Genomic DNA, 144,179 nt, shown 5'->3' with positions numbered 1-144,179 from the left:
AAAGTGCATGTGTACTGTTCTCGAAAAAAAGGGACATTGCCCCTGCACCAGAAAAACTTAAATGGACAACTGCTTCCTGTTAAAACTGAACATAAGTTTCTCGGATTGAACTTTGACTCGAGACTCTCATTCACCCCCCCCCCCCTGAAGCATCTGAAACTGAAGTGTTTGAAGGCAATGAATGTGCTTAAAGGAGCCATGAAGAGAAAATACAACTTTGTTTGATTTGAAAAAACTAGGATTCAGTATCTTACTCAGCTCCATTAGAGCCACAAAAGACGTTTTTTTAACGAAAAAAAAAGCAAGAAGTATTTAAAAACTTTCAAATTTTGCGCCACAGTGACGTGTATGAGCAAGAATACGTCTTACGGGCCAGCAATAAAGCATAATTTTCAGTGCGTTAACTGCACGTTAGCTTTCAAGTGATGCGGTCAAATGGAACTAGAGGCCCCATTACAGACGTCCAGTCATGTGTCGTCGCGACAGGTCAGTTAGGCGGCCGTCAATCGCACAAACAAGGTTCCGTGACGTCATAGAAAAGTTGCGGGAAATTGGCTAGGGTGTCGCGACTGCTTCACACGTTTTCCTTAATATCTCCGTTATTTGTTCGAAGATTGCGATGATATTCGTATCATTGTTATTGGGACTAAGCAGTCTTTCTAATAAACCCAACTTGTATTTTGTCTTCATGGCTTTTTTAAGATACTAGCACACATGAAATGGGGCACTGACAAGAAGTGTTTACTACACCTGTACAAAAGTCTTGTTTTGTCCCGCCTAGATTATGGATGTGTAGTTTACGGGTCAGCCTCTAACACTGCTCTGAAAATGCTTGATCCTATCCGCAATCTGGGCATCAGGTTGGCCACAGGGGCCTCCGCACTAGTCCAGTACTGAGCCTCTATGCTGAATCAGACTGTTGGTCTTTGGAGTACCAGCGAACTTTTATTGGTATTACCTATGCCCTGAAGGTTACATCACAGCCTGAGTACCCATGTGACTCCCTGATAAGACATAACTCAAGAATGCTGCTCTTTTCAAATCAACCTTCCTTAGCTCAACCGGTTCCACTGGTGATCAACTCCATCTCCACAAAACTATCCATCTCGTTTGATGACACCCTCAAAATGACCCCAAATGAACGAACGCGTGGCACCCTGGGATACGAGCATCATATCATGCGACACCTCATTTAGACAAGTAGACAGGAAAGGCTCACTATTGGAAGTCAAACAGCACTTCGCATACCTCCAAGACAAGTACAAGGCAGCTCAGTTATTCACTGATGCATCGAAAACCAAATCGGCTGTGGCCTGCGCAGCTGTTGGACAGCATCTCTCAGTAGCAAAAACAATGCATAAAAACACAACCATATTTACAGCAGAAGCACATGGAGTATATCTGGCTGTGGACCACATTATCACAAGCAAAGCACACAAGTCTGTTATCTTCACAGACTCGCTCAGTGTTGTCACGGCCCTGCCCACAGGAAAGGGCACCAAGAATCCCAGATTTACTGCCCTTCTTAAAGCTCTGTACAAAGCACACCAGCTAAATTTAGAAATTATAGTGTGCTGGGTTCCTGGCCACTGTGGCATAGCTGGCAACGAGGAAGCCGATCAGGCTGCCGCCAGAACAGCTGAAAGAACCAGTATTGAGAGAGAGAGAGAAGAAACTTTATTTAAGAGTCGTTCGTTGCGAACTCCACACTGGACGGAGGTGGTTCCCTGTTCACGGGAATCCATATGCTGCTCTCGCCGCCTGGCCCCTGGTGACCAGTAGTAGCTGATCCTCCAGGGCGGGGCTGGTCAGCAAGATCCTCCATCTCTCGTTAAAGGGTAGAGTGGGGTTGGTGGGGCGAGACTCGGGTAAGGGGGGCGGGTGCTCCGGGCTAAACTTACACTCTCCTATCATGTGCTGGAGAGTGCCTAGTTTTTTACAGATTGGGCAAGCTTCTTCGAATTGGTTTGGGAACATGCGGTTGAGTAGACGGGGGTGCGGGAAGGACTCTGTCTGGATTTGCCGGTATATAGTTTGCTGCTCCTTGGTGAGTGCTGCGTGGGGTGCTGGTAGCGTCCTCCTGTCGTGCCTGTAATAAGTGGTTATTTCCCTGTAGGTAACCAATGGTTGGTTGTTTGCCTCTGCTGTGGACGTGGCCCGGTAAGTCAGTGCTCGGGCCTGCTGGTGGGCAAACTCGTTACCCTCCACCGCAGAATGGGCCGGTACCCACACTAGTTCTACGCTTTCCTTCGGAGGTTTTTTCTCCTTGAGCACTCGGAGGGCCAACCGGGACACCCAGCCGCACTGGAAGCTTCTGTAGGCTTGCTGGGAATCCGTGACCACCTTGGTCTTGTCCGGTAGAGTAAGGGCCAGAGCAATCGCCAGCTCCTCTGCCTCTTCAGTGCTCTGAACTACAGCGGATGCACACGTCAGCAGCTCTTTCGTGGTTGTCACCGTTGCTGTTGACCGGTTCGTACCGTCATTCATGGAGGCGTCCGTGAAGATAGCCCCTTCTTCTTTTGCCAGAAGCCTGTTGAGAGCACGAGCTCTTGCCTCCCGCCTGCCGCCATGGTACGCTGGGTTCATGTTCTTGGGGATGGGCTTGGATTTGATGGCTTCCAGCCATTCATCTGGCAGCTGGTCTCTGTCCTCAGATAGCGTCGCCTTCCAGCCGATTTTCTGTAAGATGCGTCTGCCCGCTTTTGTTTGGCTCAGCCTTTGTTTCTGATTGGCGAGATGGGCCTCAATGAGCTCGTCGACCGAGTTATGCAAGCCCATTTCCAAGAGTCTGCATGTAGACGCGCTCATAGGAACTCCAATAGCTTGCTTGACGGCTTTGCGGATGATGACGTCCAGCACCTGTGTGTTCGCTTTGTTCAGGAGGAGGTAAGGTGCTACATATGTTATTCTGGTTACCACAAAGGCTTGGACGAGCCTAAGTGTGTCCCTCTCCTTGAGACCTCGGTTTCTTGACGCCACCCGTCGGAGCATATGAAGGATTTGTTCTGACGTGCGCTTTAGTTTCGCAACGGGTATAGATGCCCTGTTGTCGGCCTGGATGACTAATCCGATAATTTTTGTGCTGGGGCGTGGGAGGATGTCTTCGCCCTCTAGGCTGACTTTTATGTCCTCTTTTTGTTTCTTAGGCGCCCTTGGCCGGATGATCACCAGTGCTGATTTAGATGGGGAGCATCTAAGGCCACACCCTTTGGCGAATTTGTCCACAACATTTGCGGCTGCCTGCAGCGTGTCTTGGATCCATCCTAAAGAGCCTGCTTTCGTCGTCCAGAGCGAGATATCGTCGGCATATAGCGCATGCCCCATTCCTTCGATCACTCCGAGCTCCTTTGGCAGGCCCAGGAGCGCCATGTTGAACAAAAGGGGTGACAAGACGGATCCCTGGGGGGTCCCCTGGCTACCCAGTTTCACAGGAGGGGATACCTCTTCCCCCACTTTGATTCTCGCCTGGCGGTCAGTCAAGAAGTCCCGTACATAATTGTAAACCCGTTCTCCGCATCCGGTGCCCTCAAGTACCTTACCTGGATATGAAACCAGCAGTAAAACACATACTCCTGCAGCTCTGGCAGAAAGAATGGGACGGAGAAGTGAACAACAAGCTTCACTTGGTACAACCTATAATTGGCCGATCAGCTGCCAGGAAAAAAAGCAGGGCCTTTGAGGTCTGGCGATGCAGACTACGAATAGGACACACATATTGCACGCATTCCTACCTCCTGACTGGTGACCAGCCACGGAACTGCGCCAGATGTGGCGAGAGTCTTTCAGTCCTCCATGTTTTGGTAGAATGCTCGGCCATGAAACCGGAAAGGAAACGCTATTTTCCGGAAATGTACCGTAAGAATATGCCACGGCACATTGCAATGTTTTTATCAGATTGTCCTGTGTTCGATTTCAGCAGAGTTTTAGAGTACCATAATGATATCGGTTTTTTAAAACAGGTTTGTTTTAGAAAGTAGCATTCTCGTCCACCTCATTACCTTGTTCATCCGTAGTGTACTGTTTACCATGGCCCTATACACCTTGAGCTCATTCCATGCCTCATCATGCTCCTCACTCATCTTTGGGTCCGGCCCTTTACACTGAAGTAATTTTATGCACTATTTGCACCCATCTCATCAACACATTTTTACCTGATCATAGCAATGGCGCTGTTGGCCTTAGATGCCCTTGCGCCAAAAAACCCCACCAAAGAAGAAGTTCTTTAGTCAACTTTATATCTTTCAAAATTTTCTGCCTAATCCCGAGCCTAAACGCAGTGCGCACACTCTAAAAAAGTCCGCGAACCTGCTTCCCCGCATTGCGCAAGGAAAGCCAACCCGGCGAACGATGGCGACACCCACCAGAACAGTTTACTCGAATATTGGGGTCAGCGCTGTGATACCACGCATTACAAGCATGATGATTAGTGTTGCAAGATATCGCAGCGCAGATCATATTTTTGAGTCAAATTGTAAGTCAGGCCTCCATATTTGTTACCGCAGACGCAACAATTGGGCAATCGGGTGGATTGGGGCAAAGCAGACCACCTGGCGTTTTTTTAACGTGCATGCCGTAAATTAATCCTTTTCTACCAGTCACTTTTCTATTACTCATCGTGTTTTTACTCACTACTAGTTTTACTTTAGGCAGCCTTATTTTAGCCTTTATGTTCACGTGGCTTCCAAAGAACTCTTTTTGTAGATTACTGTGTTTTAGATGCGACTGCATCTCATTCACTCGCCTTATCCCTCCATACGGCGTTGTGGTTGTCCGTTCACACCCCTCCCCGTTTTCCTCGCCGCGCGAGCTGCGCTCTCCGCCGCTCACCCCCTCTCCTCTCCGATAGCGAACACTCTCTCGCGAGGGGCATTGGATTGGATTCGATTGGGTTGGCTTGGCTTGGATTGGATTGGATTGGATTAAAGTGGATTGTGTTGGATTGTGTTGCGTCATAGCCGCGCCACGTTGCGTTATAGCCGCGGTCGTTCCAGCACCGGCGTTCCGATTTCCATCGATGCGTTGAATGGAGCCTAACAATTCTGCTATCGCCCGCGCAACCGTAACAAGCACCGATCACTGTGATAATAGGAATGCTAGCACCACTGAAGACAAGGCTGCGAAGCGGCGTGAACGTGATGATGAACGCAAACGATTGAAGCGAGCAGCCGATTCCGAACTTCGTAAACGGGATACCGAAGGCAAACGGTTGAAGCGAGCAGCCGATGCTGAACTGCGTCGCATCTCCACAGGGTTCCCCTCGCGGGAAGGTGGGGTAATTTTTATTTCCCAAACCTACCCTTCCTGTTCACCACAGTGTTGGATATTTGTCTTCTTTTCACTTGTTTATGGAGAGTGTGCGTCATTGCTAAATTGTTAAACCTTGTATTGCTGGGGCTTGTATCATCTGTGTACCAATTAAAAAGGCAGAATGGTGGTTGGTACGTGTGCGGAGATGCTAAAAAAGTAGCAAGAGGCCCCTATATTCATGTCAAAATTTCAATTGTTTTGGAAGAATCAGAACTTGTTCAGGAGTATCTACTACACAAATGCAGGTGGATAAGTTTAGGAACACAGTTTAAGGGCATCAGAGCGAAAGAAAGTCATGTACTCTCTTCTTGAAGATGTGAAGACATGAATGGCTTCGTTAACAATTACCCGGAAATACCTCAGCGCATTTCGTTCGCTATTCCGTGGCTTCAAAAAAAAAGTCGATGAAGGCTTCACTCGGCCTCTTAACGAAAGGCGGGTACACCGGGTACACTTTATCCCTGTTTTCAGACACCATCCCATATCACTAAAGCCGTGAAAACAAGGTTTGGACTTTTCCTATTCCTATTTCCTATTTTTCCTATTATTTTCAAACCCGAACACTTACCGCAGAGTAAGGAAAAACCGGTACGATTGAAAATGTATTTACCGCTCTTCAGCGTCTGGAGCACCGTGATTTTTGTTGAAGGGGTTGTAGTGGCCGCCAGCCGAAGTGCAGCCTGCATGATCATGACATCACGAAAGAAAATGATGCAACTCACCATGAGGCCTTACGAAAAGTAAGCTTCTTGCCCCTGCTAGGCTTACGGTTATAAATGTGTAAATTTATTGTCTCCTGCGAAGACTGACCTTCTGACTGCTGATCGAGTGACGCCCTAATGCCAGAGTCCTAATACCACATAAAAACACGCTCCTCCACAATCCGCTCCTGACGTCAGTGAGGAACGTGACACGGCACCGTTGAAGAACGGAATCACCATTCGGCTCTGCAATGCGCTGGATAACGGGCGTCACCTTCAGGACAGGCATCCCGATACCACCGCTCCAGCGAGACGATGGCGTGTTCTTCCTCTTTATCACTGTGCACGCGTGCTTCACTAATTCCCAAAGGGAGCGAGATCGCACTTCTGTAATTCATCCTTTCCTCGTGTTAGTGAGCTGCGTGGTCGCACTTCTGCTTTTCGTTTCCTTCCCACGTCAGGGAGGCGCAGGAGGACGGCAACGGGGGGATCTTGGTCCTGCCCACCCCTGCGTACCTCAAAATTAGTGTGAAGTAAGCAAACTCCTGATTATCGAGGACGAATTAAGGATGACGGTGATGACTGCGCCTGGTAAGTCAGCATATAAATCGTATTCAAAGATAGCAGCTGCCTCCTCAAGAACGTACTACTGGTGGCGCATGAGAGATACATCGGAAACTTGTGCAGCAGCGCAACACCCTCAACAGACTTCAGTGCTTTGTCGCACACCGCAAGCCTTTCCCGGAGTATACAACAAGCGGGATAGAATTCATACAAGGAACTGCATGCGCAACAAAAAAACAGGGAGTAGACAGGAAAACACAAAACGCAATTTAACTACTAAATTTTCCTAACAGAAGAAAACACACTTATAGGTTTTGTCGCATGAACCCCGGTTGGCACCTGCGCTGGGGGAAATTTCTATCACTAACGGCTACCCTGTGCCCCGAGCATGGTAGACTCTCTTGAGTGAAACTAACGAAGGGTGGCTGGCACAGTCATCTTTGTATGACGAAACGTGGAAGGTTTCAACCGAACTCTCTTGGCCCCTGGTCTTTGCGCAGTTGGCGGTTTCGCAAATAAAGCCTGCCCCCCCCCCGTCTCCCTCCCTCCCTCCCTCCCTCCCTCCCTCCCTCCCTCCCTCACCCTCTCTCCCTCTCTCTCTATCTCTATCTCTCTCTCTCTCTCCCTCCCTCATTCTTCTTCATCTTCTTCTGGCAAAATAAAATGTGTGGGATTGCAACCTGGTAGCGTATTTCCAAGCGCTTCGCTGCACAGATGCACAGAGCCCCACGTCTGCGCCTCGAGCCTAAAACGACCTAAAATAGACCAAATCACTATTATTAACAAAAGCAGCACGTAGAATTGAGGAGAAATAGACGTTTATTTAAACATTTGCAATAAAAAAAATCCCGGGCCATCTCCACTAACTTGAAACCTAGGGAGGGGCGAAGCATACAGTGTATAAGCGTATTCTTGAAGCCTTGGCGTCTTTGCCCAAGGAATTAAAACCATTGTGGGGGGGTAAAGGTATACAGCTTTGCTTGAAAGGTATCGTGTCTTTGAAGCACGAATCATTCTAGCACGAGGAGTTGGAAAACGAGTGCCGCGGTGTTTTCTTTTAGTACGCGTTTGCGACCTCGAAGATGAAACGTTCTAGCGCGAGGCGTTGGAAAACGAGTGGCCCGGTGTTTTAGTACCGTGACTATGATACGAGATACGACGACGCCGACAGGAGACGCCGACAGACCGAGCCCCTAAAAATTGAAGAGTACAGCGTCCGGGGCTCGAACCCAAGCCGTCAGCGCCACTACCCAGAATTTTACCGCGAGGTCACAAAGCCAGGCCTGGGAGCTTTTATTAGCAGGATCTCAATAGAAAAGCGCGCGCTGTGACATTCACATGTCACCTGGGGGCGCTGTGCGGCGAAGCGTTTGGAAACACGCAACTCCGGTACGCATCCACGTTCCGCAGATTGAATGGCGAAGTGAAAGACAGTCATTCCTTGCGAGCTGTAGAAATTCCACAGACTAAGAGAACATGGACACAAAATATTGACACATCGTCCTGTTGCCAAATATTCACGTGTCTAAGCAAATCATCGGTATACGGTAGAGCATGACCTAATTTCAACTAACCCGGCTTTCTGTGGACGGAGTTTTCGCGGAGAGACTAGGGCGTACGTACAAGCGCATGTAAATACGTGCAAATGTTTTACTGCTTTGCGGCCTCCGCCTCATTGGCTGATAAAAAAAGTCGCCGATGATTGACTGATCGCTGCATTTATAGAAATAAAACAACCAATCTGTTAATTCGTTCTAGTTAAGTATTATTAATAAAAAATAGATGATTGATTGATTGATTGATTGATTGATTGATTGATTGATTGATTGATTGATTGATTGATTGATTGATTGATTGATTCTGGCATCCCCTTCGTATGGGCGTGATGGTATCTACCATGTGGACATAGGCTTCGGACAGCGAAGTTTGCCGGGTGACCGCAGCGCCAGCCGCGGCAAACCCGCGCAACTCTGGGTCGGTCCCTCCGCGCAGACTGCCTTCAGCGCCCGTGAACGAAACTTTGCAAAAAACGTGTGTGGTAACGTTATTTGCCTGTATATCTACTACATACTGCAACAAAATCGCTCAGAAATGTATTATAGTAGGCGGAAGCCTCCAAAAAAACGGGACGCCGATAGCGTGCTGTCGCATTGCTGTAGGTTAAAGGGACACTGAAGTGAATTTGTCAAGCTCCCGTTTTTGCTTGCACTGCGCATACTGGCTCAAATTAGCACACTTTTCATCGTTTATCCGGTTGACAAATCGGTAAATATTTTACAAAGCGCGAAAGAAGAAAAACTACCATGCGCGGTTTGCGGCGGCCGCACCAACTAAAGCTGTGACGTTGGGAGGAGCGGGCACCGTGATTGGACGATGCCCAAGGTGAGCAACCAAACAAGTTTCGGTTTCGGTTTCGGTTCTGTGAAACACAACTGGCGGCGTTGTTGGATGGGCATTCTCAATAACTCAGTAATCATCGTACCGCGCTTCTGCCATGTTGTTAGCTGTAAAAATGCATAAAGATAAGCCTCCCAGGACGGCTTGGAATCGTAGCAGTCACTAGCCGAGGCCTACGCAGTGCATGGACGCCCTCCGCGTACCCGCAGACGCCCAAATGTCATGCGCTTTCCCCCCCATATTTGGAGCTTGCCTCACTCATGCCTGTACCGTAAAAAGCGTGTTCGCACCAGGCCAAGGGTCTGTTCATTCTGGCATGTGCCCACTGCCCGCAAGCAGTCGGTGCTTATGGCAACAACACGCCAACGAGAACTCGCTAGCGCGCCAGTGCCAGCCTGCGCGCGTTCTGTGAACTAGTGGCAACAGCACGCCAACGAGAACTCGCTAGCGCGCCAGTGCCAGCCTGCGCCCGTTCTGTGAACTAGTTCGTGGAGCCATGAACGTTGCGGCCCAAAAAAAAGGTGACTCAATGTAGCAAACATCGGCAGAAAACGAAAAAGTTAACTTACAAAAAAAAAAGCACTTACCCGCGGGGACTCGAACTCGTGACTCGCAAAACACTTGCGGTAACATACCTAGCGCCCCAGACCACTCGGCCACGGGATCTGCCGACCTCGGTAATATAAGGTATATATTGTACAACAAGTTTACATTTTTATTTAGTTTTGGCATTTCAAGCAGCTTAGGTGACTATTTGTTGTATTGCGCTTGTGCAGTAAGCGTACCCCGAGTTTCCACAATAGCTCACGTCAAGCAATTCCATTTCGTAGACGGAAAAGCGTTCGCAGATGCGTAGTCGTGCTGCTGACCGCTGTGCTTGTTCGCCCAGCGCCAAAAAGTACTTCCCGCAGCCTATTTTTACGCTGTACGGTAAAAATATCAGTTGATTTTATTTCCTTAGTACGTATATTGACTTCGCTGACTCTTCTCCCGCCTTCAAGATGCCTTATATTTTCCTACTGGCGTACCAGTCAGCGAAGCGTCGCATGTGCGCTTGTGCAGCGCTTGTGTGAAGCGACCTTGACTTGGAGCTAGATACAGTGTACAAACTAACCAAGTAAAGAAAGGCCCATTCTTCCATTCACAAACGTGTCCTGGCTTCGTTTCAACTGAGCAAACGAATTTCGTCGGCGGCCGGCAGACGAAACGCTGGGCCGACTGACTGTCTGAAGGCCGGGGAGCCGTGCAGCTAGCGCAGCTAATTGCGATCTCGGCTCCTCGCGACGTCACACGAAAACGCCGCAAAAAATGGGCGAGCGTAAAGAGAGGAGGACAACATTTTCGAATTAATTTTTCTACTAAATTAAATCGCGTAAAAGCGCCCAGAGTGGTCGTAACATGACCTGGGGACTCCGGACTACAATTTGCGCGAGTAATCCCGCAATGTTTACATATCACTTCAGTGTCCCTGTTAACCCGACTACCCAGCCGTAGGTTAACCTAACTGGGGAGCGTGTTTGAAAGCTTTGCATTCTCCCACAGATTCTCGTTCTCTCTTATTTTTTTTTCGTCGATACCAAGCGTGTTACTGAATCTTGAAAACCACACACTAAGCGAAGGTATTACATGCTGGTGTGGTGTACGAGCAGCTTGTTAGTAGGGTGACTAGCAGGCGGTAAATGCACATAAGTGCGCATTAAATTTCGTAACAAAGAGGGCCCCAAACACAGATATAGCAGCGTAGTTTATCACCCCGAGGTTCTACTCTGCTTCATCTAATATTTCACGTGCTTATATCGCCGTATTAGGTACATATAAACACACATCGGGCGAACGTTCACTTAATTATAGGCGTTAACGTTCCCAAATGTTTGGCGAGCGATTGGGTATCATAACATCACCGCCTTTCCTTGCAAAAGAAAAAGTGAAATTGTTGTCTAAGCCACTGAAAAGAAAACAAAAATAGAGATAAGACTTGCCGCAATCCAAGTTCGAAATATATAAAAGCAGGAAGAAATGTTTGCGCTCGGGGAGGAGAACCAGGAGGAGGACAAACTTCATTTATCCCATTCGTTGTGATTCCGGTCACTCCAAACCAGTGAGGGGTCTTCAGGGAACTAAATTTTTCTCCTGTGACTTTCGGTGCAAAGGTGTTGACGGTAATAAAAGCGCTACTATATTTTTCTAAGAAAGGTCTCACGCCGGACCCGTTGCCTGGAGAGAAAAAAATACCCTAATATGAATATTCCGTAATTTATTCCGATACGCCTATTAGATCTTCTGCCTACCCCCTCCCCGCCCAAAGCAATTTCTTGTGATAACCTTAATTCTCCGGAAGAGTTTCTTTTTGGGGCGTGTTTTAAGTGCGAATGCACTTTATAAGCGACCCCAAACAATCCACCGCCGGCGTCGGCGTCCGCAGTGCTCCTCTATATTTAATAAAGAAACAGCATCCGGTGCCAGGTTTCGATCCAAAGACTTTCGGGCCGCAGCCCGACGCTCTACCGAATAAGCCACGGACGCGACGCTGATATCGGTGTCAGAACGCGCCTTATATCTTTAACGCATTCAAACTACGTCGTCAGCGGCGTGCGTTGGCGACTCAGCGGCGTTATAGCGGCTTGATAACTGCGTGGTGTACACGTGATACTACAAACCCGATGGAAGAGATGGAAGAGAAGGCGGCGAGGAGGTGGGCTGCGGGGGCCGAGCGCAAGCGCCGCAAGCGGGCCGACAACCGTGCATTCGCACTTTCACATTCTCCCCCTTGGGGAAATGCGGGGGAATTTTTTTTATACAGCTGGCGTTCTGGGCTACACCTGGAAGCCCAAAAGTTTCTTGGCGGAGGGGGCACTTATTAGCGGCAGCCCTATCGCTGTACACAAATAAATGTGAATTTCATACTGTTACGTGTATGGAGCACCACTTTCGGATCAAATACCCATATGTAACACCCATGTACGTGGTCCAGTTAGTAGTTCTGCAGTCGCAAGTGCACTCACATGGACCTCGCGCGGAAACATGGCACAACGTATGATATATTTGCAGAGAAAGCCTCCGCTTTTGTGGATTGAACAATATAAATTACGTTTTCTTTTGAAGCAAAACATGCTGATCTTGAGAAAGTTTTGCCCGCAGGTATAGGCTGTGCAAGCGTTTCTCTTCTGGGAATCACGTCTATGCGGCCTCTATACGCCTCAAGCTTCGTGATCGCTGCGCCGTTTGCCGCCGCTTCTCCGCGGCGCTTACGGGATGTCCACTGAGCAGCTGATAGCGGCTCATGCAATGTTTTGTTTCTCTTTCACTTCTTTTTGCCTTTCCGCGCGCTGAACATCTTGTTATGGTGATGTCTGTAAGCAAATAGTACGTTTAGGGCACTTCAAAAAACAGCTGCGTCCTGATTATAGTGCTCGAACGCCAACAAGAGCTAACCGGGGACGCGGTACTGCGCACTTCTTCGCCGCCCTTACGACCGTCGGCCACGGCAACGGCATATCACCACTGTCACCTCCAAATATCTCAGGCGGAAGTGAATTCTATTGATGCCTCGTTTAGTCCCAATATTGGCACAGTGAGAGGTTGGTATTGTTTTGCAGCGAGGACAATGAATTCGGCCTTGTTTTGAATGTATACGTCGTAGAAAAATATCATTCGGGGAGGTGATTACCTAATACCTGACAATAGCTTGTGCCCTTACAGAAATACAAGCCACGCGATAGTGTTAAGTATATTCCCAGTCTGTGGGTCGTTAAATATGGGCCCACTCCCGCCTGATAGCATGGACCAAGGAGAGTTAATTGAACCACGGAAAAGTAAATGGTCTGCCAAGTCCGGAAGCAATGTAATACCTCGTGCGGGAATGAAAAAACCCAGTACAGCTTCGGAAATCCTAGAGACGTCCGTCTTATCCTAAGCAAGGTTTAACTCACTGGACCAAATAGATGCGAAATGCACTGATATTTTCCAAGACAGGGAGAAAGAGGAGGGGGCGCTTAACTGTCGTTGAATACAAATGCAGAGCGAAATCAAAGAATGACCGTTTTAGTAATCACACACAAGCTGAGCGTTGACCTTAATTTTGTTTTTCGACTTTACGAACAGCTGGTCACTCGGCGGACACATTTTTCGAAGTATACAGTACGGAAGTTTACAAACGATAAAGGTGTCGTTAGAAGAGTGTGGTATCTGATGATGATGATGATGATGATGATGATGATGGTTTGATTTTATTGGCGCAAGGCCGACATGGGCAAAGAGCGCCAAAAGAAAGTTATTTGATGAGGAGACAACACGAAATAAAATCAGTTAAAAACTATGAGTACGGCTGGTGTAAAGGGCCAGGGTGAAGAACAAGAGTGGTTAAAAAATAAATAAGGTGGCTGGTGTATAGGACCAGGGGTAAAGCTATGGGTGGTATGAGATGAGTTGTAAAAAGTGAACTTCTGATAGGAACTTAAAGGTGCGCTGAGCAGAAAACATGGCATCATCTCCTAAGAAGTATGATGGGTGTAGTGGAATATGTCGTGTGTGTAGTTGAGGGAAGTGTTTGCGTCGTGTAGTGTCGAGTGCCTTACATTCTATGAGGATGTGGATCACGGATAGGGCCTCTCCGCACCTGGTGCACAGAGGTCTTGGAGATCCAGTGAGCAGGTGCGAGTGCGTTGCGTGAGTGTGCCCTATCCGTAATCTAGCCAAGGCGACTTCAGTGTATCTATTGCGTGTGTCGGTGGTGTATGGTCCCAAGTGTGGTTTTATTACGTGTAACTTGTTGTCGGTTTGTTCGCTCCAGTGTGTTTGCCATGTTTTGCGAAGTTGTTGTCTGATGTGTGGTTTCACGTCGGTGTAGGGTAATGTGGTTATGTCTACTGTATTCGAGAGTGTAGCAGCAGCGGCCATTCGATCCGCTGCTTCGTTCCCGGCTATACCACAGTGGCCAGGGACCCAGCAAAGGACTAGTTCAAATTTGTGGACATACACAGACATAATACCCTTGACTATTAGATTTACAATGTGATTTTTTGAAGACTTTGTTGACGACAACGCCCGCACGACACTGAGGGAGTCTGTATATATAATGGATTGTGGGATGTGACTTTGAAGGATATGATTAACAACAAGAAGTACACCATAAGCCTCTGCCGTAAAGATACTCGTATTACTGTTAAGAGTTTTAGTGACATTAAGGCCGGGCCCATGCGCCGCGCAGGACACAGAGGTGGCAGTTTTAGAGGCGTCCGTATAAAATTCGGAAAATTGATACTTCTGCTGCAAATAGAAGAAGTGCTGCAGAATTGCACATGTGGGAGCTCGGTTTTTATCTACATGTGTGAAGGATGTGTCGCATGATACAGGGCGGAGATGCCATGGTGCTATAAAATCTGTTTGAGAACTTTGTATGGTGTCTAAAAAGGAGACAGAAAGCTCTGACGCTTCCTCTCTAACTCTGTAAGAGAAGGGCGCAGAGAACGATGGTAGGTTTAGGAGTAGTGCAGTCATAGACGTATCATAAAAAACTTATGTAAAAGGATGGTTAGGCATTGATGAGATTTTAAAAGCATAAAGCAGGTCTGTGTAGGCTCGCTGACGTTCTAGGCTCCATTTGTTGCACTCTACATACAGACTTTCGACTGGACTAGTCCGAAAGGCACCACACGACAAGCGCAACCCTAGATGAAGCACAGGGTCCAGCATTCTGAGGGATGTTTTAGTGGCTGACCCATAGACAACGCTACCATAGTCCAGTCGTGAACCTATCAAGCTGGTAAAAACACGTAAAAGAAGTTGTTTGTCAGCACCAAAAGAGATGTGCGACAGAACCTTCAGGATAGTCAGTGTTTTTAAGCATTTATGTTTTAGTTGTTTTATGTGTGGGATAAATGTGAGCTTTTCGTCAAAGATTATACCTAAAAACTTGTGTTCTTTCTTTACAGGAATCGAGACACCATTGAGATGAATGTCTGGATCCGGCCGGATGCCACGCCTCTTGGAAAACAAGACACAAGTGCACTTCCCTGGATTAAATTTAAAACCGTTGCTGTCTGCCCAACTAGCTAGCTTGTTAACACCAAGCTGGACTTGGCGCTCGCAGACAGACAGGTTACAAGACTTAAAGGATTATTGAACGTCGTCTACGTAAATGGAGCAGGAAATCGATGGTGGTAGCGCCTTCCGAAGAGAATTCATTTTTACAATAAACAAAGTGCAACTCAAAACTCCACCTTGCGGCACGCCGTTTTCCTGCACATGAACCCTAGAAAGTGCAGTTCCAACTCGCACGCGAAACGTTCTTTCAGACAGGTAACTGGCAAGCGTGTTCATCATGTTACCCGACATGCCAAAGGACTTGAGGTCGCTTAGGATGCCATACCGCCACGCGGTATCGTACGCTTTTTCCAGATCAAAGAATACTGTCATACAGTACTGCTTATGGAGAAAAGCATCTTTTATATACGCCTCTAATGCAACGAGTTGATCGTTGGTAGATCGCCCCGCCCTGAAGCCCGCCTGGCAGCTCTCGAGAAGACCATTGTACTCTAAGAAGTACACAAGTCTCCTGTTTATCATCTTCTCGAAGAGCTTACACAGGCAGCTTGTCAGGGCAATGGGGCGGTAACTGGCAGGAGAGGAAGGGTCCTTTCCTTCCTTTAGGACAGCCACTACTATGGCCTCCCTCCAAGAGCGTGGAATGTGCCCCGAAAGCCATATTTTATTGTATAGGTGTAAGAGTGTTTCAAGAGTGTCTGGCTGTAGGTGCTGTATCATGGTGTATGTAATCTTATCTGCGCCTGGAGCTGAAGGTTTGCACGTGCTCAGGGCAGCCCTCAACTCATAGAGAGTGAATTCAGAGTTGTAAGAAGTTTTTGATTTGTCTTTGTCGTGTAAGGGCTTTTTTTCTGCAGATGTTTTGTGTTTCATGAAAGTGTTTGTGTAGTGTGCTGAACTAGACACGTGTTCGAAGTGTTGTGCAAGAGTGTTAGCCTGGTCTTCCAGTGTGTCCCCTTTTGTGCTAACCAGGGGCAGGCTGTGTGTCTGTTGTCCTTTGAGCTTGCGTATACGTGTCCAGACTTTGTGTGTGTCTGTGTATGAATTAATGGATGTCAAGAAGGTGTGCCAACTCTCTCGTTTTGCCTCACGGCGCACACGTTTTCCAAACGCCTTGGCCCGTTTGAACAAAATAAGGTTACCCGGCGTGGGGTACCGACGAAGGATACCCCACGCCTTGTGCTGGGCCTCTCGCGCCCGCCTACAGTCCTCATTCCACCACGGCCTCCTCTGGTTGCACGGGGCACCAGAGGCGTGGGGAATGGACTTTCGGCGGCGTCGAGGATGTGTGCCGTGAGGAGTTGGGTAGCTTCTTCAACGTGTAGGTGTCCTATGGATGTGTGGTGTAGTTTCGATGTCTCTGTAAATGTGTTCCAGTTAGCTCGTGCTTCACTGAACCTATTATGGGAAGATGAACTGCTTGGGCCTTTACCTATATATGTTAGTGATGTGGGGAAGTGGTCACTGCCATATGGGTCCGTGCCCACACCCCACTCAAGACATGGAAAGAGAATTGCCGAACCAATAGCCAAGTCAAGATTTGAGTATGTATTGTGTCCTATGTTATGATATGTAGGCTGTTTATTATTGAAAAGGCATGCTCCAGAGGATGTAAGAAACCTCTCTATCAGGCGACCCCGGGCATCCGTACGAGAAGAGCCCCAAAGAGAATTGTGAGCATTAAGGTCGCCTGTTAGAATGTACGGCTCCGGCAGCTGGTCGACCAGCGCCTCAAAGTCAGAGCTCGAAAGTGCAAGATCAGGAGGGATGTAAATGGAGCATACCGTTATCAACCTATTAAATATTATTGTGCGGGTGGCTACAGCCTCAAGGATAGTGTTCAACGCGACAGGGTGGCATGCTAAGGATTTGCGGGCGATTATGGCCACACCGCCAGAAGAGTGGGTGCAGCCATCCCTGTCTTTCCTGTATACCAGGTAACTATTCAAGACATTTGTGTTTTTGGAATTCAGATGTGTTTCCTGGACACACATTAAACTTGGCTGGTTGGCATGCAGAATCTCATGCACGTCGTCAAGATTATTCAGAAGGCCTCTGCAGTTCCATTGAACTATGTTTTCTCTTCCCAATATTATGTGTTCAGAGCTACTGGAGTGTGATTATTTGTGTAGGGTCTTTCGGGGCTTGGACTCTTGGGAGGGGCTTTCTGGCCTTCTCTACTGACCTGGACGTCGCAGCCCGTTCCTTCCACTGCGATGAAAGCCGGAAGGGCTCGACGTCCATGTCGTCATCTGAAGGCAAGGGGGTCCTCAGCGGACTAGGCCCCCTTGACATGGTACCCTTTCGGGCATTCTTTGCCTGCGCTGCCAGTGCCGAAGGCGTGGGAAGCACGACAGGTGGCACAGGCAGTGAGGCAGAGGAGGGGGTCGCTGCGACTGCCTCCGTCTCCATCTCCGTGCCCTTGCATGTGCTTTGGGCCGGTGGGGAGGATGCAGTGGATGCAGCGGCATCCCCAACATACGTTGCAACCACAGCCGCTGCTGGGTGAGCGAGCGGTGCAGAGGCTGGTTGGGCTGCCTGGGGCAACCCTGGGGGGGGGGGCGGGGGCGGGACCAAGTCCGACTCGCGGTACTGGGTCCCCGCCGAAACCAGACGCCGCTCCGCCCCCCGGCTAGCTGCGTCGGCGTACCTGCCCAGAGGGAAGGAGGCGAACCTCTTTCGCGCCTCGGGGAAGGTGATGTTCTCGTTTACTTTCAAGGCAATAATCTGTTTCTCTTGTTTGAACTTCTCAAAACTTCTGGAATAGGCAGCATGCGGTCCCTGGCAGTTCGGACAGGTGAAGTGCTCAGATTCACAGTTATCGGTTGGATGATCTTGTGCTGCACATTTGGCGCACGTCAGTTTCCCACGACAAGAGTTTGTGCCGTGGCCAAACCGCTGACACTTATAGCAGCGGCGTGGATTCGGCACGTAGGGTCGGACCGGACATCTAACGAAGCCTGCGTTGACCGACTCAGGAAGCGTTGAGCGGTCAAACGTCAAGATGATGTGTTTGGTAGGAATGATTTGATCGTTTCGGCGTATGGTTATTCGCCTCACTGCCGTCACGCCCTGATCATGGAGGCCCTCGAGCAGATTGGCTTCAGTTTCACTTATAAGATCTGGATCAGAGATCACGCCTTGGCAGCTATTAAGGCTGCGATGAGGTGTGATCTTGATGTCAACATTGACCATGCGCGTTTGTGAAAGGAGGTTTCCGGACTGCTGTTTGTTGTCTACCTCAATCAAAAGTTCTCCCGTTTTCAGTTTCTTAGCCTTGTACGACTTTCCAACAAGGCTTTCAAGATACTTGGAGATTAGAAAGACGGACTGGGAAGTGATTGGTTTTGTTTTGTCAACAGATTCCATGATCAGAAAGCGCGAGAAATTATCGGGCTTTGGGAGCGAGATTGATTGCAACGCAGGAAAAGGTACTTCGGTGCGGCCCCTTTTCGGGGGCCGATCACGTCTGGGGGGGGGTTTGGAGAATGCCATATGATACATTGGAAAGCAGGAAGACGGGGGTACTTTCTTCTTTGACCTTACCCTGGTAGTCAAAGAGGTCCCGGAGCTCCCTGCCTGGTGAACAGACAGGGAGCCCATCCGCCGGAGCTTGACCTGGGCTCCGACGGCCACCGTTCGTGGTTTCTAACCCTCCACCTATAAACACATCGCCACGGTTGGATCCAGCTTAAGTTTGGGGGCTCGGGGTCCGCGGTATCGCCAGTACCGTCACCAGGATTGCTCAAGGTGCCCCGTGCGGGGGTGTGGTATCTGATAAGGCCCTCTAATTTCACTTTTGTGCTAAATTCTACAGGCTCCCCGTGTCATTTGATGATGTTTCGAAGAAGCGTTTAGTCACGGCCTTGGACATAAGCGGGAGATATATGTAACCGATGACTGCTTGGGAAAGCTCACCACGGGACAAGATGACCCAGTCGTAAATTATTTGTGCTGACTCCCGGTTGTAATTTTGCATTATCCATCGTACTTATTGTGTAGAATGCCTGTGAAATTTACGTCACATTGGCTTGTTCAGGGTAGTGATCAATATCCGTGATATGATGCATAACTGGCGAGTGCTGGCGTAACTATGAGTGCTCCGCTAGATTATGAAAGCGCACGAAACCGATTTACATCGTAGTGTATAGCCGTAGCATGAGCATCTGAACAAACGCTGCTTACGGTGGTACTGTTAGTAAATTTCAGGGCAGTGGAATTACAATCAGCTCCATGCATAGGCAGGTTTCGCGACGCCGGGCTGTGACACACACCTGGCGCTTATGCGGACAAAATGTACCACAGTAAGATCGCGTCAGAAGCATTTACACTCTCGTAAATACACCACATTTGCGAACAGAGTGATTGCTCCACCTAAATATGTATTTCCAACGCATACAAACGGAAAATATCGGTCGCGAACGTGCCTCAAAAGCAACAGCGACAGTGGTGAGCGGGCCGGTGACTCCCGCGTATGCTTTCGAAACGGGCCGCTAGGGGGATTTCAGTGGCGCCCCTACAGGCAGTACTCGAGGCGTATATGCCTTTATTCCCATTCGCGAATTCAACTGAATAAATTCTTCTTCAATCATCTGCACTACATGTGATTACTGTACAATCTCTTAGTTCGTTTTAAACCCAAAAGGGGCGATTAATACGCTTCGTCCGTGCTGCAAAAAGAGGAGCGCCCCCCAGCCAGGAACGTAACGGCTTGCGGGGACCGACCTAGTGTTGCACATAGCTGCCAAAGGGGGCGCTGGGTGTCGCTGGCTCAGTGTCGCCCAGTCCGGCGCCTATAGGCTATAATGCGTCTGCACTTAGTTCTAACCCTACAATTCTAGCGCTGCTGTTACAGGCAGGCTAAATTAAAAATTTTCTAATCGACCAGGTTTAGGGGAAAACCCTAAGGTGGAGTATGTTTCTGCGAAAGAAAAGTTGACATCCACCTCTATAACTAATTTAACATCCATCAGGCAAAAAACGCGTGTTAAGGACATATTAGTAGAAATTAAGAAGAAATTGACGTGGGCAGGGCATGTTATGCGAAGGCAAGATAACCGTTGGTCATTCAGGGTAATAGAAGGGATCACTGGAGAAGACAAGCGGGGCAGAGGGAGGCAGAAAGTTAGATGGGCAGATGAGATCAAGTAGTTTGCGGGGATAAATTGGTTGCAGTTAGCACAGGACCGGGGTAATTGGAGATTAATGGAAGAGGCGTTTACACTGCAGTGGGCCTAGATAGGCTGGTAGTGATGATGATTATGGTGATGTTTATTACTAATACGGCTGCAACCGCTGCAACATACGGCTGCATCCCAGACAAAGTCTGCGCTTTCGTCCGATACTTCCTTCAACACCGTTCTTTTTCCATCCGCATCAACGGAGCAAGTTTCGGTCCCTTTACACCAGTCCGAGGCGTACCACAAGGGTCTGTTTTGTCTCCGCTTCTTTTCAACATCGTCATGTTGCCGCTAGCTTGGCACCTTGCTTCAATCCGAGATCTAGATTTCCTCATGTACGCGGATGACATTACGGTGTGGTCAGTGCATCCAGACCTGTCACGACAAGCTGAGTGTCTCCAGCAAGCACTAACAGACTGCCAGAGATGGTGCGAGTATGCGGGCCTCTCTCTCTCGCAAGAGAAAACTGCTTTACTTCCCGTGGCCAACGCTTGGGGCCGCCGCCTCCTTGCAGTGTCTCCCGTTTCACTGCAACTGAATGGGAACGACATACCCGTGGTTTACCGTCTTCGGGTCCTAGGACTAGAAATATCGGCATCAGGGTCAGCGGCTCAGTGGCTCCGATCTGCTCGGCAGAAAGCCGGACAGATGCTCCACCTCGTTCGCCGCATCGCTCAGAAGTCTGGCGGGGCCTGCTGGACTGTTGCCCGTCTCCTAGTGCGCGCCGTACTACAGCCACGGCTTGTGTATCAGGCCCAGTTCCAGCACATGACGCAAGCGGACTGGGCTCGGCTTGAGGCCATCAACAGGGCCGCCATGCGCACCATTACTGGCCTCCCTCGCATAACACCAATCCCGCCGCTACAAGCCGAAGCCCAGCTAAACACCCTAGATGAGATCATCCATCAGCGTCGTTCCGCTCGCCTGCTAAAGCGTGGATATGTACCGGAGGCAGCGGCTCTCGCTGCGTATATGGGCCACGTTCCTGATACGATGCCAGCCTTTTCTGCGGCTAGACCGCCCTGGCTCTACCATCAGGTGACGGACAACAAGCCTCTGGCAAGGCTACATGTCCGAACCTCTGGCGTTCATCAACCTCCGGATGCAGCCCTCCTTCATGTCCGTCACTGGGCGCCTGCGACGCGGACACGAGTCATACAGGCTTTCGTGGACGCCGGGGCACATGACTGCCTCGTAACCACAGCCTTGGCTTGTCCCTCTCACCCAACTTTAAACCAGTGCTGCGCCTACGAGACCCTCCGACCTCTCCCAAGCCTGTTGGCAGAACTTACTGCAATTCGGGATGGTCTCCAAGCGCTCTCATCGACTGTAACTACCGGTGTGAAACTGGAAATTTACACGGACTCAACGACGGCGATACGTGATCTACGTCGCGTTGCGCGTAGCACCAGCATGTCGGAACGTATTCACGCGATCCTGGACACATACCCATGCCCTGTGCGTGTATTGTGGGTTCGCCGGGACATGCTTCCTGCCCACATAGCGGCGGATCGCGCCTGTCGCCGTATAGACCTACAAAGGCCGCTGCCACTTCTTCCGGTGTCCACCCGAGAAGAACTGCTGGTGGAAAAGGAGAACCTCCGCCGCGCCACGCGTGCTTTACTTCCACCGCGTGGAACTGACCTCCCCAGTGGGCTCGCTCGCTGGGAGGAGGTCCTGCTGCGGAGGCTTCGAGTTGGGGTGGCATTATTCCCAGCAGTGACCCACGCTTGGCCTGCCCGCTATCACGCACCGTTTGCGGACACCTGTCCCTTTTGTACGGTCCCTGCGTCTGAAGCCGACACGAGCCACCTTCTATGGACCTGCCCTGCCCTTCAAACCTCTCGCCTGCAACACCTCCGGAGCACAGGGCTCCATCCTGGGAGACCCCCTGATCTACAGCGGTGGATATGGGGGCCTCAGTACCGGTCTCTGTTGACGTTTCTGCGTGAAACCAATGTAATGTTGTATATATGACTGTTATGCCGTAAGGCAAACTCTCGCAAAAAAAAAAAACTGGGTGGATGTCAAATTTTCCTTCGCATTAAACATTTTCTTAACATGTGATAATTGTTCTACGTTATAACATTCTCTTTGCTCTTCCTTGACTACTATTTCAATCTAAGTAGGTCTAGTCACATCCACAGCTTGATTACTTTCTGTGTATCACGTTTAAACTCAACGCACTGACGGCACAGATTTCTCTCCCATAAAATTCTATGGATAATATGATATTCTAAACAAATGTGCCGAATCGTTTCTTTTCCCTTCTGCAGGGCACACTCTCCCTCGTAAAGTTCTTAGCTGTTAGACAGCCTGATGTAGCTTGAAAAAGGAAGGCGCTACCCTAAAGCTATCGTTTGCCTTTTCTTTTTTTTTCTTACAGCACTTCTCAACTCAATGCGCCTCCTCTATTTGATCCCAACGTTTTTTATTAGAATTTTTTTCCCTCGCTTATTCGTTTTTGTACTGTTGACTTCATTTCTTGAACAACTCCATTGCCACTGCTTCATCACGGTTCACTTCTTTCATAGTCAGTAACCTTGCCCTTTTTTCACCACTGCGTGTCCAGACTTTTCGTGCAGAGGTAGTTAAAACGTTAGGTGGACACTTGCGCGATAATCTATAGTTGACTTTTTCCCATACATATGAAATTTTGTGCTTTTGTGTCCTTAAAAAACATCCAGCCCCCCTTTTTTTTGCTGCCCTCGCTTTTACCATGAGTGCTTTGCGACAAGCGACCCACACTTGTTTGGTTTTCTTTTAAATCTCATGGGGTGTCCGAACTTAAACAGCCGATGGCGTTCCCAGATGTGATGCTCTGCAAGGCAGACAAGCTTAACTAGAAGCATGGGATACGTGAATTTGTACTGCAAGTGCACGGAGTTATTTCACTTCATTTACTTGCCCCAGATAATACAGTTGTTGTTGATCAACTAATTACACGAGTTCCTTGTCGTGGTACTGCACAACTGTTAATGCAGCAATGCTCAGTTAATGTGCTGGCAGCGCTGTAAGCGGGCAACATTCGACAGGAATGTTAGCTGCGAGCATCGGACAGCCGGCATCAGAGTGTCTTGCATGGTATACAGCCCTGAGTGGAGCGGGCAAGACAATCGAGCTGGAATTGCAGCAAGTTGCACCTATGATAGTTTAAGTGAGTGAGTGAGTGAGTCAGTGAGTGAAAATCCTTTTATTGGGCTGGTTAAGTGGGAGTGGTTCCCTATTCCGGGAAGCCATGTTATGAGCGCGTCGCCTTTGCCCTGGAAGCCAAAAGTGTGTGGAATCCAGATCGCTGCTGGTCACCACGTTCTCCCACAGCTAAGAAGTGTGAAGGGGGGATGGAAAAGGGGGAGGTTGCGGTTGTACTTGCATTTCTAATATGATATAAGGAAGAGTACCGGGTTGTAAGCATAACTTGCATTCGGTAGGATATTGCGTTGGGAACATGCCATGGAGGCGGACTGGGTGAGGGAAGGTATTGCACTGCAGTTGGCGAAGTAGTGATTCTTCTTCTTTTGAGAGTGTATGATGTGGAGGAGGGAAGAAGGCCATTGGGACCGTTAATATTGTGACGGTGCAATCCCTGTTCGAGACAAACATGCGGTGGGCGCTGCGCCGCTGATGGAAGGCGACGATAATGACGACGTTTGGACCCGGACTCACGTTGCTGCTTAATCTAGCTCTTGCCAGCTTATTCTCACTTATAAGTAGCTGCAAATATACGTGTCTTTTGACTGACCATATTGAGTGACATCTTGAAAAGTAACTAGAGGGACGGACAGTGCGGTATCCTCAGTAGCCTGAAGGGACAGGGCGCAGACTTGCTGGTGAGCAAAGTTAGTGTCCGTCAGTGAGGAATGGCCAGGAATCCAGATGACGGTGACTTTCCGGCAGGGTTGATGCAGAGACAGTAGTTTCAAAGTTGAACGGGCCACCCTCCCGGCTAGGAAGCTGCTGCTGCATGCTGCTTGCGAGTCTGAGATTGTGGCGGGGTTATTCGTATGAATGATGGCTAATGCGATGGTGAACTCTTCGGCAGTCCATGTTGACGACGTCTCGATTGTTGCCGAAGTTACGAGGGTGGTCTTGGGGGCGACTACTTCTACTTGATGCTGTCCGTTGGGGTAGGTGCTAGCGTCCGTATAATAGACGTCTGCACGCTTTCCATAGATGGTCTCGTTCGCTTGGCTTCGCGCTTTTCGGCAGCCCGGATGTTGGTCAGGGTGCATATTTTTTTGGCAAGGGGCGAACCCAGATAACACTTCTCCAGTGATCATGGAGGTTCTGCGAGGCAGTGGACTGACATGGGAGGTTAAACCTTTTTAGGAGGGCTAGGCCCGCAGGTGTTTGGGTGAGACGGAGACGTTCACTAGATAAATGGCCTTCAATAGGTTCTGACACCGTGTTGCGGAGGCCCAGTTGTAAAAGACGGGTCGTGGAGGTGTTCATATGAATATTCAGTTTGATAGCTTTGCGTACAAACCGGTGAATGGTGTTCGTGTCACTTTTTGCGAGGACAAGGTTTTATTGCAGCCTGGGAGCGAGCTTGTTTTCAATTTGAACACTGTGCCTTCCCGCGTATTTTCGCCCGAAAGAGTTTATTTTAAATTGTGTATATTAATTCAGTCTGTCATATTCACCACTTAAATAGTTGCAGAACTACACGCGGCACGTACTGTTGCCCAGGGTGTCGAACCGGAACTGAACTGGTATTTTTGCCGGAACTGAACCCGAATTCGAACCGTTATTTTTTGAGTACGCTGAACCCGAACCGGAACTGAACCGAAAAAAATAAATAGCGGTTACCGGTTCGTGCCGCAATGGTTCGACCATCCGTTGTTGATATTGCACAGTCAATGCAATTCAGGCTTTTTTTTTTTCTTTCACGTACCATCAACTTCGCACCCACTCACGCACTTTTCCCTCCAGAAAATTGAGCACTATCACGCTCTATGTAACAACAGGGAAATGAATGAGCACCAATGTAGCAATGGTCTGTTGCTGCTGGAAGCGCGAGCGCAGTGCAAGCTGACCAAACGAAATGTCATTCTCGGCAGCTTGCAAGAGATATACAGCGACTTTGCCCTTCCCTAGCTGCGACTTTATTGGAGAAATCAGGCTGCATGAGTGCTCCACTGCGCAAACGCGAAAGCCCACACCCGATGTGTGCAAACTTTTTGCATTTCATAATTTGTTTAAAAAGTCCGACACCTGCAAATTGTTAATACTTGATAAGTGTGACCACAGGCGCTGCTCAGTGGCTGAGCCGTTTGCTGCTGACCACAAGTGGCCTCGATCTCCCTTCCCCACGACCATTTTTCTGAAATACATGGAAATCGAGAACGTCCGTGGATCAAGGTTTTGATCCACGTTTATTGATTGATTGTAGGGTTTAACGCGCCAACGCAACGCAGGCGATGAGGCGCGCCGTAGTGGAGGGCTCCGGATTAATTTTGACCACCTGGGGATCCTTAAAGGAGCCATGAACAGAAAACACAAGTTTGGTTCGTTCGAAAGATTACCTCGTTAGAACCATACTGACACCACTGTTAACACAAACTTCGCTCAAATAAGCTACATAATTAGGAAAAAAGGGAATGACCATGCGACCCACCAGCTCATTTCCCACAACAGAACCAATGATGTCACACTAGAACGCTCTGCGATTGGCGGAGGCCGGCAAAAGCAAACGCAAGTTAGGCAGGGCTTACCAGTTTTCATAGTTAGCTATATGCCCGTTAAACATACTGCACATTCCTTTTATGACACTAAGAACGGTGGAGTAAACGGTTGAAGTTCCGAACAAACACGCAAACGTGTACGCCAATGCATACGAAACTACCGCCGGCCGAGCTCGACATCTCGCCGTCGCACAGACGAATTTTCGGGTTTTAGGCTCTTCGGGGCCTACGAACCGTTTCAGCATGTACAGCCGCGACGTTACTTGGTATATCAATCCCTTGATAGGAAGTTGGCCGTGATATCGCCAACCAGCAAAAGTAAAAATAGAAACGAGGGGAGTAAGGAACAGCAAGCAGCGACGAGATATTGCCAGTCGTCGCAGAAGTTTCGGAATGGTGTGGGCTTGCTGCTGTCTTTACGAGCTCGTTTCCAGTTTACAATCACTAAAAAGTCAGTTTGTTCCAGTTCTTTACAATGAAATTTCGTTGCTGCGTTTTGAAATGCCCATGTAGTAGTACGGGCAAATCGTCCAGGGAGTGCGACATCCCCGCCGGTGAAGAGATCTCCTTTCATGTGCTGCCCAACGACGAACTTCGGCGAAGCAAGTGGCTACGCTACGTTTTATGAACTTTGCAAACAGAGGAGAAAGTCAGCTAAAGGAAGTACGAGTGTGCTCGCTTCATTTCCGACGAAGTGAATACGGCAGGGACCCTTACGTTAGCTCACTCCTGGGACATGCCGTCGCTCGTCGCCGACTTCGTCAAATCGCCGTCAAAGCGCTATGAGCTTGGAAAAAAAATACCGTACACACCGTGCATTGACGCTCGTATCTTTATGGTCGGAGCAGAGAGCTCGCGCGAACGGATTTCCATACACGACACCGGCCAACTGGTATAAGCGATACTGCTACTGGATTTGAAATATTATTAACCGTAATAAAAATACGGCACATACGTACCAGTCCGTATTCGCCCGTCGCGACGGGGCTGACGAGGCAGCGGTGCCGACGGCTAGGCGTTCGTCTGTTGGGGCTATCGCGGAATGGTCGCTTTCCGGTCCATCCGCGCATCCCACAACTCCTGCCGCTCGTGCACTTAGAAGCATTGAGTGTTCAAGTGGTGTGGGGTTGTTAAATGCAAGCCCGAGCTCCTCGGCGAGAGTTTTGTTCTCCGGATCAGGCGATTCCATGACTAGCGCTGCGGGTGCACTAGGTTTTGCTAGTATTTTTAAAATTGCCGCCGTCTCGGTTTCGGCACGAGTTCCGGTTCCTGTCTGACTCCCGCGTGCGGGTGCTACATGGAGTCGACATACTATGTATCTGTTTCGTGGACCGGCTCGTATGACGCCATTGTTCACGTCATGAAATGTGGAATTTTTCGGGAGATTTTAAAATTTTGGCTAAAATTGCCTTATTTCTCAGTGAATAAAGCATCATTTGCTTCCGGGAAAGTGCTTCGGGTACTATGAAACACCTAATCTTTTGAATAAAGCAAACGTTTGTTTTCTCTTCATGCCTCCTTTAACGTGCGTCGAAATCTCGTACACACGGGCGTTTTTGCTTTTCGGCTCCATCAGAAAAGCGGCCGCCGCGGCCGGGAATCGAAACCGCGACCTCGTGCTCAGCATGATCCACGTTTAATATCACCAGCTGGTTAAAATAAGTCTGCCGGCCTGCAACATAAGCTGCGCCTCGGAGCAGAGATATAGCACGGGGCATCAAATGCGGCAGTTTTTTTAATGTGTTTAAGGGAAAACAACAAAAAAGGAAAAGGCGAATCACGTTGTTTTAAAATATTGCACAAAAAGTGAGTAAACCCGAATAAGTAAAAAAAAGCTCCAAAATGGGGATATTTCTCTATACTTTTCTTTGCCTTGCCTTTCACAACCAAACGTGTCATCAATGCGAAGGAAGTGAGTTCCGTGGTCAGTTTCTGAGGACAGTACAGTGGACAAGTTCCATTTTTTACCGATACAAATAACAACAGATATGTCAGGGAAAACTGTTACGATGCGCACTTAATCCCTTGGCAAGAAACTGCAGCCCTCGACCTCATCTTGGAAGTAGAAACAGTAATAAAGCAGATGACACGTGCAGAAAGGCAGGCCGGTACTTCACACTGTCCCATTCGCCCAGCGATCATCTTTTCTGCCTGTTCTGCAGTTTTGTCTCTTTCAGATCTGCTTTTTTTCGAACGTGCACTTGTACTGACTGCCCAACTCTCCACATTACTTCTACTGCTACTCGTTCGTACTGCTGTGGGCAAATTAATGAGCGTCTACCCAAAAAAGTCCCATCTCATGCTCCGCGCGTCAAATTTCCCTTTCATTTTGTAACAGCATAATCTGCGATAAGATTCCGCAATGTAGCACACGGAACGATGGCCGGGGGTAAGGCGGCACGATAGCATACTGACTGTAATGCACACGTCCGGTATAGCTATCGCAAAAGTAATTGCAGTGGTCAGAGCAATAATGCAGTGACTGAGCGTTAACTAAAGATTACTTTTAACAAAAGTGTGGCTAACACATTCGATAAGGTAACAGCTAACAAATTATTCAAGGCGACCAAATAATCTAATTCATTGGTAGTATTTATGTGCCTGTTGCAGGATTTTTCTGCAAAGTGCAGTATTGGGCGAGTTGGTTATCCATCATTACTAAACAGCGCAACAAAAACACGGACTATAGCTGAGGTACACAGGACGAGGCCTCGTCCTGTGTACCTCAGGACGAGGTACACAGGACAGCGCTCGTCCTGTGTACCTCAGCTATAGTCCGTGTTTTTGTTGCGCTGTTTAGTAATGAAGGATTTTTCTGTTTTGTTACAAATATAAAAAAATGTGCGCCATTGGTATTGAGCGCTGGTATTTGAACGCGCCAGTACGCAGGCCTACATTTAGGGCTTCAAGATTAGCGTGATGGGCGATTCCATAGCGACGATTGCGATTTCAACAAAAAAGGAAAGGGCAGAAAATATATACCACCGTCATGTCTCTTGGCGGTGGCTTTATGAATAGTCGCTAGGACAACATAACGTCTGGGCGAGAACGTAGGTGGTAAATCGTCGCAACTTCATCTGTTTTTCTAATATCTCGTAATTGTTTAAAGTTTGTTTTGCAATTGCGCTACTGCCCTTGGGGAACAGCTGCATTTTGAATTTTTGTTTGTGTTTTGGTTTGACTGTCGTTTTAAACTACTAAATGTTTTTTTTTCTTATTTCAGTGATAATTCAACTCATCGAACCGGTTCGCGAACGGGTTCGGTACGTGATTTTGTCGAACCGGAACTGAACCGGAACCAAATGATTTCGCCTGAACCAGAATCGTAACCGAACCGGTATTTTTTTCGGTTCGACACACTGCTGTTGCCATTACTATTGGTCTTAGCAAAGGAGCGCAAGTTTTTTTTTCCTCATATGAACTGCATGTTTACACAAATAACGTTCATAACTGAATGATTTTCTGTTTCCTTGCCTCCTTTCCGTCCATGTTTCGCGAATGCGCCTGGTGGCATAGCGCTTTGTGACAGAGAGAGATCCACAAACCGTCGGTCAAATCGCCGTTCTGGTGCACATGGAAACCGTGCTTCCCTTGGGATAGGCCGGTTATGTTCCCTTCTACCGCCACGTCAGCCCCGAGTTCCTGCAAAAACAATACGCACTGCGGCTTTGTTTCTACTCAAGCTTCTTCACTTTGCAGGCAAACATCGAAATGTAAGCGCGGCCAGGGCTGGGGTGCTATTGACGCAGCGCGGAAATTTTTCAAAGAATCAGCCGAAGTGTTCAAATGAAGCGATTTGTGAGCGCCGTCCAGACGGTTTTCTGCCGTTATGCGACCGTTACGATAATGTTCCTGCATATAGTGAATCTACAGAACGAGAAAGTGCGTCTCTAGTTACGTTCTGTGCCTTTTAAAAGTTGAACAGTGGCCTACAGGCTGAGCTTTTAGTGCGCAAACACTTTGGCAGCCGCTTCTGTGGTTTCGCGGCAGCGATGGTGATGGCGCCGGCGTTGTAACCGAACGAGCGAAGACAGAAAAAAAAACGGTGGAGGAAAGTGTGGCAAAAGGATGAAGGGGGAGGACAGTAAGCTGAGCCCGCACGAGACGAGCGGCTGGCGAAGGTGTGAGGGGGAGGGTGGCACACGCTGCTATGGCACATGGTTAGAGAGAGAGAGAGAGAGAGAGAGAGAGAGAAAACTTTATTTGTAATCTTTGCTGAGCGTAACCACCCGAGAGGGAGGTTCCGGGTGGGCGCTTCGTCAGACGGCGGCCAGGAGCCCATGGACCCTGGCGGCGTCTTCCGCCAGCTGGATGACCGCAGCTTGTACTTCGGGAATGCAGCTGAGCAGCGCGGCCTCCCACTGCTCGGAATTACTGATGAGGAATCCGGGGTTGGCGGACTGGGGTTTGAGATGGCAGGCCCAAACCATGTGGGTCAGTGAAGCAGCTGGCAGTCCACACCATTTGCATGTGCCCTGGTACCTTTCTGGGTACTGTCGATGGCATAGGGCGGGGTGGGGGAAAGTGAATGTCTGCAGCCTACGCCACGCTACTGATTGTCCTCTTGTGAGGGATCTGTGAGCTGCCGGAAGTTTCAGGCGACTCAGCCTATAGTGCTGGGTAATTTCCTGATATGTCCAGAGCCGATCCCTCCCCCACGTGTCAGACGGCACCTCTTCGGACTCGGAGTCAGCCTGGTTGCAGAATCCTCGGGCTGCCTCGTGTGCCATCTCGTTCCCCGGGAGGGACGAGTGCGCTGGTGTCCAAACCAGACGGGCTTGTCTTGATGTGTTCTCAGAGCGGGTCCGTAGTATATGCGCCGCTTCCGTAGAAACTCTCCCTCTTGCGTAATTGCGCAGGGCGGTTTTGGAATCAGATATGATTACGCTGGCCCGTGTACCCGTGATGGCGAGGGCGATGGCCACTTCTTCTCCCGTATCTGTGCGGGACGTGTTGACTGAGTACGAGGATACCGCATTACCTTGGTGGTCAACCACCACTGCCGCTACCGCGCTTCGGCCAGGGTAGCTTGCCGTGTCGACGTAGCAGACCTCTGGGTTAGAGTGGTACTGCTTGTGCAGTGTCATGGCCCTTGCTTGTCGGCGCTCCTGGTGGTGTGATGGATGCATGTTGCGGGGGATCGGTGCCACACTGATGTGCTCCCGGATTTCCCGATGTAAGGTGGTCTTGTGTCCGTGTTGATGGGCGTAAGGAATGCGCAAGGATTCTAGGATGGTTCTCCCGGTGATGGTAGCTGCTAAACGATTGTATTGGGCCGTACGTTGGGCTTCAATGAGCTCGTCCAAGGTGTTATGAATGCCCATCTCTAGCAGCCGGTCTGTGGCGGCGCTGATAGGGATGCCGACTGCTGCCTTGGTGGCTTTTCGAATAATTCGATTAATTTTTTCTATTTCTGCTTTCCTGAGCTTGAGATATGGGGCGACGTACGTAATTCTACTGATTATAACGGTCTGTACAAGGCGGAGGAGGTTGGGCTCCTTGAGGCCATGCTGTTTGTTTGCGATCCTTGTTATTAATCTGCTAATCTGGGCAGCTGCATTGTGCAATGCTTGAATGGTTGCTGTGTTGGTGCCTTTCTCGTGGATCCGCAGGCCCAGAATGCGAATGCAGTCAGTTTTGGGGATGGCGTTCCCTTGGAGGAATACTTGAATGTCTGGAGCAGATGATGGTCGCCTGCCTGGCCTTGTGGGGTTGTACAGAAGGATCTCTGATTTCTGCGGGGAACAGGCCAAACCTCTATCGTGTACGTATGTATGTACAACATCAGCGGCTGCTTGCAGGCGTTCCTTTATCTCCGCATCACTACCACCTACTGTCCAAACCGTAATGTCATCGGCGTACAAGCTATGGCGAATGTTGGGGATCTGGTCGAGCAAAGGAGGCAGCCCAAGCATGGCCACATTGAAAAGCAAGGGGGAAAGCATGGAGCCTTGGGGTGTCCCCCTGCTGCCCAGGCTTATGGATTCCGATTTGAGACCGTGGATGTTGAGTTGAGTGGTTCGTTGCGAAAGGAAGTCCGCAATGTAGGTATGTCTTAACACCAACGTTGAGGTCGTTGAGATTATTAAGTATGGCCGCATGGCTCACGCAATCAAAAGCCTTCGTAAGATCCAACCCCATGATTACCCGCGCGTCGAGGGGGGATGCTTCAGGGTTGTCAATTATCTCATGTTGCAGCTGCAGCATCACATCCTGAGTAGATAAGCCGGGCCTAAATCCTACCATGGTGTGAGGAAATAACTGTCGTTCTTCCATGTGCTGGTGCAGTCGACTGAGAACTACATGCTCCAGTAGCTTACCAAGGCATGATGTTAGTGAGATGGGCCTGAGATTTTCCAATTTCAGCTCATTGGCCGTCTTCGGGATGAGGGTGACCAAGGCATGTTTCCATACACAAGGGAGCTTACCTCTATCCCACACCCTATTCATGTAGTCGGTGAGCGCGGCTATGGATGAGTCATCGAGGTTTGCGATGACCTTATTAGTGATGCCATCGGGCCCGGGCGCGGATTGTGTGTTTAGTTTGGTGATGGCCGCATACACCTCAGCTCTACTTATGGGACTGTCCAGCGCTGTGTTTGGTTCTCCCGTGTAGGGTCGTGGCGGTTCTTCTGAACTTTGGGGTATGTACAGGTGCTGTAGTTTTTCCAGCAGTGTTTGCGAATCAGATTTTTCGGAATGCAGCAAGGTTAGCATATCGTTGCGTTGAACGATGCGCTTTCCTTCGGGATTTAGAAGTCTTCGGATCGTGTGCCACGTGCGTGGTGTGCTTATTTGTCTCTCCATGAGATCACACACGGCATTCCAGTGCTGATTGCTTAAATAGGCGGCATGCTTTTCTATATCCTTGTTTAGACGAGCCAACCTTCGCCGCAGGGGGCGGTTGTGTCTGTTTCTGTGAAGGCGGTTCTGTATGCTTTCCTTCGCCTCCCACATATGAACCAGTCGCGAGTCTACTTGCTCGAGATTTGCTTCTTCAGGAACGATTTTAGAGGCCAAGTCGATGTGCTCATGTACGATTTTCACCCACTCCTCGACATCTTCGATATTAGGGCAGTCTTGCGTTTGTCGGATTTTCCGGAAGAGGTCCCAGTCAATTACTGTGTGCTTGCGCCCCACTGATTTCGTCGGCCCGGCTACGAGGAGTGTTTCCACGATATAATGATCGCTGCCTAGGTCGATAAGCGTGTTTCTCCATTGTGCGCTGTTCACGTTCTTTACAATACTCAGATCCGGCGTGGTATTGCGCTGGACGCTGTTGCCCTGTCTGGTTGGGTGCGCCGGATCCGTTAAGACGCTGAGATTAAGCTGTTTCAGGGTATCAAATACCTGCTGACCCTTTTTTGTGGGTCGGGGGTATCCCCAAGCTGGGTGGGGCGCATTAAAATCCCCAACGATAACCAAAGAATGACCATGGGACACCTGGTGAGCCATCTGGAGTAAGTACCCGACATTACGGTTTAGTCTTGGGGCGCTGTATACATTGAGGACGTACAACTTTTGCTTCTTCTTGGCGGTAGCGGGCAGGATTTCAAGAAAAACATATTCCGGCCCCTGACATTCAAGCTATATTTGCTTTGCTGGAATATTTCGATGCACGAGGGTAGTGACCCCTCTTGGCGAGGGTGCACCGGCATCTGTAGGAACGTAGTGGTAACCCGTGTATCCCGAGAGTTTAGCTGGGACCTCCTGTAACGCTATGATATCTGGTGCACTCTGGTGGTTTTGCCGTATGTGGTTGATATGCTGTTGATATGCTGGTTGATATGTGGTTGATATGGTTGATATGGTTGGAAAAGCGCTTATTTTGTAACACAACGGACAAACGTAGAGCGAAGAAAACCAGACAGAACGAATGAGGCGCTACTAACAACTGAAGTTTATTCAACAAAGAAGACGGAAATACATAGATGATCCACCACTTATGCCAACACTGTGCGCATGCGTCAAATTTCTTTGTTTATTTATACCAGAGATACTCCTTTTCTTTCTCTAGCAAGGTAATGGAAAGGGAGCTCACGCACTCTCCTTCTATTCCCGATGTCATGCAAAATGCCTCCCACATTTCTCTGGTTATTTTATCATTTGATTTGAACAATACCTCGGTATCATTGAATGCCGGAGCGCATTTGACTGTCGAAACGCTTTTACAGTCGAAGCAGTGCAACGCGAGATTACCCGAAATGGTCTTCTGCTCACATAGCGCGCGGTGCTCTTTGAGCCGCTCATTAAGGCAACGCCGTGTTTGCCCTATATATGCCCTCGTTCACGAAAGCGGGATTTTGTAGACAACACCCATGCAACAGTCAACAAACTTGCGCATGTGCGCTACACCACAGCTGCGCTCACCATTAATTCCTCTGCTCTGGGTACCTATCTTTTTATCGACCACATTGCACAACTTCGAAAGTTTCTGCGGAGCGGAAAAAACCACCGGAACCTCGTGTCTCGCGGCAACTTTTTTTAACCGATGAGACAATCCATGAATGTACTGGATCACCACAGGACGTTTGTCCTGTTTTTTCCGCTCTACGTTTGTCCGTTGTGTTACAAAATAAGCGCTTTTCCAACCATGTACCGATACCAACTAGCCCAACAACAAGCCTTGCTGCTATTGCGCCATCTCTCTCCCTGCCTCCCCCGCCAGACGCTACTCCTCCGTGCGTGACTCATTCGAACCACGTGACATTTGCGCGGGAGGTTGAAATACGAATTGCAACAACACTCTCGCCGTCGGCGGCGACGCGCTGCGAGATAACAGCACAGTAGCGCACGCCGCCGTGCGTTCGCTGATCACGCGGTGACTTCCTGAGACTTAGCAGATATGCGCGGTGGCCCAGAAGACTGCAGTCCGCGCTGCGCACAAATTTCGCATTAGGGAATACATTAATAGTCAGTGCACTTTTTATCAATGCCTCATAGCCTAAGCATAGGTTATTTTCCTAAGTGTGTTCAAACCAAGGAGGTTGGTTCAAACCGACAGCTCTGAAGCGTGACGCAACAAACCGTGAACATCACCCAGTGAATATTGAGGCGCTACCCGGGATAACGTGCTGTTATCAACGCTGTAAATATCTCTGTTCGGCCTGCTTTTTGTGATCATATAAAGCACAGCGCAACACGCACATTTATACTAATTTTCATTCTTAGTACGATGACTACTTGTTCTATAAACATTCTCGTTCAATAATATTTGTGGAATTGTCCATTTATTGCGCTTCAAGGGTGAAAGGTGGCACAACCCCACCCCTTCCCCCACCCCCCATTTGTCTATCCTGTACGGCAAAGAGCTCGTACTCAGACGGCAGAACACCTTTACGGATGTCATTACATATTATTCACGAGTGAGCCTCTCGCCTAAAAAGGTTTGAAACAAGCAAAAAACAACATAATCAAATGTATAAACTTTCACACTACCGAAATCCCGCGTCTGGCGAGGAATGGCAGCGACAACTTCACTAAAATTCGCCTCCGTCCCGTCCCAGTTACAGACCTGACTCATTGCGGTTCATTACCACTAATGTTATTACGTGGCTGCCCTTCAGTGCGTACAGACCTGGTGAAATCTGACATAGCCGCTCACGCTGCCGGCTTGGAACACGCAGACTGCATCGTTGATGTTTTGCTGCGCGGTGACGGCACACAGTACGGCAGCTGTCATGGGAAGCAGCATAAATTTTCTTATCATGGTACCTGGAAGATAGAGGTTTCATGGTAAATCGTTGACGTCAGTATGGTCTAAATAATCAAAAAGCACGCGATGTTTATGTCTAACGGTTGTAACATTCGATGAGAACATTCTAGCATGATATTAAGCGCCGTCACGAAATAGAACTCCCGCTATTTACAAATTCATAGCGCCGGCTTCTCGCCGAACGGGGCACCTAAGGATTCCGCCTTAAAAGAAGGGGTGTACAACCAAAGTCCACTTCTAATGATGACGCATTCTGCAGGAACTTGTGGTTTTCCTTAGCACCTTGAGATAAAACTTAAGCCGATCGGCCCAACAAAGCTATGGGAAGAAGAATTGTAAGGGTAACCCTTTAGGATAAGGATATAGTGCCCTAATCATGGTGTATTGATTGATTGATTGTAGGGTTTAACGCGCCGACGCAACGCAGGCGATGAGGCGCGCCGTAGTGGAGGGCTCCGGATTAATTTTGACCACCTGGGGATCTTTAACGTGCGCCGAAATCTCGTACACACGGGCGTTTTTGCTTTTCGCCTCCATCAGAAAATCGACCGCCGCGGCCGGGAATCGAACCCACGACCTCGTGCTCAGCAGCGCAACGCCTTAGCGACTGAGCCACCGCGGCGGGTTAATCATGGTGTAATACATCCTAGCTCAATGTTGGGTTCGGGCAGGCCATGTCATGTTCATGTCCTACAGCAAGTATATGGCGTTCCCCCTATCTTTCATTTAACCCTGTGATCAGAGACCCCTTCCCCGGATTTCCGCTGGCCGATCTAAAAAATGGTCCTGCACCTCGATAATTTAGTAACACAGCTGCTTTTTAACATCACTGAATAAAACGAAACGATTCATGAAGTGTTCTTTCTTTTCTCATACAGACGAAATAAGTCACATTTTGGAAGCAAGGCAATGTTCGTTGTCCCGTAGATTTTCTTTATGTTTCTGGTGAGATACGTCCGACTCTTTTCCGAAGAAAATGACAACGGAAATGACAACCCAACGAGTTCATCGTCGCTGTGAAAATCGCTGAGGATAGCGTACACATAGTCCTAGCCAAACGCTGCACCCGGCGGCAAAATAAGCTGTGGCACGGGAGCGCGTGGCAAAATGCATCGCCGCGCCATCTGACGTTACACTTCAGGCGTGTAGATATCCATGCGCGTGCGCGTCCAACCACGCTCGTTATCCTGTCTTTTCCTTCACCTCAGGCGGCAAAGCTGGTCACATTCAGCGTTTGGCGATAGGGTTCACTTTCTTTTAAGTGCGAATGCACTTTATAAGCGACCCCAAACCATCCACCGCCGGCGGCGGCGGCGGCGGCGGTGGACCAAGTGCTATTGCAAACCGCTACCCATGGTCACACACAAAAAAAGAAACTTGGGAAGATTTTAACCCGCGACTACAATGACCGCGAGTGGAGGCTTAACTTCTACACGAAATCCCACTAGAGCAATCGGCGTCTGATCAGCTGGTTTTCAGTCCGTCTGGACGGGACTGTACACATTTCACGTCGATCGTGGCCGGAAATTTTGCCATGCTTATCGTTCGATCTTGAGCATTCCTTGTCGTTCGAGCTTATCCACGCGCCTTAAAGCGTCTGAATGAGCTCGCTAAAGTGGCTTGCGCCTAGTCAGGGATTGAAAATCGAAGAGGTCCGATTGCGACCGATTACGCCGACGTACCTTTAAAAATCTTGCATCCCTCCGTCTAACGAGGACGACGGTTGCACGCGAGGCTTTTAAGTGCGAATGCACTTTATAAGCGACCCCAAACCATCCACCGCCGTCGGCGGCGGCGTCCGCAGTGCTCCTCTATATTTGAAAAAGAAACAGTATCCGGCGCCAGGTTTCGATCCGAGGACTTTGCGGCCGCAGCGCGACGCTCTACCGACCAAGCCACGGACGCGACGGTGATATTAGTGTTAGTGACGCGCCTTATATCTTTAACGCATTCAAACTACGTCGTCAGCGGCGTGCGTTGGCGACTCAGCGGCGTTATAGCGGCTTGATAACTGCGTGGTGTACACTTGATACTACAAACCCGATGGAAGAGATGGAAGAGAAGGCGGCGAGGCGGTGGGCTGCGGGGGCCGAGCGCAAGCGCCGCAAGCGGGCCGACAACCGTGCATTCGCACTTTCACATTCTCCCCCTCGGGGAAATGCGGGGGAATTTTTTTCTAACATGACTCGATAGCACACACTTCGGCGACAAACGGTGAGGGCTTGGTCGCTCTGCCCTGATCCAACAGATAACATATCTTGTCGTCTCGGTAACAAACTTGTCCCTCATAGATACAGTCGCGTAGTTCTATTTTATGCCTAAAACATGCACTTGGTTTGTAACTAAAAAATTAGCACACAAAAACGGGAAAGAATTGAGGCGAGGAATAGTTTATTCGAATAAAGTGGGATGGTAGGTCACCTTGCACACGTACGAAAACAGGTTGTGGTAACTCGGCAATAGTGGCGGGGGACAATCCCACGAGATGGACATGTGCCAGGTGAGGATGAAGATGTGGCGCGATATGAGCGAGGCTAGAACATGGCGGACTGGGCTAGACTAGGTGTGCGCAGCCGGATCGGCTGAGGAGCGGACTTTGGCAGAACAGGACTCCCAGTAAAGGTGTGGTTTCAGGGGGCGCAGTGCCTTCCTGGGGAACCGCGGCCGGGTGCAAGAGCCCCCGGTACCACAAGGTATAGACGGGGTAAACCGCAAGCAGAGGTCGTCCAAGTTGTGGGTTTGACAAAAATGAACAAAAATAACGAATAGTATGCAATGCACGTTGAATTGATTGGCACAGACACAGACCGAAATTTTCGCTTTCAGACAGTCAAACAAATGCTATCGCAATTAAAATTAGTATATTAAAATTTCTTTACAATGCGTCCTTTGTCAGAGGCAGGCAGATAGAGAAAAGCACGGTTCACACTCGCCGCCCGCCGCCGAATCGTGTGCCAGCGAGATGGGTTAAGCATAAAAATGAAGACCGGGGGATTGTAGTCGGGCCTCTAGTCCCCTTTGATCGTATCACACGAATGCTAACGTGTTGTTATAACACTCTGATAACTACGTTGATAACTACAATACTGACGTACACGCTGATAACTAAGCTGATAACTAAGTTCCAGTGGTTTGAGGGTAAGGGGAAGCGCAACAAACTGGACTAAGCGGATACGAGACAAACACAAGCGCTTGTGTTTGTCTCGTCTCCGCTTCGTTCCGTTTTCTGCGTTGCCCCTTACCTTCACAGTTAAGTACCAACCGGCTCAAGCCTCAACTCTTCTGAGTTTCAGTTGTGCCCCATGTTACATCACTCCTGCACATAACACGTCACTGCAGCGCGGAATTTCAGTTTTTCAATATTTCTTGATTTTCTCAGTTGCAAAAAACGTATTTCGCGGCTGGGATATGGAGCTGAGTAAGTCACCATGAACTAGTTCCTTAATAGCGGGCGCCCCAACGCTGCCCCCAAGAGGCGCTGGCGTTCTTTGCGTTGCTCTCGCAAGCAGCGCGACTGCCCGTCAGCAGCGGCTCGTTTCCCGATCCACCCGATCAATTACGACAAAAGCAGTGCGAAATTTGTGAATTCCGTGTGTCTTCCGCCAAATAAATGGATAAACCAGGCAATCATGAAGCGTTTTCAGCGCTCGGAAACGATCGGCGCACACGTCGGCCGTGCCTGCGAACACGCCGGTGCGCCTGCCCGTACGGAACTGCAAGTGGCTCGAACCGGCCCAGACCATCGCTGCTCTTCGAAATCAATCTGATCGCGGAAAACAACTTCCTCATGCGAGAAAGTTGATGTTAGTGCGGTGAAAAAAAGTTTCCCATCCAGTCGTCGCCAGTCGTATGCAAACATCCCCCTCGCGAGGGGCACGATCAAATGCAGAGCATTTCCGCGGGGTGCGCGCCTGCAAGTCGTATGGATTACGTATTGGTTGTTGTTGTTGTTGTAATTGTTGTCTTCCAGCGTAGACATTGTCGATGAAGTCGATGGTGAAACGTGAAACGTGCCGTGAACCCCCTGCCGCGGCTATGACGCAACGTGGAGCGGCTATGACGCAACACAATCCAACACAATCCACTTTAATCCAATCCAAATCCAAACCAATTCAAGCCAAGCCAATCCAAGCCAATCCAATCGAATCCAATCCAATGCCCCTCGCGAGAGAGTGTTATAGCGCCGAAATCGCGCCACCACACGAACGCGTGATGTTGACGTCACGATCACGCCACAGATGTTAGCGACCGGAGAGCGCACGAACGACATATGTGGTTTAAGCGCGAACCGACCGCGGCGAGAGAGCGCGATACGAGCGCCCCCACCTGTTCTTGCGCGCGAACCGAACACGGCGAGAGAGGGTGTTGCGAGCGCAGAGAAGGCGAGGAGGACGCAGGGGAGAGGGCGCACCTGCGGCCGACGGTTGAATGAGTCAAGGATATAAGGCGCGTTCGTAACCTTCTACTCTGTGTCGGCTTTGTGGCGCAGTGGTTAGCGACGTGCACCTTGCGTTCCGCCCGCAGAGTCGTGGGATCGAAACCTGGCGCCGGTAAGTATTATTTCTTTATATAGTGTAGGGGGAGCGATGCGGACTACGAGCGATGCGGACTACGGACGCTAACGCGGGTGACATCGTGAGTTACTGAAATGTTCTGCATTTAAAAGTGACCACTAGCGCCAAGCGCTCACTGCTATCAGCTAAGCCGCTTGAAGCAAAAGAAAAGGCAGGATAGCATACAGGGGTTGGACGCGCACGCGCACATCGGTGTCTCGACACCAGAAGTGCAACGTCAGATGGCGCGGCGATGCATTTCGCCACTCGCTCACGTGCCCCGGCTTATTTTGCCGCAGGGTGTAAATAGGTTGTTTACATGGTCAGGTCCAGCTTTCCGGCTCATGGCGCGTAGGGCGTGGTGTGACTGCCACGTGCCGCATGAAAATTAGCCTTTAAAACTCTAACCCTTAAAATTGTGATGACCCAAGGGGGCCGGCGAACTGACTGTGTCGGAGGGTCGGCGAGCCGCGCAGTAGCGCAGTCAAGCCAGGCCTGACTCGAGTAAGCGTCATACGAAACGTCATAGGAAATCGGCTAGAAGGACGCAGAGAGGACGCAGCCTTTTCGAATTGATTTTTCTGGTGAATGGAGTAGCGTAAACGCGCTAAGAGTGGTCAAAACATGGCCTAGGGACTCCAGACCACAATTTGCGCAAGTAATCCCACAATGTTTACAAATCCCTTCAGTGTCCCTTTAGATATAGAGAAATATATATACAAGAACTAGTTTCTAATCATGGCGCTTAATGTACAAGGCGATACGGGTTCTCAAAATTCGGCGAACAAAATATTGAGAACGATTCCGGCTAGTAAGATGGCAATGATACACGCCGCTGTAAAACATAAGGGTACCAATGAGGTCTAAAATAATTTTGGTCATAGTAGCCCTTGGATGTCTGGAAAGGAAATATGAAGTATGTATGGTAAGGCTGTTCATTGTTTTAGTTTCAGTATTCCCAGCAGCTTAGACGAGTATCTCTTGAATAACGCTTGCGCAGTAAACGTCACCAAAACCTCCATGAATATCTTATGACTAGCCATCGCGTCCCTTAGGCAGGAAAACTGATCGCGAATGTGTGGGCGTGCTATTGACTGCTGTGCCAGTTCTGCCTGCGCAAAATGTGTTTCCCGTTACTTGGTTTTACGATTTAAAATAAAAGACTCAGTTTATTTTAATTCCTTATACCTCATATTAACTCTGCTGATTCTTCCCCCGCCCTAGATTTCCTACTAGCGTACCAGATGCCAAGGCATAAGAGCTTACAGCTCCAGGGAAGCGAAGCCAGCGACGCGTCGCGTGTGCGCTTCGGTGGAGCTACTTTGACTTCATAGACTTTACTAAGCTTGATACGGTCTACAAACTAACAAACTAAAGCAACATCCTTCCGGGCACAAACCTTGCCATGGCTTAGCTATAACTTTGCGAACGAATTGCGACGACCCGCCGGCGGCCGGGCGACTGTGGCCGACTCACTCTGTCGGAGAGTAGGCGAGCCACGCAATCAAGCCAAGCCTGCTAGAGTAAATAGTAAATCGGCAAGTAGGATTCAGAGGGGAGGACAGCATTCTCTAATTGATTGTTTCTACTATATAAAGCCGCGCGAACGCACCAAAAGTGGTGGAAACATGGCCTACGGACTTCAGACTTCAATTTGCGCTAGTAATCCCACAATGTTTGCAAATCATTTCAGTGCCCATTTACTCTGCGCATCTAACAGCGATCCATAGTTTCTGCCTCGAAAATAGTTTCCGCGATCTTATTCACGCTGTAGTTCTGACTCCACGCGTCATTTCCTTTCACTGGTCCAAATTTCGGCCGTGTCCATCTGCAGTTTCGTTGCCTATAGCAACGGTTGGGAGTTGCTTTGTCGTCACCGCGTTCACCCGACCATATCCTCCTGTACAGGAGGCTATGACCCGAAGAATCTTTCTGTTAGCATAATTTGCGCCCATGAACGGGTGCCTCGCTTTTATCACGTGTACGTATACATTCGCCGAGGGAAACACAAGTTTTACGCCTTTTATAACAAATTTTTCCCAAAAAACGGTTAAAGCCTAATAAAGCTATTCCGAGTTTGTCTGTGTGTGGCTGGCTGGCTGCATTCAAAACGTTCTAGCTGCACCAACTTCACCTTCGGAAAGTAGCAACGTTATCGACAGAAAAAAGATCTGGCGATAGATGTACTAGCTTCTGCTTGGAGATTTAAATGTTCCGAATTTCGCGCGACGCGCCCAGAGCGTTTGTAACCACAGCAGGTGTAAGGTCCACTTATGAGATTAGCGGCCAGGCGCCCGGGCTGCGCGTGAGAACCCGCTACTCTGTTTGGTGGCCGAGCACTGTAGACTCTACGCTGCAGCCGTCTCCAATTCGCCACGGCGCGCACGGGAGACGGATTGTCTGGCCCACCGCATACCACAGGGATAATCCCCCATTGAGAAAGCAGATGGCGCCGCCGGATTCCGGAAACCGTCCGCGTGACGCGCGGAGGTGGCGGGATCACAGGCGTCGAAGCGCGCGCCGCGCAAGACACCATTGTTAACGCCGCCCCGGCCGGCACAGTGCACTGTCGCCGCCTCTCGCTCTCACCCCGCGGGGTCGCACGCACCTGCTCGTCTGCGAGCGTGCCGTTGACCCGAAGATGGCGGCGCCTCATTGAATATTCCGTGGGGTGCTGATTGACAGCTGTCTACGTGAATTTGGGCACTCCCTTACGCGTGTACGAACGCTACAGGGACGTTTCCGAGAGAGGGTGACCTCGAGGTTTTATAAGGCCGAACTTGGCCGTTGTAAATCGTTCTTGTCTGAGCGCCGAGCTGGGCAGTTCCCGGCGGGACAAGGAGTCTCGACCGTTGAAGCTAGGTTGGGATTTGTGAGCCCCCTAGGATAAACGTTAGGATCGCGTCGGAAGTTTAGGGTGCAGCGCCGTACCGGGCAACTAGACGGATGTTGCGGCGAGACAGGGTCTCGGCCGTCGTTTCTCGAGCGGTTTGTGTACGCTCCGAGAATAGAAGAGACGAAGTTGAGGAGCTCGAGTGATTTGTGCGCACTCGGAGCTAGCGTCTAGCTGAAGTTTGAACTTTTTCTTTTTACTACTCATGTACCCAGTTATCCTACTGTAAATAGCTGTATATAAACTTTCGTTTCACTTAATCAACCTCAACGCCTCGAGTTCGTCAATTCGACCGCCGTCTCCAATAACTACAACACCATCGCCCTGCCACCCTCCTGCCAAATCAACCGGAGCCCGGGCGATTGGGTTCCTGATCGACACCGGGCTTCGGGGAAACGAACCACAACCATCTTTACTGCAGGCTTTAGGATTTCTTTTTAAAAAGAAAAATTTACTTCAGATGCATTAATACCTGTGCACAAAGAGTTATGTATAAATCTTTCGTAAAAATTAAAAATACCGTATTTTCGCGCGTATAACCCACCACCGGATATAATCCGCATCCCCACTTTCAGCCCGCCGGAAAAGAAAATCTTCGCGTATTGTCCGCATATTTGGCCCTAACGCGCTTCCTCCTCTTTCGCTCCTCCAATGGTTAATGCAATTGGTATTGTCTCGATTAATTTTTCCCGAGCTCTCACGAGAGCGCGCAACTTGCCTTCATTGGCAAGGGCGCTTTGGGGTGATGGCGTAAATTGCGGGAACGGCTGAGACCCGTTTGTACCATGCTTGCTACAACCGACGGGCCTTACAACAAGCTTTACTGCACAGGCGCGGCGCCTGCTGAAATCACGAGCCTTTCTGCTGCAGATAACAATACAGAAGAAGCACTCGGATATATCTGTAGCCAGCAGAATGTGCTTTCTGCAGCAATATTCGGCAGGCAGAAGCAGATGGGAAGTATTCATTTGTTTATAAACACTGAGCTTTCGATCTAATAAAACGTCCACTTGTGTTCTTTGTGGCTAATTGGAAGTTCATTCAATTCGAAGTTTTCTGCCTTCCCCGTGCACTTCGTATTAACGAGAGTCTACTATATATATAGTAGTTCTTGTGGAAGAGCTGCTGGGACCTCTTGGCCAGCAAGTCTATTCGAGTTATAGACAGACAGACAAGCATACAGACCAAAATTTTCGCGGTTAGATATCCCAAGAAAGACCATCATCAAACTGTGCATTTTGGTGCCACTGACAGAGTGAAATGTGCATCTTGTGAATAGGACCTTACAACTAGAAGTGTGTACACTGTGTGAATTGTGATGAATTGTGACCTCTCCCTTTCTGCTCCCCCTCCGCCATCCTCACTTCCCCACAGGGCCTCATGGCCTCTCGTCCTTAATAAAGTATTTCACTCACTCTTTATAAGCAGGTGGTAAAACGCTGGCAAAGAGCATAACCGAACGCTCTTACAGTCCATGGTCCTCTGCAGCCATGATAGTGCAGAAAAAAGATAGCGCGTGCCAGTTTCGTGTCGACTATCAATACCAAAGTACAGCCACAAAGGACGCGCATCTCCTTCTTATCGGTATACACGACAGCCTTGCCAGCCGCTACGAGTTCGAAATGATGCCCTGGGACCATTGTAGCACCCCAGCTTCATTCGAGCGCATGATGCCCTCACGGCCTCGCGGTCGCCATGCGATAGTCACACGCAAAAGCGTTATAGGGGCTACACGTGTAAGGAACGTACTGTGATAATACATTTCAATTGCCACCTGCTACTGACCCCTCACGGATTACTTAATATTTTAAAGGGAATATGCAACACTTCGGATATAGCGCTTTCATTCTTTCTTTCGCGTCTGGAAGCACTGCGAAAGCTATAGTTACCGCCAGCACGGAGCGGCACTGCGTCATTTGCTCGTCCGAACAGATATGCCTTCCGTTTCTCCTTTGCTTTTGTGGATTTATTTTTAAAGTGGCTATCGAATGCGTTCATTGCTGCAACTGAAGCAAAGCCGGCAAATAGCACCTGCGCCGCTGCAATGACGTAATTCCAGCGGTCGAAGAATTCCAAGACGAGGAAAGAGAGAAAAATACCTTGCGCAAGTTTATAAGTTATCTGATGGGCATAGAGCAGTAATTTTTGGCTGAGGTACTTTAAGGCCCCCTAATCTAAGTACTGATGTGTTGGCAGGCTACGTTCTGCACTCGTCGAAAATGACAAGAAAAATTCCTGTAGTTTGTCGTATTTTTGTCGTCTTGTGGTATTCTCGAGTCGGGATTCTCGCAGCTGGCTGTCACAGCAGCATGATGGCTGTCGTAGCGACAGGCAGATCTGTTTTGACAAAAGGAATGTTTGTCGTTGAGAAAACTGACTTTGTCGTTACGACATAAATGTGTGTCGTAACCACAGATGACTTCGTCGTAACAACAGTGCTTCCGTTGCCACAACAAAGTTTTTTTGTTGTACGACAGGAATTCTTGTTACGCTGCTGCGGTATTCCTGTTTTAATTTTAGACTTGTTTAAGATTGCTAAAAAAAGTTGAAGTGTTGCAGGGTCCCCATAAAACAACCTCCTGCGCTGTGACAAATGTGCGCGAGTTCCGAATACAATGCCTGAAATGGAAATTTTTGAAGTTTTACGCGCCGAATCTCCCCCTCGGCTATCAGGCGCAACGTAGTGGAGGGCCACGGATTAATTTCGACCACCTGGGGAACTTTAACCTGCGCCGAAATCTCGGCACACGCGCGTTATCGTTTTTCGCCTCCATCGGACCCGAGTGCGATACAGATTACACGAAGGGAAATAAATGGTTTCGCATGCAATGAAAAGATGTAAAGTCGACATATATGTGCATTTCTTTGGAATTAACAACAAGCAGGAAGCGGATGACATTTGGATTGCGGTGCTTGATTTTCGGCGCGTGCAAAGAGCCAATTATACCATAGCTCACCGTGGGAGAAAGCCCTCCAGCCGTGAAATGAGGCCTGTCGATAAAACCAGCCTTGTACCAGGGAGCAAAGAAGAAAAATTGGCCTCCGGCCCTGGAGTGTAAGCTGCGCCCTGCGCTCTTCGCGTGTGCAGCCCAGCTGGCCCGTTCAAAATCGTTTCAAAAGAATGCGCACAACACGTTGCCGGTTGCTCGTTTCTCCAGCAGCTGTTGTGACCGCGCACTCAGTTTCACGATGCCGGCGACAAGCTGCTTTTTCGGTCCCGCTCTTCACAGTGTTTCTGCGTGTGACGCAGTCTGGTCTATAGCCAGCAGAAGCCACATGTCGAGTTATTTCTACGTCTGCCTTAACGAGAAAGGACTGCTGTTATCTGTGTACGAACGGGGACGAACATATGGATTGCAAGCCGTTTGAATTTTTATCCGAGGTTGTAACTCGGGAAAACATTTTTGCTTGGTAGTGGTGGTGCGTGTAAATGACTACCAACAGAATTTTCTGTTCTGTATACAGACCAACGCGCATTGAAATGGCCCACTGAGCAGGCACACTACCGTAGGGCCGAAGTGCGTGAAGCGCGGTTGAATTTTCTTTGTGTCAATGAAATAACACAAGCAACGCTAAGACACCTGCCGGCGTGTAGGTTTAAATCACTTCTCAGAAAGCGCCTAGCGTCAGTTCTCTACAGCATTCACCCTATTCACTGTGTTCCTTCGTAAGTCCTTCTTGCGGGCGATATCCAGCGGCGCGGGTATGCAAACTATAATCATCATCATCGTCGGCATCGTATTGGTATTGTACAACAAATCGATTGCGAACGAATCGAGTAAAAGAGAAAACAAACGAGCAAACAAAACACCGTGTGCAAAAAAAGACAGAACACCACAAAGACAACTTCGGTAAAAAAATCACTTAAAATACATTTTAAGAAGGAACACAAAGACGGCGTTGCAAACCCCGCCACTCAACCAGAGAAAAGTTTAATGGACGAGGAGAGAGGGAGAGAATGGCTTTATTGTCTAAGGAGGCATGAATGCTCTCAAGAGGCACGTGGTGGGAGGGAATAATGGAGGAGACCTTATGGTTCAAGGTTATGCGTTCCCAGAAAGGCTTGTGAGGTCAGAAATTACCTGAACAAGTAGTGATCATTTTGTAGTTTATAGGTTCTGTGAGTTCATTTAATAGTTCGCGGGTTCTGTGAAGAAACAGGTGCACAAGATTGGTTGTGATAGAAGTCGGTCCAGGTCATCAGCCCAGTTGCATAGACCACTGGTTAGTGTCTGGGTCGGATTATCGGTGATGAAAGCCCTGTTAAAAAAAAACAAGGGGATTCCTCCCCTCCTCCCCACCTACTTACCCTCTGGTCATTCTTGATACTTGACACCTTTTAGAATTGGCTACAAAGAACACATGCCGTATTTATTCGAAGCATCTCCGGAGTATATGAACATCGCTACGCATCTACTTTCTCGCAGTGCACGTGGAGAGATTGTCATCGGAATTGAACTATACCAGGAGACGGAGAGATGCAGACAGCATTAAGGTTTATAGGGCTAGTTTGTTCGTATATAAACTGCGCGAGAAAGGAAGAATTATATGAGACCATTAATAGTGCCATCTAAGTGTCGTGTGTGTTTCTTCCATTCATCTTAACGTTTAGCGCAGTTTACCCTTCCTTAAATAGACATCTTCCCTCTAAAATCAGGGAACGCATCCGTGAGGAATGGCTTCCTCTATCTCCTTCACTAATTCTGCCGCGCACGCTGTGGTTGCCTGCGTGTGAGCACTGCCGAAGTAGACACGCAGGATTTTTTCAGAAACTGTTCGCACTCCCTAGAGTAAAGGAGTTACCAATCGTCTAGCAATTTTGTGATTTCATCAAGCAACCGAAATTTGAGCTCCCCTAAGCAGCGTTTCCATACAAACAGTGGTACTATATATATATTTAGTATAATGTATGTGCCGACCAAGCACAAAAAATAGTTTAAATGTTTCCATCATGCGGGGAGCCAAATCCTTTAGAAAAGGTGGCACCTACAGGAAAAGAGATCGATACCGAACTTCCACAAAAACGTTTTTAAATAACACTCGAATGAACAATCAGATATTTTCATTTATCCACAGATCGTTCACTTTTAAACAACTGTGAACACGTTTACATTTCTGCAGGCAATAGCTACTTTTATGAGAGCAGGACCCGCATTTCACACGCCTTTTCTGTTATTAAATTGCGGAATAAATTTACCTTTTCACAAAATGTTTCTACTTCCTGACCGTTGAGCGATGATGAGCGTTTCGCAGAAATTTAACCTTGAAATGTGGTTTGTATACGTATTACCATGCTTTCTGTTTTTATTGATCTTTTAACAAAATATAGAAAGGTATTTAAGGTTCGTATAAGCATTTTCCTGCCTTTTGCCTGGACAGTTTGTTGATGAGAGCGGGCCTAGTACGGCCACTGGGGGTGACATGTTGCAGCCTCTTGCGATTGTCTGCCTTGAATTTCCTCAGGTAAAGTTGCACTTCTGGTCGTGGTGGGTTGTTGCAATGGGTCACTGGAAACCACTGGCGGTGTCAAGCCTCACCCGGGTGGCCATTTGGTGTGAGCCATGTGGTTGCCATGCGCCCCAGTCGTGTGTCCCGTTGCCCAGAAGATGCGAATGCTCTATGTCACCCGAGACCGTCGGTACAAACAAAAGAGAAAACGAACACGCATACGAAAACGTCATGTGCACGTACAATCGAGAGAAAATGAAATGATGCAGATAAACTTACACTGATGACATGAAGAAGGTCAGGATTCAACAGTTTTCAAATAATTAAAGAACCAAAAGGGGGGCTTGGATAATATCTAGGCTGTCGGAGTAGGCATTGCATGAATATTGTACCCTGTTTGATTTGATTTGATTTTTATTCTTGCGCGAAAAAACAACAAACAAATAACTTTCGCGCAAAGGGAGCCGGGAAAAAAGCCGTAATAACAGCTTGACGAGCCCCAGCCACCCGGTGCAGACAGGCGGTAAACGGCATTGGCTAATATTAACAAAAAATCACACAAACAAAAAACGCAACGTATATACAATTTATGCAGTGACTATTTACAGCACTCAAACTACATACTGAGCAAGGTTTCGAGAAGTAGTAAGCTTGCGAAATACAATAGCAAGAAAGAGAAAGATATTTATGCTAATAACAACATCATGAGTTGAGTGTAAAGATGCTGCGTAGATGGTTAAAAGGAATGGTAGAAATGTCTGGATAATTATTAAGCAAAGACGGCAATCTGTGTCGCAACATTTGTTCCCCGTAATTTGTTCGGCATTTTTTTACTTTCCAGGTTTCAGGATTGCGAGTAGAATATATCGGAGAGAGCTTTTCTAGACTGGCTAGATTAATTAGTGAACCGTTATTTATTACAGCTTGTTTGTAACAACGGCAAAGTTTATAGCCGTAAATAGAATCCATGCAAATAACATTGTACTTTTTAAATAGTTCTCGTGTAGGAGAAAGATACGGAACCTTGCTGACTAGGCGAATAGCTCGTTTTTGTAAGACTGTTATTTTACCTATATTTTCCCGACTTGTGGTAGACCAAATGAGTACGCCGTAGTTAAGCATAGGGCTGAAAATAGAGTTGTAAAGTAGAAAGTTAACTGAGACTGGAAAAGAGCAACAATAACGGCGCATAAGACCAGTGGCCTGGGATAATTTCTTGACTTAATAGTCAGTGTGTTTATTCCATGACATAGTTTCTTCAAAATATACACCCAATGTTTTGAAACATTGAACGAATTCAACTAGAGTATAATTGATTACAATAGGATCAACTGTGCTTATTTTACGACGTGGATGAAAAAGTACTGCTTTTGTTTTGCTAGCATTCAGTTTTAAATTATTGTTTGATGCCCAGCTGCTAATACTTGCAAGAGTCTTATTGGCGTGATTTGCGAAATCAATACCTGAGCAACCGGAAAAAAATAAACTTGTATCATCGGCATATATTATGTATTTAACTGTTTCAACGATGTTAACAATCTCATTAATGTACAGAATGAAAAGAAACGGACCTAAAATGCTACCCTGTGGCACGCCACACTTAACTGGTTTAGTTGTTGAAATGTATTCTCCAATTTCAACGAGCTGCGATCGATGGCATAAATAAGATGATATTAGAGAATGAGCTTTCCCGCGAAATCCATATCGATGTAGCTTATGAAGAAGAATATGATTTACGTAATCGAATGCTTTTGTGAAGTCAAGGAAAATACCTAGAAAATACCTAGAACGACATTGTTGTTTTCAAAATTGTCCAGGATAAACTCTTTTTGATCAAGCAATGCCAACTCAGTTGATTTGTTCTTTCTGAAACCGTATTGAGCGGGGGAAATGATATAGCGATCAGAAAATGATAAGCGCTTCAGAAAATTTTTTTCTATACCCTTGGAAAAAACAGGCAAAATGGATATAGGCCGGTAGTTTGAGAAATTATTGCGATCGCCCTTTTTAAATTCCGACGGCGGGTTTCGACGAGCGGCGTGCGGCACCACCGCTCACCACCCGTTTCAATTTGGCGCCGCGGCGTCCTGGAAGCAGACGACGCGCCTCTGTTGCTATAGCGACGGGGCGCATGCGCAGAGAGCAGTGGAAGTGCGATCAAGTGCGAGACATCCCCCTCGCGAGGGGCACGATCAAATGCAGAGCATTTCCGGGGGCGCACGACGTTAAGTAGTTTGCGTTACGTTAATGTTGTTGCACTTGTGGCAACTGCTGACGAGAGAGCGCTCGTCAGCAGTAATTTGAATGAATCAAGTATATAAGGCGCGTCCGTAGCGTCCCATTCTGTGTCGGCTTTGTGGCGCAGTGGTTAGAGCACCACGTACGTTGCGTTCCGCCCGCATGGTCGAGGGTTCGAAACCGGGCGCCGGATGGCATTTTTTTTATATAGTAGGGACAACGACGGTGCGGACTGCGGATGTCAACGCGGGTGACATCATGAGTTACTGAAATGCTCTGCATTTAATAGTGCTACTTTAGCGGACTGCATTTTCCGTGGAAAAACTCCAGTTGAGAAACATACGTTAAAAGGGTGTGTTAGACATTTCGCTAATAAATGATTGACAAACTTTATGGGTTTTATCTGGAAACCGCCCACGTCGGAGGAATTGCTATTTCTTAGAGACATTAAAGCAGCAATGACTTCATTCTCAGTTACGGGATCAAGAAAAATGGTGTTGTCCATAGAGCAATTTAGATATCTTAAACTTTTATTATTCATTGAAACAGTTGGAACGGAAAGAAAAAAAAAACCATTGAAAGCATTGGCTAAGGCTTCTTTTTTTAGTATCTCACCGTCCTTTATAAGTTTTTTTAGGGGCTCCGTGGGATTTCCAAGCATTGTATTTAATTTTTTCCAAATGTCTTGAGGGCGTCCGTTACATGAACTGAAAAGATTAAAATGATAGCGGTTTTTCGCATCGCGGAGCTCTTTAGTGACATAATTACGGAGAGTTTTAAAAGCTTTAAAGATATCAGCATTTCTAGTTTTCAAAAATTGTTTATAAAGTTTATCCCGTTTTTTCATCAGCCTGATCAGGTCCTGAGTTATCCAGGGATTCCGGGCACATTTTGGTGGAGAATACGTTCTGTACGGAAAACTAGCATTATAGGCCTGGGTGAAATTCACCAGAAACTTGTCATATGCAGCATCAGAGCTGCTCTCCCTGAAGACATCGTTCCAATTCGTTCGAGCTATGCACTCTCGAAATCTAATTAGAGTACGGGGATTGACATCCCGGAAAGAGCGGGTTACGTGGTGCGGTTTTTTAGAAGTAGCATGACGTTAAAGAGACAGAAAAACAGGAAGGTGGTCACTCATAGCAAAGTTATTTACCGCAGATCTCAGACAAGTTTCATCAATGTTTGTAATAAAAAGATCTAAGGGAGTATCTGAAGTAGCTGTGATTCGTGTAGCGGATTTTATAGTGTTGCGACAGGAGTGAATATTAAGTAGGGTTTCAAATTCTGTCTTCGTTCTACTTTCGACAAGGAAATTAATATTAAAGTCACCACCCATTATTAGGCGATATTCGCGTTCAATGATAAATTCCAAAAAAAGAATCCAGAATGGAAATAAACTCTGAAATTACACCGCAAGGCGGACGGTAACAGACACAAAACACTTGCGCGTCACACTGAAGAACTAACATTTCGTAATGGGGTGTTATACAAGAGAAATTGGTGAGCAGTTCACATTCCATAACACTGGAAAGCAGCATTGACACGCCTCCTCCTCTTCTGGAATTTCGGTTAAGATAGTAAGTCTTATAACCAGACATTTTAAAAACATCAGCTTCGGAAGTAAACCACGTTTCAGAGAACATTATACCATCAAAGTGCGATTTAGAACGGCTAAAGAAATATTCAAGATCATTATATTTATTTTCGCCTGAACTAAGATTAAAATGAACACAGTTACAATGTTACTGATTATTAAATACGATACTGTCATCAAGTTCTAATAAGCCTGCTTGGTTATTGGTAACTGAAGCCATGGAGAGAAAAAATTCTCCCGCATTTCCCCGAAGGGGAGTATGAGGAAGTGCGAAGCACGGTGTGATGCTATGAGGGGGAGTTTGTTGAAGTTTGGTGGCATTTTGCACGCCGCAGCTCGCTTCGCCCGCTTGCGTTCGGCATCGCGAGCCTTCATTTCGGGATCGGCAGCCATCGAAACTGCAGAACTAGACGACCGCTCTCGACGAAGACGCGCGCGCGACTAACTGCTGAGCCGAGCCGAGCGAGGAGACTGTAGCACCCGCCGCGGTGGCTCAGTGGCTAAGGCGTTGCGCTGCTGAGCACGAGGTCGCGGGTTCGATTCCCGGCCGCGGGGGCTGCTTTTCTGATGGAGGCGAAAAGCAAAAACGCCCGTGTGTACGAGATTTCGGCGCACGATAAAGATCCCCAGGTGGTCAAAATTAATCCGGAGCCCTCCACTACGGCGCGCCTCATTGCCTGCGTTGCGTCGGCGCGTTAAACCCCACAATCAATCAATCGAGGAGACTGTAGCGAGAGAGCACGCGCGCGCCGACCCACGGAGGTCTGGCCGTTTATTGCTGCATATATAGGGGAGTGTGCCGCGCCGAGCCAGGTGGCTGAGCGAGAGGAGGCGCGGGCGAGCGCGACGAGCGAAGGGGAGAGGGCAGCGAACGCGCGCAACGGCGCAGCGGCAGCCGAGCGAGGGGAGAGGAGGCGCGAGCGCGTGACGTCACGGCGCGCGGAAGGGGAGGGAGGCGCGAGCGCGTGACGTCACGGCGAGAGCGCGCGCCATCACATGGTGTAGTGACGTCACTGCGCCGTTGCTATGGACGCCTTCCCTCCGCTACCGCGCCGTTGCTAAGGAGAGGAGGGCGCGATAACACCTGCGGGCGACGGACGGCGGTGGAAGGAGTAGGTTCGACTAAGAAGTGCTTCGCACTTAAAAAAAATTAAAAAAAAACTACAGCGACGCGAACGTACTAGGCAGCATTGAGCTCTTCAAGGTGTCTTTTGTTGCGCACGACAATTATGGGGTCGCTCCTGCAGCCCTTCTGGTAAGAACCTTATTGTTAGCGTGCCAGGAAAAGCGATAGCCGTTTTCCTCTGCCCATTCTCGCGTGCAACGAAGTAGCTCACGATTTTATTTTGTCATGTTCTCTGTGATAGACACACAAGATTTCGACTCCCGCCGTACCTTCCTTTTTTCCAACCATGCGCCTCGAAGCGATTGCCGGTAGAAGCGAACAATGATCCCGGCTTCAGATCCCGGTCTCGATGGAAGCCTGTGTACAGCGTCTACGTCATTTCCAGAGAGCGGAGGCAGATTTACGGTTGTGGCTACTTTATTAAGTTTGGCAATTAAATCTTCATTGTCGGATTTCGGAATTCCACGCACCTCAATGTTTTGTTTACGACTACGCCATTAGAGGTCATTCAGCGATGACTTGATGCTGTCAACATCGTCTTTAGCCCGACCTCTCTCTCGAGCACAGAGACGCGTTTTTTAGATCATTTATTTCCTTGTCGTGAACTGCCTGCTTGTTTAGAATGTCATCGTACTTTTTTGACATCATTTCTATGGAAACCATCACCTCGTCAACCTGAGTGGGCAAGCAGGATAAGGCGTCAAGCCTACGCACTATCTCAGCCAGACTAGAACTCAGATCTGCGTCTGGGACGGCCTTCCCAGCGCCTTTCGTTTTGGAGGCACGGCAATTCAGGCACCGCCACGACCTTCGTGTAGATTCTCCTTTCCCTTTAAAAGTCGCTTCTGAGCAACCCGAACAGGTTCCCAGATGGTAGGCGTACTCACAGTGTGAGCATTTCAGGAAGCGGCCGTCAGTTGGCAGGCACTCATCGCAGGTCGGACATATATTTTCCGGGGTAGGCATAGTTAGATACAAAGATAGGCAAAACACGGCCACAAACACAGCACAGGGAATCGCACGGCAACAGGGCTATTGGGCGGCTGCGGCGGCAGCAAAGATAACACTGCTTAGGAGATTAAGAAAAAGCACCAACCTGTAAGTTCAAGCAAGAAGAATTAGGGGGGCGTCTATTCGCCACCGCCGCCACCGCCCAAGTGCCGAGCTCCCATTTCGGCCACCGGGAGGAACACAGCGAAAGCGCGACGGGATGACGTCACAATGACGATTCCTTGAAGGAAGGGCGGGTGTTCCCTGCTGGTAGTCTGGAATTGCGTCGAAGCCAATGCGAAAACACGCTGATGAAAACGCTGAACAGTTCACACGGCTTAGGCAGGGCGGTTAAAGCCGCGGACAGGGTTGGCGGGGCAGGTGGAAACTGCAAAGTAGAACGGGGGTCACCAACCTGTAAGTTGAAGCAAGAAGATTTAGGGGGGCGTCTATTCGCCACCGCCGCCACCGCCCAAGTGCCGAGATCCCATTTCGGCCACCAGGAGGAACACAGCGAAAGCGCGACGGGATGACGTCACAATGACGATTCCTTGAAGGAAGGGTGGCTGTTCCCTGCTGGCAGTCTGTAAGTTGAAGCAAGAAGAATTAGGGGGGCGTCTATTCGCCACCGCCGCCACCGCCCAAGTGAGAGTCCACTGCGTCACGCATCCGTTCTAAAAACATCGCATGTTCTGAAAATTTTGTTCGGAACGTTGATATTAACAAATGTAGCCAGGTTGCTGGACAAAAGATCACCCTGAAGAAATTTGTTAAGAAAGATGACGTCTGCTTGCATTCGTCGGCACTAAGAGGAGGAATATTTTGCAAGAAAGACAAGCTGCCGACCCTTCCGTTCCGGTCACTGTTAGACTTGCAGATTCCATTCTAAACAATCCATCCGCATTCAAGAAAGAGGTAAACATAGAGCTAAATACAACTTTAGGAACCAAGGTGGACTTCGAAACTGTATAGAATATCTGCAAACAGCCCCGAGGCAACAAAGAGAGCACCGAGTAATATGCGTAACGTGGGAAGAAAAAGACAAGGAACAATCGAGAAGTACATCTGAGTTCCAAGTCTCGAATTTCGGTCCCCCTGGGCAGTACTGTACTTACAATCTTGGAGCAATACAGCAACTGTAGCTTTTTTTTTCAGTATAGGAGGCAACTTTCGTCTATGATGGGTTCCAAACAGGGTGTTTTTTGGTTCAGCACTCATGGAAAGACAAGATTTCAGCATGGACCAATTTACAGTCCCGAACCCTACGCTCTTCTAGTGGCGGATCCAACGCATAGGTGGGAATCAACGTAACACGACGCTTTATCGTGATGTCGTTTGTTTCATCTTCGTCCTCGTATGTTTTCGCCATATTACTTTTCACTACAAACATGAACGAACTAGCTCAACGAGTTCTGCCAACGAAGCTTTCATCGTGGCATACCTGAGTTGTCGTGAACTTGTGTGAGAAATATGTGGTGAGTGCTATTGTGCTTGGCGAAGCTACTGATTTCTCAAAGCGGTGAGCTGTGGAAAGTGCGTCGAGAAATGCGAGATGTACAGAGAAACTGGAAACGTCACAATCTCCCTTCCGAAAATTCTCTCTGGGATTTTATTTTCACGTTTCGCTACTCTTTCTCGGGCACGATACGGGGAGGGAGGCTAGCCTTATCTGGTATAACTGGGCCGGCGTCGGAACAGCACGCGACAAAAAAACACCGACATAACAGCATGACGTCTGTACAAACAAAATTCTCTCTGGGATTTTATTTTCACGTTTCGCTACTCTTTCTCGGGATAGAGAGAATAAAACTTTATTTATTTGCCAGTTGGAGTTCCTAGGCGTCTGCCAGAAACCCCTGGGCTCTGGCAGCGTCCCCGCACGGGGCACCTTGATCAATCTTGGTGACGGTGTTGGCGACACCACGGACCCCGAGCCCCCATACTCACGCTGTAACCGACCGTAGTAATGAGTTTTAAGGTGAAGGGTAGAAACCTCTAACGGTGGCCGTCGGAGCTTGGGTCAAGCTCCGGCCGATGGGCTCCCTGCCTGTCTACCAGGCACAGAGCTCCGGGACCTCTTTGACTGCCAGGGTAACGTCAAAGGAGAAAGTACCCCCGTCTCCCTGCTTTTATACATGCTGTATAGTATTTTCTCAACCCACCCCCCCTGCCCTCCAATGATCGGCCTCCCAAAAGAGGCCGCACCGAAGTACTTGCTAAATAGAAGGCAGAACATTTCTATAAACATCTTGTAGTCCATTCCACAGGGGACACCCCTGTTGGCAAGAAGTCAGTCATTCTTTTGGACAAATGCATTGAGTCTGTTGTAGGCTCAGACTATGATTCTAAGAAGCTTTCATCCGGTGACCTACTTGTTCAAGTAAAAAGAAAAAATCAAAGCGAAACCTCCTGAAAGAGACCACGTTGGCTGACCTGTCTGGTACTGTGACTCCACATAGAACCCTCAACTCCTCTCAAGGTGTAATCTCAGAAAAGGAATTACAGTCTGAGACAGAGGTGGAGCTTCTTCAGGCGCTTCAACCTCAAGGAGTAACTTCTGTCAAACGAATTGTAATCCGTAGAGCAAATGAAGAAATCCCAACAAAGCATCTTGTCCTAACATTTGATTTCACAACCCCACCCGAAAAAGTCAAAGTGGGCTTCCTAAGCTGCAATGTACGACCATATGTCCCTAATCCCAGGCGATGCTTTAAATGCCAACGATACGGCCATATAACTCTATCATGTCGAGGAAAGCTGACTTGTCCTAAATGTTCAGAGTCTGACCATTCGTCGGATGACTGTCGAAACAGCACAGTGAAATGCCCGAATTGCAGTGGCCCACACGCTGCTTATTCGCGAACCTGCCCAAAATTCAAAGCACAAAAAGAAATTCTACAAATGAAAGTAACAGAAAACATCACCTTTTCTCAGGCACGCCAAAAGCACATGTAGAAACTTTCAATGAAGACAAAGATGAAGCTCGCACCGAGCTCAGCACGACGCATATATGAAGACGACGAAGACGACTAGGCGAGGCGACAAGACGACTGTGCATTGAACGGTTCTCTGTTTATAGTCTAAAAACATCTGCTTTTTATCGACGACGGCCTCCTCCCTTGCCTCCCTGGACGTTATTCCACAGCACAAGCTGCTTTCGGCCACACCTTATGCAGACGCTGCCCGCCGGGGGCTGGGGCGGCGTTTGGTCAGCACAGCGACACAGTGCAGCCTTGCTGCAGATGTGTTGCTGTCCCAGCCCCCAGCAGAGCAGCCACCTGCTGCCTCTCAACACCAGTAGAGGCTGCGGGGGCCCCGTCTCTTGCCGGACTGCCTTCGGTAGTCCAGCGGTGTCAGGAATCGCCCAGTGTGACGACTCCAGCGAATGTGGCGATTGTGATCGCCGCTGGGAGCTCTGCCGCTCTCACTGTTTCCTCTCCACCGGCCCTAGGGACACCTGAGGACACGGAGATGGAGACGGGACGGCCCACAGCAGCGCCCATCCAAGCTACACCGCCTGCTCCGGCTGCGGCGCAGGCAAAGAACACCTGAAAGGGTACCAAGTCAAGGGGCCCAGTCCGCTGGGCACCCCCTTGCCTTCAGATAACGACATGGACGTCGAGCCCTTCCGGCTTTCATCGCAGCGGAAGGAAGGAGCTGCGATGTCCAGGTCAGTAGAGAAAGCCAGAAAACCCCTTCCAAGAGTCCAAGCCCCGAAAGACCCTACATAAATAGTCACACTCCAGTAGCTCCGAACACATAATAATGGGAAGAGAAAATATTGTTCAATGAAACTTCAGAGGCCTTCTGAATAATTTTGACGATGTATACGAAATACTGCATGCTTTTCAGCCAAGTGTAATGTGTGTTCAGGAAACACATTTGAATTTGAAACACACAAATTTCTTGAACAGTTACCTAGTATATAGAAAGGACATGGATGGCTGCACGCACTTTTCTAGGGGTGTGGCCATAATCGCCCGGAAATCCCTAGCATGGCACCCTGTCACTCTGAACACTGTCCTTCAGGCTGTGGAAATTAGAACAATAATATTTAATAGGTTGATAACGGTATGCTCCATATACATTCCTCCTGATGTTGCACTTTCAAGCTCTGACTTCGAGGCGCTGGTTGACCAGCTGCCCGAACCATACATCGTTACAGGCGACCTTAATGCTCACAACTCTCTTTGGGGCTCTTCTCGCACGGATGCCCGAGGTCGCCTGATAGAGAAATTCCTTACATCTTCAGAAGCATGCCTTTTCAAGAATGAACAGCCTACATACCATAACGTAGGACACAACACATACTCATATCTTGACTTGGCGATTGGCTCCGCAGTTCTCTTTCCTCTTCTCGAGTGGGGTGTGGGCACTGACCCTTATGGCAGTGACCACTTCCCCACCTCATTAACATATATAGGTAAAGGCCCATGCAGTCCGTCTTCCCAAAACAGGTTCAATGAAGCAAGAGCTAACTGGAATACATTTGCAGAGACATCCAAACTACACCACACATCCATTGGACACCTACACGTTGAAGAAGCTACCCTACTCCTCACAGCGCACATCCTCGACGCCGCTGAAAGGTCCATTCCGACCGCCTCTGGTGCCCCGCGCAACCAGAGGAGGCAGTGGTGGAATGTGACCTGAAGGCGAGCGCGAGAGGCCCAGAACAAGGCGTGGGGTATCCTCCGTCGGTGCCCCACGTCGAGTAGCGTCATTTTCTTCAAACGGGTCAAGGCGTTCGAAAAACGCGTGCGCCATGAGGCAAAACGAGAGAGTTGGCGTACATTCATAACATCAATTAACTCCTACGCAGACACACGAAAAGTATGGACACGTATACGCAAACTCGAAGGACAACAGACACACAGCCTGCCCCTGGTCTGTACAACAGGGGACACACTGGAAGACCAGGCTAACACACACGCACAACACTTCCAACACGTGTCCAGCTCAGCACACTACACAAACACTTTCATTAAACACAAAACATCTGTAGAAAAAAGTCCCTGCGTGATAACAACAAGTCGCACACTTCGTACAATTCTCCTTTTTCAATTCATGAGCTGAAGGCAGCCCTGAACACATGTAAGCCTTCAGCGCCAGGTGCAGACAAAATCACACACACCACGATACAACACCTTCACTCAGACACCATTGAAACACTTCTACATCTATACAATAACATATGGCTTTCGGGGCACATTCCTCGCTCTTGGAGGGAGGCCATAGTAGTAGCTTTCCTGAAAGAAGGGAAGGACCCTTCCTCTCCTGCCAGTTACCGACCCATTGCTTTGACAAGCTGCCTGTGCAAGCTCCTCGAGAAGATGATAAATTGTAGGCTCGTGTACTTTCTTGAGTACAATGGCCTTCTCGAGAGCTGCCAGGCAGGCTTCCGGGCAGGGCGATCCACAAACGATCAATTAGTTGCACTGGAATCTTGCGTTAAGGATGCCTTTATACACAAACAGTACTGCATGACCGTATTTTTTGATATCGAGAAAGCTTATGATACGGCATGGCGTTATGGTATTCTTGCAGACCTAAAATCCTATGGTGTAACAGGTAACATGCTGAATACTCTTTCCAGTTACCTGTCTGAACGAACATTTCGTGTCACAGTCGGTTCGGCACTTTCAAACGTTCACGTGCAGGAGAATGGCGTGCCTCAAGGTGGCGTATTAAGCTGCACCTTGTTTATAGTTAAGATGAACGCTCTCCGAAAGGCACTGCCGCCAACCATATCCTGCTTGATGTATGTAGATGACGTTCAAATATCTTTCAAATCATGTAACATATCCATTTGTGAACGTCAGGTCCAGCTTGGGGTAAACAAACTTTCCCGCTGGGCCTATGAAAATGGATTTAAACTTAATCCTTCTAAAAGTACCTCCGTTGTATTCTCAAAAAGGCGGTGCATTCTGCCCGATCCCGACGTAGAACTCTGTGGGAATTGTGGCTGCCCGCGATCCCGACCTGTACGCGGCAGCGCTCGAAGGGGCCGCGCGGCTTGCGCGTGATTGCGCAACAAGACGGCAAGAATAGTGGGGTTCGCTTGCGCGTCGCGAGATGGCGCCACCTGCGTGCTTAGGAGCGAAGGGCTCGGAGTCGCTTCGACGGGGAGGAGGCTGCGGAGAGCGAGGACTTGGGCTCAGGCCTCTCAAGCTTGGACGTTCCCTGGTTTCTCTATAGGCGGCGTAAAAATCGACGCCCCACGTGAAAAACCTACAGCGCAGTTTTCGACCATCAAGTCTACCAGACGGCACAACCGATAGGTTACTTTTGGTAGAGAATACAAAACATTCATTTCGTGGGACCAGTCCCCGCGCGCTCACCCCAGCCCCCACGGACCTTTCCCGCATTGAGCGACTTATTTACGATATGGGCGAACACATTAATGGCCGTCTCAACAGCCTTGACAAACGCCTTCAAGCCCTCGAGGACAGCACGCGCATTATTAAAGCACGCAAAAAGCTTAAGATCCGTCAGTTGCCCCCGGAATCAGAAGACACATGCTCGACCATCCCATCCGATCAAGAGGAGTACGAAAGTGCGCTTGATACCGAACAACAACCCACCACCTCCGCCCAAGCTACAGCTCGACTATGATCCCACCTAAATCTCCGGCTCTCACTATCTGGCAATGGAACTGTCGTTCCTACCGCAACAAACGCCCCTCCTTATTAGCATACGCCCAACAACATTCCCCAGATATTATAGCCCTGCATGAAGTAGACGCGGCGCCAATCACCCTTCAGGGTTACAAATATCACCAGACTGAACCCGCCTCCCGCACCGCCATCCTCATTCGTGCTGCGCACGCGGTACAGACCCATTCCTTACCGACGGACCTTGACTGCACCTTTGTGGAACTTTTACCTCCGAAGAAAACGCAACCAAGCTTATACATACTAAATATCTACAGCACCCCCCGACAACCCCTTCATGGCATCCAAGTCCTACTACAAACACTACGGCAACGGACCCGTGGCCACCGACTTATTCTTCTTGGTGATTTTAATGCCCCCCACACGGCGTGGGGATACCGCTACGACACTCCTAAGGGCCAACGTCTTTTTCATGCCCTCCAACAACAGCATTTTCACCTGTGCAATATACCAGGTCTCCCCACCTGTATTGGCACAAGCGTTACCAGGGACACTACTCCAGACCTCACGCTGACTCACAACGTCCCGCATGCAGTATGCTCCCGCCACGACGAAACCCTGGGCAGTGACCATCACATCATTCAACTCACGATATCGCACTACCGCCCCAAATCCCCCTCAATTGGCACGGCCCGCATCACTAATTGGAAAGAGTTCCGTAAACAAACACCGGCTCAGAAAATTGATTGCATCGACACATGGACAACTAAATTACTGGACCTCTGTCGGCAACACACTACCACTGTCAACCTAACGCAAGAATCCCCTGCGGCAGACTCTCACCTCCTCCACATATGGGAAGCTCGCCGCAGCCTCACCAAACGGTGGAGGCGCAATCGCACTAACCGTAAGCTTAGGATCCGCATTGCAAAGCTGACGGAAGAGGCAGAGAACTACGCTCGCCAGCTCAGCCGGCAGAACTGGGCAGAATTCTGTGTGAGACTTCAGGGTACCTTGGGCACCCGCCGTACCTGGCACCTGCTCCGCTCCCTTATGGGCAAGACGGAAACGAAGGCTACCACACACCATCACATCAGGCGCCTCATCCACTCCTACCCCGGTACGGAAGACCAGCTGCTGAGTAGTCTGAAGCAGTCCCTCCAGGAAGACCCCACGCAACCCCCAGCCCGCTACCCGCCCTACAAGGGACCCCCTAATCCCTCTCTCGACGCCCCATTGACGCTGCAGGAGCTGGAAGCTGCACTCCTGAAGCTCACACGAAACACCACCCCAGGCAATGACCAAATTCCCAACAAGCTTCTCCGGAACCTTGATCACGGAGAAATTGACCATCTTTTAGATTACTATAACCACCATTGGGCTGCTGGCACTCTCCCCCAGCAGTGGCGGCATGCGGACATTACGCTGGTCCCTAAACCAAACAAACCCTTTACCACCGCAAACCTTCGTCCCATCTCCCTCACGTCCTGTGTTGGCAAGCTTTTAGAACACATGGTTCTTAACCGCCTCACTCCTTACATCGAGGACAATGGTTACCTCCACACTACCATGTTTGGATTCCGCCCGCACCTTTCTACTCAGGACATACTCTTACAAATCAAAGCGGACATCATCGATCACCTCACCACCTCGAGCAAGAAGTCTATCCTTGCCCTTGACATTAAAGGCGCATTCGATAACGTCACACACGAGGCCATACTCAAGGGACTAGTAACCAGAAACTGCGGTCCGCGAATGCACGCCTATTTCACTGCATTTCTCCAAAACCGCACGGCCACCGTCTGCCTCGGGCATCTCCGATCCACGACTTTCACTCTCCGCTCCAGAGGGACACCGCAAGGATCAGTGGTGTCTCCGCTACTATTCAACCTAGCGATGCGAGAGTTGCCACCATTACTTAGCGCAATCCCTACGGTCAATCATGCTCTGTATGCTGACGACCTTACACTGTGGGTGGCACAGGGCTCCACCGGCCGGCAGCAGGATTCGCTCCAAGCTGCTATTGATGTCATTCAGGAGTACCTGCAGGAGAGGGGCCTCAAATGCGCCCCAGAAAAGTCTGCGCTCATCACACTGTGCGCTCGCACGTACAAGAAACACACTGACCCAATTCCAAATCCTGACCTCTTCATCGACAACCACCCAGTACCCAATGTCGCCTCACTAAGAATACTAGGACTAAACATCTCTAAGAACGGTAGTGGGTCTAGCACCATCCCCCAACTCCAGCGGACGCTCACTCAACTCACTCAACTAGTCCTCCGTGTTGCCCACCGTTGGTTCGGCCTTCAAGAACACGATGCGGTTCGCAACAACAACAACAACAACAACGAACATTTATTAAAAGGGATGGCTCCAGGCCACACGGGGAAGAGGAGGGAGGGGAGATGAATACCTCAATAGTGTCCCAACATGTAGGAGTCCAGAACGAACCGCCAAAGTGCGGATAAAGTCTGTTTGATGCGGCCCTTCGGACGGATCCAGTCCTCGTAAGAGAGTACCCAGGCAGGCCGATGGTTCTCACGTGGCCCTACGAGACCTATGCAGTCCCATACAAGGTGATGGATGGTTGGCTTCAGTGACTGCCCACATGCGTAGCAGGCGTACGAAGGGTCGGATGGTGATGCCACCGCAGATGAAAGGTCTTCGGAAGCTGCTGCCGTGGAATTGCCGCTCCTCATTGTTCTATTTGAGGCGTGCCTCCACCTGGCCACAACGTCATCTGTTAAAGCGTATCCGGAGCGCGCACGGTTCAGGAATACATGTGCAGCGCGGCTAAGCCCAGGAGGCACTGGGTCCGGGTTGATGGGCACTGTTGAAAGGATCTCCTGTCGGCGGCGTTGTTTGCGGCAGCGGCGTTCGCCATCGGGATCAAAGCAGAACTCCTCAGTGAGGGAGCCGTCAAGCTGCGGGCGGAAATTTCGACAAGCCTCGCTCGCCAGCTGATGGGCCCACTCACTACCGAGGGCTCTTGCGTGCCCGGGTGTCAGGCGAACGGTCACGGTAATGCCAGTGCGCAGTCGCAACGTTGCACAGGAACGTTTAATGTTATGAGCGACTGAGTGCCGTCTGGGTGGTCCAATGAGATAACGTAAAGCCTCTGCGCTGTCCGTAAATATGCTGACGTTTCGGTACGTTTGGGGATCAGCTGCCAGTAGGCGTACAGCCAGCTGGACCCCCTCGTCGATGGCGCGAAGCTCCAGCGCTGTGGCGGTAGGTGGTATAGTCATCTTGAAGGTGCGGGTTGTGTCTACGGCCGGTACACGTGCAACGGCGGCGAGGGACGCCGTTTGTAAATGGCGCCGCCACAAAGCAGCCACGAAGACAGAAAGTGTTGATGAGTCTTCTGTGTTCAAGGGAGGGGCGCTGACCGAAGGAACATGTCTGTGCAATGGGTAAGTTCCTTGGTGACGTGGAGTGGGTGGTGGCCGTTGCTCAGTAATGAGCTCATCCTCCCAAGGTGGAATGTGCTTATGTATGGTTGGCACAGACGTGTCGAAATTCTCACCGGCATGGCATAGTGAGCGGCGGCCCTGATGAGTGAAATTGCGACGGTCTTTCGAAAATTTTGCCGAATCGAAGTACCCAGCGTCCCCAAACTGGAATTTTGCCTAATTGGTTACAATTGCCGCACTGGGCGGCCGAATGCCTGAATGATGCGGTTCGCATCATTCAGGCATTACTGACCAGCCGCCTTACGGGACTGACCAGCTGTACAGGACCCCTTACCTGGCCATCAAACCTGCGGAGCGAGACAAGCTCAACGTGATCATTCGCCAGGCTTATAAGACCGCGCTCGCCCTTCCGCCCACTACATCCACCCGCAAGTTGCTCCAATTAGGAATCCACAATACCTGGGAAGAACTTCTTGAAGCGCACAAGCTGTCACAGCAACGACGCCTTCTCCTTACATATACGGGGCGCTGCACTCTTCAACGCTTGGGTTATGCCACTCCCCCAGCCGACGACTGCCCGGTTGGCATACCGCCTGATATCCGGAATCGAATCATGGTGGCTCCTGTCCCCAGAAATATGCATCCGGAATACAACGTCGCCCGCCGAGCTACTCGTGTGGCCGCGTTGCACCGGCTACATTCCACTAGCCCCATCACTCGGTACACGGACGTAAGGTCCCTAAAATTACGTTCAGGGACCTTACACGGACGCTGCCCGCTACTCCACCCAGCGAGCTTTCGCCGTTGCCGTTGTCGACCACCGCTTTCAACAACTTTCGGCAGCCACTATCCGCACCACCACTGCCACAACGGCCGAAGAAGCAGCCATTGCGCTAGCAGCGACTACAGCCAAAGACTACGTCACCGTACTTAATGACTCGCAAGAGGCATGCCGCCGATATCTTCGCGGCCGAATTACTCACACAGCTCTCCGCATCCTTCAGGCTAATCACGAACTACCCGACATCCAACTCATCTGGGCACCCGGCCACGCTGACCTCCCCGGAAACGATGCGGCCCACGGCGCTGCCTGCGAGTATGCACGCCAGGCCGTCTCCGACTGGCAGTCTCCTTGCCCAGATACCCCTCTCACCCCCCCTGATCTCCTCACCCACTACCGCCTCAGCCGCCGCAGATATCCTCCCCCTCACCCTCGCCTTAGTCGTCTCGAAGCCACTACCCTCCGAAGGCTACAAACTAACTCTTACCCCCACCGTACACTCCTCCACAAAATGTACCCTACCCAATACTACGCGACCTGTGCCTACTGCCCATCCCCTGGCACCCTATACCACCTGGTATGGGAATGCCAGCAATCCCCGTCTTTATCTCCAATCCCCAACCCTACTTACGAGCAGTGGGCGGACCGGCTGACCAGCTCGGACCTTGCGGCGCAACAAGAAATCGTCGCTAGAGCCCGGGCAGCCAGCCAGGACCAGGGCATCCCGGACTAAGGTTGCCCCCCACAGGGCTGGTGCCCCTGCCATCTAGCACCAAATTTGCTGGTTTTTTTAAACGTTTATTTCTCTCTCTCTCTCTCTCTCTCTCTCTCTCTCTCTCTCTCTCTCTCATTTCGTGACTCAGAGAGCCAACACAGATCGCTTGCAATGTGTTGTTTAAAAATATTATTAACAAGTTCCGCATCAAACATCCGTTGAGCAAAAATGTACGCAACTTTTTTACGAACAGCCGACTGGTGCACTACCTCGTTTCTGAATTCGCAACCACAACGCCGCCCATTCAAATTGAAACCGCTGCAACGGCCCACCATTTCTATGTGCGCGGAGCACTGGTTTTGTGACTGTTATTGCTGTTATGTGCTTTTGCCTCCACCAGTTGTTGAGAGGACTGGCAAAACACGGGAATTGAGTGCTTATGGAGTGACAAAAGTGGGAAATTCCGCATCGGAAGACAGCTGTCGAGGCCAGAATATTTGATTCTTCCAACGGAAGGTGAGTGTTATGCACTCCGCTAGAAAGACCATGCAAACGAAACCGTTGTCGCCGTCAATACGTAATTTGTGCATGACTTCCGCTGGAATATTTTCTTATTACATGATTCAAACATAAAATCTGCATTCCTCGGAGTTTTTGATCAGGGTGCATGCGGAGTTAGCAAAAAAACTTGAAAAAAAAAGAGAAAAACCCTAGAAACAGCCTCTCAACGCTCCTGGCCGCTCTCGAACATTTCTATCTAGAACCCGAAAAGTTGTGGGCGCATTTGCTTCAAGAGGTGTGGCATTATTGAACTTTTGATGCTACCAAAAGACAGTAATTCGCCCAGGCTTTACTTAACTGTTGCCTTTCTGTTTTGACGCGTTAGTGAGCATTTAGTCAACAGCGCTTTGCTACAACTAAAGTTTGCCTTCATAGAGACGTGGTGATGCGAGTTAGGTTAAATTAGCAAGCCTTGTGACAGCTGATGCTTGCGTCATGGTTAACACGAGTGAACTAAAAAATACTGCATTATTTTTTTTCAGAGGTCAGTGTTCATTTAGACATTCTGGCTGAACCTTCAACATTGTCGGCGCACGCAACAACTGCACCAAGGACTGGCAGGCCATTTCAACTCTTCGTGCTCGCCTGATATGACAGCCACGCGCCCGACTGGTGTGTTTATGTATATTTAACTTCCACTCATAGTTGTTTCTCTGAATTTGTGTCACATGATTCTCTTAACTATTCGTTCTTCAATTTAATTTACATTTTTCATTCATTCCTTGCTTTTTTTGCAGATACAACCAAAGAACAAAGAAGCACACACCAAAAGGCGACCACATCAAGTTCTCAGCACTAGCAACTTTATTATGTTGCCTGCAGATAAATGTTACTAAGTGCCAGGTATTTTCACCAAATGTTAAACAGAAGGTCACCAAATATCAATGCGTTCATACATGTCATGTGCATATTTCTGAGTATGAATGGAATAGTTGTTGTTCAATTCATAAACACGATATTCGGCGTAAAAAATATTTAACTTCGGGTGAGTATTCGGTATACTGCAAATATTGAGACGCATCAAAATGTGCGATGTGATATTGTTACGTAGCTAGCCACTAAGCTCACTCTAGCCCCGAAATTCAACGTTTATTAATAAATCACGATGCGTACACATTGGCAAATGTAAGAAAGCAAATGCGGGTTCTAGTTTGCTTTCTTCCATTCCCTTTCGCTGCTGCTCAAGAGTACTTCACTTTCTCTGTACATTTACAACACTTCGCATAAAAAAATTGCTGTAAGATCAACTGTACAGCTCCTGTTATCAGCCTAAAGCAAGTTCGTGCAAGAAGCTGAGAGGAAGTAAACTTTATTGGAGCAGCTCCTTTCTGATAGACACTATGATTCTATGCTCTGGTGATCGAGTAGGTGTCTCCTTTGTTAATAGCGCTGTGTGGACGTTGCAGGTGGGCTTTAAACCTTTGTACACAAAGAAATGTGAGGGGTCCGAGTTTGTCTTTGAGGTCTGGAGAAGTAGTAGCCCGGGTCATCTAGAAACAGGGATAAGCGTGTGGCAAAAGTGAGGAAGGAGGAGGTGTGGTGCTTTGTACCTCAAGGGAAGATTGCTTTAGCGAGTTGGATGGGTTGCCTGCGAATACCTCGCAAGGGCTTTTTGTATCGAATATAATAAGGGAGGCCATTGCTACACTCAGCTAGCAAGCGTGAGAAAATCCCAGATCCCTCCAGGGCACAATTTTACATGTAGCCACCGACTGCAACTTGTTGCACAAGTGGGTGAAAACTATTCAATCAATGCACCAGGATGTCACTCCCAAAAATAGTGCACGCAGGCAGGTCTTGTTCTAAATTGTAAGGAATGGAAGATAGTAGATATTATTGGTTGAACCTACAAGGAGACTATGGGCCGTATTCTGAGTTCCTGCTCCACTTACTTCACTCCCTTCACTCTGCTGAGGGGAGGATTCCACAATGCTTATGCATGTGAAGATCGCGTACAAGGATCTCCTCGACCGGGGGCTCGAGTGCAGGAGGGACTCAGAATACCAGGGTAAGAACTTTAAGTAGTGTACCGAACTGTGCAGTGCCGTCCATGCATTGCAGTGTCAAATCATATTTGTAAGTCTTGCTTACTGATGTGCTTGGTTTTTTTTTACATTTATCAATCACGGAAGCATAAAAAGTGCTTTTCAAATTTTACTGTGAATAGAGTATAAGGCCATCCACATTACTGCTGGCAAAATTCAACATTTCATTTCATTTATTTACACCTGAAAAAGCATTACATAAGGGGGGGGGCGGAGGCTCTTTGCCGACGTATAGTCAGCGTTGCAATGCATACAAAAAATAAGGCGATGAGAACAAAAAGAATACAAGATTAACGAGGTGAAATTCAACTCACTGCTGCAAAGAGAGGGAGAGAATGGTTTAATGGTACTGACTAGGTTTGTCCAGCAAAGAGCCTGACATGCTACGTCAGGTGAAAAATGAAACGATTGAGAAAAGAAAAAAAAACAATAGAAGAAAAATAAAAGCAAGAAGGGAAGATAGAAACAAGGAAAAATCAGAAAGAGAAAAAGTATGGTGACAACTGGAGTCGCAAGCAAGTTCAGGAGTTTGATAATAAAAGAAAATGTTCAAGGATACTCGAGGAAGTATACTCGAGTATACTGCTGCAAACGGTGTTAATCAGGGTAATGGAACTAACAATGTGGCTCTTCGACGTGCAAGTGCGAGTCAACACAGGGTGCGTAAGGCGTTTTTGTGCAGCTAGGTTCTGAAATCATAGTTATCCTTTCTTGCTTATGGAAATTAAATTTCATGTCGCATTTTTACTGTGTAAATATGAAGGTAAAATTATTTAGACCGAGCGTGTTTAATTACATTCTATATGTCATCAGCAAGTGAAATATCTCATTCATGAGTATTAATTACTGCACGTGATTCGTAACCGCCCTAGAACGTAATAAACAGCTGATACCAACGTTATGTGCATCCTATTTTACTGTTGAACGGTAAAGCTACTGTTTATGCCAGCATCAAGTATAATAATGGGGCATGCAAGAAGCATCAAATAAAGTAGTTAGCAATTTTCACGCAACAGAGCATATCGGAGTACTTTTAAAAATTTCAGAGTGTTGGTAAAGAAAGTCAGATAAATATTTTTAACGCCGTATGTGTTTTTTTTTCTTTTTCTTTCAACTTGTGATGCTGCTTAGCGCGTGCTTGGGGCCTGTGGCACCCCCCAAAAGAGATAAAAAAAACGCTGTGGCCCAATTACTCGCTCACGGATTTTATTTCCATTGCTACGTTCAAATGTAGATATGTTCGCAGTAAGCGATGGATTTCGCAATAACTATCGCTTTAATCCGAGAGAATTTCCAAGCGTCTGTGTCCTTCGTAAGTTGTTGCGACGTCCAAAAAGAAAAAAAAAAGATACGGGCAGCAGAATATCGGAAGCAATGTGCCCTTCGTTCAGAATCTTAGCGCAAGTGAACGAGTTGTTATGGGAAAAAAAAGGGCCCATCTCCCCGCGAGGGGAACTCGAGTAAATGCGTCGCATAGGGGTGGGTGTATTGCGTTAATGTTTAGTGTTTGGGGAGTTGGTGGTAGTGAATGCGTTGTATCAGCAGCTTCTTGACGTAGTTTGAATGAGTCAAGGATATAAGGCGCGTTCGTAGCCTTTAATTCTGTGTCGGCTTTGTGGCGCAGTGGGAAGAGCACCATGTACCTTGCGTTCCACCCGCCGGGTCCTGGGATCGAAACCAGGCGCCGGTAAGTATTATTTTTTTATATAGTGTAGGCGGAGGGGTGCGGACCTGTTGTTGAGAGCGAGGAGGGTAGCGTGATGCGGGAGAGGAGGAGTGCGGGAGAGGGCGCACCTGCGCACTGAGCTGTTGCGGACGCACGGCGGACGCTACATGTGAGTTAAAGAAATGCTCTGCATTTAAAAACTGCAGCGAGCGGCCCGAAGAGTTGTGAGGGCGTCTGCTCTGAGGAAGCCAACAAAAATGGCGGCCCCGCCGCGGAGTTAAAGGGACCGCGGTGCAGCGGGTGAGGGGAGAGAAAAAAGAGGAGGGCAGCGGGAAAGGAGGGAGCAGTTGGCGCTACCTTAGTAATTTTAGGGACCTTAACAAAGCCATGTTTACAGCACCATCAAGCGGGGGTCCTCGGTAGTTCACGACGCCGCCGCTACGCTTTTTCTGGCAGTACAGGCAAAGCTAGACTAGAGTTCCTCTCCCGCAGGAGCTATATATATATAGAGGAACTCTAAGCTAGACTAGAGTCGTTTGCTTCTCTGAAATCATCCCTGTTCTGTGTTGGGCTGCGGCGCTCGGCGGCGGCGGGCGGCTGCCCCGAGCGAGGGCGAGACGGCGTGCGTGTGGCGGCGGAGCGACCCGGCGCCTTCCCCTTCGAGCCTGGACCGACATCGTCCACCGGTAGCGGCGGAGTCGAACGACTCCAGCCACTCGAGCAACGCGGGACCCGTCGATGACCGAGAAGACGGGGCCAGCTATGGGAGGTTTTGGGAATAAAACCCCCTTAGACGTTGGCGTCGGTTGCCTTTGTCTCTTGCCTGCCTCTCACGCCGGCGCCGTCTACACGGCCGCCGCGTGCGGAGGATCGTCAAAGTATGACCCACACCACAAATTGGCGCCCCAACGTGGGTCCTCGACTGCAAACGCAGTTTAGGCGCATACAGGCAAGATGGCAAGCTATTACAACGATTAAATGTGTTAGACCGCCAAATACGATTTCTTTATTTTTTAAGTTTTTGCGATTTTTATTTGTGCTTCCGCGGTGCTTTTCCGCGCTTTTTGATTTTATCATTTTTGGTAACGGAGTATCAGATAGTTTTAATTTATTTAGTTCACTTTTAACATTTGTTGCCTTTTTTTTGGGGGGGGGGGATTTCAAATACAGTCAAACCCGACTATATCGAACCCGTTTGCATCGAATTATCCCATATATCGAACAATTATTGTGCACTATAATGTTACCGGGAGAATACATAGCAAAAAGTACGGCTACATCGAACAAAAAAGGCAGCCGCAACCTATATATCGAACTTCGGCAGCGCAAGATTGCCCCCGAAGTTGGCTTTCCCGCGCGGCAGCTGGGCGAGCTGCCTACGCCTCCTCCCCCAGTTTGAAAAGTCACTTAGCCCAAGCGCTCGCGCTCTCGCTCGCTCTGACAGCCACCCCCTGGAAATAGTGGTTGGACCACACTCTCCCGCTGTCTCGCCAGTCTCGCGCGGCGGGCTCTCTCTCCCCTCGCTTCTACGCATGCTTCCCTTTTCGTATTTTCGCGGTTGACGACGCATCGGTACGCCTTGTTCATCTGTGTTCAACTGTGAGGACTCGACGAGTTCCACCCCGCCCCCATGTTCCGATGCTCTTCACGCGCTGAGCGTTCTTCGCCGCCACTGTGCGGCAATAGAAGGCTGTGGGCTCAGCTGTTTCGAGTCACTTGACAATGTTGAAAAGTGTGTGCTCAACAATGCTTCGAAAATGATGAAGCAAAAGAAGATCGGAGACTATTTCTCGCGCTAGTGTGCCCGCGGAGCATGTATCTTGCAAGTAAACAACAGTTAGTGATGAGGTACGTTCTGTGCACTGTCAAATTCTTTAAACATTATATATCGAATTATACGACATATCGAACTAATGACCGTTTTTTGCGAGTTCGATATATCCGGGTTTGACTGTATTTCGTTCTGAAAATTATCTCCTTTTGCACTATTACAGGGAATAAATGCGCTAACGCGCCAACAATTATATTTTTTCAAAATCAGAGTGTTACACGGATGAGGAGTTGGGGCTGAGGAGGGGGGTGGAGGAAGTGTAATTGGCAAAGAGTTCATTTAAAAACAAAAGGGTACCTAATTGTTCCAGCGGGTGTTTTGACGTTCATGAGGTCTTAACCAGCCTTCTGGACCCTTTATTATAATCTGCAGAGGGAGATAATCCGTAAAGGCAGTGAAAGTTGTGTCACTGCGCCAAGTTTGTTCCCGCGAGAGCTTCGCTGAAATCCTGCCTAGCACAATGGCGCTCCAAATTCCACCTTAATTAAGCAGGGTGATGTGGCTGTCTGACAGGCCACAGCAATGTGGCCACTATCTGATCCCCAATTAGGTTTCTTAGTAGTTATTGCTAAACGCCACACAGAATCAAGGTGCATGGCTCAATAATGCTAACAAGAGCAGCCTTCCGTGTGTTCATAATAGTTCGTTCAAATGTGTGGGTTATTTCTGATAACTTCTAGCACAATTATTAGGCGTACCTTAAATTTTTCGACGTAATCCTAATATAAACATTTTAAACTTTGTTGTGCCTTAACGGTACCGATTTTTTTTAATTCGTCAAGGGCTTCAGAAAGACCACGGTGAAATAATTTTGTTTGGAGAGTGATGAGCAAGACAATAAAGGCGAATATGCTACAACAGCTTTAATTTTTTTAATCTGGTACCCTCAATGGCTTCCGGAGCTACAGTTGCGGGTTGAATGCATAAACACACACACACACACACACACACACACACACACACGCGCACACACACACACACACACACACACACACACACACACACACACACACACACACACGCACGCACACACGCACACACGCACGCACACACACACACGCGCACGCGCACGCATGCACGCGCGCGAACACACGCACACGCACACACACGTACACGCCCACGCACGCACGCACGCACACGCACACACGCACGCACACACACACACTAAAAACACAACCAGTGCCCTACAACAAGATAGAATTCAATGTAGACGTAATGGTGAAACGAACAGAACAAAATACTATAAAACTGTAAAGCCATTAGTGGTGTGGCATAAATGCTTCAAAAAACAAACATTGGCATAGTTCTTGAAAAATAAATAAAGAACTGTCGAATATTACATACGCGTACATATCTACCGTTATGGACAAATAAAACACCATCACAAACATATGAACAGAGCACACAAATAGTGCGATTTTTTTCCATGCAAGTCAAATTTACGCGTGGCTTTATTACAATAACAAGGATTTGAAATCTTACTTTCGATGCAAAAGAAATAGCTCGCCATTAATGAGCCTACACGAATACTATTTTTCAATTTTGTATATTTTTCTGTGTTCGCACTCGTTTGTCCATGACTGTACATGCCTCCTATACATATACATATACCACAATACATGTACACGTAGCATATACTATATACATATATACATGTACCGTAGACACAGATACATAAACCTTGAATGTAAACACATATACACATACATCTGACCAATGTGAATGCAAAAAAAAGCATTTACAACGTAAACAGAAGACTATATCAGTTTAATTCAAGTAGTTTAAGGCTAGGCAAAAATGCGTTGCCACAATGGTGTTTGGAAACAGAAGATGACAACCGATTTTACTTACGTATGGTCTTGAAAAAAAACGCTTTAGAGAAAGTGCCGGATTTACATGTAGCCTCGCTAACCTCACGGTCGCGGTCTGTGCGGGAAGGTACATAGTGCGGAGAAAAAAGCTGTGTTTCACGTGGAATACCAGGTTCGGAAAAGTAAAAAAAAGAAACATTTCAGGCAAAGTAAGGTTGGGTGTGGTTGAAGTGACGGCCAATTTATTATTTATTTAAAATTTTAAACACTTTGCACTGGTTAAGACAGGAAAAAGTTATAGACCTGAAAATGCCTTCGCTTTGTTCAGGAAGTCCCCACCCAGGCAGCACAGGACTGTTCGGCCTAAAACAGGCCGGTGTACTTTGGCCGGTGATTTTCTGCCCGGCCGTTTTCCGGCAGCCATGTTCGGCCCATGTCCAAATGTGGGCCTTTTGGCCGTATACGGCCGTACTCCCATGGCTGTCCAACGGCCAGTGTCCGTCGGCCAGTCGACCGGCTTACGGTCATACGGCCATATTCCAGCCGTAGCACTCCGGCCATTCCAAAGCCACCCGTGTACGGCCGAAGTACGGCCGCCGGAGGACAGCCGAGATGCGGTCGTCGGACTCCGGCCGGACTAAAGCTGCCGGAAATATGGCCGTGATACGGGCATTGGAGTTCTGCCAGAGTACGTTACCTGTACTGACGCCGGTCACTGCATGTCGCGCAAGCAGATGACTCATTCGCGCAGTGCAGCAGCAGCACAAACCCAGCATTTTGCATCCAATGCAGCCACATCAAAGTGAGCTCGCGCGCAACCACCAGCAGAAGAAGCTTTCAACGCAGCCTTGCTTAATTACCAGCCTCAGTTGACAGCAAAATTCATTTATTAAACAGTGCTCATAAATTGTCGTTCCTTTAATTGTTGTGCCTCTTTTACTGCCGAACACAGGAAATATTCAGTTCTTTGTAGAGCTTGAATAGATGTATTGTTCAGGTCCTGATATCCTCTGTGGGGCGGCTTACCTGTAATAAACGGGGAAAGAGGAGGGGGCGGGGGGCGTAGGGCGCATACTTTAGTGGGTTGAATTTAAGAGAGATAAATTGCGCCGCTTTTAGCCAATTTCTTTTAGGGCAATATTCCGGAACACTTTCATGCTATGACTACATAAACTATTTTTATAACAGTTGCTTGACCAATTTTGATGTATATAAAACCGGCGTGAATGCCTTTACGAAGCGTTTTGGTTCTCAACAAAACACTCAGGAGCATTTAATATAACTCCTTCACGAAAAAGTATGTCCAGATTGTGCCCATTTTTCTTGCAAACACATTTTCTACTCGATCAACTTTTCTGATGATCTTGCGCAGGTCTGATCCTAAGAAGGAGCGAACAGGTACTTTCATTTTCAATCTATTTTAATGTTGTTTTTATGAGCATACGTCCACACCACTTAATAGTCCAAAAGCACTTAATTTTAATCTAATGTCATACTACGTTAAAAAAATTCTAGACGCGTTGTGAATGACGCCCTGCTTCAGGTGGCTGCAGTTGTATCCCTCTTTGTTCACGCAAGGAAAGGCGTAAAATTAGAGTTACATAATTTGTTTTAAACCAATAACATAGCAATGGTAGCATGCATACAGGAAACCTTGCATACTGCAACGAATAAGGCAATAAATATTTTATTGGTCAAGGTTGAATGCGTAGGGTTCTCAACCCATCGGAGGTAAACTTGCGCCTATTTACTTATTTACTATTTATTTATTTTTTTGTTTGTTTGTTTATTTTTATTCATTTATTTAGTCATTGTTTTATTTATTTATTTATTTATTTATTTATTTATTTGATGCCTGCTTGCCTTTGCATGCATTACAGAAGGGAGATACATATCACTAAGCATTAAATATGAGACAAAATAACAAAATACTTCTACAAAGCGCGCTGAAAATCGTCAATATAAACAGTTAATGCAATCATACGTGGACGATAATTACACTGCAGTATTGATGTAAAATAAAATGAATCGCGCAAGGCGTCACCTTTAAAAGAAAGTGAATAATTTGCTTTAAGCTAGCGGTCCCACTTTGCGATATGTAGAATGGAGCTTGGACATACTTCTCCCCTTCTATTCCAGTTTTCGATCGATAGATATTACGAAAAAAGTTCAACCTGTGGTTTCGTCTGTGATCTTTCACGTCCTGCCATTTCAGTTTACTTTTACTTTCTCTCATGCTAAGTTGAGCGGGCCAATTACCTAATACGAATCGCACTGACATATTCTGTATGTTTTCGAGCATATCAACCAGCTCTTTGGTGTAGGGATCCACGAAAACAAAAGCGTACTCCAAGATTGAGCGCACATGAGTGAAATACGGTTGTTCTTTTCCGTTAGATGGAGGTTCACTGAAATTTCGTCTCAGAAAGCCAAAAACAAATGCAGCCGTAACTTTTATGGTGTGAACCTGCCTATTTAACCTCTAACCGCTCCCTAAATAAACTCCTAGGTATTTATTCCTCGGCCGTTGTCACAGCAGCATAATTTACGGTATACGTATTCAATTGGAATGAAGGTTTTCTTGTAAAGGTGCCGTTGACACACTGTTTAACATCCAAAAACTTTTCTGAATCAGCACACCAGGATGTTATTAAATTCGAATAAAGCTGCGGGTATACGGAATCACGTTCATTCGCTATAGTCCGGTAAACTACACAGTACTTTTGAACAAAGCTATAGGGCCAATATAAATAACAATGAAAAAACCGATTCATCAGTTTATAGGATGAAATGTACTACGCAGAAGGTGATATGGAACACCATCATTTGCTTTTTGCAGTCCAAGAATATACAGTCGACCACTTTAAGGTTATCTATTGCAAGAGCCAAATCGTGCGTGAACTCAACAATCTGCGTTGAGGAAGAAAATCCTGACAAAATCCGTGTTTATGCTGGCGATTGTGTTTAACCAAATGAGTCATATCCCAAGAGTAGCTAAGCTCACCTTCAAACATCGGAAGTAAATTAACAGCTAGGCTTCGTCAGTGACAAGGCTCTGTTGTTATCGCAAATTTAAAACAATGTTTTTTCTAAATAGGCAGTCGTAAAATCCCATGAAGTAACGTAGTGCAGGGCATGAAGTTGATCCTATTAATGCACGAACGAGTCTCTTCTACGTTTATCACCAACAACATAGTGCAACATTGCTTGTAGCAATTTAATTATAAACAGAATAACTTGCGCTTTCGCTCGCACTTGCCTTTCTTTGGTGGGGAGTCCTTGACATGGTGGCGGTTTAGCTCCTGCGTGGTGGCCGCTTGCTCGACGCACTTGAAGGCCACCCAGGCAGCACGAGCATGTGCGGCCAATCTTTGCCCAAAGAACATTGGCCAGCCCTTTTCCCCCCGGCCAATCTTCGGCCAAAGTGTTCGGCACTTAATCCAAAATGGTCCTTGGCCGTGTAAGGCTGGAGCTTGGCTGTCATTCATTGGCCAATCTGCTTTGGCCGCTGATACCATTGGGTCACCGACCATTGGCCGAATACGTATGGCCTACAATTGGCCAAAGAAGTATGGCCTACTATTGGCCAAAGACATATGGCCTACTATTGGCCAGGCATGTATGGCCTACCATTGTCCAAGCATGTATGGCCTACCATTGGCCAATAATGTATGGCCTTCCATTGGCCAGATTCTGGTTATTCTATGCAGGCCAGTGGAAGCCCGCCCAAGGCTGCTGCCATGCATGCCCCGGAGCAGGCCGTTAACCTTGGCCGTGTTAATGGCACACAGGTGTTATGTAAATGAAGCACAAACCAGTCAGTTTTATGTCTTTATTTGTCCTTACGCAATGCATGCAATTTCCTTTTGTTGGCTTTCAGAACACTTAGATGGCATTCGCAGAGTATATTTATCAATTTCTTCATAACCAGCATCGTCCAGCGTCGTGCTTATTTATATTGCCTTTCTATCTGTGTCTTCGTCTTTCCTTGCAATGTTTTCCCATGAATTCTTCATAATGGCTGCCCCAATTCTCTTGTCGGCTTCTTGGTCTGGCTTTGCTGGTCCTGGAAATGAAAAATGAAATAATTATGAAACAAACAAATGAAATCAAAGCAATAAGCAGACCTGCCTACTTTCCCTGACTGTGCGCGCGGACCCTTGAATTTCAACCCCATCACCATTGTACGAATGGTATCTCGAATTTCCCGAAAAGTGGCCGCCACAGCACAGATGTTTTTATTTTAATGACGCGTGCACGTTGTTTTGAAATAAAATGGCCGCCACAGAACAGAGCTTGTTTTTTTTTAATCACGCGTGCACGTTAGTTTTTGTTGCTGCGACAGTTGCGGTGCTGCGAATGAGCACTCACCGCCATACTTATAGAACATTTTAACCATAATGTAGAGTACCACTAAGTGCAACTAGGGGCTGCTCGAATGGTGTTTATGGCTTCGAAAAGCTTCCGACGGGACGCGCTCACCACAGTACTCCCTAAAAGTGTTAAAATAGGTACAACAACGGCTGGGTCTATCTGTTGTAGCTATCGTTGAACGCATATTATCGGCAGGAAGCACTGATTCAAGTTCGGTGGGGAGTGTGGGCAAACATGCGCTATAATGGCAGTGCAGATTGAGGAGGGCGTGTGTGCGTAAATGTGTGCTTTACTTATGGTGAAGAGTCACTCAACCAGACAATGTCTTGAGCACATGCATTCTGAGCAGTTTTGAAAGCATGCGAAGCCCGCAATTGCTACCGTAAAAGTTGGAGCAAGTGTTCTCCTGCACGCAACTCGAGATCACCGGCAAAGTTGGGAGGGAGCACTATCCCGAAACACCAAAATTCAAGATGGCAGCAACGATCCCTCACCAAGAAAAAAATACAGGAAGCAAATGCACCAAACATTTCACCAATGTTAGTCATCGCTTTCAAAACCACCGAGACAGTTTCACCCAGTCAGTTCCAAAAAAAAATCGCAGTATTCCGCTTGAAGTCCGCCCCAATCTCATGCCCTGACAGTAAACCATGCAGGCTACCTTCCTCCGAACCATCCCGTGCATTCCTTATTCCATAGCTACCAAAAGCCCCCCCCCCCCCCCCTCTTTAAGTTTTAATCATCCCCAGATTTCGTTTTCAGCCATATTAGGTATGTTCACTTTCAGGTGAAAATCTTGCAGGCATAGAGGAGGTCGCGGTCTCCGAAGCGTCACCGCATTGATGCAACAAAAGCGATACATTCAGCATGAGCTCACAACCTCTCTAGTGCACAACAAAAAGCCACCCGAAAAGCCGCTGGGGACACAATGCCCAGGATCGTTGGCGCCTGTCGCCTCCATGGAGGAACAAGCTTGCTGGCCGCACTCTTCTGCGCGTCGCGGTCCCACCGAAGGCGCCCCTCTCCAGGATAGCTCTTTCTTTGCTTTCGGTCGACCTTTCCGCAATTACCTCTTCAAGTTTCGCACGCCACGGACAGGCCAGACATTCCTCCCTTTCTTCCATTGTAAGAGGGGAAAATTTTGAATAGGCTGGTAGGGTGGTTTGGCGAGGGCCGCGACAGTCGTGTTTAGGTACTTTGGAGAAGCACAAGTCACACCCCCCCTCTCTCTACCAAGGGGGCTGGTACCCGCGATGCTCAGCCCCCCCCCCCCCCCCCCGCAACCCCAAACCTTTAGCGATGCTCCTGTAAACACGTTTGTTGATAAGCTTATAAATAGAACTGAAACCGAACGCAACGAAGACGACATTAATACAGAAAGTAAGGATGAGTAAATGCACACGCGCTTAAGCTACCTTGTTTCCTTTCTTTCTCTCGCGGCAGTTTTGCTGTGGGTAGGGGGGGAGGCAGGAGATATAGGAATGACCTAGAGGCAGCAACGTCTCGCAGCGTTTGGTGAAGTGAAAGCACTGCGCTTCGGTAACACTTATTAGGGTTCTTCACATGAATGTTAAAATAAAAAGAAGGTGGAACGGATGTAAATTAGCAACGCTAATTTTTCACATCTACTATCGAAATGGGGCTTTACATGCTGATGTTGCGCCTCTATTTACATTAGTTTCCGCGCAGTGTGGCCCAAACCCAACCCTCGAACGTAATGCCATGTTATCGACAAAAAAAAAAGCTAAAGCGTTAAAATAGTGTCTGGGACATCCCGTGCACCGAAACTGCCACACCGAGACATCCTGCAACAACATGTGCGTGCTCCGAAATGTAAATGTAAGTACAGTTCAAATATACAATATTTAACGCCGAAGTATGAACGAACAAAGGAAAAAAAGCATTCAGGAGCAACAAACAGCAACAAAGAGTGCATTAAAAAGTTAAGAAAGAAAAACGCAAAAAATTCCATTTTCTGTTGATATGCCTTGAAATTTCGTACGAAAGATACGGCCACCCCCGCCCACACTTTTTTCCTGCCTTGGCTTCGGGACCATTTTTTCCTACACCCCTGTCAATACATGCATAACACAACAGGGCTAAACACGCTTGCAAATACATGAAATAGAGTAACGGAAGACCAACATACCTTCAAACACCGTCACCATGCACTGCCCTAGAGGGCACTCACGACGAATCGCAGGACGCCGCCACAGAACAGGGAGGATTTTAGAGAAGCAAAGGTCTAGCTTTGCCTGTAGTGCCAGAAAAAGCGTAGTGGTGGCGTCGTGAACTACCCAGTACGCCCGCTTGATGGCGCTGTAAACACGGCTTTGTAAACATGGCGGATGCTTTTTGCACAGGCCGCTTGAGCTCCTTAATAACATGGCTGCCCTCGCACGGCCGCCGCCGGCTCGCTGCTCCACGGCTCGACTCTCCTCCTCCCGCGCGCGAAAGGGGCGTTGAGTCCGGCCGTGGCTGCTCCTGCTGGTTCCTGGCTGGCACGCTGGTCGCGTGTTTACTTGCGCCGCGCTAGTGAAGTGATGTTACGCCAGGTGACCAGATGGCCTCGACTGGCACAGACCACAGTGAGCAGCAAGTGAGAACAAATCGTTTATTGACATCCGCAAGTTTACAGAGGCCAGGACATCGTTTCATTTCGATCGCTGCAATTGTACGTCGCTTTCATGACAACATTTTTTTTTTGCCATAACAACTCGTTCACTTGCGCTAAGATTTCGAACGAAGGGCACGAATGAGGTATTGACGGCGACAACGGTTTCGTTTGCACCGTCTTTCTAGCGGAGTGCATAACACTCACCTTCTGTTGGAAGAATCAAATATTCTGGCCTCGACACCTGTCTTCCGATGCGGAATTTCCCACATTTGTCACTCAACAAGCACTCAGTTCCCGTGTTTTGCCAGTCCTCTCAACAACTGATGGACGCAAAAGCACATAACAGCAATAACAGTCATGAAACCAGTGCTCCGCGCACATAGAAACGGTGGGCCGTTGCAGCGGTTTCAATTTGAATTGGCGGCTTTGTGGTTGCGAATTCAGAAACGAGGTGGTGCACCAGTCGGCTGTTCGTAAAAAGTTGCGTACATTTTTGCTCAACGGATGTTTGATGTGGAACTTGTTAATAATATTTTTAAATATCACATTGTAAGCGAACTGTGTGGGCTCTTTGAGTCACGGAATGAATGTTTTGTATTCTATACCAAAAGTAACCTTTCGCTTGCGCCGTCTGGTGGACTTGATGGTCGAAAAGTGCCCTGTAGGTTGGTCACGTGGGGCGTCGATTTTTACGCCGCCTATAGGGAAACCAGGGAACGTCCAAGCTTGCGAGCCCTGACGCCGCTTCGTTGATGTCCCTCGTTGCACCGAAATTCCAGTGCACACACACAATCGTCCCCTCAAACAAAGACCGAGCACATAGTACGGTAGAAATAGGCGAGTCCTGGCTTCCTGCCGCGCGTAATACACGTGGCGGATGCTGCTCTAAAGTTGAGAACGGTAGTTTAGATTGAAAAGCATCGAACAAATTAAATAAAGTGAAATTACGCGTGGAAGCGATCGAAAATTACCCCAACGTGCCTAGCCGGCCATTGCTTACTGGCTTTGCTTTGGCTTGAGCTACTGTTGTCTTGCTGCTGGCTGTGGCTAATGATCAGTTTCGGTTTCAGTTTGTTTTTTGTTGCTGCTGAGGTGCTTTACAAAATAAATAACTGTAGGAGATCCCATAGCCATACACCATAGAATTTCTCGAAACTCCTGAGCTACTTTATGTCATAGACTAATACAGTAATATCGGCGTCAAATGAAACGCGAACACAAAAATATGAACCCAGAACGTGCAAAATTGAAAAATACTGTTCGCAGAGTTCATATATTGGCTTGCTGTTGGTATGTTTGGAAATCCACTTTTCCAAATGTTGTTTTTGTAACTAATGCACGCGTCATTTTGGCTTGCATAGAAAGAAATTGCGCTATTTGTGGGTTCAGGCTCATATTTTTAGGTTCGTGCTTCATTTGACGCCGATAGTACGTCGACGTACATTTGCTAGATCTATTTTGGTTTCACCCGTTCTCAGTCGCTGCTTGAATAACTAATGACCTCAGTAAAAGATGTCAAGTGAACTTCACAAGTTGAAGAGAAACGTAGATTTTTTTATGCGCTACCTTGAGCTTGTCAGCTGCTTTAAAACGAGATCGAAGTTAAATATTGGCTTCTGTCTAGCATGAGGCCGTTGCTTAAAGGGACACTGAAGTGATATGTAAACATTGCGGGATTACTAGCGCAAATTGTAGTCCGGAGTCCCCAGGCCATGTTTCGACCACTCTAGGCGCGTTTACGCGATTTTATTTAGTAGAAAAACTAATTCGAAAATGCTGTCCTCCTCTCTTTACGCTCGCCCATTTTCTGTGGCGTTTTCGTGTGACGTCAGGAGGGGATGAGCTGGCAATTGGCTGCGCCACGGCTGCGCTACTGCACGGCTCTCCGGCCGACAGAGTCAGTCGGGCCAGCGTTTTGTCTGCCGGCCGCCGGCGGGTCGTCGCAATCAAGGAGGTTAAAAAAAAATTGCTTGGTCGCAATTCGTTCGCTTAGTTGAAACGAAGCCAGGACACGTTTGTGAATGGAAGAATGTGCCTTTCTTTACTTGGTTTGTTTGTACACTGTATTTAGCCCCAAGTCAAGGTCGCTTCACACAAGCGCTGCACAATCGCACATGCGACGCTTCGCTGACTGGTACGCCAGTAGGAAAATATAAGGCCACTTGAAGGCGGGAGAAGAGTCAGCGAAGTCAATATAGGTACTAAGGTAATAAAATCAACTGATATTTTTACCGTACAGCGTAATACTAGGCCGCGGGAAGCACTTTTTTGCGCTGGGCGAACAAGCACAGCGGTCAGCAGCACGACTACGCATCTGCGAACGCTTTTCCGTCTACGAAATGCAATTGCTAGACGTGAGCTACTGTGGAAACTCGGGCGACGCTTACTGCACGATCGCAGTACAACAAATAGTCACCTAAGCTGCTTGAAATGCCAAAACTAAACAAAAATGTAAACCGGTTGTATAATATATACCGTATATTAGCAAGACGTCCGCGTTCCGCTCCGTGGCTCAGTGGTCTGAGGCGTAGGTATGTCGCCGCGAATGTTTTGCAAGTTACGAGGTCGAATCCCCGCAGGTACGTGCTTTTTTTTTGTAAGTTAACTTTTTTGTTTTCCGCCAATGTTTTCTATATTGAGTTCACCTTTTTTTGGGCCGAAACGTGCATGGCTACACGAACTAGTTCACAAAACGCGCGCAGGCTGGCACTGGCGCGCTAGCGAGTTCTCGTTGGCGTGCTGTTGCCATAAGCACCGACTGCTTGCAGGCAGTGGGCACAGGCCAGAATGAACAGACCCTTGGCCTGGTGCGAACACGCTTTTTACGATACAGGCATGAGGGAGGCAAGCTCCAAATATGGGGGAAAAGCGCATGACATTTGGGCGTCTGCGGGTACGCGGAGGGCGTTCATGCACTGCGTAGGTCTCGGCTAGTGAATGCAACGACTACAAGCCGTCCTGGGAGGCTTATCTTGTGCATTTTACAGCCGACAACATGGCAGAAGCGCGGTACGATGATTACTGAGATATTGAGAATGCCCATCCAACAACGCCATTGGTTATGGTTTACAGAACCGAAACCGAAACCGAAACTTGTGTGATTGCTAACCGCAAACCGCGCATGGTAGTTTTTCTTCTTTCGCGCTTTGTAAAATAATTACCGATTTGTCAACCGGATAAACGATGAAAAGTGTGCTAATTTGAGCCAGTCTACTCAGTGCAAGCAAAAACGGGAGCTTGACAAATTCACTTCAGTGTCCCTTTAAGTGGTCAGTACGCCTATATGTAATTACAACAGATATATTAGGGTTGTTTAGCCACATAACCAAAAACAATTTTTATAGATGTTTTCGCATACTTTAGGCAGTGACATTTTTGTTAATAAGCGCTTTCAGACGTTCACGCGCGGATTAAGGAAGTTTAGCTGTAACAATTTTATAAGCAATGTGAAAGGTGCAACATTGCAAACAGGCGGGTGCAGTACGCGAAGCAGCAACTTACAAAAAAATAACAAAACCGGAAAGTAAAAAAAAGTGGCTGGAGGGAGAGGGGGAAGGCTAAAGCCAGCAAAATTACAATAGGTGATATCTCAAACACTGATGGCGTGGCTCCTGTTTGTACGTGAGGATCACAAGTTTTGTATTTATATAAAGCGCGCGAAACGGTCGTGTGGCTGCCTTCAGTTACAGGAGTGTAGGGGGGGGGGTAGCCTATGAGGAAAATTCCGAAATTTTATTAGACCACCAGCCGCATCGTAAACAAGGGGTTTCAGTTAGAGTTGGAACTGCGACTCACCGCTGCGTCGTGAAATGAGTGGCGAACACAGCTAGAGGTTTTCTTTTTTTTCCCCATCAGAAAAACAGGGATGGACGTCCGCATGCCGACGTTTATTTTCTTTGCTCGGTGGAAAGATTGCCGAGCAAGTAAAATAAATAAAATTTTGTCATACCTTTCCCCTGAATTCTGTCACCCCTATGTCTAGAGCTAAAAAGTGTCACTGACAATCCACCTCCACAGAGTGGAATGCCTATGATATTTATATGGATAAAAAGTTCCCGTTACACATTGTAGCGTGTAGCGTTAACGCTACACATTGTATTTAAAACTTTGTCATAACGGCCATTGCCTGCTGCATATTATGCATTATTTTATCCACAATGTGTTAGGAGGTCCCGCCGACAGTTCGTACTCTGGAACCTCCTCATGTACTCCGCTTATCTATTCCTTTATATGTATGCTTACCCTTCAATAAACTTCAAAATTCAAAATGCACCTATCCCCTTATCCCCCCTTTCCTACCCCTCCTCTTCCCTCAGTTACATTCAGCCCGACGTTTGAGCCGACACTAGACCTTCGATTGATTGATTGTAGGGTTTAACGCGCCGACGCAACGCAGGCGATGAGGCCCGCCGTAGTGGAGGGCTCCAGAATAATTTTGACCAACTGGGGATCTTTGACGTGCAATATCGTACACACGGGTGTTTTTGCTTTTCGCCCCCATTAGAAAAGTGGCCGCCACGGCCGGGAATCGAACCCGCGACCTCGTGCTCAGCAGCGAACGCCTTAGCCACTGAGCCACCGCGGCGGGAGACAGTAGACTTTCACTTCCTGCCTCAAGTTTTAAAACAAACATATCGTCCCGCACAGAAGCGATGCTAATTATTTCTATCTTTCGAGGGAGAAACAATCTATAGAAGTAGCTGAAAAGCGTTTTAGAAAAAACAAATGTCCGCTAGGCCGAAAATGTTCGTGAACAAATTGGAAGCGACCGGTGCAAGAGTAGAGCGCATGTGGGAGAAACGGGATGGGAGTGACGGCGGCGTAGGGGCAAACATTTTAAGTGCGAATGCACTTCTTAAGCGACCCTGAACCTGCGTCCACCGGCGATGTCCGCGCTCATGCGAATGCTCGTGCCTGGCCGCTGACATGGCACATACCCACGTGGGGGATTGGCCAGGAATGTCCTCGTCTTCCTTGGCAAGGGGGGGAGATGGGCGCGCGCTGCCTGGCCGCTGACATGGCACATACCAACGTGGGGGATTGGCCAGGAATCGGGCGTGAGAAGGGCTAATGCACCCGCTTAAAGGAGTACTGACACGAAATTTCAAAGCTGAGATCCGCTCTAGCAATCAAGTACAACGACAACACAAATAGGTGTCTGTGAATAAATGCATCTTTCTTTCTTTGTACTTGTGTGTGTGTGTGTGATCTCTCTTTCGCGAACATTACCGAACCGCGCAAATTTAACTCGTGCATTCGCACTTTCACATTCTTCCCCTCGGGGAAATGCGGGGAATGTTTTGTTTAGGCGAGAGGCGACCTCATGCCGAATCCTCCTTCAGCAGTGTCACCCGTAACCTCCATTGGTGTGTCGTTCACTATATAGATGGCTTGTTACTGGCGATATAAAATATACTATTCAAGTACTTGGCCAACTGATATTCTCACAAGGAAATTGTAAGGATGTAACTATTCGTAATGCTGTTGTAATAATTCATTTTGGAGACAGATTGATCACCTCGGCTGCGTAAAAATGGCGGCAGTCAAAATCGTGAAGGAACAGTTCAAATAAGCTACATTCGCTACTTTGAAAAAAAAAAAAGCCGTGATACACGTTGCCTGGGTGAGAATATGTTTGTGGTAACGACATGCGCAAGATTATTAAAGCGATAATTGAAAGCATGCTATGACGTTGCAGGGAAACACCGCGTAATGTTACTTTAAATCTCCATGTTATAACACGCATACGCATTTCATCACAACCACGGAATACATTATTTCCAAATTCAGGACGCTCCCAGCACGTGATTTCGTAGTATGAGGGTATTCACAATCGTATGTATAGCTTGTATTCAACAACCTACGTGCAACCTCGTAAGGCATGTATTATCCTTTGTGCATGTCAAGACAGTTCTTATGGCCTAGATGACAGAAATATAGGGCGTCGCAACTTACGTGGTTCCCACCATTTTTTATGAATAACTCACGTCGTTTCAGAGCGTTCGTCGTTCATACTAATATACATTAGAGCATAAAACATTAGCATGGCATGCAGCTATCGTAAAATACATATTTCTAATACCCGAAGGGTTCTTTTTTTTGTCCAGGTACTGAATTATATAGGAAATATAACCGAAATGAAACGTCAAGGATGTTCCACTCACCAGTGACGAAACGTGTTTTCGGTGAAGCAGCTGGGTCGCAAGACATTTTGGCACAGCGAAGTATGCAGTCATACATAGCAGGGCTAAGGGGTATGTTGTTATTACGCCGCAAATTTAATAACATTTATTAACACAGCACATGTCTCAAATGAAAGGCTGATGTGAATCAGTAGCGCCACGTGTCTCACGGGCACTTAGCTGTATGCTAGGAGCATATGCATGTGCGTGGTAGGCTGGGAGAATGAAAATGAAATGACTGGTCTACATGCTCATTGCCTGTTTTTGCTTTTATTCATGGGTATCACGCCTAAAGTAACCAGAGCGGTGCGGTGCTTCCAAACACAACACGAATGCTAGTTAGATCCGTTGCAACAGCTGCCGTTTTTTTTCGTTTTTTAAAAAAGAATGCCCTTACGTCGCCTTTGCGGCGCTAACTTAATATCCTCGTATTGGTGAAAATGTAGCATTTAGGGGTAACTTTTTGTTTAAGCAAGCTTCGGCGCGAAAAATATTTGAAATTTAAGTTAGCATCCTACACACTAATATTTCAGTTAAAGAAAGTCTGATGTCAGTAGCCGTACCTGCTTTATCAGAGCTTATTAACTAAAGGAGAGATCTTTGGCCATGATTAGCTGACTCAAAGAAAGGGGTATTCGCTGAAGAGGTCACTGCCACCGCCTGGCACTCGCGAAGCTACATACCATGCTACTGCATGCCACATAGTCCCCGCGGACAAGCGGCTCGTTCCCCCGCACCATTGTATTTCCCGGCCACCGCGACCCCTCCTTCTAGAGGTCGTCACGTACACACGCGCAATTTTCTGGCCGGAGATCTTTTCTAGATGGGTGGCCACAGAGAAAACGAGTATTTCATGGCCAGATTTTTGTCGTTCGTCTTCGGACCTCGGCTGGCCAAACAAACAACAAGTATTCCGTGGCCAGATTTTTGTCGTTCGTCTTCGGACCTCGGCTGGCCAAACAAACAACAAGTATTCCGCGGCCAGATTTGTGTCGTTCGTCTTCGGACCTCGGCTGGCCAAACAAACAACAAGTATTCCGCGGCCAGAGTTTTGCCGTTCGTCTTCGGACCTCGGCTGGCCAAACGAACAACAAGTATTCCGCGGCCAGATTTTTGTTCGTCTTCGGACCTCGGCTGGCCAAACAAACAACAAGTATTCCGCGGCCAGATTTTTTTCGTTCGTCTTCGGACCTCGGCTGGCCAAACAAACAAGTATTCCGCGACCAAATGCATGCCGAAGAACCTAAGTTCTCTGGCAGCCCAAAATTTTCCAATGGCCAAACAGGCCAAGCATCGGCCAAAGATAAGCCAAAGGCTGGCCACGTTTTCTGTGCTGCCTGGGCAGTTATTCTGGTGAAGTGAACCATCTCCATCTATCTCGGATCGGACATCTCTGCCGGGTCGATGTCTCCAATGCTCTCCATTTCTTGAGGGGGCGAATAGCCTCGAGCTGATGCGTCGACGAAGCTGGCGGCAGAGGCGTGGTAGCGGCGATGACTGGCGAAGCTTAGTTCACCCATCGGTGTGGCACAATCTTCTTGTGGCAATAAATGACATTTCGATGGCCTAAAAGGTTCCCTGCTAATGTCCAGTGAGTCCTTGCACCTTGCCCGTTCACCGAGAACACTCATTACTGTTTGACAAACGATGTTCGTTCATTTAAAACGTAGAAACACGGAGCGGATGAAAAACGCGTCCCCATCGTTCGGCTCCCTGACGGCTTTTTCTCCCACCAGGAAAAAACCGATCGGTCTCCTTCCAAACACGTCTGTGCATGAATTCTCGGCGCCCAGGCGCGTGCCGTTGTTCGGCTGTATGCCGTTTGCCGAAAAAATGACGTATAACCAGATACCTTACGTAGGCCGGTCTCCTCTTGAACACCGGTTGCCAAATATTCTGTGGCCATTCGCTTGCCGTAATACGGCCGAGGACAGCTAACCGAATGAAAAACGTATATTCTGGGGTCGTACGTCGGCCGGTATCCTTCATAACACTGGTTGCCAGAAGAAAACGAATATTCTACCGCCGGACGCGCGGTTTACCATTGAAACAACGAATGCACGGCAGCCGCGCTCCGGCCGGTCTCATTTCGAATACCAACTGCCGCAAGAATACGCATATTCTGTGGCCGGTCGCTTGCCGCGCTTCGGCCGATTACCGCTTCCCGAAGAAAAAACGGATGCCCTAAGGCCGTACTTCGGCCTTTCTCTTTCTCAACATCGGCAGCCGTAAGAGAACTGAATATCTGGCAGCCTGTTAGCTGCCGTTGTGCGTCCGGACACGGGCAGACGGAAAAATACCGAAGCGCTGGTTGCCGAATGTTGGCCGTTCAACGCATGATCAGTGGCTGCCAGAACCTGGATGCTGGCCGGACATGCCAGAAAGCGGCCATATGGGCCGGTCTTGGGTCAAACTTTCTGTGCCGCCTGGGCAGGCAGCACAGGACTGTTCGGCCTAAAACAGGCCGGTGTACTTCGGACGGTGATTTTCTGTCCGGCCATTTTCCGGCAGCCACGTTCGGCCCATGTCCAAATGTGGGCCTTTTGGTGCTTTTGGCCGTATACGGCCGTACTCCCATGGCTGTCCAACGGCCAGTGTCCGTCGGCCAGTCGACCGGCTTACGGCCATACGGCCAGATTCCAGCCGTAGGGCTCCGGCCATTCCAAAGCCACCCGTGTACGGCCGAAGTACGGCCGCCGGAGGACAGCCGAGATACGGTCGTCGGACTCCAGCCGGACTAAAGCTGCCGGAAATACGGCCGTGCTACGGGCATTGGAGTTCAGCCACAGTACGTTAACTGTACTGAGGCCGGTCACTGCATGTCGCGCAAGCAGATGACTCATTCGCGCAGTGCAGAAGCAGCACAAACCCAGCATTTTGGGTCCAATGTAGCCACATCAAAGTGAGCTCGCGCGCAACCACCAGCCGTCAAGCTTTCAGCGCAGCCTTGCTTAATTACCAGCCTCAGTTGACAGCAAAATTCGTTTATTAAACAGTGCTTACAAATTGTCGCTCCTTTAATTGCTGTGCCTCTTTTACTGCCGAACACAGAAAATATTCAGTTCTTTGTAGAGCTTGAATAGATGTATTGTTCAGGTCCTGATATCCTCTGTGGGGAGGCTTACCTGTAATAAACGGGGAAAGAGGAGGGGGCGGGGGCGTAGGGCGCATACTTTAGTGGGTTGAATTTAAGAGAGATAAATTGCGCCGCTTTTAGTCAATTTCTTTTAGGGCAATATTCCGGAACACTTTCATGCTATGACTACATAAACTATTTTATAACAGTTGCTTGACCAATTTTGATGTATATAAAACCGGTGTGAATGCCTTTACGAAGCGTTTTGGTTCTCAACAAAACACTCAGGAGCATTTCATATAACTCCTTCACAAAAAAGTATGTGTATGTTTTGCCCATTTTTCTTGCAAAGACATTGTCTACTCGATCAACTTTTCTGATGATCTTGCGCAGGGCTGATCCTAAGAAGGAGGGAACAGGTACTATCATTTTCAATCTATTTTAATGTTGTTTTCATGAGTTACGTCCAGACCACTTAATAGTACAAAAGAACTTAATTTTCTTCTAATGTCCTACTACGTTCCCAAAATTCTAGACGCGTAGCGAATGACGCCCTGCTTCAGGCGGCTGCAGTTGTATCCCTCTGTGTTCACGCAAGGAAAGGCGTAAAATTAGAGTTACATAATTTGTTTCAAACCCATAACATAGCAATGGTAGCATGCATATAGGTAACCTTGCATACTGCAACAAATAGGGCAATACATATTTTATTGGTCAAGGTTGAATGCGTAGGGTTCTCAACCTATCGGAGGCAGACTTGCGCCTCTGGAAGTTTATTTATTTATTTATTTACTTATTTTTTCATTTATTTATTCATTGTTTTATTTATTTATTTATTTATTTATTTATTTGATGCCTGCTTGCCTTTGCATGCATTACAGAAGGGAGATACATAACACTAAGCATTAAATATGAGACAAAATAACAAAATAATTCTACAAAGCGCGCTGAAAATCGTCAATATAAACAGTTAATGCAATCATACGTGGAAGATAATTACACTGCAGTATTGATGTAAAATAAAATGAATCGCGAAAGGCGTCACCTTTACAGGGAAGTTAATAATTTGCTTTAAGCAAGCGGTCCAACCTTGCGATATGTAGAATGGCGCTTGGACATACTTATCCCCTTCTACTCCAGTTTTCGAATGATAGATATTACGAAAAAAGTTCAACCTGTGGTTTCGTCTGTGATCTTCCACGTCCTGCCATTTCAGTTTCCTTTTACTTTCTCTCATGCTAAGTTGAGCGTGCCAATTACCTAATACGAATCGCACTGACATATTCTGTATGTTTTCGAGCGTATCAACCAGCTCTTTGGTGTAGGGACCCACGAAAACACATGCGTACTCCAAGATTGAGCGCACATGAGTGAAATACGGTTGTTCTTTTCAGTTAGATGGAGGTTCACTGAAATTTCGTTTCAGAAAGCCAAAAACATGTGCAGCCGTAACCTTTATGGTGTGAACCTGCCTATTTAACCTCTAACCACTCCCTAAATAAACTCCTAGGTATTTATATTCCTCGGCCGTTGTCACAGCAGCATAATTTACGATATAGTTATTCAATTGGAATGAAGGTTTTCTTGTAAAGGTGCCGTTAACACACTGTTTAACACCCAAAAAACGTTTCTGAATCAGCACACCAGGATATTATTAAATTCGAATAAAGCTGCAGGTATACGGAATCACGTTCATTCGCTATAGTCCGGTAAACTACACAGTACTTTGGAACAAAGCTATAGGGCCAATAGTATTAACAACGCAAAAACCGATTCATTCAGTTCATAGGATGAAATGTACTACGCAGAAGGTGATATGGAACACCATCTGTCACCCGGTTCCTGAAATTTATTTATTTATTTATTTCCGAATGCTGTTAGCCTTTTGGCTGTTGCAGGGGTGGGAGAATGTCAAACATCAATACATTCAACTCATAATCAACACATCAATATTGAGATGTTACATGTCATATATTGCAAACACCGACATTGAGGTTAAAGGAAAAACAGTGCAGTCGTAAGCACACAAACAAATTACAATAAATCAAAATGGCAGACCATGCTTACAGAAAAAAATGTTTGAGCCCTTCCTCAAATTTATCCTGTGTATCACAATGCACCAGTGGTAATGGCAAAGCATTCCACTGAAGAATTGTTTTTGGAAAAAACGAATTCGCATATACATTGACACGTTGTTGCGGCACTTCGTATGAGTAATCGTTTATACCTCTCAGGTTTCGTCCGCGGCGTGGCGTTAAGTATTTTGTTGTGCTTATGTTTAATCTATGTTTTGACAATAAAAATAAGAACTTCATCCTTACCAATTGCCGACGTTCGGCTAAAGTGGGCAGTGCCGACGTTCGGCTAAATTAGGGTGCACTGTCGGAAGATATGGTGAGTCGACTCCAGAGAGGCAACATACCCCACCGAATCCACAGTGCACAGGTGACAAAGGGGGTGGCCGTCTGATGTGCGGCTTTCGCCGACCAGAGCGGCAAGAATGAGCAAGAGCCCTGAACGAAAAACAGCACAAAGACTTATATTTAGACAGGCAAGTTACAGACACAAGCCCGAGGTAACGGATCGATAATGACAGACAACTTAGATGGAATTCAAATACAAGAAACAGTCCAATTAGACAAAATGATACAAACAGGAGCGCTAACAAATGAATATTACGAAGCGTAGCAGTTAACAAAAAAAGAAAACGAACAGTTCGATGCTTATGAGAGACAGAGTCCCCGCATATTCACCGACCGGGCCGGACGATGCACCGCTGTCGGAGGCGATTCGGCTACCTGAGAAGCGCGGCCGCGCGGCTTCGTTGTAGGCCAGGCCGTCCGGGACGATCACGGTGATTCGAGGCCCGGGAGTACGTTGGAGTCCTCCAGGGCGCGTGTCGCCGATGGTGTGATGCACAAACTGACAGGTGCCGTTGTCACATCACGCCTGCCAAACGTAGCTGGTTTGGTTAGGCGCTGCTTCTCTTTTTATAACCGTGCCGGCGCGGAGATGGAGAGCACAACACACAACGCGCCCGCCGCCGTCAGCGAATAACTTCACTCTTCTCCCTTCTAGGTTCATCGACGCTCTTTAGCACTGGCAAGGCCACGCGCACTTCTTCGAAAGTACTGGAAGCTTCGACGAAACCGGAGCGGCGGAGGTGTTATTTTTGTTGTTTTCTCACCGGCGAGCCGGCGAGTGATCGTGTTACCGTCTCTTCGTTCGAGAAAGCTCCATATTATCTCGCGGCGAATGGAACCGAAGTGAATGAATCGAACGACTGCAAGAAGAATTGGGCGCTGTACAAATGAAATGAAAAATTTATAAGGTACTTTTAGACGTCGTACGCTCGAGTTTGTGACACCATCATTTGCTTTTTTGCAGTCCAAGAATATACAGTGAACCACTTTAAGATTATCTATTGCAAGAGCCAAATCGTACGTGAACTCAACAATCTGCGTTGAGCAAGAAAATCCTGACAAAATCCATGTTTCCTAGGATGCTGGCGATTATGTTTAATCAAATGAGTCATATCCCAAGAGTAGCTGAGCTCACCTTCAAACATCGGAACTAAATTAACAGCTAGGCTTCGTCAGTGACAAGGCTCTGTTGTTATCGCAAATTATAAGTAATTTTTTTTTCTAAATAGGCAGTCGTAAAATCCCATGAAGTAACATAGTGCAGGGCATGAAGTTGATCCTACCAATGCACGAGCGAGTCTCTTCTACGTTTATCACCAACAACATAGGGCAACATTTCTTGTCGCAGTTTAATTGTAAGCAGAATAACTTGCGCTTTTGCTCGCACTTGCCTTTCTTTGGTGGGGAGTCCTTGACATGGTGGCGGTTTACCTCCTGCGTGGTGGCCGCTTGCTCGACGCCCTTGAAGGCCAGTTATTTTGGTGAACCATTTCCATCTCGGATCGGACATCTCTGCCGGGTCGATGTCTCCAATGCTCTCCATTTCTTGAGGGGGCGAATAGCCTCGAGCTGATGCGTCGACGAAGCCGGCAGCAGAGGCGTGGTAGCGGCGATGACTGATGAGGCTTAGCTCAACCGTCGGTGTGGCACAGTCTTCTTGTGGCAATAAATGATATTTCGCTGGCCTAAAAGGTTCCCTTCTAACGTCCAGTGAGTCCTTGCACCTTGCCCGTTCACCGAGAACACTCATTACTGTTTGACAAACGATTTTCGTTCGTTTAAAACGTAGAAACACGGAGCGGATGAAAAACGCGTCCCCGTCGTTCGGCTCACTAACGGCTTTTTCTCCCCCCAGGAAAAAACCGGTCGGTCTCCTTTGTCTGTGCATGAATTCTCGGCGCCCAGGCGCGTGCCATTGTTCGGCTGTATGGCGTTTGCCGAAAAAATGACGTATAACCAGATACCTTACGTAGGCCGGTCTCCTCTTGAACACCGGTTGCCAAATATTCTGTGGCCATTCGCTTGCCGTAATTCGGCCGAGGACAGCTAACCGAATGAAAAACGTATATTCTGGGGCCGTACGTCGGCCGGTATCCTTCATAACACTGGTTGCCGGATATTCTACCGCCGGACGCGCGGTTCACCGTTGAAACAACGAATGCACGGCAGCCGCGCTCCGGCCGGTATCCTTTCGAACACCAACTGCCGCAAGAATACGCATATTCTGTGGCCGGTCGCTTGCCGTGCTTCGGCCGATTACCGCTTCCCGAAGAAAAAACGGATGCCCTAAGGCCGTACTTCGGCCGTTCTCTTTCTCAACATCGGCAGCCGTAAGAGAACTGAATATCTGGCAGCCGTTTAGCTGCCGTTGTGCGTCCGAACACAGGCGGACGGAAAAATACTGAAGCGCTGGTTGCCGAATGTTGGCCGTTCAACGCATGATCAGTGGCTGCCAGAACCTGGATGCTGGCCGGACATGCCAGAAAGCGGCCGTAGACGGGCCGGTCTTGGGGCACACTTTCTGTGCCGCCTGGGTCGTGCACTGATTGAGACATCCAGAAAACTGAGACTCCAGTTCTGCCAGCTTGCGGTCCTTGTTTATCCATTTGTGCCCCCTAACCCGCACAGCACCACAATTTGCAAGCTGCTGCAAAGATACTATTGTCGGGGCCTTGTCCCTTTTGATGAGGTCGATGAAGCTGTAAATGTTAGGGTGGGCTCTCCCCGACACTGCGTTTATCTTGCGGTGCCAAGACTCCATGTGGTTGTTGGTCCGAGGACCTCGGTTTCCATAGTGGTTCCACTGCTCAATTGAAAACGGGTCCTTCGTCCAGGTGGCATCAAAATAGTCCAGCACTGTGATGACAGCAGGAATCCCGAGGGATATACCTCCTTGGCGCGAAAACTGCCATTCACTCTGTACGGCCGAAACGGGAAGGAACGACAATGCTACCATCTTTCTTATGAGCGACCGCAGGCTATCATCCTGCCCGTACGCGGTTTGGAGGCCAGCTCTCTGCATTGCAGCCCACACTCGCTGAGTGAAATGAAAATGGCACCCCCTATGCGCGGCTCCTGGAAACACAGTTCACACACCTGCGATTAGTGCCTGCTCAAAGTCCGTTAAAAAAATGTCCGGATTTGAGAAGGTGATGCCTGCTGCAGCGAACGCATTTCTCAAACTCTCGAATGCCCGGACGTAGGTCTCACGTGATCTACCACACAATAAAAAGTAAATTTCTGGTGAGTGTTTTCCATCGCACATGACATGAATTGTCAGTAGTTGACCGAAATCTGGGGCACCACAAAAAATGTGCCGTCAAGAAATACCATTTTTGCAGGCGACAAACGTTGCAAAGCCTCTTGGGATGCAAATGCCAAGATTAGGGAACCCGGAACACTGTTTTCGTTGACCACAAGGAAAGGACGGCCGTCTTCAGTCTGCTGGTACAGCTGGCTTAGTTGTACGTCGTCGGCACTTGCAGGAAGCTCCGGCTATGGACGGCGTCGCTCTCTGTACATGGCATGCTTGAAGCTCGCAAAAGTTGGCATTCCCGCCACGACCTCGGAAGTGTTCTTAAAATAAATACGGTTCCAACTTCAGTTCACAAACTCGAGTACACATAGTTCCAAACTCAATGCAATAGCAATAGCTCCAAACTAGAATAATATCAATGGGGCAAAAGGTACGTCGGACGTTCCAGCAGGCACAATTCCTTGAAGATACGTAGGACGTGTTACGAAAAGGGAAAGCCGTTCTTCAGCGTTTATTGGCGCCGTGGAGAGAGCGACGCAAAGCCGTGCACGGTCGTTCAAGCGCAGCGTTCCGAACTCCCCCGCGTGCCTGCTGCATTCGCCGTGCGTGCAAACGCGCCACTTCGTTCTCGGCGTTTCTAAATCATCATCATTGTTCATGTTGGCGGCAAATTAGAAATCCGCAACATCCTCCGCGCCCACCAAATGCACACTTGCATAGTTAAAAGCACAGTCACAACAGTTCCACTAGCATGATGGTATTTAACCATTTCCATATTGTCCAGTTTCCAAAACATCACCAGGACTTTGCCGACTGTCACTCGGTAGCGCTGTGGCCTAAGCAGCTTGCAGTTTTAAAAGTGCACCCACTTCGCAACGTCTGAGGTCTGTCTTCTCGCATGGTCGGCCTCGATCTACACTGGGACAATTGCGTCTTCTAACGAGAGTAGCGCTGACTCCACGGTGAGGAAGTCGTTTATGACCCATATAAATGGGGTGATTAGAGCGATGATCTTCGGGAAGTTGTACCGGACATCTTTCTTCTAATGTCGCCCTGACATTCGGTTCTTTTCTAGGGTTACTGGTTAAGGATGTAGCTTCTTCGAGGACGTAGTTCAAGGAAGACGTTGTAACAGCATCTTTGAATGCGTCAAAAACGTCATGAAGACGAGTGGTTCTTGAAGCCTCTACGATGACATCACGGTGCGGCATGTAGGGGGCATGTCCTGGACAAAACGTACGCTTCACTTTTTCTGTACAGTCATCCTTCTGGTATTGTCCCTCGGCCTTGTCGGATACCCTAATCGCTTTTTCGTTTGTAGTGTGGCGTCGCGGTAACATATAAGGTCTCGGAAGGGCATTCTTGCGGTTGTCGACCGTATAATCTTCAAACTTTGGTAATCCATCTTCATCAGGGTGCGAGTACGGCGTGTTTATAAGGTTAACTGTATCTACCTCCCGAAACCGCCAAAAAAAGGAAGAGAAGTGTTCATTCGCATGCACGTCCGTGCGGAGGACGCGCACAAGGTTGCTGCCTTTGCATCTGTCGCTATCTTCCAGAGATAACGGTCCTTGTAAGGTCCATACCATACTGGTATTCACAGCGACCAAAGCAGGATTCGCTTCTTCCTGCTGTACCTGGCTCGTTTCTGGAATGAATTTCCAGATCTGGTCTGACCCAATGAGGAGGCTCATTTCTTGTTCAAACTCCATGCCTGGAAAAGCGATGGTGTCAGCCAGTGGCTTCCTCTCGGCGAGTAGGCGTCGCAGAAGCGTGTTGCTCTTCGGTGCTTCAGCCACGTCTTCACAAATGAAAGGCACGACGATGGCTTCAACCTCAGTAGACGTACTGTCATGTTGACTGCGGAGGGTCGCTCTGACAACTTTAAACTTCTTCTTGGGACCTCCAGATCGGCCGAAAGCACTGATGACCACATCGACTTCGCCAATTGCAGCTAACTTGAGCTCAGAGGCGACGTCTTGTCGGATGAAAGTCCGCTGGCTGCCATTGTCAAAAATTCCACGGACGTAGCAGCAATGCGACGATGTCATAATCCACGCCCGGAACGTCTGTAGTAGGACGTCGCTGGAGAGTCGCGGGATGGCTGGTTTGCGCGTGTTGACGTGCATCGCTGCATGTCGCGTTTCTGCAGCCGATTCGGATGGTTTTAGAGCGCGGTCAGCAGTGCACATCGTGGTAGCATGTCGTCGCCTACATGCCCCACACCGGACCTTTCTTCGGCACCTCCGTACGAGGTGTCCCTTGGCAGTACATCTGAAGCATCGGCCGTCACTTGCTAGGCGGGTTCGCTTGCCGGCCAAAAGGATGTCGCTCGGACATTCTTCCGTGCTGTGATCTTTGGCGGAGCAGAAGAAGCAAGACGAAGTCTGTGCCGTGTTGTGCAGACCAGCAGCGGTCGGAATAGACTGCTGCTTCTTGGGCACTCGGTCAGCCTCCTCACTTCGTTGAGGCTTGCTGATCTGGAAGCTTCTTTCCCGGCACTCGACTTCCACTCGCAGGAAATACAGTAGATGTTCTACGGCCTGGGCAGAACTCTAACTGCTCGTGGAAGCGGCGCGGGCTGCAAGGCTCTGCTGTTTGAAGTAATCGACGATAATGTCGCCAGGTATCACTTTTAAAAGCACTTCATTCAACATAGCCGCGCAAGAATAAATTCCAACGCCCAAGCTTTCCAGTCCTCGCCGGTTCATTTGCACGTGGTCGTACAGCTTCCTCAAAACGGCCACTTTGCTGGCTGAGTCGGCAGGTCGGAGTTTCCGCAGATTTTCAAAATGCTTCAGCTCGATCACTTTGGAATTACCAAAACGATTCTTTAAGATATTGCCGCGAACCATACATTGGGTTTGTTTATTTGTGTTTTGCTTTTACCGCCCGGCTGCGCCGGTCTGTGTTACCTCTGCGCCAAGGGAAGCGCGTGTTCCATTCTTCCTTTCGGTGCCGCATGTGTTATCTGTCGTGATAGGGAGAGCATTCCAATCTAACGTCAACAGCCCAGAATAATCTTCTTGGATCTACTATGTTCTCGATGTGAATCGACGTTTCGAGAACCACGCGCGCCAAAAGATAAAAAGCCTGCAGTGCGGACGCCGGAGCATTCGATTCGACGACACTCGCCTGTGCAAGTCACTTTGTTGACCGCTGCTTAGCCGCCTCTGTATTCTTTTGAGTTGTTAGGGGAGCACAAGTTCGCTCCAATAAACGTATTTCTCATTCAAGACAACTGCTTCGTCCTTGTCTTCGTGACATCTGGTGGAAGTGCTGGGTACACACCCTTCATGCCCACTACAACCTCTGGAAGCCGCCAAGCCAGTCCAACAAGAGCGAGCCTCCGCGTGCAAGATTTACCACCCGAGTTCGGTCTACTACCAGAGAAGACGAAGAAGAAAGATGTCGCAACCAGCACCATGCTCAACCAAGCCAATCCTCCTGTCGTTCTGCAGCAGCCACGGGAACCGCCATCATTCCGAGGAGCTCCCGCAGAAGACCCAGAAGAATGGTTGGAAAAACTGGAGCGCGTCCGGAAATTCAACAGGTGGGACGACGCAGAAACGTTCCGGCACGTTTTCTTTTACTTGGAAGATTCGGCTCGCACTTGGTTCGAGAACCACGAGAGCTCCTTGACAAACTGGGCTCAGTTCAAAAGCGAGTTCACTAAGACCTTCCCTACCGTGGTCAGAAAAGAACGCGCAGCGCTTTTACTCGAAACTCGAACGCAGCACCCTAACGAAGGGGTAGTGATCTTTGTTGAGGAGATGAAGAGGTTGTTTCGACGTGCGGATCCGGAGATGACAGAAGAAAAGAAACTAAGGTTTCTCATGCGAGGGGTAAAGCAGGAGCTTTTTGCTTGCCTTGTCCGCAATCCTCCCAAGACGGTGGCCGAATTCGCGTCTGAGGCGGCCGCGATGGAGAAGACGCTGGAAGTTCGAACGAGGCAGTACGATAGCCCAATCAACGTGATGGTTTCCGAGACGATCGGTGCCGGGGCTACAAGCTCCGACACACTGCGTGAAACCATCCGAGCAGTGGTCAGGGAGGAGTTTCGGAAGCTTTTTCCGACGACGCCGCAACCTCAAGTGTCTTCCCTGACTGACGTCATCCGCGAAGAGGTTCAACACGCTTTGGGCACTTCTATGCCATCCGAGGCACCCCGCGAGCCACAGGCGATGACCTATTCTGCGGCTGTTCGTCGACCCCGCCCTGCTCCAACCCGTCTACAAGAAGCTCCACCGTACCGCCGTCCACTCTCGCCGCCGTCCCCACTCTCGCCGCCGTCGACCGTACCGCCGTACACAGCCCAAACCCAGACGCCGAGGAAGACTGACGTTTGGCGAACGCCAGATCATCGTCCGCTGTGTTACCATTGCGGGGAGGCCGATCACATCTATCGTCGCTGCCCGTACAGGAGACTCGGACTGCGTGGTTTCTCCGTCGACGCCCCACGCCCCCAACCCGGCCAGCGCCCTACTGAGATCGACGAATACCTGTCCAACACCAACCGAGGACCAGCCCGCTCACACCGATCGCCATCGCCCTACCCATACCAGTCGCCTAACCGCCGTAGCAATGCTGATTTCGCACGTGGAAGGTCCCCCAGCCCACGCGGGGGAAACTAAAAGCAGCAACTTCTGGAGGTGAAGTTGCTCTACGGCGAAATACTGGAAACCCTCCAACGACGCAAGGACGCGCCGAAGACAGTGATTCACGACATGCCCTCATCCCGACGACCCGACCAAGCCCTGACGAGATTCCTGAACACGACGACAGCTACACGGCGCGACGCGTACCCGACCTGACCGAGACGTCCGTTGAGAAGACGACGACAACGACGATGCACAGTGCCCGACCGTCAACACGTACAAGCAGAGATACGACGCCCCGACGAACCCGGAACTCGAGGAAGACTGCATCTGACGTCAAGGTGTCCATCGACGGCTTTGACGTAGTCGCCCTCGTATACACGGGAGCTGACTATTCGGTAATGAGCGGACCATTTGCGTCTAAACTGAAGAAAGTTATGACCAGATGGGACGGTCCGCATATACTCACAGCAGGAGGCCACCTCGTGACGCCAAGTGGGACGTGCACATCGCGCGTCACCATAGACGGCACGACGTACCCTGCCGCGTTCGTCATCTTGCCTAACTGCTCCCGCGACGTAATTCTCGGAATGGACTTTTTGACGGACAACGGCGCAATAATTGATCTGCACACCAAGTCGATAACTTTTTCCTCCGATCACCCCATGACGCCGGAACCGAACCCCGAACACCGTGCAGCTGTAAGGATAGCCGATGATCATGTCACCCTGCCACCCCGCGCAAGTTTGATGATCACCGTCTACTGTGAAGGTGCTGCTCCTGACGTTGACGCTATTGTGGAGAGTGACCAAAGGTTGCTTCTCGACCGCGGTGTGTCTGTCGCAAGAGGCATTGCGCGCTTCAAGGAACACCAATCGCACATTTTGGTTACTAATTTCACCGAGGAGTACCAGCATTTAAACAAGGGCGCGGCATTTGCATTCCTCGAAGAAACGCAAGAAGCAAGTGACGTGATCGCGGTCGCCGACTTTGAACGCACCCCCGTAGAAACCTTCAAGCTCCCGCAGCCCTTCGACGTGAATCCGGCGCTACCGCAAGTACAACGGAACAAATTATTGGCTTTGCTGCGTCGCTATAGCGAATGTTTTTCGTCGAGCGCAAAACTACGTCAGACCCCTCCAGCGAAGCACCGAAGAATAACCAAAGATGGAGCCCGACCTACCCGACAGTCACCGTACCGCGTCTCTTCACACGAACGGGAAGCCATCCAGACTCAAGTCGACGACATGCTCAGCGACGACATTATACAGCCATCGAAAAGCCCCTGGGCTGCGCCCGTCGTACTCGTAAAGAAAAAAGACGGCACATTAATGTTTTGTGTTGACTACCGGCGACTGAACAAAATCACGAAAAAGGACGTGTACCCCCTCCCCCGAATCGACGACGCCCTCGACCACCTCTGCCACGCGAAGTACTTCTCATCGATGGACCTGAAGACCGGATACTGGCAAATTGAAGTGGACGAGAGATACCGAGAGAAGACTGCATTTATAACCCCAGACAGCCTATACGAGTTCAAGGTGATGCCGTTTGGGCTGTGCACAGCACCAGCGACGTTTCAAAGAGTCATGGACACTGTGCTATCTGGCCTTAAGTGGCACACCTGCCTCGTATACCTCGACGACGTAGTGGTATTCGCCGGGACTTTCGACGAACACCTTGCAAGGTTGGAGTCTGTACTCGAGGCCATTCGTACGTCGGGGTTGACGCTGAAGCCTGAAAAGTGCCGTTTCGCATACGAGGAACTCAAGTTCTTGGGCCACGTCGTCAACGCCGCGGGAGTCCTACCTGACCCGGCAAAAACTTCAGCTATCGCGAACTTCCCTAGGCCGAAAGACAAGAAGGGCGTGCGAAGATTTCTCGGGCTGTGCGCATACTACCGGCGCTTCGTCGCAAACTTCGCACGCATTGCAGAGCCACTCACGCGCTTGACGAAAGACAGCACCCCGTTCAGCTGGGAAAACGACCAAGAAAAAGCATTCTCCGAGCTGCAAAAACGCCTGCAAAGCCCGCCCGTGCTCGCTCATTTCGACGAAAATGCCGAAACGGAAATGCACACGGACGCCAGTGATATAGGCTTGGGTGCCGTCCTTGTCCAAAAGCAAAGCGGCTGCGAAAGGGTAATCGCCTATGCCAGCCGTGGTCTGTCGAAGGAGGAGAAAAACTATTCTGCCTCTGAGAACGAGTGCCTGGCTATTATATGGGCGATTTCAAAATTTCGCCCATACGTGTATGGAAGGCCATTCAAGGTTGTAACAGACCACCATGCGCTGTGTTGGCTCGCCAATTTGAAGGACCCCTCTGGCCGTCTTGGGCGGTGGAGCTTGCGCCTGCAGGAGTTCGACGTTAAAGTCGTTTATAAATCCGGCAGGAAACAATCCGACGCCGACTGCCTGTCCCGCGCCCCCGTCGACCCACCACCAGAAGACTCTGATGAAGACAGCGCGTTCTTCGGGATCGTGACGCAGAGCGACCTCGCCGCCCAGCAGCGTGCCGACCCCGACTTACGCGACATAATCGAGTACCTCGAGGGATGCAACGTTGCCGTTCCTAGGACCTTCAAACGCAGCTTACCAGCATTCAGCCTGAGAAACTCCGTCCTCGTGAAGAAGAATTTCAGCCCCGGAACAAGAGCGAATTACCTTCTCGTCATCCCCGCGGACCTTCGTGACGAAATTTCGGAAGCGTGCCACGACGACCCGTCTTCCGGACATCTCGGCACAGCCCGCACTATTGGAAAAATCAAGGCGAGGTACTATCACAGAACAGGGAGGATTTTAGAGAAGCAAAGGTCTAGCTTTGCCTGTAGTGCCAGAAAAATCGTAGCGGCGGCGTCGTGAACTACGGAGGGAGCCCGCTTGGTTCCGCTGAAACAAGGCTTTGTAAACATGGCGGATGCTTTTTGCACAGGCTGCTTGAGCTCCTTAATAACATGGCTGCTCTCGCACGGCAGCCGCCGGCTCGCTGCTCCTGCTGGTTGCTGGCTGGCTCGCTGGCCGCGTGTTTACTTGCGCCGCCCTAGTGAAGTGATGTTACGCCAGGTGACCAGATGGCCTCGACTGGCACAGACCACAGTGAGCAGCAAGTGAGAACAAATCGTTTATTGACATCCGCAAGTTCACAGGGGCGAGGACATCATTTCATTTCGATCGCTGCAATTGTGCGTCGCTTTCGTGACATTTTTTTTGCCATAACAACTGGTTCACTTGCGCTAAGATTTCGAACGAAGGGCACACAACCAGCACTCAGTCGACTATGAAAGGCGGCGGTATACAGCCAGCGTCATCAGTTCGCACGTGCGATGTGCCCACCTTCCGCATCCATCACATTGGAGAGCGGCGACGTTGTCATACACAACCTTTTCGCAGCGGCTGCAAGTAGGACGTGACGACGTGCGCTTGGGGCCGGGACTGATCGCAATGTCTCCAGCGAGCAAGAGGCACAACGTGACTGTCGGGCGGCCAGGAAGGGGTGCGCACATGTGGCGGCATACCTTGGGGCGATGCGTCAGCGAGGTGGTGGGAACCAACTCCGTGCACAGCGCTAGACAGACTTGTAGTGGCGAGCACGCTCAGACGGGCGCATCCATCGTGAGGAGCAACACGTACGTTTGGCGAGGTCTGGACCGAGGGGAGTCCGTAAAACGAAGAGTTATGCCAATAGCAAGAGGAGTCGCAGCCTGGCTATAGGCCTAGATGCGCCATCACAACAAGTCGATGCGGCGGTACAGCGGCCCCGCTAACACGGGCTCCAACAGGCTCACGCGGGTCGCCGAGCCTTCCCGGTGGCACGTATCACACTTAATGCATGTTCACAGCGCAGAAATACTCAAGAAAACTAGATTTGACAAGACCACACTGTCACCACAGAGAATAAGTTAACCGCAATCCAGCTTGGCTTAGCTTGGCTTTGTGGTTGCGAATTCACAAGCGAGGTGGTGCACCAGTCGGCTGTTCGTAAAAAGTTGCGCACATTTTGCTCAACAGATGTTTGATGCGGAACTTGTTAATAATCTTTTTAAACAACACATTGTAAGCGAACTTTGTTGGCTCTCTGAGTCACGGAATGAATGTTTTGTATTCTCTACCAAAAGTAACCTCTCGGTTGCGCCGTCTGGTGGACTTGATTTTGAAAACTGCCGCTGTAGGTTGGTGTCGATTTTTACGCCGCCTATAGGGAAACCAAGGAACGTCCATGCTTGAGAGGCCTGGTACTACTGGCCCGGCCTTACCTCTGACCTCACCCACTACGTATGGAGCTGCCGTGACTGCCAGCGACGAAAAACGCCGCCGACAAGACCCGCCGGACTTCTGCAACCGATCGCCGTCCCATCGAGACCGTTTCAACAGATTGGAATGGACCTTTTAGGCCCGCTCCCTACGTCACGATCACAGAACAATTGGATTGTTGTAGCGACAGACTACATGACGCGCTACGCAGAGACCGCCGCTCTTCCGAGGGGGACTGCACAATGAAGTGGCAAAGTTCTTTATAAGCCAAGTTGTGCTGCGACATGGAGCCACCGGAAGTCCTAATCACAGACCGCGGAACGGCATTTACTGCGGAGCTGATGCAAGGAGTATTACGTTACAGCAACACGGATCACCGAAGAACGACGGCGTACCACCCCCAAACGAACGGACTAACAGAACGTCTGAACAAGACAATCGCAGATATGCTGTCAATGTACGTTGACGTTCAACATAAGACTTGGGACGAAGTGCTCCCGTATGTCACGTTTGCGTACAACACGGCTATCCAGGAGACGACGCAGCTGACGCCGTTCGAGCTTGTGTACGGTAGAAGGCCGACTACGATGCTCGACGCCATGCTTCCGCACGTAGAAGACGACGACCTGAACGCCGACGTCCACGGATATCTTCAACGTGCGGAGGAGGCCCGCCAGCTCGCTCGAGTTCGTATAACGGACCAGCAGCTGGTGGATGCAGGCCGCTACAACCTCCGACGCCGAGACGCCGAGTACCAACCAGGGGATCGTGTGTGGGTTTGGACTCCCATCCGACGACGCGGACTCAGTGAGAAGCTCCTGCGACGGTATTTCGGACCCTACCAGATTCTACGACGTGTCGGCCAACTTACCTACGAGGTGATCCCCGATGGTGATTCCGGAACATCACGACGACGCACGTGGCCCGAAGTCGTTCACGTGGTTCGCTTAAAACCTTTCTACGGACGATAACGAATTTTATTTTTATTTTCGGACTGTCGCTTATGTTAGCATCGGGTCGATGCACTCTTAGAGGGGGGTAATGCCGCGAACCATACATTGGGTTTGTTTATTTGTGTTTTGCTTTTACCGCCCGGCTGCGCCGGTCTGTGTTATCTCTGCGCCAAGGGAAGCGCGTGTTCCATTCTTCCTTTCGGTGCCGCATGTGTTATCTGTCGTGATAGGGAGAGCCTTCCGATCTATCGTGAACAGCCCAGAATAATCTTCTTGGATCTACTATGTTCTCGATGTGAATCGACGTTTCGAGAACCACGCGCGCCGAAAGATAAAAACAGAAGGATCAACATTTGGGCGAGTTGGTACTGGTTATGTATCATCTTGACGAAACAGCGTTAAAAAACGGGGACACTAGAAGAGAAAGACGACAGGACGACGCTGTTCCGTCCTGTCGTCTTTCGTCTTAACAGCGTCGTCCTGTCGTCTTTCTCTTCTAGTGTCCCCGTTTTTTAACGCTGTTTCGTCAAGATGATACATAGAAAGATAAAAAGCCTGCAGTGCGGACGCCGGAGCATTCGATTCGACGACACTCGCCTGTGCAAGTCACTTTGTTGACCGCTGCTTCGCCGCCTCTGTATTCTTTTGAGTTGTTAGGGGAGCACAAGTTCGCTCCAATAAACGTATTTTTCATTCAACACAACTGCTTCGTCCTTGTCTTCGTGACAATATTAAGAGCATCTTGATAACAGGACTCTGTCACTTGCAGGCCAGCAACGGCTTCAGCAGCAGCTCCGTGAAGAAGCGAAAGCAAGTAATGAAAGCGGTCAATATTGGACAGCCGGGGATTCTCGTGGACGGAATGTCGAAACATGTCCCAAAAAGGTTGCCACCGCGTTATCGCTCCGTCGAAGCGCAACAGTTCTAGCTTCGGGAGACGTGCTCCAAACTCACAAGTCGATGGCATGGGTTGTCCGGTAGACGTCGCAGCCCGGCGGTCTCCGCTGGCGTCTTCCAATGGAGGAGCAATCTGGAGCGTCGAAGATGACCTCAACACCTCCATGTGATGCTCGAGTAAAGCCAGTGCGCTGGTCGCTGCATCGTCATACGCCATGACCGAAGCGTAGTCTTCGGCTGCCTGGTCGTCGGTCAGGTGGGCTTCAAATTCGGCGTTAAGTGCGGACAATGCTGCATTGCTCGCTCGAAGACGCCAGTGAAAGACACGAAGGACGGAAAGTTCCAACTGCTGGGACTGTAGCAGCTGGTCCACCTCGCTTATAATCTTCGTGTTCATAGCCCGCCGTGACGTGCGCTTGTTTTTGATACGTTCCATGCCGGTCGTAGCTGAAGAAAGGCGTACCCAGCTCGTCAGGAGAAGGCTCGCCGCAACGCTGGCTTGTTTCCCGGATTTTCGGCACCAATGTTACGAAAAGGGAAAGCCGTATCCGCAAAATTTTAAAGCGAAAAAATTTCTGTCTCACTGACGGCGTATGTCGCGTCAGAAACGTACTGCAGGAAAGCCAACTTGAGGATGATGATGCTTGTGTGTAAAGGTAAAGAAAGAAGTGGGCTTCGTGTGGTCATAAGCGAACCTGGGCCCCTCGCGTTATGAAGCCGACGTCCATCCGATTGCGTCATTCCGACATGGTCGAAACAGCTCGAAAGTGGAAAGGGTCATGGACGTGCAAAATTTGACCTAAAAATCATGCACCCCTCTGTCTAACGAACACTATGGTTAAACGCGAAGCTTCCTTAGTGCGAAGTCAAATGGAAAAGTTTTGAAGTCAAAGCCGCTGCGATCAAAAGACCAAACCGTTTGCGAGTACAAGTCCAAACTCGGACGATAACCAAGGAATCCCTCACAAAAAAAAATTCCCCCGCATTTCCCCGAGGGGGAGAATGTGAAAGTGCGAATGCACGGTTGTCGGCCCGCTTGCGGCGCTTGCGCTCGGCCCCTGCAGCCCACCGCCTCGCCGCCTTCTCTTCCATCTCTTCCATCGGGTTTGTAGTATCACGTGTAGACCACGCAGTTATCAAGCCGCTATAACGCCGCTGAGTCGCCAACGCACGCCGCTGACGACGTAGTTTGAATGCGTTAAAGATATAAGGCGCGTCACTAACACTAATATCACCGTCGCGTCCGTGGCTTGGTCGGTAGAGCGTCGCGCTGCGGCCGCAAAGTCCTCGGATCGAAACCTGGCGCCGGATACTGTTTCTTTTTCAAATATAGAGGAGCACTGCGGACGCCGCCGCCGACGGCGGTGGATGGTTTGGGGTCGCTTATAAAGTGCATTCGCACTTAAAAGCCTCGCGTGCAACCGTCGTCCTCGTTAGACGGAGGGATGCAAGATTTTTAAAGGTACGTCGGCGTAATCGGTCGCAATCGGACCTCTTCGATTTTCAATCCCTGACTAGGCGCAAGCCACTTTAGCGAGCTCATTCAGACGCTTTAAGGCGCGTGGATAAGCTCGAACGACAAGGAATGCTCAAGATCGAACGATAAGCATCGCAAAATTTCCGGCCACGATCGACGTGAAATGTGTACAGTCCCGTCCAGACGGACTGAAAACCAGCTGATCAGACGCCGATTGCTCTAGTGGGATTTCGTGTAGAAGTTAAGCCTCCACTCGCGGTCATTGTAGTCGCGGGTTAAAATCTTCCCAAGCTTCTTTTTTTGTGTGTGACCATGGGTAGCGGTTTGCAATAGCACTTGGTCTTGATTTTTACCCGACCGGCCGAACCGCAACCTCTCACTGAAGCCAAGGCCGACGTAGGCATTGCTAAAGTTACGTCTGATCATCTTTAATTATTATTGGTGAGTAATTTTAACAGTCAGTCTAGCTAGTCAGTGAGCGGAAGAGGTTTGGCCGGTTGGATATCAAGAGAGACTGCTCTCGCTGAAATACTGTGAAGCGAGCACAAAACAGCGGCGTGGAGTTTCTTATGGACTCAGCTAGAGTTAGTTGGAATGCGCCTGACGTACCTTTAAAAACTGCGGAAACGTCCGATGTATTTTTAGACACTTCAAATAATTATTCTTGCAGAAAATAAACTCACAGCTTGGGACACACGAAGAAGTTCCTCGTTGTATATTGTTGGAGCAACGATGTGGGGGTTGGATGCAACTTTTTCTTTCAACGTCCTTCTCATCTGATCCTTCACCGCGGTTATTTCATCAGGAGGATGATTGCAGTCTCCTTAAGAGAAAGAAATTAATACGTGAAACATTGAACTGAAACAGTATATTAGTACGACACCCTAATCATGACAAGTCAATTAAAATTCTACTCACGGCGGCTGGTCTTGACATGATCTCCCTCTGTCAGGACTGATGCAGGGCAACAGGACGATCCGTAATTAGCGCAGCGCCAAGCAATGCTTCCGTTCGCATTAGAGCGCTTTCCATGGTACTTGTATCCGTCCAAGTGCAGACATTGGGGCTCTTCGATTTACAGTCTCGGGCTCACCGCGGACTCCCCGAGAAGCAGCTCGGCATTCGATTTTTCCATGTATCCCTATGACTTCGGGGAATCCTCGGACTACCCGCGGGCTATCCGCGGTGAGTCCGAGACGGTAAATCGAAGAGCCCCATTGCTTCTTTTCCTGTGTTTCCAAGATCACAAACGAAGACATGTTGCGTCAGTGGCAGTGAAAACTGCTGTGCTCGTAGCCTAGCAGGCGCCCCTAATATCCGAAATGTGTTTAGAGGGGGATAGCCACCCCGAAGGAAGAAAAATGAATACGTCCTGCCGTGCTGCTCACGCCGCACAGCTGTGATCTGAAAGTTCTCCTTGGGTGCTTGTTTAACCGAAACAACACGCTTCCGCATCGGGGAACCCTCCCAGCGGAAGGGATGGCGGTGGCTGTTTGAAGACTTTACACTCTCAAAGAGTAGATTGCTCAGCACTATTGTATGCTGGCCAGGGAACCCTGCGTCCCAAGATGTTTTCCCAAAAATACCGCCTGCGACGATCTCCGTCTTCCAGCGAGAAAGCGGTGAGACGCCCTTCCCGACAACAGCACTCGCTAGTGGGGACTAACATGTGTTGAGTATGGTGGGCGATTGGTCGATTAACTTTCAGATTAATGGATTAATGCTTAAATCGCGATTAATATTTGTAATTGGTTAAACGGTTGAAGTGTAGTGTGCCACGGGAGAAAGGCCTGCCGTCTTCAAACCTGCGTGCGACTCGGCGTTTTTTTTTTGCGTTTTTTGCGTTCCATATTCCAGCCGTCGCCTTTCCATTAGCGGCCGCCACCCTGAACTGCCACGTTGCTTTTGTACAGATCGTCGCTGTCAGTTTAAACGATCTATTGAAGTCGCGTCCGCAGGCGAAGGAAGAACTCCTTACTGTTCACGCCGCACAGCTCTGAGCAGAAAATGCTCTTTGTGGGTTCGTTTAACCGAAACAGCATGCTTCCGCATCGCGGAACCCCCCAGCATGCAGAAGCGATCGGTGGCGGCTGTTTGAAGAATTTACACTCTCAAAGTCATTAAGCAGATTGTACAGCACCATTGTACGCTGGCCAGCGATCCCTGCGTCCCAAGATGTTTTCCCAAAAAGACCGTCTGTCTCGTCTGCCATCGTCCTCGCCTTTTTTGCGCTAAGCCTCCCATTCGACAGAGATCACCGCGAACATGTGTCGGAATGGCTTTCTCATCTGGAAGTTAAGTCGTCCGCCACGCCCACTGAAAATACTCCCAGTAAAAAGCGAAAGTACCATTTTGGGGCGGAAAGTGAAGCGCAAAACACACCTTGCCAGGTGTCGTCATACCGCTCTATGGCAGAAGTAGCCGACGACGATCTGGATCCTTTGGAGTGGTGGAGGGTGCAGAGCTTTCTCCTTCCGGAACTAGCACCTGTTGTAAAAATTTTCCTGTGTGTTCCGGTAACCTTAACGCCATTTTGAGCGTGTGTTCAGCCCAGCCGGGATGACTGTCAACAAGCAAGGAAACTCTCTGCTGCCTGAAAATGTTAACAAACGTCTTTGTCTCCGCAACTGGATGAATTATCATTGACTGTTTAAAATGATTTGTACAAACTAGCATCGACAACGTGAAAATAAAAACAACCACCAAGAAAAAGTGAACATTCTTTGTCTTTTAAGCCTTATTTATGTAAATGAATACATCCGATTAATAGATTAATTAACCGATTAAAAGTAGCCGATTAATCGGATTAAAATTTTTGATCGACGCCCAGCCCTGTTCTTCCAGAGCAACCTTCAAAGGCGCCACAGGATTACCACGGCGCCCACGCAGTCGGTGGATGCAAAACGCAGGCGCCGTTGTCGCCCCCCAGTTTCAACAAAAGTCCCATTGGGTCCCAGCGCTCATATTGCCGCGACAACTCGTGAGCTTCTCACCGAGCGCCGCCAGCTGAACCTGTCTTCGAGTAAACCAGACCACTCCGAAGGAAGCAGTACTGAGTCGCCATCCTTCAATAGAGTCAATTATTTCTATTTAAGCGAAATATAACAATTGAATGTTTTAAATCAGTCAGTTACACATTTAGCGAGAACGCAGGGCGTTTTTGTTACATAAAAGCCTGCACGGCTTCTTTGTGCAGGCACCGCTGAAGCGTTCAAGGGGCGCTAGGAGCAGCCGCGGAAGAGCTTTCCGCTTTTCGTCGTTTTTCTTGGAAAGCCGGGTAGCGCGTCTAGCCGATAAAAATAATCCCAGCCAGGGAAGGGTGGTTAAGGTCCTTTGGGGTGAGCCGCACCTTTGTTGTCTCAGGTCTATACGTCGCCGAGGGTACCTTGTGACCCCGGCGGTAGGTCTCTCTATACTCGGATACAACCATACAACTCAAGAAAAATGCGGCTTTTCCTCATCAAAGGACCCCCATCCAGCCAATGGTGTCGCCGTATCAACGTGACGTCGCGGTAGACCGCCTCTACGCCGCGCTCACGGAAGAAATCACAAAACATGTTCTTCCGCGCTTACGGACTTCTACCAAAATGTCCGCCTCCGCTGTTCGTGTTCGCGTCAAACCGTCGGCGTCGTCGGGCTCTCTGAGGACGATTTTTAGTGCCGTTCAGTCGTATTCCTTGTTTGAGTGTTGTGTGCAGTGTTCTTAACATGCTCGGTAATGACAATCGCTACGGTGTGTTTTCTTATGCTTTGTGAGTGCTCGCGTTGCCGGTAAGCAGCCGCCGCTGCAGTTACTGCAATCTGTGTACGCTGTATAATACGAAGCGGTCGTCATCATCCTGTGCGGGCGTTTGGCCTTGAGCGTGAATACCGGAAGTTCTACCGCTCTCGTTCTACCGTTTAGTCCCCCCTCCTGTGACTGTGCTACCCACGTTATCGCACCAGTGTCTGCGACAGGGGGCGATAACTCCCTGTTTATTTCTCGTAGATTACGCCAGCAAGTTGTAAATATTGTGCATAGCGCACGACGTATGCACGGGGCGAAACGCAAGCCGCGCGACGTCGCGCGCTGCATTTCGTTAGAGCATATATGTCGAGCAAGTCCATGTCGGGCGCAAGCGTATTCGCCCAAGTTGTGATCAAGTTGCCAAATACAAGAAGCAGAATTTTCGCACTTTTTGACCGTGAATGCGTACGAGCTGTAGCTTAGCTATGTGATGGGATTTAATAAGCCACCCTTTCTATTTTGTTTCTTGGTTACGCTGAGATTCCATCGTTAAATGTGTTAATTGCAACAAGTATGTTTTTGTCGCCTGTTTTTTGTTGGAGTGCCTTAAGTTGTTGTTTCGGACAAAAGCCTTTGTGAATTAAATACGAATAGGCATCTGCTTTGAGTTTGCATTGTCTATGATAATTAAGATTCCACAGGAGTGTTACCACTGTAAGTTCAATTTCATTGTCCCGTTTATGCTTTGTGAATGAGCTGTGGTTCACGATAGTGACATTGCATTAGCTAGATTTCACCGGTATGACCAGCTGCAACAATGCATGTGAAGACATGAAATGCAGCACTGAAATCAAATAAACCCCCTTTCAGCTTTTTCTACACATGCGCATACATATTGTTCACCAAATCAAATTCTTGCATGAGATGTGCATTATTGAAGCTATAATGACACTGCTTGCCTTCTGTTTTGTCTCTTAAGCAAGAAGCTGCTGCTGAAATGGTCATCTGCATGCACGTGCTCTAAATTCAAAATAGACCATTCAGGGTGGAAAACAGCTCAGCATTTCACCCAATCTCACTGTTGCGTCACAAGTGGCCGCTTGAGCGAGAAGCTCGCTGCTCCAAGTCAAATAGCAAGCTGCTGCTTGCCACAGCACTGTTCGCAACTCAACTCGTGCAATGTCTACGCATATATTAGGAGTCTAAATCACAATGACAGAACATGAATTGATGCCCATTTCATAACACAGGCAATGAAGTCTGTTTGGAGGGTTACGTAGTGATCTGCACTGATTGATGACATGTCGGTTGAGTTGATGCATGGAAGCACACATATGGTACACATCACTGCACTGAAACTGGTCAATGCATATCATACTTTTCTTGCTACGCAAGAGCCAAAATCGGATCATATGTTCAGGAGGAAATTTATAATCTCGCCAAACATGCACTACATGAAATTATTCCCATACATGGGAGGATCGATTGAAACCAATCTCGTTTCCCCTTCTCAAAGCTTTGGGGATTGTTTTTAACATTGTGCTTTTGCATTTTATCCAGTGGAGTAGGCAACAGATAAAACATATTTATCCTAAGTCCTGCGTAAGACAGCAGATAGCTAAATAGAATCAAATTAGAAATAAAACACCGAAACAACTTTTCTTGTCCTCAATCCTGTCAGATTTGGCTCAGACAGCTAAACAGACGCACTGCTGAATTATGCAGAGGAAATGAAACGAGCAATAAGACACTGAAGCAGATTTATTTGTTCTTAATGTTCTACAAGAAGACAACTTGGCTCAGCCAGCCACACGGGCACACAATGTTCAGTTACATAATTACATGCTTTCACATAGGCATTTAATTTGCAACTTTGTTTCTGCATCCAATACACGCATAAGTGTCCAAACAATGTAAAAAAACTTGGGGTGAAAACTCGAGCTAGCATCTTTTCCTGTAGGTGAAACTTGCCTTTATAGCCATTTACATAGTGTCGCACAAGGAGCCCTAGAGCCACGCACTGCAGATGATTCTGCTTGAAGTGAATTTGCGAACTCACTTGACTCTGCTTGCACACACCTCATGCTATACATGCGAATAGCCATCCTCCCTGTGCAGCGAAAACTATCGCATTGTGCAAGCGTGGCCCTGCTTCCAGAAAATAGTTTGGAACAGTGTGGGGTCTGCCACGCAGTGTTTTGTCAGGACTGCATTCATTTGGCCTAATTCCTGCACCTCACTTGCAGCAAATGAAATCAGAAACCAAGCACTGCAACAGCCTTTTCTGATTCTCATAGCTACATATCAAGGCAACCAGTCCTGAGCCAGCACCACACAATACACCGCTCGGTTCACTACAGCAAATGAGATCATGCATCGATTGTTGAAATAACTTCTCACCCTCACTGTCACACTGGAAAATCCCTGTTGACTCTACAACACAGCATACAACATTGAGTAATTGCAGATGAAATAAAAACCAAACACTGCAATTGCATCTTCTGATTCTCATAGCTACATATCAAAGCAATCAACCATGACCAAGTTACGCAGCACACACAGGCTGCTCAGTTAACTCCAGAAATAAGTCTTAATAACGCACACAAAGAGCATGTCTGGTCTTCTCTGCTGTCTGATGGAGTTTCTTGCTCCTGCAGCTATGGAAACACACCTACTTAAGCTAAATTCCGCACTCCACACTAACTGAAAGGGGCAAAGGCGGCACTGGCGAATAGCTGGCCGCCTTACACATCTTCAAAGGACTCGATACCAGATAGGTCACTGTCGGAGTCCATGTCATCTTCATCCAAATGGGTTGTAATAGGTTGAACATGCGCGCTTGCTCCACCGTCTCCCCTGAACTTTGTTTCAATGCTGATCACATGCTGAACTGCGTTTGCCCAGTGTTGAGCTGTTACCTTGGCAGCTTCTTCCCTCAGGAGCACCTCTACATCTGCCAGCTTAAATGTGGCATTTCTGGCTGGGACACCTCGTTTCATCTGCGCTTATATGAGCTCAATGGGATTGAGCTCACAATGGTAGGGTGGGAGCCTAAGCACTATACATCCTGCCCTTTCAGCTGCACCGTCAATACGATACTTGATGTACCGTGTCTTTACAGAGGCCACAAGGCTGAGGAGCTCCTTTTTAAGCATTTTTTCATCCCAAGCAAGTCCTTTGGACGTCAGCCAGTCCTGAATGACCTGTTTGCGCGAAGAAGTCGTAGGCACTGCTTCTTCCAGCCGCGAGTGGTACGAGGCATTGTCCATGACAATTACACTACCTTGTGGCAGTTGCGGCAAAACGGCGCCAAACCACCTTTCAAAGCGGGTGCCGTCCATCTCCTCGTGGTAGTCGCCGGTCTTCGTACCCCGAAAGATATCCAGGCAACCACTGACGAAGCCGTCCTCGCTGCCGATGTGCTTTACAATCAGGCGCTGTCCTTTCCCTGACGGCTGCTTCAAACCTGTCGTCAGACCCCGCATGAAGGCGCCGTGGTGGGAAGCAACCGTCGTGTCCGTCCAAACAGTCGATAGCGTGTGTCCCGCATTCACCCAGGTTTCATCAAGGTAGAAGATTTTTCGACCTTCCATCCTGTACCTGGCGACGTCGTAGAGGTACTTCTGCTGCCACGCGACAATGTCATCCCGCTCGATCAGCAGCGAGTTCCGGCCCGTCTTCTCATACCTGAACCCGATGTCATTCAGCAGGCGGCGGACAATACATGGCTTGAGAGGAGTAACATCGCCGCTACCGTTGAAATCCGCAGCAATTGCTTTCACTGTCGGAATCTCATTGCTGCGAAAAAAGCGATGCACGGACGACCGCAATGCGCACTTCGTGAAGTCGTCGTACACTTCTGTGCATCGTCTCTTTCCGGCGCTTCGCGGGCGCTTTCGGGAGGGCGTCGCAACATTCCCGTCGTTATTTTTCATCTCCTTCTTCACGTTCATCACCAAGCTCACGCTGACTCCAAGAATATCGCTCACGGTCGCGGCCGTTTCTTCAACGCTGCGCTCTGGGTGAAGGTGCCGCAAACGAACGTACGCGTTCCGGATCATCTCCCGTCCGCAGCTGCAGATGACACGGCCGCATTTGTTTTTCTTGTACCGTCGGCGTGGCGTAGATGGCAACGCACCACAATTCTCAGTCGAGAACGATGAAGCACATTCAGATGCACTTTTTCGGGATCCATGGCGGGAAATGGGGCCGGCAATGCATAAAACCAGAAGCTGCCAGAAGCAAGCGGCTGAGGGAAAACCCGGAAGAGCAGAAATTCACCATCAGGAATAAAATTGAAACTCGCTACTGCAGCTGACGATAAGTTCTTTCACGCGTTGCATTAAAACGGGCACATAAAGAATTTTAGCTAAGGTTTTTATCTCCGCTCAAAGTGAAGGCGCCCTTAAGAACTACTTTTCGGCACGGACGCATTCAGCAAAGCTTGGCTCCGAGCGCTGCCTGCAGGTGCAAGGCGGTCGGCCACGACGTCACCTTCATAGAGCGACACTATTGGCTGGAAGGGGGTGGTGGAAGTGGGGGATTGGGCGACGCCAATTTTTTCTTGACTTGTATCCGAGTATAGTTGCCGGTGGTAATTACCGCATTACAGCATGCAAAGAGCGGGTGCGTCCTGGTCGGTGGGGTTACCCTCAACGCGGCGTCATTTGTGGGGCTAGAGATGAATAGAGAAAGGCCCGCCGCAGCGCTTAGCGAAGTTGCAACGGCCAAGGTACGCAGTGAGGTTCGATTTCGTAACAGGTCTACAGTGCCACCACTACGATGGATAAATGTGACGAGGGACTGACAGCTCCTTTTGTAATGGACACGCCTGGTTGACAAAGGCCGAAATTCCTACGGCGCTGAGCATATTTTCGGCGCGCGTCGTAGGAACAAATACTTATTGAGGCCGCCCGAGGGTCGATGGCCAGCGCGATCGGAGTGGCTATGGGTCGGTTGGTTTTTATTATTTATTTACTCGTCCTTTGAGGAATATCTTGAAGCTTGAGTTAAAATTAGCTCTAGAGTGTGGATAAAATATACGTTTGTGTATAAACCTTTGGTTGATCGTGTGTGTTAGTAGTTCCTCCTCTCACTCTTTCGGGACACGGCCATGATGGCGTCGTTTTAATGTAATAAAACTTAAGTGCCTGGTCTTTTGGGGGTGGATCTAAAGAAGCTAGAGGCGAGAGTCAGTCGACCGAACAAGAGCAAACGAGGGCAGACGCAGGGCGACCCTCGAGACCTAAATACATTTAGTTAAGTGCATTTCGGTATTTTGCTGTTTTCGTTTTCATAAGCGACGTGTTTGTTAATTTGTTGTTAATTTGTCAATTGGTTTTTTTTAATTTAAAATATTTGTTTAATAATTTAAATTATTCGTTTGTTAATTTGTTAATTGGTATGACTTGAATTGTAACTAAATGTCGTCGTCTCTATATCCAAAAGGGAAGCCAAGGATTGAAAAGCAGTCAAGGACTCTGGATGTACTGAGCATGCTATCGCAGCGGCTGTGAACAAACGGAAATAAATGAAAAACAATATGAAAATGTTTTTATAGCGTTTCATAAACTGGGTACGTTATACCGGGAACGGGCTAAATAGGAAAATACGAAACGGGAAGGTTCTTTCGCCCCGGGTTAAAATGGGAAGGAACAAACGGGAAGGTAGAAATGGGAACGGGTTGAAACTGGAACGGGCAAAGTGGGAAAGGGCGAAACGGGAAGGTAGTTTTGCGCCGGGTTGAAACGGGAGGCAGGCGCGTAGCTAGGATTTTTTTTCGGGGGGGGGGGGTTCAAGTTATTCTCAACCCCCCCCCCCAGACAGAACAAAAATTGCGGTAGTTTGTAAGCGTACCTAAAGGCTAAGACAAAATACATGGTTGGTTCATTAAATAGACTCCATTGGCCGGATAGCAATGATACCAATCTTATCGCAAGCTTCAAAGGGATAGTCGAGATATTAAAGAAAACCTAAGAAGCAGTGGCGAATCCCCAGCCACTTTCCGGCAATTCTCATCCTGTTGGTACGATTGGCGCCCAACGACCTAAACCACCGCCACAAAACATGATGGCGCGAATGTTGAAGGGCCTCTAGTTCAATTGATCCTATCATTTGAATTTTAACTTACTGCTAACACACTCATAACTACGTCTTAGTGCTGGCCTAAACTACATCACTGCTACCGATATTACGTCCCTTCAGCGCGAAATTTGCATATTTTTTATATGTGTTGCCTTGCTTCGGTTAAAAAACGTCTTCTGTGACTGGAATGCAGCTCAGTCACCAAAGGCTAGTTCTTTAAATTTAACAAGGTTGTATTCTGTCTTCAAATGGGCTGTGTAAGGTCTCGTTCAGATATTGGTGTTGATTATGATGGTATTTTAGTGCCAGGTGGAGTTGTAAACGGGGAAAAAATCCGCAGACCACGTGGTGCAAATCTGCGCCAGTGATACGGGACGTATACTGCACGCACGGGCACCTTGTGCAGACATATTGCATTGAACGACCATAGTTTCATGTGATTACTTGCTTTATATCAAAGTGTGTGGTATGATGAGTGCTACATCCGCAATAAAACGGCTAGGCCTTAAGAATGAGATTTTTTTAGTTGCTGTTGTCCAAAATGCGGAAGAAACTTTTTTGTATATGAGCATTTTATGCCCGTACAGCAGCTTTCAGTGCAAGGCCACAGAAGCTCATTTTGTGCAGCCCACATCGAATCTATGCACTTACGTTATGTGTAGCGCTGGTCTGATTGCATGAACGTGGTAGGACTAAGCCCTCACGCAAAGCGGAATAATTCAGCCATCGGTATTGTCAAGCCTTGTCAATTGAAATTTTCGCTTCTGTTTTGATTCTGTGACGCAGTCCACCTCGTCGCTTCCAGAGACGCTGGGCGGACATGAGAATCTGGTGCTTTGTAATAACATCAATCTGGTTAACATTTCCGTACAGCCCAACTGTAGACTCTGCTGTAATGAGCTCCCCCTTGGTGTTTTAAAATGCTTGCATTATTCTCTGTCAAGTTTTCAATGTTTCGTGCATAAATGCCCTATAGTCTGCCTGTAGGCGGTTGCTATCCAGCAACTTTTCTGGGGCGGCCATCCCCTTTAGTTGTAGGTACCACTCCTGGATAAGGTAGAGCAAGTCACTGCAAATTTACTATTCAATGCTACATAGAACTTTAAATTTAGCAAGAACAAATATTAATGCAAAGACAGCGTTGTCTGACCATAGTGTTGCGGTTGGTCATGTTCTACGCAAGTTGAGCAAGATCTTGCTGCATGTGAAATTTCGTCGTAAGATCTGAGGAAAGAATTATAATGAGGTCCTGCCATTCTGGTTTGAAACATTAATGAAAGAACATACTTTTTAGAGGACGCGTGCGCTGCTCTGTTCAGCGGAGTACACACTGTCGGTTTTAAAGCTAAACGATAAAACAGCATGGGCCGGAATGTATAGGGCGCATAGGAATTTTGTAGTTTTCGTTAGCGACACGGGAAATGGAAACTATGTTGGGAAGCTCCTTGGTCCACCAGAAAACGGAGCATGTTGTACAGAGCCAGCATGACCTTCGGGCGTGGGTCGATGCTCGAAACAAGTTAGCATTTTGTTGCCTGCAGTGCACCAAGAAAACATGCGTAAGGGCATGGCCCCGCGTACATAAATGCTGCAGACTACCGTGTTTCAGCCCGAAACGGACAGTAATAGTAGAGTTAGGCACTCCATCGCTTGGTTGACAGCGACCGTGATGTTCAAACTGAAGCATGGTTTCAGGCTACGACATAATATATTGGCAAAAAATTGCGAAGTTTGCGGAGAATTCCTGTTTACGGTGATGATTCCTCGGTCATTTTGGTTACTTAAGTAATGCTGACTGTTGCTCAAAATCCAGGCAGAATCACATCAGCGCGCACCCGTATGTAAGAAAAGGGGGGGGGGGGGGGGGGGGGGGGAAGCGCGGAAGTTTGCGGGTGTTCTTGAAAGGGCCTGTGGTCTGTAGCCTGTTTTTTTTATATGAATACATTCGTCCGTCATACCAAATCGATTGAGCATTGAAAGAACGATACTCTTGAACCCACAAAACTTCAAAGAAAGGCCAGAAAGAGGGCAAGGAAAATTCTTCTAAAAGGGCACGTTCGTTTCATCGCCACCAGTACGAAGGCCCTTCACTTGCGCACACTGCTATGATGATTTTAAAATTGGGTGTAGCAGTGGATGCACGCGTCGGTATGTAACGGGGCAACAAAGGTCGCGATGACGGGCACACCATGCAACAGCGGCTACGTCACACGGAGTCGCATGCCCGTAAAAGAAGCAAACTACTAAACTCCAGCGAGAACAAATATGTATTTTAACTCTCCATGTACTTTAACTCTTCGTGTACTTCATGGACAGTGGTAACTCTTCATGTACGTAAAGCTGTCCCTGAGTAACCCTCGCCAACTTTGTACATCATGGATATTCAGGCGGATACGAGTTGAATTTACGTTTTCCCTCGTTCAAAGTTACCTATCCGCTTCATCGTGGGCGCTCCTTTCAACAACCAATTCAAACGCAAATATTTCATTTGAAATAAAACGAGATACAAATTTTTTGGCTCGCAGACATAAAGGTACTGTGACATCGTGTAAATATTGGAAGCGATTATTTAAACGTCAAAGTACTGCAGGGATAACGCACGGATAAATCAATGGTCAGGGGTAGAAAATTACTTACAATTGGGGTCTCTGTTGTGCGTTGGCACTTCGTAAAGCCAAGGCGCTGCTGTCCTTGTGCCGTTCTGTCATATCGCCGTTGTGACTCCGGCCGCCGCCGCCCAGGGAAAAAGCGACCGTGGACGCAATGGAGCGGCTTTAGTTGTGACCGAGGTCGAACATGGCCATCGGGTATTTGCTACTGTCGCGACCGCCGTCTGCAGGGCTGGTGACCGTCGTGCCCTCACGTTTAAGCCATTATTTGGCCTTGTACAAATTCTCAAAAAAGTCAAAAATACCGTTTGGTGTGAAGGGACTGAAGCAGGTTTTAGACACAAGACTGCATCACCAAAGGATCTCTGGTGTCACGTAGAAAAAAATTCAGAATAAGCAGTTAGAATAGTTCAAAAGCAGGCTAAACTAACTTTTGTGTACATATTAATGTAGCCATATATGGGAGAAAATACACCATCAATTTTGAATTTAGATTCCCTTGACATTTGCGGTGTAGTTGTAAAAGGAAGCGTTTATTTGTTTCTTTTGGTGTTGCAGGTGCTGACTGAGAAATTGTGGAAAGTTTTGAGCCAAGATGTTCCTGGCCTAAACCGCGATGGGCACGTAAAATGTTGTATGTATATTTGAGGTTATAAAGCTTTTAATAAAGAATTTTCGAGCTTTGGGACTTGTTTGTTGCTGTTTCATGTGCCCATACATTGCAACATGTATTCTATATTCAAATCTGTAGTTTTATTAAAAAATTGTGTTCAGCAGACAGATTTACTATTCACTACGTCACTTTTTCATGATCAGTTCATTAGCATGTGTTGCGGGCTTTTTTTTTGGGGCAATTGATGCGGAACTAGCAGGAACATCCTAGGTAAAGATTAATCTTAATGTTATGTTTCAGTTTTTCAGTCAATTTGAGAACCTGTATTTGCTGTAAAATTAAGTGCTTTTGTGATCACATGCCTTGAAGCATGCTCCAGCGTAAGAATACTGGATACCAAAGCCCCTTGTAGCTTGTTTTGCTCAGTGTGTGTGGACAAACGTAAGTCATCAGTGGAGGCTTCATAGTCCAACTCGCAAATAAGTGTGGGTGCTAGCACCATTGGGGCTTGCAAGCAAAAAAGAAAAAGACCCGCGAACACACGATCGCGAAGAGGAGCCGGTGCAAAGGTAGTCCTGCGTGTCTAAATCTAAGAGGCGAAGATCAGAGCAGGAGTATTTGACAGTTTTAATTCTGTCTGGGCAAAACTTTAGTGCCAACTGCCGTTTCGTCTGGGCGGAGCGCTAGATACGATAAAGAAAAAAACAAAACAAGAAACCCGGTTGTTTGTGCCATCGCATAAAAAGCAGGGCACAAAGTGCAACCTTCGTGACAAGGTTGAAAGCAATCGCCAGAAAATCTGAGTACGAACATGTTCAAGGTGGGCGACAAGTGATTATACTTATCGCGTATTCCCAGCGTGACTTAGGCCCAAATTTATGGGGCATTAGGCTAAATTTCTATTTGTCACACTCCAGGAATTCATTCATAATACAGGTTGACGACTTTCACAGCGGCGGCCGATCACAGTTGTGAACTGTGGATGCACGCTTGCCTAGCAACCGTTCACGTGACGATTTGCGACCGCTACACTGCGATTGCAAAACAACACGGATGACAAAGTATTTAGTATTTAGGTAATATTACCTAGAACACGGTTGCTGCGTAAAACTTAAACGACCCGGTTGAAGCACTTCGAAATGCACAGCGGTGGGCATCATGAGGGGACGGGAAATCCAACACAGGCACAGTTGAAGCACTTTTAACTACGTTAAAATATCCAGATCTAGGAGTGTGGTTGAATCACAGCGCAGCCGTCCCAGAAGGCGAAACACTTGCCGGTTCGCGCAAATGCGTGAAAAGGGTGCACGACAGCGGCGGGCATCACGAGGGGACGCGAAATCCAACACAGGCACAGTTGAAGCACTTTAACTTCGTTGAAATATCCAGATCTAGGAGTGTGGTTGAATCACAGCGCAGCCGTCCCAGAAGGCGAAATCCACGCGCGATTGAAACACTTGCCGGTTCGCGCAAGTGAGTGAAAAGGGCGCACGACAGCGGCGGGCATCAAAAGGGGACGCGAAATCCAACACAGGCACAGTTGAGGCACTTTTAACTTCGTTAAAATATACAGATCTAGGAGGGTGGTTGAATCACAGCGCAGCCGTCCCAGAAGGCAAAATCCAACGCGCGATTGAAACACTTGCCTCTTCACATGGAGGAAAGAAATGGATATTCACTGCAGGCCGGCCGCCGAGCCAAGAGCGGGTAGTGTGTACACCAGCAGAACAGCCCCGCAACCCTTCGCCTTTCCCTCTCGCACTCCTCCTTTTCTCCCTTTCGTGGGTGATGCATCGCCGAAACCCGAATACGCGGCCCGGCGAGGCATGTTTCAGCATGTTTCAAGGACACTCTCTCCCCTCTCTCGGACTCAATGTGCGCCGAGGCTGCCGATGACTCACGAACTGTGGAAAGAGCGTTGTGTGTGTCTGTGACGTTCGTGGCGTGTTGCTACTTGTTGGCGTTTTGACCGTTGCTGCTTTTGGGTATAAATAGAAGCAGTCCAAGCTCTGTAATTCTTTCCTGTTTGAGCAGCGAATCCCTGCGGTCGCTCTGCTCGAGTCTTGTATTGTAACGTCGCCCGTCAGGGCATTGTTTTTTTGGGGCTTCGGCTCACCTCTAGCTATGAAGTAAACAGTTACGTTAGCCTACGGCTTTTGGACTTCTTCACGGCTGCAACAGCGGCTGGCCGCTCGCATCATACACGCTAACCCTCGTATGTCGGAGGCCACGGAGCTCGGATCGGGTGCCCCCGCCCGGTCGCACCAACTGGTGTCAGCGCTGGGATGACACGGTTGCAACAACTGGTGTTAGCGCTGGGATGACATGGTTGCAACAACTGGTTGGCAGTGGTCGGATGACAACTTCGTAACACCTGGAGCCAGCGGTGCGAGACCCAACACCACGGACGTCAAGGCGGCTTCAGACTTCGCAGAATTCACGGCGGTCAAGGGTGAGTGCGGGACTTTTCTTCACTGAGTTGTACCAGGCTACTGAGGATAGCTGGTAGGGCGTGTGTTTTGTCGCGTGGGTTATTCGCGAAAAACATTTTTGGAGCAGTGGGAAAGCAGTACTATAGACCTGCCATGAATTTGAAGGCGCTGAAAAAACCACAGTTGTTGGAGCTTGCAAAAGATTTGCGCTTGGATGTTACGTACGCGCTGAGAAAGCCAGAGCTGATACAGGCTATACTCGCTGTCGGGGCTGACGATGAGGAGCTGTCGGAATGCATTAAACTGATCAATGGCAGGGAGACCGCGAAACGTCAGGCCGCCGAGGCAGAGGCTAAACGTCTGGCTGCAGAGGAGGAACGCGAGGAAAGAAAACGAGAGCAGGAACACGAGGAAAAGATGCGATGGTACGACCTCGAGCTCGAGCGCCTCGAACGGGAAAGAAAGAGGCTCGAGCGAGAGAGACTGCAACGAGAGGACAAGAACCTAGAGCACGAAATTCATCTCGAGCAGGAAGAAGTGAAGCCTGAGTTGCTCGAAAAAGACCTCGTTGTCGAGGAAAGCACCGTGCCAGCGCTGCTAGTAGCAGACGCTCGGGAGCGCGAGTCGGAAGCGACGGTTGCGGCCCAGCAGCGCGGGTAGGTGGATAAGAGAGCTAGCGGAGACGTGGCATCCGCGATTTGCTGCCGGCGATGCGCCGTTCCTCCGGCCGTGCCATTCGGCGCGGAAGCAAGGGGAGCGGTGTAATTTTGCTAACTCCGACACACGCCGCGAGGCGGCGCCGTTAGCCTAAGGTTGAAGCGAGGCTCGTCTGGCCGACGCTGCCTGCGCTATGAGTTGTAAATCAGCCTTCGTTGTCGCGTCTTCGGGATAGAAAACTTGAATATATGGTCTATGTATTTTGACTTGATCCTACAAGTACATTGTTTAACGTACGTTGTTTAACACCCACGATTGCCTTTGCACGCAGCTTTAGTGGTCGTTTGCTTGAAAGGCGAATGCCGAGAAGGTTTCTGTCGTCTCGGGCAGAGTGAATGCCAGCGTGCTGAATTCTTTTTTCGCTGTTGCATCATTTTCGCGCGATATCGCGCGAAAATATGCTTTTTTTGCCTTTTAAGTTGTTTCGAACGCTCTGGGTATCCGTTGTGCGTGTGTGCGTGTGCGTGTGCGTGTGCGTGCGCGTGCGCGTGCGCGTGCGCGCGTGTGTGTGTGTGTGTGTGTGTGTGTGCGTGCGTGCGTGTGTGTGTGTGTGTGTGCGGGCGCGCACGTGCGTGTGTGCGTGTGTGTGTGTGCGTGCGCGCGCACGTGCGTGTGTGCGTGTGTGTGTGTGTGTGTGCGTGTGTGTGTGTGCGTGCGCGCGCACGTGCGTGTGTGCGTGTGTGTGTGTGTGTGTGTGTGCGTGCCCGCGCACGTGCGTGTGTGCGTGTGTGTGTGCGTGCGTGTGCGAAAACAGCGTAATACCGATAAGCTCTCATGTATTGTTTATAGGCAGGCGACTACGATATTCAAATAATTTGTTAGGCTTCCACGGGTACGAATCAATCATATTTTTGCGTTTTATTTATTATGCTTAGGGGTTTCAAGTACCTACTGCAATCACGCTACCAAATTATTTGCCGTGAGTGAAAAAGTCATGATATTCCGCGATGCCTTTCATATCGCTATCGGCTCTACATATGTATTTTTTCGAAAGACTGTTTCTGAATTTATAGATTTGCTAATTTGTTGTCATGACATATTAAGGGCATTATTTTTTTGGGTGAGCAGTTCAGCTGATCACTAATATCTGTATGCACAACATCGGCTGTAAGTAAGTTGTTCGGGATATTAGTGAATAAACACATCAAGTGGAGAACTACCAATCGTAACTGGGGTAAAGATTTTTATTACATTACTTAGACCACATCCATTTATGGTAGACTGGAAGTCTCTCTGTACGTTTTTATTTGCAAACATGCATGCCACTAAACGGCACCAGCATGTTTACCCTGCCTATTGCGGAAGAAATACCGATAGCCATTTGGACAGTATACACTTCAGATGCTGAAGTACACGACGTCTCTGTTAATAGTCTCGCGGTAAAAGTTACGCCAAACGTTTCAAGTAGTGTTGCCATGTCATCTACTTTATCTGTCAAAGACCCCACGTTTAAAGGAGAAAAACGGAAACGACATAGTGGGTATTTTCGTGTTTACTAATGGTTGCATTTCGGTCGGTTGAATTCCCATAATTTGGTTTTTGCTTGGAACGCACGGAATATGCGTTCTGTGCGTTCCAAACAACATGTACGAGATTTTTAGAAACAAAACCGGAAAACGTGTTGTGTTTTGGAACCATGCGTGACTACAAAAAAGAATACTGCTGTGCAATGAATTCACTTATGCATCACCCCGGGCATATATAGTCTACGTCAAAAATTCAAAGCACCAGTAACTACCCTAATGGCACCAGTAACTACTTCTACCTTTCACCTGCATTGGTGTGCGGTAACGTTTTTATTAAACGTCACGTACAGGCTGCGAAGGCCGAGTTTTCGTCCTCTGCACCTGCGCGCGCCAGGGAAAACGACCTTAGGCTACGCGCGCCGCGGTGCGGCGGAAAACGGCGAAACAGCCTCTTCGGAATTATGCTCTCGCCGGGCTATTGGAACGTCCGGAGCAACGGCGCGCCCCCGGTAGCCGATCGCGGAGGCCACGGCGGAGATGGCGCATTTGCGGAGGCTCACGACAGAGGGCGATGTAAGTCCACTGAGAGCGGAATGATTTCTGTGTTGGCTTTGGAGATCTCATCTCGGCGAGGTGTTTAGATGGTTCAGATCGCGGGAGGCCTTGGGAGCGGCTACCGGTCTGAACATGAACATTTCGCGAGATAGCGAGGTTTCGCGGGAGTGCGGAAACCATTAGGCTACCGAAAGGCAACACGAGTCCGCTGAAACGGAGGTTGTTCCTTCGGACGGTAGTTCAGAAGAGAGCGACGTGGTGGGAAAGCCTGCAGTCGAGGCAGCAAATGGTTTGCAGGGTTCAGTTGGGAGTCATGACGATCTCGCCACTGGGCAAGCCGATTCCGTCCTGCCACCAGCTCAGGTAGCTGACCTCGAGCAACGGCCAGCCGAGCTCGTAGAGATTCAGGTGTCTGGGGCGGCTGAGCCGTCTTTTGAGACAGGGCAGCCTAGTTGTAGTGTAGTTCTGGCAGTGAGGAAGGAGAACGGGAACACGCTTTGAGCTTCGCGTGCTGAGGCCGTCGCCGAAAGCGCGAGGGACGGCGAGGTAGTGACTGTTGGGAACTGCAAGGTACATGTCTAATTAGCTCGTTGTGCCCTTGTCACTCCCAGCTGATGCTCCCGACGATAGGCCAACATCGGCTGAGCTAGTTGAGGTTCCGGTGTCACCTGTGGCTGAGCCGAAGTCGGGAACCAACCAGCCTAGAGGTTTAGAACGCAAACGCGTTCCGGCGTTTGCTTGCCGAACGCGTTCGTAAAAAGGCGAGCAACGAGGAGATAGCAAAAACTTCCGCGGATACTTGCGGTGCGTGTTTCAGTGCGGGCGCGTCAAGGGGTAAAGCCGTGAGCTCGCATAGCGCCAAGGGAACGCCGCCTAGAAGCAGTGCGCGCCTAACGTATGAACGGTGGAAAATCCCGCTCGCTCCTCCACGCGCTCGACCTTTGTCGAACAAGACGACCGGTGTCATTTCACGCGGTCGCAGCAGCTTTCACAGAGCAGCCGCACCTAAAGTGCGGTACAAGAAGGGGAAAAACTCAGGGCATTGACGAGAGCTCAAATCGCAGCTCTCGGCGCGAGAAGTGGCCTGTAGACGCCTGACTTTCTCTATTGCATTGTTTTCCTGAAGCAGGTTTCGCCCTTTACAATTACATTTCTTTTCGTGTGGGACATTTCCAATCACGCGAAATGTCACCTTTCAAGTTTGTTCACTTGTCTAAAGTACTGCTGAGCTAAAATATAACTAGAGCAGATAGTTCTTAGCGTATTTTTTCGCAACTAAAGCCTGGTAGATCTTCAGTGTGGATTTGTCTTCGCACTTGCCGGCGATGCAGTTGTGTCTTCCTGTGTTGTTCTGTTGCTTGCATGACCAAGCCAGAGATGTTCTTGGGGAGCTACTACTCGTCCAGTGATCGGCCCTCTGAAGCTCCAGCACGGTGTCGTACAGCCCAGGCCTGGAGTCGAGCGTCTGCCGAGCACTTCACTTCGAAAGCATCCCTCCGGACAACGGTTGAAGACCCTTATCCATCGGGATCTCGGACCCCCGGCGGAGAAGCTGTTACGAATCGGCCAACGCGCCCTATTTTCCCGCATCACTCCACGGCTGGGCGGCGAATCCACCACGTGCGCCTTTCTGCCGTCAGGCGCCAGCGTGTCGGTGAATCATACTTTCGTGTCTCGACATGCCGGGCCAGACGCCTCGCTTTGCAACGCGCCTCCGGCGGTTGCCAACGGCGCGCCCAGGCATGCTTCACGGACGTGCGCCCCACAGCCGTCAGGTGCCAGCACGTCGGTGGGTCATACATTCACGCCTCGACATGCCCGGCCCAGTCGCCTCGCTTTCAACGCGCTTCAAACTTCGACGGTTGCCGGCCCGGCGAGGCATGCCTCAGCATATTTCAAGGACACTCTCTCCCCTCTCTCGGACTCAACGTGCGCCGAGGCTGCCGATGACTCACGAACTGTGGAAAGAGCGTTGTGTGTGTCTGTGACAGATGTGGATGTGTCGTTAAAGACAGGATAAAAAGGATGGTTATTCAGCGATGAAATTTTAAAAGCATAAAGTAAGTCCATGTACGTCCGTTGGTTCTCAAGGCTCCACTTATTACACTCGGCATACAGACTATCGACAGGGCTAGTGCGAAAATCACCCGACGCAAGCCGCAGCCCAAGGTGTAGCACTGGGTCAAGCATTCGCAACGCTGTTTTAGTCGCCGACCCATATACCACACTGCCATATTCTAAACGAGACCCAACCAACGCAGTATAGAGCCGTAGTAGGAGTTCTTTGTCGGAACCATACGATTGATGCGAGAGAACCTTAAGTATGTTCGTTGTTTTCAGACATTTATGTTTAAGTTTCTTGATGTGTGGAAGTAATGTGAGTTTCTGGTCAAACACAACACCTAAGAACTTGTGCTCCTTGTTCACAGGAAGCGACACGCCATTCAGAGTAATGTCTCGGTCCGGATGGACCCCGCGCCTCCTGGAGAACAAAACGCAGGAGCTTTTTGCAGGATTAAATTTAAACCCATTCTTGTCTGCCCAGCCGGCAAGCTTTTTGACACCAAGCTGAACTTGAAGTTCGCATATTGACATATTACATGATTTAAAAGATATTTGCACGTCGTCTACATACATAGAATAAGAGATTGTTGGTGGCAGTGCCTTTCCAAGAGAGTTCATCTTTACGATAAAGAGAGTGCAACTCAACACGCCACCTTGCGGAACGCCACTTTCTTGGACATGAACCTTTAAAAGTGCACAACCAACTCTTACTCTGAACGTTCTCTCCGACCAATAACTAACAAGGGTGTTCAACATATTACCCGAAACACCGAATGAGCTGAGGTCACTAAGGATCCCATAACGCCAAGCGGTGTCGTAGGCCTTCTCGAGGTCGAAAAAGACAGTTAAGCAGTACTGCTTATGCACGAAGGCATCCTTGATGTATGAGTCAAGTGCAACCAGTTGATCGTTTGTCGATCGCCCCACCCTAAAGCCTGCCTGGCAGCTCTCGAGAAGACCATTGTACTCGAGGAAGTACACGAGCCTGCGATTGATCATCTTCTCGAAGAGCTTGCACAGGCAGCTCGTCAGGGCAATAGGGCGGTAACTTGAGGGGGACGACGGGTCCTTTCCCTCTTTCAGGAAAGCTACAACTATAGCCTCCTTCCAAGACTTTGGAATGTGCCCCGAAAGCCAAATCTTGTTATATAGGTGTAAGAGTGTTAGAAGAGTGTTTGCGTGCAGGTGTTGTATCATTGTGTATGTGATGTTGTCTGGGCCTGGAGCTGAGGGTTTACACGTGCTCAAAGCAGCCCTCAGCTCATGCAGTGAAAACTCTGAGTTATAAGAAGATGATGACCTATTGTTATCTATTATAGGCTTCTTTTCGGCCGTTTGTTTGTGTGTCATGAAAGTGTTTGTGTAGTGTGCGGAACTGGAAACGCGTTGGAAGTGTTGTGCGAGTGTGTCAGCCTGGTCTTCGAGTGTGTCCCCTGTTGTGCTGACCAGAGGCAGGCTGTGTGTTTGTTGTCCTTTGAGTTTGCGTATTCTTGTTCATACTTTCCGTGTGTCTGTGTAGGAGTTTATTGATGTTATGAAGGAACGCCAACTCTCTCGTTTTGCCTCACGGTGCACACGTTTTCCTAACTCCTTGGCCTGTTTGAGCAAAATGAGGTTACCCGACGTGGGGGAACCGACGAAGGACACCCCACCCCTTGTTCTGGGCCTCTCGCGCCCGCCTACAGTCCTCATTCCACCACGGCCTCCGCTGGTTGCGGGGGGCACCAGAGGCGTGGGGAATGGACTTTTCGGCGGCGTCGAGGATGTGCGCCGTGAGCAGTTGGGTAGCTTCTTCAACGTGTAGGTGTCCTATGAATGTGTGGTGTAGTTTGGATGTCTCTGTAAATGTATTGCAGTTAGCCCTTGCTTCATTAAACCTTTTATGGGAAGATGGACTGCTCGGGCCTGTACCTATATACGTTAATGAAGTGGGGAAATGGTCACTACCATATGAGTCCGTGCCCACACCCCACTCAAGACATGGAAAGAGAATTGCAGAGCCAATAGCCAGGTCAAGGTGTGAGTATGTGTTGTGACCTATGTTATGGTATGTAGGCTGTTTATTGTTGAAAAGGCATGCTCCAGAGGATGTAAGAAACCTCTCTATCAGGCGACCCCGGGCATCCGTACGAGAAGAGCCCCAAAGATAATTGTGAGCATTAAGGTCGCCTGTTAGAATGTACGGTTCGGGCAGCTGGTCAACCAGCACCTCGAAGTCAGAGCTCAAAAGTGTAACATCAGGAGGAATGTATATGGAGCATACCGTTATCAATCTATTAAATATTATTAAGCGTATTGCTACAGCCTCAAGGACGGTGTTCAAGGTGACAGGGTGGCATGCTAAGGATTTGCGGGCGATTATGGCAACACCGCCAGAAGAATGTGTGCAGCCTTCCTTTCTTTCCTGTATACCAGGTAACTATTCAAGAAATTTGTGTGTTTAGAATTCAAATGTGTTTCCTGAACACACATTACACTTGGCTGATTGGTATGCAGGATCTCATACACGTCGTCAAGATTATTCAGAAGGCCTCTGCAGTTCCATTCTACTATGTTCTCTCTTCCCATTATGAAGTGTTTGGAGCTACTGGAATGTGTTGTTTATGTGTCGTCTTTCGGGGCTGTGACTCTCGTCTTTTTTGGCTTGTCGGGAGGCTTTGGCGTCGGGACGCGTTCCTTGCGGTGCACCGCAGACAAGAACGGACCGACGTCCATTTTATCTTCGGATGTCCTTGGAGCGCCTGAGGGATCAGGCTCCTTGGACCGCGAACCCTTTGGGGCGCGCTTTCCCTTGCCCGCAACCACCGAGGGATTCAGGAACGCCTCGGATGGCGCAGGCGGTGCGGTGGGGGTGGGAGCTGCCGCTGGCTCCCCCATGTCCATCTCCTCTGCGCCCTCGCCTGTGGCTTGGGACACTGGAGTGGAAGTGGAGGATGCAGCATCGCTTCCACCAGACGTGGTTGCCCCCACAGCCGCTGCTGGCCCAGCGAGCGGTGCGGAGGCGGGTTGGGCTGCCTGAGGCAACCCAGGGGGGGGGGCGGGGGCGGGACCAAGTCCGACTCGCGGTACTGGGTCCCCGCAGAAACCAGACGCCGCTCCGCCCCGCGGCGAGCTGCGTCGGCGTACCTCCCCAGAGGGAAAGAGGCGAACCTCTTCCGCGCCTCTGGGAAGGTGATGTTTTCAGTGACCTTGATGTTAATGATTTTCTTTTCTAATTGAAACTTTTCACAGCTGCGGGACCACGCTGCGGGCGGCCCCTGACAGTTTGCACAGGTGAAGGTAGTAGAGTCACAGTTTTCAGTTGGGTGGTCATGTGCGGCGCATTTCGCGCAGGTCGTTTTGCCGCGACAAGAAGTTGTAGCGTGCCCGAATCGCTGGCACTTGTAGCTGCGGCGCGGGTTAGGTATGTACGGACGTACACCACACCTAATGAAGCCAGCATTGATGTGCTCAGGAAGTTTTGATTTGTTGAATGTGAGGATTATATGCTTTGTGGGGATTTCCTTATTGTCTCGTCTGATGGTGATACGCCTCACTGCAGTTACACCCTGATCTTTCTGGCCTCCCAACAGATCAGCTTCGGTCTCATTCAACAAATCGGTCTCCGAGATCACGCCGTGAGAGCTGTTGAGGCTACGATGGGGAGTGACTCTGATGGCCAGATCTGCCATGCAGGTTTGCGAGAGGAGGTTAGTGGCTTGTTGCTGCGTCTTGACATTGACTAGGACTTCACCGGTACGGAGTTTCTTAGCATCGAACGATTTTCCGAGGATGCCTTCCATGAACTTAGTGATCAAGAATACGGACATGGAAGAAACAGGGTTTGTTTTGTCAACTGCCTCGATAACCAAGAATCGAGGATAGTTGTCAGGTTTCGGAATGTGGATTGTTGGAACGGATGGAAAGGAAACTTCGGTGCGGCCCCTTTTGGGGGGCCGATCACGTCTGGGGGGGGGGTGGGGTTTGAATTATTCATATGGCATAGGAAAAAGCCGGGAGACGGGGGTACTTTCTTCTTTGACCTTACCCTGGTAGTCAAAGAGGTCCCGGAGCTCCCTGCCTGTTAGACAGACAGGAAGCCCTTCCGCCGGAGCTTGACCTGGGCTCCGACGGCCACCGTTCGCGGTTTCTAACCCTCCACCTATAAACATATCGGCACGGTTGGATCCAGCTTATGTTTGGGGGCTCGGGGTCCGCGGTATCGCCAGTACCGTCACCAAGATTGCTCGAGGTGCCCCGTGCGGGGAGGCGCACAAAATAGAAAAATAGAAGCTAGTACCACAGTTTCTGTCTGTTGATTGAAAGTGCCAAAAACATCATATGCGTGCGTAGAGAGAAGAGAGAGAGAGAGAAGGATGTTTATTTGAAAAACAGAGAGGTTTGCCGGAATTTACAGACGCCTACATGCCTCTCTGCTGTGGGTTAAGGATGGGGGAAGAAAAGGCCCAAGGAAGAGCTGGGCAGGAACGAAAACGAAAAAAAACTGTCGTGTACTTGGCGCGGTAGCGGACTTTTGTTTAGAGCTTGGGCCACATAATTTACAATTTTGAAATTAGGCCAATTTCATCCAAATAAGAGAATAAACTCCGTAGAGCTTGGCGCTGCTTTGACGGATGAATCCATGGTCCTAAAATATTTCTGAGAGTAATTGGTCCCTGTTGTAGACGTTCCATGCTTTCGAGGAAGTGGAATCTCGGTTCCATGTAGGCCGCACATTCTAATAAAATGTGTTCAATTGTTTCGACGCAACCACAATTGTCGCAGCACGGATTTGGCGTCGCTCCAAGGCGAAATAGGTAGCTATTTGTGTAGGCACAGTTCAGGCGTAGACGATGGTACAACGTTTCCAGGTTACGAGGAAGCTGTGTCGGGAGTCTTGACTTTAATTCTGGGTCAATAGTGTGCAAAAAGCATCGAGTATTTTTAAGTTGCTCCATAGACGGCTTCTTTCAGTCACCGCAAAGTGGTGAGCCATGGCGGAAGCTTCTGTTTTCGTGAAATACACCTTGCGGTATTTTCGGTAAAGAAGGCCCTTACCGGCCGCTTCGTCGGCTTTTTGGTTGCCTTTGATGCCGCTGTGTCCAGATATCCACTGCATTTTAATGTTGTGTCCAGCAGAGCAGGCAAGATGTTGAAGGTAGGATATATCACAGGCTGCGATTTGGTGGGGGGGGGGGGAATCTACTTCTCCTACATAGAATTTGCAGAGCTGCCTTGGAGTCCGTGAAGATACTCCATTGGTGCGGCACATGGCGCAGGATGTAAACGATTGCCTCCTTCAGAGCGTAGAGCTCAGCCGCTGTCGAAGATGTTTGTCGCTCAAGACGAAATGAAAGCATTTCACCAGTTTGTGGTATGTATAGACCTGAAGAAGAGCTTTGCATGGTTGATGAACCATCGGTGAATATGAATGTTCTTGCTGAATGCGTTCTATACATGTAGTCTAAAACGATGTGGAGGATTTCTGACTGAGGCATAGTCTTCTTGGGGCCAATTCCTGGGATACCACATTCAATTTGTAGGGGAGCAAGGTTCCACGGCGGGAAATGCGGCGGAATTATTGGTGAGGGCTGGGTTGGAACCGACAGTGGTATGCTCTGAATGGTCTGGGCGAATCCGGAGCTGTTGCACCTGGAGGGGACACGACTTAGGAAATGATTTCTTGCGTGTAGACGATGTCTCAAGTGCACTCGGAGGGTCTCTTGTTGTCTAATAACTTCGAAAGGCAAACAACGTGCCTCTGCCACGGTTCCAACGCTCGAAGATCTTTTCGGAAGTCCAAGACAGGTGCGTAGATTGTTGTTTTCGGCTGCCTCAAGGCTTTTCTTGCTTGTCTCAGATATTTTATGCAGGATAGGGAGGCTGTAACGCAGCACTCCATCCACATAGCTCTTGTGCAGCATAACCATTGAATGGCAATCACTGCCCCATCGAGGACCCGCAAGACATTTAAAGACCTGAGCTGCCGAAGAAATGCGGCTCCGTATTCGTTTGACTTCGGGTGACCAGGTCAAGTTGAGGTCTATTAAAACTCCTAGAAATTTTTTAACTCGTACATACGAAAGTATGCGCCCGCCCAGTATCAATGGATAGCGATCCATATTTTTTCGTGTGAAAGCCATTGCCACGCTCTTATCTGGAGAAAGTTGAAGGCCGCGGGCTGCGAGGTAGTTAGAAATGTTGTACAGGGCTCTCTGTAATCGCTGCTGTGTACATCGTCGGGAACGAGAAGCACACCACACACAGATATCATCTGCGTACAGCGTGATCTTAACTCCACGCGGAAGGATTCTTTTGAGTGAAATGAGGGTCAGGTTGAACAGCAACGGACTTAGTACGGCACCTTGTGGTACACCTTTTTCCACGGCGTAATGCGAAGTTGAACCTTCCGGAGTGGTCATGAAAAGGTGTCGACCATCAAGGTAGTCCGCTATCCATGCGTATAACTTGCCCCCAAAGCCATGATCTTCAAGAGCGGCAAGAATTGCTGTGTGCAGGACTGAATCAAGCGCGGCCTTTATGTCCATGAAAATTGCAGTTGGCGTGCACCCAGAACTAAGTGATTGTTCAAGTGAGGACACTAGAGCAATTATATTGTCTATCGCTGATCTGTTCTGACGAAAACCATTCATTTCCTGGGGATAAGCCTTTCTGTTCTCGAGAAACCATGTCATCCTGTTATGTATCATATTTTCCATTAGCTTTCCGATACAGCTGAGCAAGGCGATAGGTCGGAACGATGCATAACTGGTTGGCGCTTTCCCAGGTTTTAAAAGCGGCACAATTTTTGCAAGCTTCCACTCGGCGGGAACTTTACCTTTTTGCCATGTGGAATTGTAGAATTCCAGTAGACGGAGTTTAGAGGGCCGAGATAGATGGGCTATGGCTTCGTAGCTGACGCCGTCATGGCCTGGTCTGGAGCGCTTGTTCGCATCAAAGATAGCCGAAGAAAGCTTTTCTATGGAAGATCAAGGGCTGGCTCCGACACTTTCGAGGTAATGGAGGAAGAGGCACATACGAATCGTTGGGGAGGCATTGTTGATGATGAAAGAAGCTTACAATACTCTTCGGCCACTTCTTTCAAAGATGCGCGCTCGTGCAGGGAGAGGGCAATGAACGGGTGAAGCTGCTGGGTGTATTTTCGCATTCCATTCACAATTCGCCATATGCGTGTCAGAGGCTGTCTGACGTTCAGCGTAGCGCAGAAGTTCCTCCAACGTTGCTGGCGCAGCTTGTTCAGGTGCCGTCTGACATGTATTTGCGCTCGCCGAGAAGCTCGCAGGTCCTCCATGGTTTTGGTACGCAACGCCTTCCTTTCCGCCCGCCTTCGTATGGCGCATAACCTCTGGTACTCTGGATCCTTTTTTGGCATGTCCTGGCGATGGGTTACGCAGCTCGTGGTGTCCCGCAAACAAGATGCAATCGAGTCAACAAGTTCGTCATCCCCAGTCACAGCTGTCACACGTCTACTCGAAGCACTCGTAAATGCATCCCAGTTCGTACATTTCACTTTCATAGAGCGAGAGGACTCCGAGACGTCGAGGGCGGTTATCAAAATAGGGTAATGGTCACTTCCCCTTGTTTCCACGTCAGTGGTCCATGTAAATCACCGAGAAAATGGAGCGGAGACGAATGATAGATCGATGCAGCTGGTGACGGTGGGGGACTTGAGGTATGTGATGCTTCCATCATTTAGTGGTTCAATACCGTAATAATTTAGCAAGACAGCAAGCTTCTGCCCTCTTGCGCTCGTGTGCGTGCTCCCCCACATTGCATTGTGTGCATTGAAATCCCCACAAATAATGTAGGGAGCGGACGTAATTTTTATGAGATTATCCAACCGCGACACGTACATTCCTATTACTTTTATTCGGCATTTACATTTAACAGATATTCCCAACTGAGGAGGCAGCGTTCGACATGCGATGGGGCCTAATTAATGAACGATGCAAATTGGTCAGATTCCGTTCAAGCTTCAAAGCATATACAGTAATCCCTCGTTATAACGAAGTCAGCAGGACGGCGGAAAATTTTGTTATAAGCGGTATTTCGATATAAGCAACCGCTCGAGAAGAGCTTACGCAATTGAGCTTTAATTGCACCACAACTGCAAGGAACCAAAACACAATGTATTCAGAGAAGAACAACTTTATTCGGGTGCAAAAAGGGAAGTGAGTTTTGGCTGTTGCATGTTTTTGTCGGGCACGAGCAACCCCATCTCCGATTTGACCAGCAATGCATGAGGCCGTGGTCGTCGTCCATAAAAGTGTCAGTGGCTGTGGCCAATTTATAGATAGGCGTGCGGGCGTCACGGAATGATACGCGAATTTCGCGCTGGAAACCGCCGCAAATGCCGTTGCTATATAGAGTCTAGGGTTGTGCTTGTTGCGCTCAATAAACGATTACCCGCTCACTCTGGGCACACAGTGCAATCATGAAAACTGACGGTTTTCGCTCTAGAGGCTTAGCATGATCACTGGGCAAATTTTCCTCGAGGTGTGCAGCCGTGAAGTTTGCAAAACAAGCGCTTTTCGGCGTTCCCTTGTCAACGACACTGCTAATACTACGGTTCGAGTGTCGGTGTTCGCACACCGTCGCGCCCACGCCATTGACCAATGTCTAGGAACAAAATTTAAGGACAGTACCACGCAGTTGGACCGTTTGTATAAAGTCGGTTGACGCAAATCGAGCACGAACTGACTCCAGAAAATCGCCCGGGGAACGACCAGCTTGCGTTGACCGGCCATGTTGACCGCCGGACTTGCCGATGGGTCGCCGGCAATGGGCGACGCCTCCGCTCGACACTTCGCTCTAAGCGGGTCAGGCTCTTCCAGTGCTTCGAGTAATGGGGCCTAAAAAGCATGCGTTTGGGTTGGGACCAGAAGAAATTTCGAATAAAGCGATATTTCGAATAAAGCGATCTCGTTATAACGAGGGAATACTGCATTTGACTCCAAAGCAAAGAGAAGTGAGGATGGTTCCAAAGCGCCTAAAAAAAAAAAATATGAAGCGCCCACACACAACACAAATATGTTCACGCGCTATATATCCATGAGGTCGCGGGTTCGATTCCAGGCCGTGGCGGCCGCTTTTCTGATGGAGGCGAAAAGCGAAAACGCCCGTGTGTACGTGATTTCGGCGCATATTAAAGATCCCTAGGTGGTAAAAATTAATCCGGAGCCCTCCACTACGGCGCGCATCATCGCGTGCGTTCCGTCGGCGCGTTAAATCAATCAATTATATATCCACGGCAGTGTACGGCGGGAGTATACACAAAAACGCTTCTTTGTTAGGTAACTTAGTCGAAATACTGCGTGATGTGCCCCAGCTAGCAAAAGATTCCGTGCCGACAGTGTTTCCGATGCCCCCCAGAATGTGTAGAAACCTTTACCCTTAGAGGATATCGAGGATAGAGCGCAGTGACACGATTCCATGGTTTAGCGGCTCGATCGTTCTTAATTCGCAAAAAACGTACTGGCATTAATTCATGCTTGGGTAACAAACTCTTCGTATTCGTAGGAGCCAATTGGGTAATCTGTTTTGTAGAGGACGAAAATGCGCCCTTAAAGGGACAATGAAGTGAATTTGTCATGCTCCCGTTTTTGCTTGCACTGCGTAGACTGGCTCAAATTAGCACACTTTTCATCGTTTATCCGGTTCACAAGTCGGTAATTATTTTACAAAGCGCGAAAGAAGAAAAACTACCATGCGCGGTTAGCGACGGCCGCACCAACTAAGGCTGTGACGTTGGGAGGAGGGGGCACCGTGATTGGACGATGCCCAAGGTTAGGAATCAAACAAGTTTCGGTTTCGGTTTCGGTTCTGTAAAACACAACCGATGGCGGTGTTAGATCGGCATTCTCAATATGTCAGTAATCATCGTACCGCGCTTCTGCCATGTTGTCGGCTGTAAAATGTATAAGATAAGCCTCCCAGGACGGCTTGGAATCGTTGCATTCACTAGCCGAGGCCTACGCAGTGCATGAACGCCCTCCGCGTCCGCGCAGACGCTCAAATGCCATGCGCTTTTCCCCCATATTTGGACCTTGCCTCACTCATGCCTGTATCGTAAAAAGCGTGTTCGCACCAGGCCAAGGGTCTGTTGATTCTGGCCTGTGCCCACTGCCCGCAAGCAGTCGGTGCTTATCAGCACGCCAACGAGACCTCGCTAGCGCGCCACTGCCAGCCTGCGCGCGTTCTGTGAACTAGTTCGTGGAGCAATGAACGTTGCGGCCCAAAAAAGGTGAACTCAGTATCGAAAACATCGGCGGAAAACGAAAAAGTTAACTTATAAAAAAAAAGCATGTACCCGCGGGGATTCAAACTTGTGACTTGCAAAACACTTGCGATGATATACCCAACGCTCCAGACCACTCGGCCACGGGCGAGCGCTGCCGTCCTTGGAAATGTAAGGTATATAATGTATAACCAGTTTACACTTTTATTTAGTTTTAGCATTCCAAGCAGCTTAGGTGACTATTTGTTGTTTTGCGCTCGTGCAGTAAGCATCCCCCAAGTTTCCACAATATCTCACGTCTAGCAATTGCATTTCTTAGACGGAAAAGCGTTCGCAGATGCGTAGTCGTGCTGCTGACCGCTGTGCTTGTTCGCCCAGCGCAAAAAAGTGCTTCCCGCACCCTAGTTTTACGCTGTACGGTAAAAATGTCAGTTGATTTTATTTCCTTTGTACCTACACTGTAAACGCAAACTAGCCGGAAATGGAGTTTTAATCAAGTAATGTGCCCTGAAAAGTACTTATAGCAAAAAATGTACTCCCTAGGCATGGTCTAAACAAGTGGACGAACCTCCATGGTAGTACCGTTGCCCATCCGTGTAGCAAAAGGGAGGATTTAGATCGACATAACACCATTTGTGAGATGGCGTTCGGTCCCTTGTAAACAACCACGTCCACAATAAACTCCCCATCTGGGGTAATCATCTCAAGCGGGCGGTCGCCATGTTAGTCTTGTGTTGTTTCCGTGTGTCAGCACTTCAACCGTGTACTAATGCTAATTAGAACGAGAAAGCAGGACGCGACGGTTGCATGCAGCTACAAAACCGATACCGTACGTATACTTGTATAGATGCTTCAGCCAGCGCGATCACAAGCAGACAGCGCGGCCGTGTTGTTTCAATCTGTTTATTTTGGCGGTAGGTGTTGTCAAACTCTGCTGCTAACAAAGAGACAGTTCTCGCCGTTGCGAACAATTGCAATGTTCATCTGCTTCGCTTGCTTGCGCATATATAGACAATTTAAATTCTAGTGCCAGCGCGCCAACGCACCCGACTGCAGCGACTCAACTTGCCCTGGCGGCACGACTTGCTGCCCGGATGTAAACAACCTCCGTGCAGCGCGGCCGGTGACTTGGTGCGGCCGGAGCTTCAAGCGCCTCGCCTTGGGCCATCATTTTTTCTTATTTGAGAAGGACTAGTAGTGCCATTTGGTGGAAAGATTTTTATGTGCCCCTGTCACACGACGAACGGCCGCTAACATTTGGATACGGCGACAGCTGTGGACAGCTCGCTGGTTAGTGCTCTTTCATTAGTCGATGCGTTTGTCAAACGTTTGGATAGGGTTAACTGCGAAGTACCCGTGCCGCACACAGCACGCACACGCACGGGCAAAGAAAAAAGCGCACACTCTTTTTGTTGTACTTGTTTGTAGCTTTTGGGGTATCCATTCGCATTCTTTTGTAGGCCGGTTTGTAACAGGGCATTCGGGATGAAATCGTTTGTCGCGCGCGGCGTCGTTTCAAAGCAACGTGACGGTTACTCAGGTAGCCGAATCGCCTCCGACAGCGGTGCATCGTCGGGCCCGGTCGGTGAATATTGTGGGACTCTGTCTCTCATATGCATCGAACTGCTCGTGTTCTTTTTAGTTAACTGCTCTACTTTGTAATATCTATTTGTTAACGCTCCTGATGGCTTGCCTGTCCAAATATAAGTCTTTGTGTTGTTTTCGTTCAAGGCTCTGACTCATTCTTAGCGCTCTGGTCGGCGAAAGCCGCAGATCAGACGGCCACCCCCTTCGAAAACTGTGCCCTGTAGATTCGGTGGGGTTGTTTGCTCGCTTGAGTCGACTCTTCACATCTAACAGCGTACCCTATTAAGGAAACGGTGACATGCGTAAAAGATGCTATGAGCCTATCGAACGATTAAATGCATATAGTGTGGACCACGACGGCGACGTGGTTCGAAACCGAAATGTTTTTATTCCCTTTCGGATGATAATGAGGGGTCTGTATACAATCGGGGCCCGTCAGTCGCCAGCTAAGGCCACGTAATTAAAAACACAAATTCATGCCCTTATGGAAGAGAACATAGTTTGCCGTAGCATGACACAAGTCTGCCGGGCATAAAAAAGGATATCATTTTTTTTACAAGAACAATGCACACACTCTTCTTTTGTTGGTAATAAATTTGTCATAATCAATAGTAAGACCATACACAAAAATTACTCGATTCATCTGACACTCGATTTTGACACGGAGCTTGCAGCTCCAAAAAGTGCACTGTGGTTTTGCGTGACGGAAACTTCTACAATCACGGTAAATTAACTAAGGCAGGTGTGTGTGGCATGCAGCGTTGGTAAGTTTGCGAGAATAGCGTTTCCATTTTAGCTGTTTTTTTTTGTTGTTGTTGCCGTGCAATCACAAGTAATTTGGTGCCATGAACGAGGTTTACGTTAGCTAACAAGGCTGTAGTAACGGTTGCGGCTACAAATGACCTAATGCACCAATCACGCTTGTCAACTCGGTGACACAGAATATTAAGGTGTCAGAATGCCGATGACTGAGTCGCCTAGTTTATTACTACTGTAAAAAAAAGAAAGTGTTTTCTGACCCAGTGAAGGACTTTCCTGTATGACTAGCTGTGTTATGACAAATGACCATACTTGATGAGACAAGCCGTAACAAATTAGCTTTGGATGTAACACCAGGAGGGAAATAGGTGGAGGTATCTGCAAGTATAACTGAAACAGTGGGTGCCTGTCCGGCATGAATTCATTATTTGCTGACACGATTTTCTTCTGCAGATCCTGATACATGATCGAGTTGAATGACTTCATAGATCTTAAGGCAGGATAGGCTGTGCTGTACAAGGCAAGGCTGCATTCGGAAACCAAGTTGGCCCCTCCAGCAGAAGTGAGTATTGCCACGGCTTGCAACAGCCGTCCAGCTCGCAAAAGCTCCACTTTTTCTATGAAAGTGAGCCACCATGGTAGGGGAGAGGCAGTGTAATGGTTTGCATCTTTAACTGTGTGCCCACTCACTTGAATAGATGCAAGCTGGCATCTTAAAGCAAGAAACAGCAGTTAACAAAATCGTGCAATACCAAAGTGTTTTTCAGTCAAAAACAAAAACTAATCTATCAACCTACAGAGACTTGCATTTTATCTTCACTGTCATTTAAAGTTGTGCTCGAGTATATTGTGCGGAAGTAATATCTTTTTTATTGCTTCAAAAGCCACGACGGTTAATGTACTGGCACTTGGTTTTATGAAGCCTTTGCATTCCTAATTTAGGTACTGGAATTCGCAGGGAACCTGGCCTTACAATTTTATTACTGTACCGAATTATTAAGTTCATTTAACCATAGTGTCTGTTTTGAATTTTACGTGTGGGGCATTTTTTTTCTTTTTTGCTTTTTCAGGCAGATGTTCCTCTGACTCCCTGTCTGCATTCCGTGAACGGGGAAGTTAGCCTCCACATCGATGGCCAGCGTGTCTTGACTGCATCATCTTTACTGGGAGGACTGTGTAGTCTGTTTGCATGGTTCTGGGTTTTCAACATTCAATATCCCAAGAAGGCACACAGAGCTCTAACGTTTGTGGAACATGCCTTTTTGGACCTTGCCTGCATGTCAAACCACGTGTGAAGAATTTAGAACTAATTAACTTTTATCGCATCAATATCGCTCACTAATATTTGTTTTCAATCCTGTAATCATTGGATAGTAGTCAAAAAGAATTCCGTATTATATTTCTGACTTTTTCTTTTTTCCTTTTTTACTGAAAAGGGGATATTTGATGGGCCGTTCTGTATGCTCATAATACAGCTATCTTTCAGTGAAGCAATAATATTAACAAACTAATTTAACTTGAAACAATTATCTAAATAATATTGGCAACTGGTGCGAAATGAATCAACTAAAAATTATCCGAAAAACACGAATTTCATGGCTTTTTGTTCTCACTCTAAAGAAGCTGTCGCGATACCACCCATTCTGTTCTATATCATTGCAATTAACCCGTCAGACTCGGTCACTTTTCTTGGCGCATTTGTGTCTTTATCAAAACGCACTGGTATTTTCCGCAGCATATTTTTCGTTCTTTATATTACTCATTTATCCATAGCCATCTCACTGCAGTCTGTCTCCTACATCATTTATCTCTTGTGCCTTTACCACCTACAAAATGCTTGTTACCTTTCAATATCAAATCGTTGCACAGCTCTCGCTTATTTCACGACAAATTGAAAAATTGTTTTGTTGTTGTAAACCACTGCAACCATTTTTTCTTCACTTTGTGTACTTAGTACTGATGTGTACTGATAAGTTCTGATAAATACTGACGGGTTCTCGATCCTCTAGTATTATATAATGATTTCATTTACCATGCCGTTGTGTTTGTGCCTATCTGTTTTTCAGGTATTTCCAGTTCTGGTATTATTATTGTTTCTACAATTTGTTCAACTAGCAGACAGCTCTCGCTCATTTCACCACCTACTGAATTTTTTTTTTGTTGTTGTAAACCACTGCAGCCATTTTTTTCACTGTGTACTGAGCGCTGATGCGTACTGATAAGTTCTCATAAGTACTGACGCGTTCTCGATCCTCTAGTATTCTATAATGATTTCACTTACCATGCGGTTGTGTTTGTGCGTATCTTTGTTTTTCGCGTATTTCCAGTTCTTGTAGTAATATTGTTTCTACGTTTTGTTCAACTAGCATCGTATTGCTGTCTTCAATTCCTAACTGGCGTGTTATTTAGCAATGTACCATTTGTGATTTCTAATATGAGGTCGCCATAAGTATTTATTTCGGAACCTCCTTGTGTACACCATGTACCATGTAAACTTGTCTGCGATAGTTCGTTTGAAATAAACCTGAAATCGAGAAAAACCGTGTGAAATCAGTACTCCCGCAGAGAACTAGAACTTCTCCCTTGTGGCCTTGAAAACCTCCTTTCGGAAGGCCTACAAAACTCCCCAAGATTTCGTCAAACTCCATTCAAAAGAAGTAAATGCTTCCCTTGAACCTCCTAAAAATGCCCCTAAACTAACATAAGTACTTCCAAAGGGAGCCATAATAGGCTCCTATTCAACCGCCTAAAAATTTCATAAACATCACTTAAAAACGCCCTTCAGGATGTAAAGAATACTCCATTTTGACCTCCTTAAATTCTCCCGAACATTTCTTAACACTCCCTAAATACCTCCTTTCTATAACCTAAAAACTCCCTGTTTTGAGGAGGTAAACAAAACCTCCCTGTTCCATGTAGTAAAAAAACTCCTACAAGGAGGACCACTAGAGGACAGGCGAAAAAGAACCTCTATGGAGTATATGGGAGGAAAAAAAGTTTAGAGTGTATATTGACGTCGCTGGCTCTTCTACCGCCTTCAAGAGGCCTTATATTTTCCTACTGGCGTACCAGTCAGCGAAGCGTCGTATGTGCGCTTGTGCAGCGCTTGTGTGAGGCGACCTTGACTTGGAGCTAGATACAGTGTACAAACTAACCAAGTAAAGAAAGGCACATTCTTCCATTCACTGAACTAACCAAGTAAAGAAAGGCACATTCTTCCATTCACAAACGTGTCCTGGCTTCGTTTCAACTGAGCGTACGAATTGCGACGACGCGTCGGCGGCCGGCGGACGAAACGCTGGGCCGACTGACTCTGTCTGAAGGCCGGGGTGCCGTGCTGTAGCGCAGCCA

General features: G+C 48.6%; 1 protein-coding gene and 2 pseudogenes across 1 annotated transcript in view; all 3 read right to left on the bottom strand.

Annotated features, from left to right (window-relative positions):
* LOC144142612 (superoxide dismutase [Cu-Zn]-like) overlaps positions 1–46,123 on the bottom strand; it is a 56,414-nt gene extending 10,291 nt beyond the window's left edge. Inside the window, exons 1-4 of the mRNA XM_077674250.1 lie at positions 45,994–46,123; positions 35,453–35,589; positions 29,421–29,517; positions 5,918–5,987 (exon numbers count right to left, since the gene is read on the bottom strand). Coding sequence (XP_077530376.1) covers positions 5,918–5,987; positions 29,421–29,517; positions 35,453–35,584 — 299 coding nt within the window. The 5' untranslated portion in view covers positions 35,585–35,589; positions 45,994–46,123. The remainder of the gene's footprint in view (positions 1–5,917; positions 5,988–29,420; positions 29,518–35,452; positions 35,590–45,993) is intronic.
* An 8,761-nt stretch (positions 46,124–54,884) lies between these two features.
* Positions 54,885–109,433, bottom strand: LOC144158117 (uncharacterized; annotated as a pseudogene).
* A 17,736-nt stretch (positions 109,434–127,169) lies between these two features.
* The window catches only part of LOC144158110 (uncharacterized), a 25,892-nt pseudogene continuing 8,882 nt past the window's right edge, over positions 127,170–144,179 (bottom strand).

The sequence above is a fragment of the Haemaphysalis longicornis genome, unplaced genomic scaffold, assembly GCF_048455015.1.
Source record: "Haemaphysalis longicornis isolate Haplotype H1 unplaced genomic scaffold, Haemaphysalis longicornis Haplotype H1 scaffold_1, whole genome shotgun sequence".
NCBI classification, from domain to species: domain Eukaryota; kingdom Metazoa; phylum Arthropoda; class Arachnida; order Ixodida; family Ixodidae; genus Haemaphysalis; species Haemaphysalis longicornis.
Note: the sequence above shows the minus strand (reverse complement) of the source record. Positions and strands in the feature narration are given on the sequence as shown.